This window comes from Rosa rugosa, chromosome 2 (assembly GCF_958449725.1).
Source record: "Rosa rugosa chromosome 2, drRosRugo1.1, whole genome shotgun sequence".
Classification (NCBI taxonomy): domain Eukaryota; kingdom Viridiplantae; phylum Streptophyta; class Magnoliopsida; order Rosales; family Rosaceae; genus Rosa; species Rosa rugosa.
Genome location: NC_084821.1, coordinates 55,879,532 through 55,994,796, shown reverse-complemented (window position 1 = coordinate 55,994,796; position 115,265 = coordinate 55,879,532). Strand labels below are relative to the sequence as shown.

Here is a 115,265-nt window from a genome sequence, read left to right as displayed (position 1 = left end):
TATGGAATTGTCGTGGGATCGTAAACTTCGAATCTCAACGAGCCCTAATTGATATTGTTCAAGCCCGCAAACCAAGTATTATTTTTCTGGCGGAAACCCTAGCACAGAAGGAGCATATCAGCGCTCTAACTAGAAAACTGGGTTTCAAAGATGATAGGAGCATAAAATGCGACGAATTTATAGTTTAATCCTTTACACTTTTGCTTAGTTATTTCGTTAAAAAGATCAAACTAACTTTGTTATTTTCTTAGGAGGTTTGTGGATCAACCATGGAAAAATAGGAGCTCAATTGTGGCAAGTTAAGGCTTGGATGTATAATACTGATGCAAAAGATGAAGGACAACCATTTATGTGGTCAGAAACAAGAAGGGAAGCTTGTGGAAAAATTCGTTCAAAACAGTTGCTGAGAAGCAAAATATGAAAACTGGAATCTGCCTTATTTTCTTCTATATTTGGACCCCATTTTGAAGATATTTTGAGTGCACCATGGCAGCATTTCTTGACTATATTTGAAAACCAGATCTTTCACTACAATAAAGCCAAATCAAGTGGTCATAATAGTCAAGGATGAAGTCAGAAACGTTGCACAAAGTAGGCATCTTGATCAGCTTTCCACCTTCAGTCTTATCTATGAAGCATTTTGGAGCTGTCTTTTGGAGACTTTATTGGAAAGTCTTTTGGAAGGTTATTGTTTGGACGTCAATAAATGATGCCATATGGCATTATAGGCCTAAGAAACGTTCAGAAAGATAGCTAAAAGGTCGGTGTACAAGCCCATAAATTTGACCAGAAGATAAGGAAAATCTGGAAATTTCTGACATACCTTATCTTGAAAGCTTTTCAAGGCTGCTTTTGGGCAGCAAGTTGAGGGGATTTTTAGAAGAATTTTGCACACTCTTAAAGGTCAACATCAAGGCTGTTATCTTGCTGAAAATCACATTCAAAGCTGAAATGAAACCTAGTTAAAAGAAGGGCTAAAAAGGCAATCATAAGTGAGGCAGATAAGTGAGTCACCTTCCTTATCTCTTGGCAGATTGTTTTGAGGCTTCTTGGGGATCCTTTGCTGAGTTGTATACGTTTTATATGAGCTGTTAGCATGCTTTATATCAGCTGTAAAGGATCTACAAGTCAAAGAATTCAGCCTAAGAAGAGAAATTCAAATGGAACAAGTAAACAAACTTGGTCTAATTGCAAGAGTGCCCTTGAACTTGCAACTCCTACATAAAGGGGCCTCCTTCCATGTTTTATAAATAGGAGTGACCAACCACATACAGACCATATATCACATAAAAAAGAACCAGAGACACACCAAAGAAGAAAAAGAAGAAGAAGAAGAAGCAAGACGATCGATCACTGCTTCTCAAAGATCGATCATTGATCGTATTTTTCCCAATTTCTGATTTTTGTTGTCTTCCTTTTTCATGAACTCCTTTGTGTTTTTGATTCCTATTATGTGTAACTAAATTTCCAGTAGCTAGGGAGCTGTTGAAGCCCCTAGACATGCATGATCCATAACATGCTTTGATTTTCGGTTTGTTTTCAATTAATAAAGTTGAGGTTTTGTTTACCGATTTCTCATTGATGAATTCTATGTTTGTATGCTTCGGAGATCTACTTAGTATGCATGCTAGGATTCTAATACTTTGATGGTTTGATGCCTGGATCAATAGTTGGATTCCTCAAATTATCTAGAGAAGTAATTGGTAGTTTTCACTAGCAAGTAAACAAAACCCTAGGTTTAGCAAGGCTCTAAGTTATTTGTGATGCCTAGTGATTGCACAAACTCTTTTCAAACTTAATGATCTCTGCATGTTTAATCTAATAAACGTACCTTTAGGTTGCATTGCTTGGGAATAGTCTAGGTGTAGAGCACTTCCTGCCTAGCGTACAAAGTAAGAAAGAGTAATAGGTTGTGTTCAAGCGTACCGAGCCAATCTGAGCATCTTCAACTAAGTTAATTGGTGATAAATTGGACAAAGTGTGTTGTGTGTGATTGTTGGGGGTGGACACTTCCTTCCTAGCTAGTTTCATTATCTTGATCTCAACCATTCTCAAATCAGCTTTTCTCTATTTTAAGTTCTGTTATCTATATTCCCGTATTTATTTAATATAGTAAATGAATGCCAAAAATTCCCAAATTTTGTGTGCTAGACTCTTTAAGTGTCTAGTATACCTCTGTAAATTTTCGTATTTTTCTAGGTTGTTTTAGTTAGGTTTTTAGTTTGTTTTTCGACTGTGGTTCAGTAGGAGTTGCAGTCACGTTTTGTGACTTTTGTTGAAGCTTTTAGTTTAACTTAATCCTCTGCGAGAGACCCTTATTTCCCTATATTACAATAGACATATTTGCAGAAGAATAAGGAAAATCAATAGCTTTTAAAATAGCTATCAAAAGACAATATCTGTTATCCTCAGGAAAGAAAACTGGGTAGCACTGATCTGGAATGAAGACACTCATGCTGAACTACGGTCCCGTTCACCTAACCATATCGATGTCATTATTGGCAAATCAGATGATGCCTTCAAATGGCGTTTTACGGGCATATATGGGGTTGCTGCAAGGGAAGGGCGTCACAGGACGTGCTCGCTTATGAGATCACTTGCTTCTGAGCCTTGTTCTCTTCCGTGACTTGTTGCTGGGGACTTTAATGAAATCATGTCCAACAATGACAAGTCTGGAGGTCCACTTAGAGCAGCTGCACCTATGGCTACGTTTCAACGAACAATGGCTGACTGTAATCTCATCGACATGGGATTTGTAGGGAGTTGTTTTACCTGGAGCAATAAGTTTACAAAGGAACGATTAGATCGTGGGTTTCAAAAACCATCATGGAGAGATTTATTTCCACATAGTAGGGTTATTACTCTAAACCCTAGTGAATCCAACCATAGTCCTCTTCTGGTCGTCGTCAGCTCAATGAGATTACAGTGGAAGAAAACGTCGAAGTTGTTCCGCTTTGAAGAGTGTTGGCATGAACAATCTTCTTGTAGTGATATTATCAAGCAGTCTTGGTCCAAACCCTCCACAGGTAATGCGTTGCAATAGGTGATGCTAAAGATCAGTGAAACAGGGGCCAACTTGATGTAATGGTACAAGGCTGAGTTTAATAATCAAAAAGTGGAACTCCGTACCATCCAAGAAAAACTAAATGATCTGATGAAACTGCCCTACTCCCCGGAGCAGTATGAAGAACAAAGAGCCCTACATGTGAAGCATAGTCAAATACTAGCCCAACAGGAGAAATATTGGCGGCAACGATCTCGTGCTATTTGGCTTAAGGATGGGGACCTCAACTCTGCCTTCTTTCACTGGCGCGCTAGCAATCGACGAAGTAAGAATCTCATCAGGGGCCTCACTGATGAACATAATCAATGGCAGTCGGAACCGAGTGAGGTTCAGAGGCTACTGCTCGCTTACTTTTCCAAGGTCTTCTCCACGGAGGGAAGTGATATGAATGCTCTTGCACAGATAATAGCGGCAACACCAGTCAAAGTCACACCAGATATAAATAATGACCTTTTACAGACTTACACTGAGGAAGAGATTAAAGTTGCTCTATTCCAAATGCACCCTTCCAAAAGCCCAGGACCTGACGGTATGTCCCCCTTTTTTTTTTTCCAAAAATACTGGAATATTGTTGGCACTGATGTCTGTATGGCAGTTAGAAGTTTTCTCGAAGCAGGTGAACTTTATAACAATATCAATTTCACGTATCTGTGCTTAATACCGAAGATCAAAGACCCTCAGGAAGCTGCACATTTCAAGCCAATTGCCCTTAGCAATGTGATTTGTCGTATTTCCTCAAAAGTGGTAGCTAATCGACTAAAGAAGTGGCTTCCTGATATCATCTCACCCCTTCAAAGTGCTTATGTTCCAGGCCGCACCATCTCTGATAACACCTTAGTGGCCAATGAAGTGGCACACTTTATGCACAAGCTAAGGCATCAAGATACTGGTTTCTTCTCTCTCAAGTTGGATATCAGTAAGGCTTATGATCGCCTAGAATGGGGTTACCTCGAAGCAATTTTGTCTAAACTTGGTTTTCATCCAATATGGATTAATATGGTGATGCGCAATGTCAGGTCAGTGACTTACTCAATCTTGCAGCAAGGAGAGCCCACTCCCCCTATCTCACCTACACGAGGAATCAGACAAGGAGACCCTTTGTCACCATACTTGTTCATTCTTTGTGCCGAAGGCCTATCTGCGTTTATAACACATGCAGTCCAATCCAATCACATCACCGGCCTCAAAATGTGCCCTCAAGCTCCAACGCTTCATCACCTGTTCTTTACTGATGATAGTTTATTATTTGGCACTGCTACTGTAGAGGAATGTTACGCCTTCAAGCAACTCCTATGGATCTATGAGAAGGCGTATGGACAAAAGGTAAATTTCCAAAAAAGTAATGTGGTTTTTAGTAGAAATGTCGACTTGGACCTACAACACCACCTTGCTACCATCCTTGAAGTAAAATGAGAAGAAGAGCATGATAAATACCTAGGTTTACCGTTGAAAGTTGGTAAATCCAAGACTGCAAAATTTGCTTATATCAAAGAACGATTGTCCAAGAAATTAATTAGTTGGAAGGCCAAAATTCTGAGCTGCGCTGGAAAAGAAATTCTCATCAAGGCCGTGGCCCAAACAATGCCACTTTATGCAATGAATTGTTACCTACTTCCTAAAGGCTTGTGTGATGACATCCATCAATTGTGTGCTTCCTTTTTTTGGGGTGACACAGATGAGAAGAAAAGAATCCATTGGAGAAGCTGGGAACGGTTGTGCTTAACCAAGCAGGAAGGAGGTATGGGCTTCAAAAATCTTCATGCTTATAACATCGCTATGCTTGCTAAGCAAGGATGGAGAATTATCTCCACCCCTCAATCTCTAATCGCCAAACTATACAAGACGAAATATTTTCCACAATGCTCCTTCTGGGAGGCTGCACTTGGGCACTCGCCTTCCTTTTCATGGCGTAGTATTCTGCAAAGTAGGTCAGTTTTAAAGGCAGGAGTGCAATGGAAGATTGGAGACGGCCGGCAATCAAGTGGATATATGGCAAGATAAGTGGATTCCTGTGGCTGTTCCAAGTCCACTTCCCAGACCGGCCAACACCAATTACACAAAAGTGTGTGATCTAATTGATGCATCATGCAGGATGTGGAAATCTACGGTGGTGTACAATTTGTTTCCTAACCATATTGCAGAAAGAATTATGTGTATTCCACTTGGAAGAAACCCTAGTCCGGATAGATTGATATGGAGTCCGGAAAAAAAAGGGCACTACTCGGTGAAGAGTGCATACTGGATTGCAAGAATGGAGATCATGTCGCATGTTCTTGTCTCAACCTCAACGGGGGACCCTTACAAGGAATTATGGAAGTGTCTCTGGAAGGCCAAGGTTCCTGGAAAGGTTAGTATATGTGTTTGGAGAGCCTGCAATAATTTACTGGCCACACGGGATAGACTACTCACTAAAGGCTATGCTGGGGAGATACAGTGCTTATTTTGTCCACAGAGGCCCGAAACTACATCTCACCTATTCTGCCAATGTCCCATAGCATCCACAATATTATCTGCACCTCCATTTAACCTGCAGACTGATCTACATAGGGCCTTGAGCTTTAAAGAATGGATGCTAGAGAAGGCCCTAGCGCTGAGCAGTGAGGTTTTTGCAAAACTGATGATGATTATCCGGGCGCTTTGGAAAAACAGGAACAATTTTCTGTGGAATGGTACACAACAAACTGCACAAGACATTGTTCTTAGCAGTTTTGCGTGGCTAGCTGAATTTCAAAAAGCACGAGCACCGGCGGAGCCAAACAGAAGCAGCCTAAACGATTCTGGAAACCAGCTGCTATTGGAGTTCTAAAAATGAACGTTGACGCCTCATTTTTGTCCAGCCAATCTCAAGGAGGTGTGGGAGGGGTGTTACGGACAGACACTGGCAGAGTTGTGGCAGCTTTTGCTGGTCCCATTCCTCACATGGCCTCCCCAAAACAAGGTGAGTTGTATGCCATACGTGCAGGGCTTGATCTTATTAATTCTCTGCAATTACAACAGGTGGTGATAGAAAGTGACTATACGTGCTGGTCCCATTCCTCACATGGCCTCCCCAAAACAAGGTGAGTTGTATGCCATACGTGCAGGGCTTGATCTTATTAATTCTCTGCAATTACAACAGGTGGTGATAGAAAGTGACTGTACAGAGGCCATTACGGAGGCCTCATGTGTGGATCATACTCTTCTTGCAAATGGAGGCCTCATCGATGCTATCCAATCTGCTATGGCTGCAATTCCTCAAGTACAGTTGTGCTATGCCCCTCGTTCCTGCAATAGGGTTGCCCATAGACTAGCTGGAATAGGCTTTGAAGCCACACACCATGTAGTTTGGCTGGATCAAACTCCAGAGTGTATTACTGATGTAATCACTTACGATTGTAACCACCTCACTTGAGGCTCCTTCTATAAAAGTTTGCTCATTGATTCAAAAAAAAAAAAAAAAACTCCTAAAGACATCTAAAGGAAAGTATAATGATTTTATTGACACTGAAGATGACGAGGATGAGGGGGTTCCTGGTTCCATATTGAGAGTGTTCAAAGAGAAAGTAAAAGAAGCGTGGGAAGGTTGCAGCATTCACGTTTGCAGCAATTGTTTAACAGGGAAGCTTTAATGACATAAAATGGGTAGGTGACTTGGAAGTACCATTTAATATCTAAATGTAACAAAAGTCTAATGGAGTAAAACGGAAAACACATTAGTAAAAGTTGAAGGATTGAAAGACTAAAGTGGGAATAGGATAAAAGTAATTTTTTTTTTTTTTTGACAACTTGGAACACTCAAATAAAAACCAAGGGGAAGAAGAACCCTTGACAGAAACAAACAGAGAGCCAGGCCAAAACCAACTAAACTAAAGGTGGACCTGGAAAACCATCATACAACAAAATATCAAGTAAAGAGGAGGGAGGGTGATGAACCCAGTTGGAAGGACACTTCCCACTGATAACTAATGAAGCAACAAGATGGGCTGCTTTATTAGCCTTTCTACTGATCCAAGACCAGTTAAACTGCCGGGTTGAGGAGAGGTACCGGACTTGAGAAATAATAGTTGCAGCTTTCCAATCAGATACAGGGAGATTACGGGAGATGGAGTTGATTAGAGTTTGAGAATCTGAAGAGATAATGATATCCATATGAGGGAAAGAGTTTGCCAGATGAATGGCTTCCCGAACTGCTAATGCCTCTGCCGCCAAAGGGGAAGGAGCAAGCAATTTTGCAGTTTTACCGGCAATCAAAGAACCTTTCCAATTTCTAGCCAAAGCTGCCACTCCACACATAAGGGTGTCCTTCTGCCAAGAAGCATCAGTATTAATGAGGATGGCATTGACAGGGGGGGGAGACCACTTAACAGGAATAGAATTGGGAAGGGTGTGACACCCCAAATCTGAATTTAAACTCTCTAATGAGTGAGCTGCAAGGAATTCACTCGCTGCTTTGAAAGCAGACAAAGCAATCATGATTGGATCTGGGGAAAGCTTATTAAAAAAACAATCACATCTATGCTTCCAAATCCTCCACAGAAAGAACACAACATGGGTGACAAAATCAGCAGGGGTATCCATTTGGCTTATGTTGAAGAGCCAACTTTCAAAAGAAGTGATAGCTTGTAGAGGAACTTTGTAAGATAGGGGATGAGCAAACCAAGCGCTTACAATCCAAGGACAAGTGAGAAGAGCATGTTCAGTTGATTCATTTGGGTGCAGGCATAATTGACACTCAGCTGAAGATGCAATATGCCTTCGAAATAAGTTGCTCTTTGTTGGAAGGATACCATGACAAGCACGCCATAAGAAATTTTTGACTCGAGGAATTGTGTGAAGCTTCCAAATCCAAGACCAAAGACTGGTAGGAATAGCAGATGAATTATGAGGATGTTGCATTACTCCAACTTGAGAACGAGAGTGAAGGAGATGATAGCCTGACTTAACAGTGAAACCACCGTTTCTGGTGTGAGGCCATATCAACGTATCAGGAATATTTTGATCAGTAACAGGAATAGCAGAAATCAAGAGGGATTGAGCAGGTGTAATGAGGTCTCTGACTTGGTCTAGATTCCACGTTTTTGTGTCCCAATTGATGAGAGAACCAACCTGAAAGTTCCTACGGTCCAGCGGAAGATGGATCCAAGAAGGAGGGTTGGAAGGGATCCATGAATCACTTCCGATATGAACAGAAGAACCATTACCAATGTTCCAAAGAGATTCAGAATGAATAACTTCTCTACCAATCAACAGACTTGACCAAATCCAAGAAGCAGAAGCTCATTTTCTTGCGAAACGAAAAGAAGTCAATGGAAAATACAGTTGCTGCAGGACACGAGCCCATAACGAAGTGGGATTATGAGTAAGTCTCCAAGCTTGTTTAGCCAACAATGAATCATTGAATTTTTCCAAATTTCTGAATCCCATTCCACCGTCTTGTTTAGGCAAACTTAGGAAATTCCAAGACTTCCAATGCAGTCCATTAGAATCTTGATTTCCCCACCAAAAATTTGCCAAAATACCAGTCAATTGAGTGCAAAGAGAGACCGGAAATTTAAAACATGCTGGGATAGCCGTGGCAATAGCCTTGATGAGAGTTTCTTTCCCAGCTTGGCTAAGAGTTGCCTGTTTCCATCCCTGAACTTTCTTGGATACTGAGTCCTTAATAAAGCCAAGAGCAGCCTTTTTTGATCGATGCCAGAAGGTTGGAAGCCCCAAGTATTTTCCTGGATCAAAAACAACCGGGATTTGCATAATAGCACTCAACAAATGTACAATTTCCGGTAGAGTATTTGGACTGAAAAAAATAGAAGATTTGTCCACATTAATCAATTGACCAGAGGCTACACAATAAGTGTGGAGGAGATCAGACAACATTTCACAGTTCTGTAGAGTGGCTTGAAGGAAGAACAGGGAGTCATCAGCAAAGAAAAGATGACTGATTCCTAATTCTTGTGGACCAATAGTTACAGGTTTCAGTAGCGAGCATTGGCAACATTTGATGACCATTTTTGAAAGAACGTCATTAACAAAAAGAAAGAGAAAAGGTGACAAAGGATCTCCCTGTCTGAGACCACGGGTTGGTTTGAAAAAAGGCCCTGGTTTCCCATTAAAAAGCACAGAGAGGGAGGAAGTTCGGACACAATTCATTACCAAAGTCACCCATTGATCTGCAAAACCCATCTTTTTTAAGACTGCCTGCAAGAAGTCCCACTCAATACGATCATAAGCCTTATTCATATCTAGCTTTAAACCAAAAGCTGCATTGTTCCCAGATCGGCGGAGCTTTAACTGATGAAAAAGTTCATGAGCAACAACAATATTGTCTTGAATTTGTCTGTCTGAGACAAAGGCTGACTGATTCTCAGTGATAAGGCTTGCCATGAAAGGTTTCAAACGATTCACAATGATCTTGGTCAGAATCTTGTAAGAAAAGTTACAGAGGGCTATTGGACGAAAATGAGTAGCATTTACCGGAGCTTTAACCTTGGGAATAAGAGCTAGATGGGAGCGATTCATAGTTTGTAGCATAGCAACAGTCTGCTGGTGTTGAATGGTAGATTCATGTATTAAAGTCCTCACCAAGTCCCACTGATTTTGATAAAAAATTCCAGAAAAACCGTCAGGTCCGGGGGCCTTGGTAGCACCAAGATCAAAAACAGCTTCTTTAACCTCTTGGAGAGAAATTGGACTCATGAGCTGCACATTCATATCAGGAGTAACTAAGTTGTCCACAAAATCCAGAACCTCTGACCATTGTTGAGGACCATTTGAGGTGAACAAATCCTGAAAATAATCCGAAAAGTGGTTGGAGATGTCTTTATGAGTTTCCATCCAAATACCATTCGCATCCTGAAGGCGGAGAACCGAATTGAATTGTCTTCTCTGCAGGGTGGAATGATGAAAAAAACTTGTATTTTTATCACCCAATTTCAGCCAGTTGACCCTTGACCTTTGCTGCCAATGCATTTTATCTTGCGTCCAGAGTTTTTCAATTTGGGAAGTTAAATTCTGGATGTCATGCTGCACATTTGGTTGATTTGATTCATAGAGCTTTTCCATGTCCGCCAGCAGTTCATTCACTTGAGCAGTAGGATTGAAGAAAGTTTTCTTACTCCAGGACTTTAGAGCTTTCCCACAGCGAGACAGATTAGAATTCCAATCTGACATAGGTTGATCATGTGTTCTCTGATGCCAAGAATCATGAATAATACCAGCAAAATCTTCATGAGTAGTCCAATACAGTGTTTTCAAAGGCGTTGCCGAGGCGCGCCCGGGGCGCGCTCCGGTGTGGGGCGACCGGAAATTGCCTCGCCGGATGAAAATGAGGCGTGCTGCTGGAAAGGCGATCGAAAAGGCGACGGAGCGCCGCTTTTTGCAGAGGCGGCGCCTCAGGCAGGAAGGCGAGGAAGAAGAAGAAGACGCGCACGAGGTTTTTTTTTTTTTTTCTTTTTGATTCCGTCAAAACGACGTCGTTTTGACTTTGTTTTTTTTCTTTTTTAAGACCCCATACGGCACCGTTTTATCTCCTGCTCTCTTACTCTCTTTAACCCCCAAAACAGATCGACCGGTAGATGCTTTCAGAACGCAGCGCAGGAGCCAGGAGGAAGAGTGAAAAGTGAAAACACGAGTGTGTGGGTGCGATTCTTGGCTGGTGGATCTACGAGGTACAAATTGCAATCTGACTTCACTTCTCTTTTCTTTTTTCTTCTTCAAGTGTTGGTTTGATTGGTTCCTGTGGGCAATTTTGTTTAGCTTGATTCCTTTTTCTTTTTTTTTGCATATTCAAGTCATTTTTTTCTTTTTTTCTTCTTCAAGTGTTGGTTTGATTGAGGGACCGATGGTCTTGGTTCCTGTGGGAAATTTTGTTTAGCATGATTCCTTTTTTTTTTTTTTTTTTGCATATTCAAATCATTTTTTTCTTTGCTTGCGATATTAGATCAGCCATGAGTGAGAAAGGGGAAGATGGAAGAGACAAAGCATGGAAGTATACAAAAAAAGTGGAAGGGGAGAGATACTTTAGATGTGTATTTTGTAATCAAGTATGCAGTGGCACTATATCTAGACTTAAGCATCATTTAGCAGGTGTTGGGGGTTGTATGAAAGCATGTAATAAAGTCCCTGCAGATGTGAAGAAAGAGTACGAATTACTTTTAAAAGTATTTAAAGATGATAAAAAGAAGAGAAGTATTATGTTGCGTGAGATTGGGGTAGGAATTGGTAGAGGAAGTAATAGTTTTGATTCTCCATTAAGTGAAGAATGTGGGAGTAACCTAAGTAGTACTACAGTTCAACCAAAAACTATAGGACCACTTGATAGATTTGTGTCTTCGGAGCCTAGGCAAACTGTATTGAATGAGGCTTACAAAAAAGAATTAAGGAAAGAAGTTTGTCGGATGGTTGGGCGTTTTATGTTTTCTAGAGTGCTTCCTTTCAATACAGTTAATGATCCGTTTTGGTTAGCTATGGTAGAGGGAATTGCTAAGTATGGTGTAGGGTTCAAGCCCCCTTCTATGCATGAATTAAGGACTTGGATCCTTAGGGAAGAAGTTGAAGACATTGATAAGTATTTTTTAGTCCATAAAAAAGCTTGGGAAACATATGGGTGTTCCATTATGTCGGATGGTTGGACCGATGGAAAGGGTAGGGTGCTAATTAATTTTCTTGTGAATAGTCCTGTGGGCACTTTTTTTTTAAAGTCCATTGATGCTTCCGGTAGCATAAAAAATGGGTCTTTGATGTTGAAGTACTTGGATGATGTGGTGAGAGAAGTAGGGGAAGAGAATGTGGTTCAAATAATCACCGATAATGCATCCAATTATAAGAATGCCGGGATTAGGCTTATGCAAAGAAGAGAAAGATTGTGGTGGACTCCATGTGCAGCTCATTGTATTGATCTTATGCTTGAAGATATTAGCAAAATAACGGTGTATGAGAAAACAATTAAAAGTGCTAAGCAAGTGGTCAAGTTTATCTATGGTCACACATGGGTTCTTTCTCTCATGAGGGAATTCACAAGCAATAAGGAGATTATTCGTCCGGCCATCACTCGTTTTGCAACTTCCTTTCTCACCCTTCAAAGTATCTATAAGCAGAAGCAGCCTCTACAGATGATGTTTAACAGCAAGAAGTGGATTGAGGGCCCTTTTGTCAAAAGCCATGAAGCTATACAGGTTCGTGCAATTGTTCTTTTTCAGAAGAATTTTTGGAGTGATGTTGCATTTTGTGTTAAGGGTGTGTTGCCATTAGTGTGTGTATTGAGGGAGGTTGATTCTGAACTAAGACCTGCTATGGGCTACATATATGAATTGATGGATGCTGCCAAAGAAAAAATTGCATTTAGTTTGAAGAGGAACCCAAGACATTATCAGCCAATTTGGAATAAAATTGATGCAAGGTGGACTCCCCAACTCCATCAACCTTTACACGCTGCTGGATACTATCTGAACCCTCAGTTTCATTATGAAGAGAACTTCTCAAATGTTTTGGAAGTGAAGAAGGGATTGCATGAATGCATGGATCGGATGATGTCGTTTGATGAGCGCTTAAAAGCTGATATCCAATTAGAGATGTTTGACAAAGGCATGGGAGAGTTTGGAACTAGGCTTGCAGTACATTCTAGAAAGATAAGGAGTCCAGGTAATCCCTAGCTAATATGTTATTCTTTATAGTTTAAATGTTTATAAATGAATTATTTGACAAAAATAACAATCTGTTTTTTTCCCCTGTTTCAGCAAGTTGGTGGGAGCGTTTTGGAGAGGAAACGCCTGATTTGACAAAGTTTGCTATTCGTGTCCTTAGCCTGACATGTAGTGCATCAGGATGTGAGAGGAATTGGAGCACATTTGAGTCGGTAAGGTTATTTGAGTTAATTGTTATCAAGTGGTCCAATTATATAATAGGTTGAATGTTTCTAATATATATTTTTATTTTTATGTTGGTTTTAGATTCACACAAAAAAAAGAAATAGACTTGAGCATAAAAGGCTAAATGCATTGGTTTATGTGAAGTACAACTCTTTACTAAGAGAGCGAAACATTAAAAGAAATGCAAAGATGCTTGATCCTATATTAGTGGAAGAAATTGATTCCGATGATGAATGGATTTCGGAGGTGGAAGATCCGGTTCTTCCGGGTGATCTTTCTTGGCTTGAAGAGGATCTATTTGAGGTTGATGCTATAAGGAATGTGCCAATTGAATGTTATGAACAAGGTTTGTCAACTAGAGTGCCTATTCATGTAGAGCCACTAGAGGAGCCGATCTTAGATGATGTGCCTATCTTGGATGATGATTTAGGATTTGACGAGCATGCTGCTTATTCACCTTCTCCTAAAAGAAAAAATGATGAAAGCTCAAGTAAGTATCTAGTGATTGAAATATGCTATTTAGTTGCTTACTATTTACATAAATATCAAATAATTTTAATCTCAAATCTTATATCTAGGTAAGGTAAGATCCAAGAAGAAAATGAGAAAACTTGCTGCATTACTTAGGGATGAAGATCATGAGATAGAAGACCTTACTTTGCCTCCCCACACTGATGCAGCATTGGACATTGATGATTGTGATGATATTCATGTGGGTGTGGATGGATATGATGATTATGAATTGGAAGAATGAAGTGCAGTTGTTATTTTCGAATAAATTTAGTATCAACTTATGTATTATTGAATTTAATGTTATGAGAGTGCTTATTTAGAACCTTATTTAAGTATATTCATATTATTTATAAATGTAATGTATTATTATAATAATTACGGGAAAGGCTTCGCCTTAACGCCTTGAGGCACTCGCCTCGCGGGGCTCTAGGAAATCGCCTTCGCCTCGCTTTTGCTTTTGAAAACATTGGTCCAATATTGTTCAAAGCGGAAAGGAGACTGGTTTTTCACAGCAATAGGGTGAGTATCCAAAAGAATTGGCCTATGATCAGAACCAATTTTCGGAAGATGGAAGAGTTGGGTTTGAGACTGAGAGGAGCACCAGCCTAGATTACCTAGAGGTCTATCCAACCTTTCCTTTATAAAAACGCGATCATGTCGCACTGCAAACCAAGTAAATTCAGGACCATTATAATGAAGATCTCTGAGTTGCCTACCACTTAGAAAGTTCCGAAACAAATTCAATCTCCACTGGGCATAAATATCACCTCCCCATTTCTCTGAGGTATCAAGAATTTCATTGAAATCTCCAATTACTAACCAAGGTTGAACCTCGCTTGCAAACCGTCGAGACATCAAACTCCAAAAGGCTTTTTTCTCATTCTCATGAGGGTTGCCGTAAAACCAAGTTATCTTACACACAAAAGCATCAGAGATAAAAGAAACAGTAGTATCTATATAGTTTGGAGTGGAATCGAGAATATGAACCTGGACATTATCACCCCAAAACAGAGCTAAACCCCCTCCAGTGCGGAGTGGGTTTACAACCTCATAATCTGTGAATCTCAATTGTTTCTTCCATTCTTTGATAGTCTTCTCCTGTTGTCTTGTCTCCATTAGAAACAGAAAATCTGGTTTCTGTCTTCTGCAAAGCTTCCTCAAAGCTTTCCTTGTCAGGGAGGATCCAAGCCCCTGACAGTTCCAAGAAATCAGCCTCATGGCCGGGTCTGTGACTGACAAAACCCGCTGCTGTCGATATGAGCAGTAGGAGCAAAAAGCCCAAACTCTCAATCAAGCAAAACCGCGATGAAAGAAGAAAAAAGAAAAAGTGATTTCAGATTGAAGGATAGTTTAGGGATGGCGTTGAAACTGAGAGTTGTGAAGGATGGATTAATTGGGGAATGGAAAAGGTTTAAAGGAACTGGTTTTGGAGGAGAAGGCGGATTGGGTATAGTGGTGGAGGATGAGCGAAATCAACAGTGGATAAAGAACAAGAGAAAAATTAAGGGATGGGAGATGGCGGTGGAGATCGGTGAGTGTGAGTATGGGAAGGAACGGAGGTGGTTTAAAGACTGGAGGCGGTGGCGATTAAAGAAACTGGGTGGTTGAAGTGACGGGAGGGCGGCTGATTTGATATGACGGTGGGTTTGGGCGGTGGCTGGGGAAAGGGGACCGAAATCCGAGATACCACTTGAGAAAGTGGGGGAAGTCCCTAATTCTAGAGAGAGATGCTCTCAACCTAGTGAGAGAAAAAGTAGCGGTATAGGATAAAAGTAATTGAATACCACTACTATTATATTATCAAAAAATTTCACTTCAATTGTATGTTTTATGTTACTTTGCTTGCCAATTACCTATTCATCGTGACATATCTCTTTCCAATGTTAAATGTGGTTCGCCGATCAACCATCCACATAAATAAGTTGTAGAAAATGTATTGTTTACTGTAGCTTTTGGGATATAAGAGTAGCAGTGGAAGTTTGAATTGAAATGGCTGGTTACGCATCCAATAAGAGTTGGCTGGTTCAACCCAGTGGTTAGTTCAGACTCAACTTGGTACCAATGAGAAGATAATTAACTAGGCCTAAAGTGATATCAAAAGTTTGTGTTTGTAACTCATCATTCAAATGAACCCAACTCATATCAGAGGAAAGCAAGCGGATAAAGGGCAGAGAATACTCAACATGAGACTCAACATTCATCGAGCCCCCACTGGTGTAACAGTGAGTTCATTAGCTGAACATTCTGTAGCCTCATCTGTAGAATCTTCAAGTTCTGTCAGATTCCTTTCACTAAAAAAACCAGGCTTCTGAGGTTGAGGCAATGCACCTTCACCACTCAATATTAGAACAGCAGCTGGCATACTTGGCCTATCTTGTGGATTTTGTTGCACACATGCATAAAAGACCCCTACATGAATCGATCTCACAACTTCATGTAGAGTGCTGGTGTCCTCTACCAATGGATCAAGAAGTTCAATGGACCTGCCTTCTATGAACAGCTTCCATGCATGAAAGATCAAAACATTCAGTTTACTGTATATATAGAAGAAGAAGAATCAAGCAGCAATAAATTTCTTTTAAGTTGACAGTTGTACCTCACATGTCCAAAAAGGTTGAGATTGTGGCATGGATGTGAGAATCCTCAGTTTCTCTTCCCACTCACTATCTCTAGCACCAAAACTCCATAGTTGTAGACATCAGATTTTATCGAGTAGAAACCATCAATTGTGTATTCTGGGGACATGTAACCACTGCAAACCAATGAATCAAGGATTAGTTTTGTGACAAAAGAAAGTAGACTAAAACTAGTTATTGTTTGGGGTATGTACTTACTATGGACCAATAAAACCAAATATAAACTTCCTCGGTGATAAAACTGAAAATAAAGAAGTCCAAGCTTTTGTCTGGCATGCATTTGTACATCAGCATCATTTCATCTTGTTGAAAGCAGCACCCTAGAAGCTTCACTAGATTCTTGTGCTGAAGTTTGGCAATATGTGTACAGCCTCATTTTTGAACTCATTAATTCCTTACATAGAGTCTCTTGCAAGCCTTTCCACTGCTATTTCTCATCCATCTTTCAACATACACCTGAAATTCATCAGTTCATGTATATTGTGACTAAAATTTATACTCGTTTAGTCTTCACAATTCACTTACACTATTTAGTACAATTATCCATCAGTCCAGGTTAAAACCAAAACTACATGTACCAAACTGATATGAATGTCAGCTTTTACCTTAAAGACAGATCCCAAGCCACCTTCTCCTAGTTTGTTGTCGTTTGAGAAGTTACAGGTTTCATTAACAACAGTAGTCAAGTCAAGTAATTCCAGATTTTCCTTGTGGCTGCGGCTCAGTTTTCCTGCTGAAATGAAGTAAAGGAGGTATGATTTGTTGCTTCTTTTTTCAATAAACTTATACATGAGAAAAATGGTACTGCTCCTTTTTCATTTATAGAATCAAATAGCAATCAATAATTCACTACAAAACTCAACTACTTCACTGGAAACTGGAGGGATTCAGAAGAGTACAAACAACTTACCATCTTTCTTCCGAACATAAAAGAGCAGAGATACGCCCAGTATCAACAGCCCAGTAGACAAAACAAGAATGCTAACTATGATTCTCACTTTCTTCACATTGGATTTAGCAGGTTTAGCATTGATTCTGGTACTAGTCTCTTCATTATCGATGAATGAAATATATTTGAAAGAAGAAATTAATTTAAATTAAAGACTAACAATCAAGTGAATACTTTTAACCATGTTCTTATTGGAAGTAGAGTGTTCTGTTTTCCTATTCTAATTAGGGCATCTCCAACAGAATTCTTATTTAAAAAAAAAATGAAATTTAACTAATTTTAGGCTAAGTTTGATCTCCAACAGACTAGCTAAACAAAAACTAAATTTAACTTTAACTAAAAAACCTAGCTATATTTAGCTAGAGAGGAGAGAGAATTTAACTTAGGATTTAGGTATTCTGCTGGAGCAAATTCAACTAGTAACTAGTTATATTTTAGTTTTAGCTACTTTTAGCTATGAAGCAGATAGCTATCACTATTGGAGATGTTTTGTACAAAGTACCAAGTCTTGAGGAATCAAGATGATTACATACCTTGCTCTGATACAGCTAACATAGATATCTTGCTCATTTTCAGTGAGATTTCTTATGCCAATTAGATCACTGAACCACAGCAAGCACCCACTTCCTCCTTCTCTGATATTGGAATTTGCATAAGCTGTCCAGGAGCGCTTCTTCACACACAACATCTCACATTCCTTGAGGTTCATACTTGTGTTAAACCAGGATTGTTTGGTGCTTGGAAATTTGATCCCAGTGTACTTCAATGGCATTAAGTTTGCACCCTGTCATTTTCTTTTGATTAGCTCGCATAATTTAGATTTTGACTTGTCTTTGTCCGACTTTTATTTGAAAATAGATAATTGTGGCATTATTTTGGTCAAATTCTGTCTGCAGCTAAAAATCTCCATGACATCACCATTCTAACTACAGTAGCAGCATTGGCAACTTGACTAGAAACCATACAGGCTTTACATGGATATGTCACTCGATTTCTAATTTAGTTGTGTAATGGTGAGGGTAGTTGGATGACCAGTGTCGACTGTCTCACCCGCCAGCAGGTTTTTATTGACATAAAATGTGCATATGTGAGAAAAATATGTATGAATGTAATTCATCTACCAGCAGAAAACGTGAAAGACCAAGGAAGAAAAAAGATCAAACATAGGTAGCTTTAAGAGGATATCTTTCCACAATCGGGAGTCTATGTTCTCATGCGACTTGTTGTACATATTGTGATTATAGTGATGGGCATAGGTGAACATTTTTACCTTGTCACAGTTGCAGCAGAACCAGAGTCAGACTTTACAGCTGGCCTCATCAATCTTATTTCTCCTTTACTCCGTTATCTCAGGTGTTACGTCAAACACCTTCCCAGTGAGTCGGGTTTGATTCCTTCCAACGATCTCAAGGCTGTAGCTTGTGACTGTAGTAAAAGTATTTGTCATTCTTAAAATTATGCAATCGAAACATACATGTTCTTTATGAACCTGTAGTAAATCTACAGCATAAACCATCATAATTAAAAGTTATAGGAAGAGCAACAGCCACTGTCAGATTCTAAAATCTGCATTGCCAGGTTCTTCTAGTACTGTTGCTATATGCATTTCTTTCCTCGTGATTAACTGAGAAATTATTACTGACAAAGCTTAATTCACAAAAGAGCTAGAAAAAGAAACAAATCAAGTTGGGGCACGAAATTGAATTTCCAGATGCTTCAGCTACAACAAAAGCCAAGTTGTTCTGAGGATAAGCTAAGCAGAGCCATAAAATGTAAAAGAAAGCTATGAATGTGAGCGTGAGAGTACATACCTCATAAAGTGGCATTATGAACGTGAATATTTCACATGATGTTGATTTTCCTTTTACTACTCTGGGGAGGTAGTTCGCCGTCATCTTCTTCTTTCAAGATTGCAGTTCTGCTTCCACCGGGTTCAGATTGGTCGCGTCGTCTCTTAGTTTTGATGATGATATCTTCTTCTTCAACTACTTGTTTTGGTTCCATAACTACATCATCTTCATCAATGCCTCTAACTAATTTTTCAAAATCTTGGGCATACATCAAGGAGACTCCACACCTTTTCACCCTCACAGTGGAGGGGTCAAAGGGCTCCTTTTTTCCAACAATGCCTCTCGGATAAGTAACTTGGTACAACATGAAGTCAAAAGAGGCCTCGGATGCTTTTACCCAATCCTCGCGATTGATTGTACTTTCTAATCCAACATATTCAGGGCAGAAATACCACAGGAACACATGATCTGAATTGAGAATTATATCATCTGGTAGGCCTATATTGACGTCGCACCTATCTTTGTGAACATTGTTAGTTTTGTGATGGGTTTCACAATTGAAGTCGGAAAATCTTGTAGCGGGTGGCGGCGTATAGTTGTTGAATGCAAGCACAATGCATAGAGCGTAACCGAGGAAGCCTTGACGAAACGAATGAGGAGGAAGCTTGATATTTATCGAACGTCCCTCACTTTGATACCTCATCCACTTTGGAATTTCATTTCCCGGACAAACGATTTTAATCCATTCACCACTGAGGCAACGTGATGCAGATTGCATAACTCTAAGCTGTGCATCAGCCATTATGTTGCTCCGTGCACTCTGATCCAAGTTCACGCAATTTATAAATAAAAGTTCATCCTCATCCTCATCCTCACCTTGTATGGGTGCAGTCCTCATCGAACTTGAGACTGTCTCTAGTGACGAGCAGCCCTGTGCATCCAACCCTTTTAAACGCCATGGCAGCTTCGGTAAAAACCGAAGACTCTTGCAATTTCCCAAGTCCAGTTTCCTCAGCCCAGAAGGGAGCTCGACAGGCAAAGACCCAAGACTCTCGCAATTGCTCAAGTCCAGGTACTCCAGCCCAGAAGGGAGCTCGACAGGCAAAGACCCAAGACTCTCGCAATTGCTCAAGTCCAGGTACTCCAGCCCAGAAGGGAGCTCGACAGGCAAAGACCCAAGACTCTCGCAATTGCTCAGGTCCAGGTGCTCCAGTCCAGAAGGGAGCTCGACAGGCAAAGACCCAAGACTCTCCCAATTGCTCAGGTCCAGGTGCTTCAGCCCAGAAGGGAGCTCGACAGGCCAAGACACAAGCCTCTCGCAATTGCTCAAGTTCAGGTACTCCAGCCCAGAAGGGAGCTCGACAGGCCAAGACCCAAGCCTCTCGCAATTGCTCAAGTCCAGGTACTCCAGCCCAGAAGGGAGCTCGACAGGCAAAGACCCCAGACTCTTGCAATTTCCCAAGTCCAGCTTCCTCAGCCCAGAAGGGAGCTCGACAGGCAAAGACCCCAGACTCTTGCAATTTCCCAAGTCCAGCTTCCTCAGCCCAGAAGGGAGCTCGACAGGCAAAGACCCCAGACTCTTGCAATTTCCCAAGTCCAGCTTCCTCAGCCCAGAAGGGAGCTCGACAGGCAGAGACCCAAGACTCTCGCAATATCTCAAGTCCAGGCGCTCCAGTCCAGAAGGGAGCTCGACAGGCAAAGACTCAAGAAAGAGGCAGCCAAATAGTTCAAGACATCGGAGCGAATTCAGCCTGCAAGTGCTGCTTGGAAGATTCTTAAGCTCTTTACAATCCCAAAGATCCAATTTATGAAGCTTCTCGAGTGACCAAATTGATGAAGGCAATTCTTCTATTGCAGTACCATACAACTTTAAAATATTCAGATTGCCTGGCATCTCTGGGAGAATTTTGAGATTGGAGCAGCCATACAGATCGAGACAAGTAAGCTTGGCAAGATGCTGAAAAGATGAAGGAAGTTGAACCAAACTTTTACAATCTCTAAGATCAATGCTCTCAAGATTTGGGCTCTCAATCAGAGCTGAAACATCAGCCAGGTGCACGGACCAACGAAGATCGATGCGTTTTAAGCTCCCAAGATTGATCTGTAATAAATCAAAGACAATTAATGCCAACAGTAACTTAACCTTTATATTTTCCACACCATTTTTCATGCAGAAGAATTAAATTAAGCAAACCTTCAGGCCTTTGTCCCAAAGTCGCTGAAGTCGCCCTCGTACCATATGAAGCTCAACAAGATTTTCTGGACAAAACTTAGATGGCAGAGAATTCAAAGGGTATCCATCCCAGTGCAGAATTCTAAGGGCTTGAGGAAGACACTTGAGACCTTGGGGAAGGTTGACGCGATTTAACTTGAGTAATCTTAGATTATGCATCTTTTTGAAAGCTGAAGGATTTATGTCAAGATCTCTAATGGGATCCATGTTCATTATGCATTCAATTGCTTGAGTTCCCTGAAAATCAAGAGCAAAAATATAAATGAGTATAAAGTTGAGAAACAGAAGTTATTACTCAACTATAGCGGCATGCATTCAACTTGTTAAAAGAAAATGAGTTTCTGTTATTTTTCTTTCAAAAAAAGTGACTGTATTTGTGGTTCTTACCATCTTATGTTTTAGTACACAACTGATAGCCTTAGCAATCCACAATCTACTGCGTTGTCCGAGATCTTTATTGGATTCAACGACAATTGTCTGACCCATTTCTTGTATCAAATCATGCATCTCTAGTCTTGAATGTTTCACAGATACGAGAGACATATCAATGAGAAGTTCTATTCCTCTATTCGCACAGAAACCAGAGGCATCTAACATTCTTTTTGTATAATCTATATCCTCTCCTTTATAGTAACATGCGATATCGAGAAATATCTCCTTCTCATGCTTTTGTAATCCATCATAACTGAATCTCAATACTTTTTGGATATCCTCGTCCGGAAATTTTTTCAATTTATCTAATTCATCTTCCCAGTCTTCTTTGCGCCTGCAATGAGAGAATACGGAGCCCAACACTGTAAGAGCCAATGGATTGCCCCTAGCATAACCTACCACCCGTTTTGCAAAAGTTGTGCAATCACCTGGGAAAGAGACATTAGCTCTCAAATGAAAGAGCTCAAGAGCTTCATCAACGTCTAATTCCTGAACCTCATATATCTTATCATCATCAACACCTTTCTTAAATATGCGTTTATTTCTGGTTGTTACAAGGATTCTACTTCCAGGGCCAAACAGATTGAAATCGCCTCCAGCTAAAAATTCTAATTGGGAAAACTCACTCACATCATCAAGAACAATGAGAGCCTTTGTACGGCCAAGCCTCTCTCTCATAAAACTTGATCCGATAGAGGGGGTGTCTATGCGTATTTTTTCATCCTTTAGTAAAGTACGAAAAAGATCATTTCGCAAATCATATGGTAGTCCATGTTTCGTCTCTGATGCTTTTTCCCTAACATCTTTAATAAAGCAGCAAGCTTCGAATTCAAAAGAGAGACGGTGAAATACAACATCAGCAATGGTGGTCTTACCGATACCACCCATACCCCAAATGCCTACAATCTGGACATCCGGTGAGTCGAGGCATAATAACTCAACAAGTTTAATTCTGTGTTTGTCCATTCCAACCCAGCGCTCCAAACCACCTCCGTTTTGCGATTTGCCATCCAATTTCACCAAAATGTCATTGACCACCCTCTTAACTAATTCAGCCTCGGGCCTGCCATATACAAATGAAAGACAAAGTAGTTAGTCAGTGATGGAGTAACAATCATAGCCATAATAGAAGTCACAAATAGACGCATGAGTTAATGACTGAGTTACCTAATTGTTTGGGAATCAAACCCAGATATATTGGCTGCTGTTGTCAAAGCATCTCTCCACCTGCGCACCTTGTCCGGGTTGTCCTTGAAACGTTCCTCATGTTGAACAAATGCATCTGCATAACTCCCCAATTGTTCACATACATGTGATGGATCTACGCCGTAGAAGATGGGTATAACAAACTGTTCACCTCTGCATCGGAGTATGTGGACAAGTTCGTCCAAACACCATGTGGAAGAGGCATAGTCTTCGGAGAAAGTGATAACCGAGAGCTTCGATTCGCTGATTGCTTTGAGAAGGGCAGGTGCGATTTCATCTCCTCTCTCTAGTTTGTAATCTATGTAAGTTTGGATTTTCTTCTGACATAAAGCGTCATAAAGATGGCTGGTAAAAGTATTCCGGGTGTCCTCGCCTCTGAAACTAAGAAATACATCATGCTTCTCTCGAGGGATGATATGAGAGCAAGAAGAAGCAGCAGCCATAGTCTAGCCTGAAGATCAACAAGTCAAAAGAAGCAAACCTTTCCAATGAATATAAAGATTCAGAATACAAAACAGATAAAGTAATTGCACAGCAAAACTAGTGTTCTCTGCAGTTGTACTAACCTGGTTAGAACTTGGACGAGCAAATGTATCAACAGACACTTCCCAATCAGTTTTTCAGCTCTCTTTCTGCCCTCAGCAACTTGGTTCATCTATTTTGAATAAACTTCTATTCTTCACCAGAATGAATGAACGCTAAATAAGAAAGTATGCATACATTTTCCAGGAAAGTAGTCAGAAGTAAAAAGCTAGCACGGAGGAAATTTCCCAGCACTTTCGGTGAAATATCTTTCAATCATTCAAAAAGTAGACAATTCAGAGGCCACACTAATCCACGATAGTGAAGTCTGAAGAGAATCAAGATACTTGGTCCACTTCACTGGCATAATGCATAGTACAGCTTTCATGTGTCAACCACCTAACTTTCATGTGTCAACCACCTAACTTGAGACATCTGTAACTTGTCTGGGACCTCTTAGCCATTGACTCAGACTTTGAAAGACTGTAGCCATAGAACATTTTGTTAAGACTTTATTACAATTAGAAGCTCACTCAAACCCAAGTGTTTAGAACACATTCTCAACTGGATTTTCAATTAAGTTGAATACTGGTAGCTTTTCCAACACCTCAAACAAGTTTAATGTGTTTTCAGCTAGCTTATATTTTGATCTTCCCTCAGCAACTTTCTTCATCTACTCTGAATAAACTTTGATCCTTCATCAGAATCAAACTAGACTAATAAGAAACCATACTGTGCACATATTTTCCAGGAAAGTATGCAGTGGTAAAAAGCAGAAAGGAAGATTTCCCAGCACTTTCGGCGAAATATCTTTCAATCATGCAAGTCACCATTATTGACTAAAGTAATGTGGCTTGCAACCATGGGTCCCTAATTTCCTCCTTCCAGTTAGCTTACCTTGTCTGCCTTCACATTGCCAAGAAAATTCCAGCACAAACCGGCAGTTCCCATTTTCTTTTCAACTCCTACATTACCCTCCTCAATTTCAAAGCTACCCCATTCTCATTCTCTTTACCTCGAAATTTGAGTTGGAAAAAAGCTCATTCCTTGTCTGAGGCATTATGTCGAACACCTTCCGGGCAAGTCGGGTTTGAGTCCTTCCAAAGTTTAGTCCTTGGCTTTCTCTTGATGTTCTACATCTCTAGAGACTATTTGGAGCGTGGTTTGAAGTTTACTAGTGTTAGAAAATATTGATCACTGTTGTGATTAGGCATAGCGTTTTGTAATTTGGTGTAGAATCTGGATTAGGCTTTCTTCTCTCTCAATTCCCTCTAAGTTCAATTTTTCCTCTCTTTGGTCAAGTCTATCATCTTTTACCACTCAGCTAAAATGGAAGTTACTGTTTTAAGCTCTTACTTTGACAGGAAAGCATATATGATCAATAATTTTTTATCAATGTAGTCCGTCACCCAGACATATGTGGTCCTCCAAATTTTTATTTTCTAGATTAATTATACAAGATTTCAATTTGGGAGAAAAGAAATATCTCAAAGAAATCTCAAGTGTTTATCTCCATGTGTTCTTGGAACTTATTTAAAAAAAAGTTCTGTGTAAATAACTGGTCGACTATGTACTTTGTTCTTTATGAACAAAACAGATATGTTTAAACAAGTTGCAAAGGAGATTAGGGTTTTGCAAAGAGAAGAGAGGTTCTGTTTTGATAAATGAAAATGGGGGAGATGGAAGAGAGGTGAAAGTGTCACAACTCACAAGTACGTCGAACTGTGTATTCGTCTTGTATGCTTTTTAGCACAACTTTACCCAAAATGTTTTTCTCTTTTTTTTTTGTTTTTTTGTTTTTTTTTTTGTTTCACGTGTCGTATAGATCACAACTAATAATAAGTCGATGAAAATATGAGCGATCAAACTCTAGGGGACTTCGTGTGCCTCATCCCAACGGCGACTTCACATGCCTCTATCTTTGCAACAATGATGCGCGCCTCCTTATCAGTTACGACACATGCCTCCTTCCCAACGGCGCTTCAAAGCAGCCAAGTCCAGCGGTCTTCCAATCAACCGCGACTAGGAACACTTTATGTGTTCGTTCATTGATATCCATCTGTGGATTTTTCTTTTCTTTTGTCCTTCATCCTCAATGTGAGGATTGGTGAATTTCAATTTGGTTGGTGACGCTGATTAGGCTGTACAAATCTCAAGGTCGTAACAATTCTATTGTTAGTAATTATCTTCAGGAGACTAAAGAGAATCAAGATTCAAGTTTGGTCCACTTCGCTGGCTATGATGCATAGTACAGCTTTCATGTGTCATTGTGTCAACCACCTAACTCGAGACATCTGTAGCTTCGTCTGGGACCTCTTAGCCATTGACTCAGACTTTGAAAGACTGCAGCTATAGAACATTTTGTAAAGACTTCAGTATAATTAGAACCTCACTCAAACCCTAGTGTTTAGAACACAATCTCAACTGGATTTTCAATTAAGTTGAATAGTGGTAGCTTTTCCAACACTCAAACAAGTCGAATGTGTTTTCAGCTAGCTTATATCTTGATCTTGCCTCATCAACTTTCTTCATCTACTCTGACCAAACTTTGATTCTTCATCAATCAAACTAGACTAACAAGAAACCATACTGTGCACATATATTCCAGGAAACTAGACTAACAAGAAACCATACTGCTTAAGAAATTTCTTAACCCAATCCACAAGTCACTAATACATTTTACAGATTAAGTTTATTTGAGAACTAGGCATTCTATATTTGCTATTTTGCTTGTTTCCAATAATCAAATAAGTAATGAAAAAACAAAAATAAACAAAATTTATCCTAATATCTGTATACTTAAAAGTTTCATAGTGCTCCATAATAAAGGTGGAGCAACCCTGCACACTGAATAATAGTGAAGGGAATCAAGACAATTTGCTAGTTTAGTGACTTGGTCTACTTCACTACTAACCTATATGCATAGTACTGCTGTCTACTTTACATTTACAAACCCCTTCAAAGTTCAAACTCACAGTTTTAGAATCATCATCAATTGTTCAAAAGAAAAAATCAAAGGAAAAAAAAAAAGATCATCATTACCTAGCTGAATATTGGCGGTTTTCCCCAAAACTCAAATGAGTTGGATGCAAAAATTAATCCTTGAGGATATTTTATGCTCTGTGCTCATATTATGCTTATATTCAAGATCAACATAATCTCTTCACAAACAACAAACATTCCTGCTTCTAGAAACTTTTTCCAAAACAATTACCACCTCTAAATGCATTTGTAATCATACAGATAAAGATAGAGGAACATCCTTACCTTGTCCGCCTTCACATTGCCAAGAAAATTCCAGCACATGCAACCCGGCAGAGCCCACTTTCTTTTCAACTCATAAATTACCCTCCTCAATATCCAAGCTACCCCATTGGCATTTTCATTCTCTTTACCTCGAAATTTCAGTTGGAAAAAAAAAAGGTCATTTCTTGTCTGAAACATTATGTCGAACACCTTCCGGGCAAGTCGGGTTTGAGTCCTTCCAAAGTTTAGAGTCTTTGGCTTTCTCGTGACGAACATCATCTCTAGACACCTATTTGGAATGTGGTTTGAAGTTTACTAATGTTAGAAAATATTGATCACTGGTGTGACTAGGCGCAGGGTTTTGTAATTGGGTGTGGAATCTGGATTCTTTTCTCTCAATTCCATCCGAGTTAAATTTTTCTTCTCTCTCTTTGGTCAACTCTATCATCTTTTACCAAGGTCAAATTACATTTTAACTCGGCTAAAATTAAAATTACTGTTTTAACCTCTTACTTTGACAAGAAATCATCATATATGATAATCATAATACATTTTTATCAATTTAGTCTGTCACCTAGAACATATGTGGTCCTTCAAATTTTGATTTTGTACATTAATTATACAAGATTTTAATTTGGGAGAAAAGAAAAGTCTAAAAGAAATCTCATGTGTTTAACTCTCCATGAGTGTGCAGAGGGAGTTGGCTAATAAGTTGGGAGTGTTGCGGGTGGATAAGCATGATAAATATCTGGGGTTACCAACGGAGTTAAGCTATTCCAAGGATGAGGCATTCGGTTTCTTAAAGGAGAAGTTAGAAAAGAGAACTCAAGGATGGCGGGACAAAACCCTTAGTGTAGCTGGCAAAGAAATACTTATTAAAGAGTGTTGCAGTCCATACCAAACTACGTTATGAGTTGTTTTGAGCTTCCAAGGCATTTGTGTGTGGCAATGCACCAAACTTTAGCAAAGTTTTGGTGGGGTGATAAAGGAGATGTGAGGAAAATACACTGGCTCGCATGGGAACGACTGTGCTGTCCGAAAAGTGAAGGTGGTATGGGTTTCCGGTAGGGGTGGGCTCGCGAAACCGAAAACCGAAAAAAACCGCACCGATACCCGAACCGAAGCCAAAAAAAATCGCACCGAAAAGCAAGAAACCGCACCGCACCGAATCTGGTCGGTTCGGTTGTCAGTTCAAAACCGAACCGAACCGAAAAACCGAACTCCCCAGAAACGGCGTCGTTTTGTATATGTGGAATCGGAAACCTTAAAAACCTAAAACTCATTCCGCGTCCGCCTCTCTCACTCATTCTGCGTCCTCTATCGAGTATCGACTCCTCTCTCACTCTCTCAGTCTCAGATCGCGATTCGACCTCAGCGGCTCAGCCCCGACCCCAAGTCTCGACCTCTCCCTCTCTCTGTGACCTCTGTCTTGCTTCGACCTCAGTCCCCAGTCTCGACGTGAACGACCTCTCTCTCTGACCTCTATCACAATTGCATAACGTCGGTGGTCGTCGTCTCCCTCGCTACTTCGCCGGAAGTCGAAGCTCTCTCCGGTAAGCATATTGCTAATTCCCTTCTTTGTTGTGCGTTAATTTCACTTCAGTCTTTGATTGCTTTTCATCTTCAGCAAAACCCCATTGATCTGGGCTTTTTTATGTCTGTGGATCGGAGCCCGGTGATAACCTCATCACGTTTTGCTGGTCGTCGTCTCCCTCACACCTTCAAAAAGATTTATTTTCCGATCTTGGTGCATATTTTGTTGGTAAACTAAGTTATGGATCTTATTGGAGGTGCTGTTTTAGGAACAACATTCGGTAGACTCTACGATGGCGTTGAAGATCTGATTGCCAAGAACCGCTTGTTCAGAGTTTTCTTCCAAAAAATCAAATCCAGGCTAGACGATCTGAACCCACTCATGGCCGAGATGACTCAGTCTAACCAGCAACTGTCTTACACACAGAGCGATGAGCTTAGAGGTTTAGAAGCAGTACTAAAGGTTGGCGAAGAGCTAGTTCTAAAGTGCTCGAATGTTAGGCAGTGGGATCTCTACAGAAAGTACAAATATGCCACAAAACTTCTTGAATGGGAAGAAAATCTTGAAAGACAATTGCAGCTGCTGCAGGTGCAGGTGCAGGGAATCAGGGATGGGAAGAAGACTGCGGAAGCAGTAGACAATATAGGGGTTTCGACGGGGAAGATGCAGGCCTCTTTAGCAACTGTCGAGGTTTCTGTAGGGAGTGTGAAGGAGGGGGTCGACCAAATTTCTTGTACTCTCGAGGAGGTGAACCAACTCATGAAAGAGAATTTTGTGATACAAGACCAATCTACTGAAAGTAAAGCTTGGTGTGCAGTACCTGAACTTCCAGAGGTTATAGTTGGATTGGAAGCTCCTTTGAAGGATTTGAAGACAAATCTTCTCGGGAATGATGGATTCTCAATGCTTGTGCTCACTGCTCCTGGAGGATGTGGGAAAACTACCTTGGCAACAAACTTTTGCAAAGATCAGGAAGTCAAAGGTATTGTATACATATAGATCACGATTGGAGTACTATAGCTTTACTTTGTTTGTGCTAGTGATCCAACTACTGGTGTGCTTATGTTTTTTCGTTGTGCTGTTTTAGTCTTTTAGACCATGTTTTGAATAACAACTTTCTTATGTTTCATAGATAAATTCGGCACAAATATCTTCTTTGTCACTGTTTCGAAGAAGTATAGCTTTAATTCTATTGTAGAACAACTACACCGACACAAGGGTTCTCAAGTTCCTTCTCTCCAAAACGAAGTGAATGTTGTTCAGTGGCTGCAAAAATTTTGGACGGATGCAGAAAATAAACCTTTACTGTTGGTCTTAGATGATGTTTGGTTTGGATCAGAATCTCTTCTTAACAAATTTCAATGCAGAATGGCAAATATTAAGATTCTCGTGACATCAAGATCTGAATTTCGAGCATTCAGTCGTCCCCATCATTTAGCAATGTTGAGTGATGACGATGCAATGCAACTTTTTCGTCATTCAGCATCCTTGGGAGACAAGAGCTCTCATATTCCAGCAGATCTTTCAAGAAAGGTGAGGCGATTTTTTAGTTGCATTTTAGCGTACTTGTCTTATTAAAATTATTTTTGGATAATTGATTGTCAACCAAACCGTATAGTGAGATTAGTTTGAGAAACTTCAATACTCATATAATAATTGTCTATGATCCTTTTGGAGTGTCCAAATGTTGCAGATAGTAAAGCGTTGTAAGGGATTTCCACTTGCCATTACAGTGGTGGGCAGATCGCTTTGTGCACAACCTATAGAGACGTGGCAACACAGACTAAATCAATGGTCTAAAGGTTCATCTATTTTTGATTTTGAGACTGATTTACTTCTTTGCCTCCAAAGCAGCTTAGATGCTTTGGATAAGAAAAGGGCTATCATCAAAGAATGTTTCTTGGACCTTGGTTCATTTCCTGAAGACAGAGCAATCCCCGTTGATGCCCTCATTGATATATGGTCTGAGTTATATGAAATTGATGAAGACACTGCGTGTATTGCCAACCTCTATGAACTCAACAATCGGAGTCTTGCTAATCTTATAGACGATAGGTATTTATGTATGTTTCTGTTGCATGTACGATATCTTTAGTCTATAATTAACTAGCTATAATTTTATATGAGGAATAATTGATCATAATTAACCAGGCAATCGAAGTTGGTTGGGGAAGGATATTATGGTGACCACTATGTCACCCAACATGATGTGCTTAGGGAGCTGGCAATTTATCACTCGAAACTAGATTCGGTAGAGCATAGAGAGAGATTGATCATAGACATATGTGGAAGCAATCTTCCCAAGTGGTGGAGGGAACAAAAGTATCAAGTTATGAAAGCTCGCCTTCTATCTATATCAACAGGTTGTCCCATTTCTCTCTCTCTCTTTTAACTTATACAATAATTTTTGTGTGTGTGTGTATTTACTGATTCAATTCACATTTAGTTCTCCCCACACTTACATCCAATAACATTTTGTATGTAGATGGAGAGTCTTCAACTTCGAAATGGCCCAGCATGCATCTGCCAGAAACAGAGGTACTGCTCTTGAATCTTCGAGAGAGAGAGCATGCTATAGCCGAATTTGTGGAGAAAATGGACAAATTGAAGGTACTAGTAATCACAAGTGAGGATTTCAGGTATAGTGCTTCCTTGCATAATTTTCAAGTACTAAGTCGGTTATCCAATCTAAAGAGAATCAGATTAGAGCGCATCTCAATTTCATCCATATTCAAGAACTCCATACAAGTGAAGAGTCTACGGAAGTTGTCTTTGATCAAATGTTATTACGGAATCGGTTCAGCCAAATTTTCCCATGCTTTTCCAAATCTAGAAGAGATACACATCAAATACACTTCAATAACATTTCACTCGTCAAGGGCTACTGAGACAGTACTTAGCGGGCTATGTGATCTGATTTCCCTAAAGAAGGTCACCCTCACAAGTGTTTTATTATGTGCTTTCCTTGACGGGATTGGAAATTTGGTCAATTTACAAGTATTGAGGCTGAGGTCATGTCTTGTTCTTTCAGAGCTTCCAAACTCGATCAAAAACTTCCACAAGTTGAACTTTCTTGGCATCTTTAATTGCAGAAAACTTGGCGAGTTACCTGAATGCATTGGTGAAATGAGCAGTTTAAGAAAGATCGACTTGAGACGTTGCCCTTTATTGAACAAGCTGCCTCGATCAGTATTGGATTTGAAGCAGTTAGAGGAGGTGATATGTGATGAAGGTACAGAAAGCTTATGGAAATCCCTGTTGCCCAGTTTCAGAGACAGAAACCAAGACATACGCGTAACGATTGGGCCGCCACGATTGCGATAAACTCGAACCACACCGGTTATTGGGCTGACTCCCAACCGAAATTGTTTTCCCAAATAATGAGGGCTCTTGGTGAAAGCAAAAATATGGAGTTGCCCTTTTTCTGCTGCTGTTACATGTGGTTTTGTAGCTCCTCGGTCATATATATACATATTTTATTCTCTATGCTGTTTTAAAATTTAAACTGCATTGTAGTAACACTGCTCGGTATCACTTGGGAATATTTCCTATCTGCTTTGCCTGGAGATCGGAAATTTAATTGGGCAATTTAGAATTATATAGCCTAATCTCATGTTTTAGTATATCAAATATTGCCAGACTCAATCAGAAACATCAAATAAATTACTACATGGATTCTCTTTGCTGCCTCAAACATCATTCCAATTATGTTACACTAGCTAAAGGTCTTTTTCCAACTTTAAATTGAATTTAAATTTATTATAACCATTCCTACGGACTGTTCAGAATTTCTTTGATTTTGTTTTATGAGAGGCTTTTATTCATGAAAATATCAGTAAAAAATGGTTTTTTTTTTTCAATTTTATTTTATTTTTGTAAGACTTTTGTCAATGGGAAGGTTCATCAACAAAAGTTTGTCTTTCTGAATTTTTAATTTTTATGAGGCTTTCACCGACCGAGATTTTTTTGTAACCCTATTTTTTCGTAAGAAGCTTTTAACGATGAAATTCATCGTCAAAGTGTTATTCCATACGATGCTTTTGCGGGCAAAATCTTCGCCAGCAAGTGTGTCATATTTTATGTTATTTTGATGAGGCTTTTACCAAAAAATATTACGTCATCAAAAGTGTCATTTTTTATTAAAGAGGATGGTAAGATCTGAATCATTATATACCATACTAAATTTCAATATTTATCTCCATTTCTTTTCACAATTATGGATGAGATCTGAGATCCGAGTTCAAATCTCCATTTCGTAAGATCGAAGAAATTTCAAGCTTTGGTGAGTGTGAGAGGAGAAAGATTGCATTCCTTCTTTATTATTTGCATTGTCTACAAAAAACATGGATCATGAAATGCTCTACAATCCTAATCTAGACCTGTGTAACTGTGTTACAAGGCCCACACAAAAATAGTGAAGCTGAAGAAAATTTCTCACTTGCTAAGAGTATTCTTGAATCTTGAATATACTACTACTTTCCGGAATATGATCTTCTTTAATCGTGCGCTGTTGGCAAAGCAAGGGTGGCGGATATTGCGTAGACCTCATTCTTTAGTTACAAGGCTCCTCAAAGCTAGGTATTTTCCGGAAACTTCCTTTATGCATGCCACTGTGGGCCATGATCCTTCATATGCCTGGAGAAGTATATTGGTGGGCCGAAGTGTGCTTAAGTTGGGGATTAGATACAGAATTGGAGATGGGAGTTGTGTGTCCATTTGGCATGACCCTTGGGTCCCACTTCCACACCACTTTCGACCTTTCTCCCAACCAATGTCTGGGACTGAGGATTGGTGTGTTGGGGATCTCATTGATCATGAGGAAAGGGAATGGCTGTTTCCTATGCTCCAGGAGCTGTTCACGCAGGAGGAGGTTCAAATAATAGTAGGGATACCTATTGGAAGAGGCCAGCTTCAGGACGTGTTGTCATGGCATTTTGATAAGCATGGACTTTATACTGTCAAAAGTGGGTACAATGTTGCCAGAGCAAATGAGCGGCGCACTGACTGGGCAACTTCGTCGAGCGGAATTAATGTCTCTTCTGGAAACTTTTGGAATAAGATATGGAAGGCCAGGGTTCCCCCAAAGGTCCGTTCGTTTGTGTGGCGGTTATGCAAAGGGATTCTTCCTACCAGAGCAAAGTTAGCACGAAGGCTGCAGCTTCCTAGCTTGGAGTGTGTTTTCTGTTCTCAAGGAGTAGAGACGAGCTTGCACTTGTTTAAGGACTGCCCGATGACGGTTACCTTTTGGGAGCATAACCCAATTCATTTGAGGTGTGGTGAGTTTCCTGATACGAGCATGGTTGATTGGGTGGTGGATGTTATGGAGAGTTTGGATACACAACGCAGGGACATGTTTTTTGTCTCTTTGTGGGCAGTTTGGTGTGAGAGGAATCATATTTTGTGGAATGGAGGTGTCTGTGACTCAATCAGTATGGCTACTTGGGCATTCAAGTTGTTGGCAGACTACCAACAAATACATCCTCAGAAGGCCACCCCAGTAAAGAGGAGACCAACTAAATGGTGCTGCCCACCTAGTGGTCGTCTCAAAATTAATGTGGATGGGGCTTTCCATGCTGCTACAAGACAAGGAGGTATCGGAGTGGTGGCTCGAGATGAAAGTGGGCGCTGTCTAGCTGCTTTGGCCAGGTATTTACCGCATACTCGTTCTGCGTTGCTTGTGGAGGCAGAGGCTATGCGGGCTGGCCTGTTAGTGGCACTTTATCAGCAGTGGAGTGAGGTTGAATTCGAAAGCGACAGTGCCATGGTATTGACTGCCCTCTCCAAAGAGGAAGAAGACTTGTCTGAGGTTGCTATTATTTTGAATGATTGTAAAAGATATATGCAAGAGTTCAATTTCATTCTTCTTCGACATGTCTTTCGTGAAGCAAATGGTGTTGCACATCGGCTTGCACACCTTGCTAGTACATCCATGTTGGATGAGTTTTGGGTGGAGGATACTCCTGATATTATTCAGGATGTCTTAATAGAGGATGGTTGTTCTTTATCCCGAGGTTTAGGCTCTATGTCCCCCTCGTTGTACTATCCTATGATAAATAATGAGAGTACAGGGAGAAGTACCACCGCTCCAACCTAACGGGATTCTTCCCGCATTCAAAAAAAAAAAAACTCTCCATGTTTGGAAGTTCTTGGAAGTACCATGTAAATAGTTGATCGACTATGTACTTTGGTCATTATGATTAACACAGATATGTTTAAACAAGTTTCAAAGGATATTAGGGCTTTAGAAAGAGAAGAGAGGTTCTGTTTTGATAAATGAAAATGGGGGAGACGGAAATTTTGGATTTTGAAGTGTAAGAGAGAATTAGAAAGAGTTGTCAAATGCCATCTAGCGGCTGGAGGTGGCTATTTGGTGAAAGTGTCACAACTCACAATTACATCATACTGTGTATTCGTTTTGCATGCTTTTTAACACAAATTTACCCAAAATGTTTTTTTTTTTTTCACATGTCTTATAGATCACAACTAAGAATAAGTCGATAAATAATATGAACGACCAAACCCTAGGTGACTTCGTGTCCTCCATCCTAGCAGCAACTTCACACGACTCTATCTTAGCAACAATGACACATGCCTCTTTCCCAACGGCCCTTCAAAGCAGCCAAGCCCAGCGGCCTTCACACTTTTAGAGTTTTAGTGTTCGTTCATTGATATTCATATGTGGATTTATCTTTGCTTTTGATCTTCATCCTCGATGTGAAAATTGATGTCTTTCAATTTGGTTGGAGGCGCTAATTAGGCTGCTTCGATTCGTGCCTCAACCCCATCGTGGACGGCTTCACGGCTATCATTTCTCTCGTAGGAATAGGCTAATATTTGATGGAGGTTTTAGGGTAGGGTTGCTACTGTTGGTGTCGATTGCGGTGGTGCTGGGCGGCAGTTGAATTCTAGTTCGATGGCTGATCAGATCTCGGCTTCACTAGGTCGGCAATGGCAAGACAGATTTGCTGTTGTCGAAGGTGGAGATGCAAAAGGTCCCCCGACGCATTGCCTGGGTGCCCAACGGTGGTTGGGTGGCTGCTTTTGGGGTCAAAACAAGGCCCTTTTGTTAGGTATTTGGTTTCTCCAAGGGGTTGGATTTGGGACCCAAGAGATATCTTGATTGAAATTTTGCTCATGTTTGCTATTATCTCTATTTTGTATGTGCTGCCTTTATTTTTAGGTAGATTGATCATTGTTACATTCTACAAAGAGTTGCAGTATAATCATGCTATGAGTACCACGTGCCTTAGCGAGCAGTGTGCTTTAAGCTGGGACGAGTCTAGTTTTGGTTGGTTTGTCGATTTCTTACGTACCCCGATTCTAGATTTTGATGATTTGGTAAACAAATCTCAAGATTGTGACAGTTTTATTGTTGGTGATCGATTATCTTGAGGAGGCTGAGGATTTACTTTCAGTTTTTGCTAGTTTCTCTATTAGTGTTTCACAGCAGTATTTTATTGTACAAGGACAACTTGTTGGTATAGTACACCATCTAGTTTGTCATTTCTTAGCTCTAGGGTCAAGTCAGATATGGCCTTTGTATGCTCTCCATTGGGATACCCTCTTGAGCGATTTCTATTATCACTAATTCAATGAACTTAAAAAAAAAAAAACACAAACAAACAAACAAGAATATAATAATAATAATCATGCCAAAATAATCACTCTTCTATGCAAAAACTTAGAAATGATATGTTTTTAATTAACACACAGAGAAACTTGATTGGACGGTCGGCCAAACCTATCATATCTGATGAGAGTGTCACAACTTACAAGTGCTTCATAGTTCATACTGCCTTACAGAAAACCATGTGCATCTCCAATCATATTTCATCTCAATAGTTGTTGATGCCGATTTCGACATCAACCAGTCAATGAGAGATTCATTGAAATCCGAGTTTAAAGTAGTGGGGTTGTATTCTTGAAGTGGGCCTATCTTTTTCTTTGATTAGTTTGACTATATGTGTGGCCTTGGTCATCTACCTCATATGACTAAATGTATGGTCTCGGTGGTCTTGTACCTAGTCTTGGTCGTCCACCTCTTGTGACTGAACTACTGAAGGTACGACCTCAGGGGTCTTGTGTCTGGTCTTGGTCGTCCACCTCTTGTGACGAACTACTGAAGGTAGAGCCTTGGTTATGCTCTTCCTTTGACCTCCTTGAGTAAGATTGGAAACTTGTCCTTGGACACCCGCTCATTTCTTCTTGAGTGAGGCGGGAATGCCTTGATCCTTCCTTCTTGAGAGTAGATGGAAGTATGACTGTTTGTTGTCTACTCCCTTGTAAGATGAAACTGATAAACTCGCCTTGGGCTTCCTTCACTTGACGTTGGGCGTCCAGCTCCCTAGCATCACTAGCTCAACACTACAAACCACCTCAACAGTACAAACCATCACTAGCTGCTCAAGTATTAAAAATCTCTACACCATTGAGGAGCTTGAGGAGCACTGTTGAGTCACAAATTACTTATGCAATTGTGCCCCATAACTATAAAAATTGATTTGTCTTCCATGCTATTTTACCCTTTTTAATCTATTTCCTTTTATTTGTAGGAAACCTTGCATTGAGAATAAAATGACCATTTGAGGCTTGAAATGCGGAGAATTGAAGCTAGGAGAAGAAGACACGGAGATTGGAAGAAAATTGCAAATCGATTTTTTCGGCGAACTTTTCCGGCGAGCCGCCACTCATGGAGGGTCCTTTCTCCAGCAAAAGAGGAACATGATTGTGAGAATCTCCCATCACTTGAAATTCAAATATCTCCCTACACCTTGTCCTTTTGTCACCTTGCCAATTTGGGACCATTTGGTGGACAATGGTGTAAGAGCATCTCTTACACATCTTGGGACTAAGAGGACATACATAGCTAATCAAAGAGAGGCCAAAGACTCAATCTTCAGCATTCTTGACTCCATTCCATCATCTTCTTTCTAGCCAAGCTCCATCTTCTCTCCACAACTCCACCTCCCTTAAATCCAAACACCAAACTTCATCTCCACCACCCTTCAATTCCACAACAACCTCAACACTACAAACCATCACTAGCTACTCAAGGATTCATCATCTCTACATCATTAAGAAGCTGAGGAGACAACCACCACAACATCACACCATGACATGGGAGACCCAACTCCACCACCATCAATAGTCACTTCTCACTCTCTATCTCTCTCTAATTACTTGATGTATTGTAGTATGTTGAAGCTTGTTTATTTGGTTATGAGTAAGTAGTGAACTTGTTAGGGCTAAGGTTGAAAGCTAATTGATGTTTTGTTTACGATTTGATGAAATTCATGTTGTCACCTTCACATGCTAAATCAAAAGTTGAATGCATTTACTTAAGGGAGAATTTTTCAAACAGTACCTGAACTAAAGGTCACTGTGAATTAACGTGCCTCACTTTACACTAACTACACTTTGGTACCTGGACTATAAAACCCGACTCACTTTTGATACCTGCCGTCAATAACTCTGTTAGTTAGTATGTCACCTGGCATACTTTTAAGGGTAAAGTTGTCTCTTGACTATTCACCTTTAGAAAGTCAAATTTTTTTTACCCTCGAGTTCACTCTCTTCTCTGGTTTAATAAGTCACAAACCCACCGGGAGGAAAGCCTCCATCATCATCATCCACAGATTCTCCAAGACCAACCCAAATCCCATTTTCCCTCTCAATTTCTGGATTTTCTCTTTCTCAATCTAAGAGATCAGAAGACCCAAACAACCCTAGAATCAAACTCAAAATGTTGGCTTCTAAAACCCAGCTGGTAAACCCTTGTCTAAACCTGATCTCATTCCCTCCTTCCCCAAAACCCCGCAACCTCCCCAACACCCTCACCTTCTTCCGCCCCAAATATCCACCGCACTCGCACTCGCACTCACTCTCAATCAAAGCCCAACACCCGGCTCATACCACTCCAGGTCAGCTCCGGGTCGACATTCTCTCCGAATCCCTACCCTTCATCCAAAAATTCCGAGGCAAAACCATCGTCGTCAAGTACGGCGGCGCCACCATGAAAGACGAGACCCTCCAAGCCACCGTCATCAGAGACCTCGTCCTCCTCGCTTGCGTCGGCCTCCGCCCCATTCTGGTCCACGGCGGCGGCCCCGAGATCAACCTCTGGCTCAAGCGCCTCAACATCGAGGTCAACTTCCACGACGGCCTCCGTGTCACCGACGCGCCCACCATGGAGATCGTCTCCATGGTCTTGGCCGGCAAAGTCAACAAGCATTTGGAGATTTGGTAAGGAGATTTGAGACACCAGATAGAAGAAATCGGTGGGATTCCCCTTTGTTTGAGTTATGGCCACATAGAGAAGGTGTAGGATCTTCTGCTGCCATTCTAGATTTGATTTCGTATCTGACAAAGAAGGTGGACTTCGGAGAGGCTACGGCGGCTCACGGCGACCTGGCTTGGAGGAATGGCAGCTACTGGTTGTCTAGGCTTCTAGGCAGTAGGTGAAGGCGGCCCAGAAGATATCAGATCATTAAGTGAGTCTTGAATTAGGAGATCGGATGAGCACAAAAGGAGATTGGAGCTGAGATTTGATCATGACCGAGAGAGAGAGAGAGAGTGAAAATACCAAACTACCCTTTATAAAATTGAATAATAACATGAGGTTAACGGTGTTATTAACGGTGTGTATTTAAATGTAGTCGGGTTTTATAGTCCAGGTACCAAAGTGTAGTTAGTGTAAAGTGAGGCACGTTAATTCACAGTGACCTTTAGTTCAGGTACTGTTTGAAAAATTCTCCCTTTACTTAAACCTAATCAATTTGAGTTAATGTGTTTGCCATGACATGAAGTTTTTACTAAGAGATTGATTACCTTTAGGCAAAAAGAAGCATGAAAGCACACCATGTGTGCATGTGAGGGTAGTGAGCTAAAATCACCTAGAGATAGGATTGGTTTGCTTGCTTGGTTATCTAAACTCTCAGCTTTATGCATTTAGGGGCAAATGATTGAGACCTATCTGGTAATTGAATTTGTCCCTAGGTAGTTAACTTTAGATTTATCCGGTTAGAGTTAATAAAATCAAAGGAGTTTAGGCCTTAGTAGTCTTATCCGGATGCTAAGAGGCTAATTGGACAATAGGTTTAGTATCATTCATATTCAATTGCATTGTTGCATCAATGGAGGTTAGTGGTAGATAATCCAAATCCTAACTCCCATCCATTTTTCTACAACCTTAGCTTAACTAGTCTTGTTTGGACCCAAAATGAATATTTTGGTCTGACAAGGCACGTGTTGGAGAAATTGAGCCAATATCAGTGGCTCAAGGTATATATTGTCGACAAGTTTGAAATATATATTTAGAGGCTAAATAAAGCCTACTATGGAAGCATGGAAGCATGGAAACATGAAAAGTCAACTTTAGCACATTTTCCTACTTCGGCTAGGAAAAACCGAGCTAGACAAGGAAGGAGGGGTGGCAGACTAACCAAATGAAATCGAAATGTGCTGAAACTTTCCAGATCCATTCTATACAGCCCAAGGATCATTTCTTATGAAGAGTGCAAGAGTTTTTTTTGAGTGGAAGGCCTTCAAACAATCAGCCCAATTTTCTACAGAAGCAAAACTGGAAAACTGGACCTGTAAGAGGTCCAGCAGCATTTTCGGCCCAACCAGATGGAATAAAAATCTGAAAATTTGTCAGGATGATCTAGACTCATAGTGGAACATTTCATATGAAGACGTCGAAGGCATATAATGAAGTCTTGTTGGAGAAATAATTGAAGGAATAAAGGGGCAGAAACTGACCTAAAACCAGCTCAATATTCACATGTTCATGTTTCCTACCCACATGAAGAAAGCTAGATGCTTTTCTTCTTTTTCCTTGGATATATTTTTCAAGACAATCTCTTTAATAGATCATCACCACTTCCATGTTGCTGCACCTTCATGCTTTGCTTTCATTCCATCTTTTCTCTATCTTTTCCATATTTTACAAGAGAACTTAGATCTACTTTCATTATTTTTCTTCCACTCATCATTTCACTCTTCTTTTTCTTCCCTATATAAACACCTTCTCTTCTCATTCTAAGAGCACCCATTCACAACACAACAACATCTCTAAGATGATCTAAGTTCTCTCTAGAGCAAACCTCTCTAAGAGCAACTCCTCTCCTTTTCTTTCTCTTAGCGGTGATCACACTCTAAGTCCTAGTCTCCTCAGGAGCCGACTATTAGTGCCACCAAACCCTCTGTCAACGTACTTCGGTCCTAGTCTCCTCGGGAGCCGACGGTAGTGCCGCGACCACAACGGTTACGGAACCAGCCAAGCAAGGGTAACGCCCTAGCAACCCAGCCAAGCTAAAGTCACGCTTTAGCAAGTTCTCCTCACTTCCCGGTGATTCTCGCTCTGCTCGATCTACAACATCGAGTATCGATTTGGTGACACAAGAAGATAAGCAAAAGTCCTCATCACGAGGCACAAAGACCCCAGCGACGAGGTTGGTGCTCTCCTCGTCTACAATCACTTGAAAGAAGTCAGGTCAAGGGACACCCCCGACGACCGCACCCGAACGGTGCTGGCACGCCCGCGCAGAAAAGAGACTGTTGACCAGCTGCAGCAAAATTGGAGCCAAACATTTTGGCACGCCCAGTGGGACTAAACTAGAGTCTTTTTGTATTCACCATCATTGGGATGCCAAAGGAAAATCTTTACCAAAAGAAATTCCTGAAATCATGCCTGACTTCGTGCGCATACCTGTCCCGGAGAATGCGAGCATAGAGGAGCGACTTGCTATCTTTCAACAGAACACTGCTTCGTATTATGCGAATTTGAAAGAGGTCCTGGCGGCGCAGCAGAAGAGGATGGATGAAATTTTCCAATCAGCCCAACAAGAGTCGCGGCAGACTTGGGAGGAGCTGGCCGACGTGACTCAACCAGCCCAAGAAAACCTTCATCTCGACGAACCCGTTGCAGAAGAAGAAACCAGTTTGCTCACTGGCGAATCACAGCCTTACATAGAGGCTGTACATGGAAAAGATTATCCACAAGATTTTTCTTCTGACAATATAATTGTCTCAGAGCAAATATTTAATTTCTCCACTGATCAAGCCAAATATGTGGCTACTGATCAGATGCATGGGGGGCAAGGTGCTGCCCATGTTCACCCCCTTGATAGCCAAAAGCAAATGCATAATCAAATTAATTATGATTTTGCTACTGGACGTCAGGACCATGCAAAGGGTCAGAAGCATGATCAATTAAATCATGGCCCACTTAATTATCTTGGCCATGCTACTGGACGTCATGGGGAAGATGATCATAATCATAGCCAACTTAATTATCAATTAAGTTTTGGTCTTGAGAAGCCAATCTGTGGCTTTATTAGTCAATTCAAGTTCAAATTCCTTATCAGTGCTTCAAGGCCAAGCAGTGGCTTTGATATATGTGGAGGATACATGTTCAAGTTCTTTGAGACTCTTGATCATGAGAATTTTGACCAACAAGTGGTCAAATGCAAAAGCCAATTTGTGGCTAATTCTGAAGACACTATGTTCTATGACATAGTAGTTGGCGACAAAGCCGATCTTGGGACACCGTCATCTCCCAAATTTCAATTGAAGATCATGCCTCGTCAACCAACAAAGATACTTGGGGGGCAAGATTACCCCTCCTACGAGCCAAATTGCTTCCAATTCTTCGACGCGAAGTATCTTTGTTCTTTTCCTATAAGCTCTCACAAGAGGGGTTTTCATGCTATAAATTTTGACACATCGGAGTTTGGAATGAAGCATAGATGGCCTCCCCCGTGGTCTTCTAGAGGTTAGCCAAACGTGTCGCTGCTAGCTCCTTGCTTTGTTGTTAATTTCCTGTCAGTTTTTAGTTTTTTACCTTTATTTTCATAGTAAAAAAAAAAAAAAAAAAAAAAAAAAAAAAAAAGAGTTGAATTTGGTAAGGGGTTGTGAATCATAACGGAATAGGTGAAGTCTCTTTTGTTAATATTGGCCTAAACTCCTTATTGGTGCCTAGTTCAGGTCCCTTAAGGTTAAGGGCGGCTTTTATTAACACTTGTTGAACTGTCTTCACACTTATGATCTTTCTCATCTTAGTAAGTATAGCCTATGTGAAATGGTGTCTAGAAAGGGGACAACGTTCATGACAGGTTCTTGAATCCAGAAGTGCGTGCAAATGGGCCTAAACCACTATGTGGGGGTAGCTCATGCCAAAATGGATTCTGCCTCTCTTGTTCGCCCTCCCCCACCTGGCCATTTCAGTAAGGTTGCCCAAAGGATTTGACAGAAAATTTGTGTCTAGGCGACTATACTTGGGCCGCATGTCTAAACCTTGATTCACATTGTCTTATTGAATTCAGCTACTTATTAAAAATTTATGGCTAAAATAAAAAAAAATAAAAAAAAAAAAAAAAAAAAAGTCATAAATACAACTCTTAGGGGACAATTCTAAGTGTTCCTACACTCGCAAAGCTACTAAGCCGAGTCAGCGGCTCCAGAAACTTTTTCCAGCTTTACCCTCGCAGGAAAGGCTGAGCTCAAGGGAAATGTGAGAGCCACCACTGTGACCGCCACCTCCATCGGAAGTAGTCTTCATGTTGCCAAAGATGTCCTCACCATGCATGGGGAACAGAGGAAGGGTTTCAATCTCCATGTTCATAGATCCATAACCACCATAGTTCCCCATCTGCCCGTTAAAAGCAATCACACCAGCTGAAGAAGCAGAAGCAGATGCAGAAGATTCGAAGTTAATATACTGATCCTCAGGTTTCCAATTGGTACCATTGTCATCACCAACAAGCCCTGATCTTTGCATGGGCACATGAACATCCGAAGTGGACCTCTTCTTCCGCTTCTCCCGAGCCCTTTGGTTCACGAACCAAAAATAGACGTTCTTGAACTCGATCTTGCCGTACCATTTCAGCTGGAGACAGATCCTCTGAATTTGCTCTATAGTTGGGGACCTAACTCCCTTATTGTAGAAAAGCTCCTTGAGGATTCTTATCTGATCTGTAGTGGGATTCCACCTGTTCCGCCTACAAAGCATGTTAGCACTACTCCCGGCTGCTTTGTTGCTTCCTCCATCCTCGGTTGGTTGCTGGGTTTGTGGTTCCATTGGTGATGGATTGAGAGAATGCGAGAATTGAAGAGTGATGATGATGAGTAATTGCTGTTAGAAATATTCGAGTTGATGATATGATTTTGGGATTGGAAATTTGGGTTTATAATGTGGAGGAAGATATGGGCATGCAAATCTCCACCCTTGGACAGACAGTCTCGGAAAAGCATTTCCACCTGCTGGATGGTTAAAGAGTCAAACCGATGTCAGTAAAGCGTGATTAAAGTTGCCTTAAATCTCGGAAAAGAATGGATTATTGGCGCGTGGGGAAACCGAACGGTTTTCGAGGAGGTAACTGTTCTTTTCACGAGATTATTTTTCACGACCGTTGTTTTTCAACGAGTGATTAGTGCCTTAAATCTCGGAAAAGAATGGATTATTGGCGCGTGGGGAAACCGAACGGTTTTCGAGGAGGTAACTGTTCTTTTCACGAGATTATTTTTCACGACCGTTGTTTTTCAACGAGTGATTAATGCCTTAAATCTCGGAAAAGAATGGATTATTGGCGCGTGGGGAAACCGAACGGTTTTCGAGGAGGTAACTGTTCTTTTCACGAGATTATTTTTCACGACCGTTGTTTTTCAACGAGTGATTAGTGCCTTAAATCTCGGAAAAGAAGGAATTATTGGCGCTAAGAGTTTTATGTTGGGAGCCAGCAAGTGGATCCAAAAGATACATATGTCCTCAAAAACCTCGCCGCGAGGCTCTTTTTGATGCGGAGCATATTTTAAAAGTTCATATTATTTTCAATATACAACTATGGGGGCCTATATTTGGGGCCTTGCGAGACACGTTGACTCAGCTTCTCACGGATATTTGAATATCAGGATAAGATAATATTATTGTATTCATAAAGTGGCTTTGCGGCCAAAAGCAGTACATTCATTACAAAGCCAAAAGTGGCTAGAATACAAAACAGGAATCTTCCGATATCTTCTGAATCTTTTCTCAAGTGGAAGCAGCTATGGAATCCAATGTCGGGTTGAGCCGCGCCATTATCCCAAGGAGGGGCAGACTTCAGGGAAGGAAAAAGAGGAGTAACGGAGCCCCCGCGCCCCCTTTACATGGAAGCGGTAGAGGAATACAACATAAGCTTGGCCAACACCATTATTCATGAGAAGGGGAGACTCCAGTGAAAGAAAATGGAGCCTCCAAGCCCCCTCAATTGGAAGCAGCTATGGAATCCAACGCCGGGTTGAGCCGCGCCATTATCTCCTGGAGGGGCAGAGAGTGAAGGAACCAAATATCAGCTTGAGTCTCTGCACCCCCTCTAGCCTTGGTAACCACCATTAGCTGGACGTGAAGTACAGGAACAGCCATTCTGTAGCTTGAACCCATTCCTTCAAAGAGTCCATCCCTTCTCATCCCTCCAAGATTCTATCAAGAAGAGAAAGGGGGAGAAGGAGGTGAGAACCAAAGCCCCTTCCATCTGGAGGGCACAACACGGGCCAGGTCCAGAAGGAAGGAAACAGAGGAGGAAAGACGAACCTCAGAGTGGCCGTCCTCCCTTTCTCCGTTTCGCTCCGTGTGTAGGATTATGACAAAGATGATCTCGCATGATCGTGGATCCCACACTCGGAGCCCCCTCGCGTTTCTAAACCAATCTGAAGCCTGGCATTTTTGTTGCAGAACTCCAGAAGGACGAAACAAGGGGTTGCCTAAGATTACGCCATGAGGCCTAACCCAGGCTTAAGATTACGCCATAAAGCCTAAAATTTAGAGGCTAAAGGTCATTTCATGAGGGGAAGATTTGTGAAGAAGGAGAAAAAGAAGCAAGGATTGAAAGGCCATTTCTCGAATATTTCAGAAAAGTTGTTGTGAGTATTCCCTTCCTGAAATACAACTATTTATAGGGACTTCAGGCAAATCCCCACCCTTGGATGAAGCTCTATTTCAAAACCGATGTCAATAAATCGAGATTAGTGATTCCAAATCTCGGGAAAAAAGGGATTAGCGGCATGTGAGGAGCGGTTTTTGAGGAGTTAGCTATTATTAGAGGATTAATAGCATGTGGGGAAACCGAACGGTTTTCGAGGAGGTAACTGTTCTTTTCACAAGATTATTTTTTCACGACTGTTGTTTTTCAACGAGTGATTAATGCCTTAAATCTCGGAAAAGAAGGGATTAACAGTATGTGAGGAGACCGAACGGTTTTCGAGGAGGTAACTGTTCTTTTCACAAGATTATTTTTTCACGACTGTTGTTTTTCAACGAGTGATTAATGCCTTAAATCTCGGAAAAGAAGGGATTAACAGTATGTGAGGAGACCGAACGGTTTTCGAGGAGGTAACTGTTCTTTTCACAAGATTATTTTTTCACGACTGTTGTTTTTCAACGAGTGATTAATGCCTTAAATCTCGGAAAAGAAGAGATTAACAGTATGTGAGGAGACCGAACGGTTTTCGAGGGGGCCTACAGAGATTGGCCCGCAAAGCTCAATTTCAAGCAAAGTTCCTCCACGCGGAGTTTCGCCGCAATAGCACTTGCTTCGGCCTAAGTGGCCCGTTCTTTGAGATGGGCCAGGTTGCGGCCCATTTCTTCAGAAGCAGCCAGAGGTTCATCGAGTTGGGCTTCTTCTGTAGCAATCGCGTTTTCAACAAAGGCTAAACCGGTATGGAGGTCCTCGATCCGAAGTTTGAAGTCGGACCTTTGGATTTGTAGTTCCCGCAGGCGGTTGGTTCGCTCATTTAAAATACCGCGAGAGATGTCCATTTCTCGAGAGAGGCTATTCAAAGCCTCTCGAGTGTCGTGAGCCTAGGCATTCGCGGCCGGTTGACGTTGGCGGGCCTCACCAAGTTCATTCAGCAGATCGTCAATGGCACTAAATTGCTGCAGGGTCAATACCTTCTCCTGGCAAAGATACCTTAGGGCTTCCAAGACTCGCGGGAGGATGTCAGTCTCCAATACCCGAGGACCCAGATGTTCGTGAAGCACCATCTTAGCCTCATCCACAGCAGAAAGAGGAGTTACCTCCAACACCCTCATCAATCTCTCGAATCTGGTAGGAGGAAGAGGTGGCGGAGGTGCCACAGGATCACGAACCACCAATGCAAAAGGGTGGACAGCTTCCTCAGTTTCTTCATCTTCAACAGGTTGGTCTGTCCCTTCAGCTCCAGGAGAATCTGGAAACTCAACTCGCGGCTCACCATGGGCAAGTGGAGCAGATTCAAGCACAGGGCCCTCGGCTTCGACGGTTGTCTCATTTATTCGCGAGACTTGGGGGGCACCACCACCGTCAGTATCATTTTCCATCTCTTGGGCGACTGTCCGGCCGATAGGACCCTCAGCGTTTGTAGCCACCTCCTCGGTACAAACAGAATCCTGGTTAGATTCAGAAATGTCAGAGAGCGGGGTTGGATCCAAAGGGAAATGGAAAGTATTGGCCAAACAGTGGCTTACCTCTCGAGCTGTCGGGTCAATATTTGGTACGTGGTCACCAAGAGGAAGAGGCCCCGCCTCATTCACCTCTTGAACCTCTAGTGCCGCGAGAATCTCTGTCGTCATCATTTCCTCATAAGCGGCAGAAGTCTCAGAGTGGCTTTCCACGCTTTCATCCTCCGAGGAGTCGTCATCGGAGATCGTTATTAGAATGGTAGGACCTTGCAGATGCTCTGTAGATGTGGGAGACGGAAGAGGCGCCACGAGTTTAGTTGATGCTTGAACTAGCGAGAGAGTTGGTTCTTCTGCAGTGGCTGAGGGTCCAGCCTCGCTCAGGCGAGAGGGATTAGTGTTCCTTTGACGGACCTGTCAAAAGATACACAGTGAAGATCCTGCCCAGATTCTAAAATTTAAAAAGGATAAGACAGGGCCAGAGCTTACCAGCCGCATTGACAGAGGCTCGTCATCCTCAAAGTCCTCTTCAGCAATTTGGGCGCGACCGCGTTTGCAAGTATGAGCAGCAATTACCTGCACAGAAGAGGAATCACAACTCAGAAAATAGAAGGGGTTTGGAAAGCCAAATGTGCAAAGTCAGAATTAGTCTAGGGCAGTTTACCTCAACAAGGCTCACATCGTCATCATCAGAGGACTCCCCTTCAGGAGGCTCCTCGGATACTGCCTTCTGTTTCCCGGCCTGAGTAGAGGCTGCCTTGCTCCGGTTGGTACGCTAGAAATAAAACAAATGTACTTAGCAATAAGGATTGATACTCAAGCCAAGGAAAAGAAATGGTGAGGGAAGTTGGAAACTTACTGATGCCCATTGTTCACGAATCTGTATTCCCGGTTGTGCTTGCCGCGAGGGCCTTTGTGGCTGCGGGGGCGGAACAGGTTGATGTTGCTGAGGAGCAGGAACAGGAGGCGGAGTCTCGCCAGCATAATATTGTTCAAGGATGTCGCTGTCCACGGCAAAGGGATGTTCCAAGTCGCGGAAAAGGATGGCGAAAAGGTCATAATTATTCATGCCCCAACAGTTCACTGACACTTCTTTCCACCAATCAGCATAGTCATCATCAACATTGTTGAGGGGGTATAGCGCTCTGACCCAAGGGGGAATCACTATCAAAGTAAACTGACTCTGAAAGGGGGCAGACCCAGGCGGAGCTGATCTCCGCCAAGAGGTGTAGTAATTGGCAGAATCAACCAGAGGCCAGGGTACCAACTGGGCCAACCCAAATTGACGAGAAAAGTGATTGGGTGCATAAAGTTCGTAACTTAGTTCATCCGTGGCCAATTGAATGTCAGAGCAAGAAATAGTGCGGCGAAACATCATCATAGCTTCTTCGCGATGACCCGGGCGAGGAAGAAACCCATTTGCCAATATCGCGGGGAATCTTCTATTTACCACCAACTTCACATCCGGCATCTCATCCAGAAGATACAAAAACGAGAAACACTCGCAAAATGCCGGAGATTCATACCTTCCCTCGCGGCAGAGCCACCGGCCCAACAGAACGTCATTTGGAGGCACTGCTGGCACGTCTGGTCGGCGAAAATGGGGGAAATAAGTCTGGAGCCAGAAATCCAGAATCCAGAAGGGGCCTGAGGATTGGACTTCGAATGGATGCATAGCGACTTGATAAAGGGCTCGATAAAGCGAACCCAGAACCGGTTGACCAAGGCCAACGACTGTGCCATTATAAAGAGCAGTGGCCAAAGAGGACCAAGTGCCAGTTGGTTTACCAGCAGAAGTACAGAAAATAAACTTACAGAGCCACCACTCGAGGAAGGCAATTCCCCCGGTTTCGTCATGATGTCCGCGGTAGTAATTTCGCCAAGACGGGAAAGATCTGCTATGAATGCTGCGACCAGTCTGAGTCATCTGCAGCGGGAATTTCTCGTCACCAAATTGGCCTTGAACATACGGTGCCGCGTGGATGGGTAGGCCCGTGATAGCGAGAATATCCAATAAGGAAATACTCATCTGCCCAAAGCGGAAATCAAAAGTGTTGCTGGCGGTGTTCCATAAGCAAAATGCCGCGGCGAGAGGAGCGCGATTAAGGCCGCCGGGAATTTGAAGACACAAGTCAATAGCATCCGCAATGCCTACTGCGCGCCAGCGAGCCAAATCTCGGGCACGAACCTCATTGTACCAGGCTACATCAGGGGGTTGGATTGAGGGCCAGAAACCAATTTTGACTCTATGATGTTTCTGGCCCCAACCTCCAAGATAGGCAGGAGACCGGAGAAGAGCCGGGATGGGACGGCGGATGGGAAGCGCATAATAAGCCATAGCATCATCTGGCAAACGATCGCGAGGTGTGGGACCCAGACTCGCTTGACTATCGCCGCCACCAAAGCCCATCAGTCGACTTTTCTCCTCTCCGGTCTGACTTCTACATCGAACACTCATGTTAGTCCGCCAGGTGAATGCGGCTTTCTCAGTGATTTCATCTGCCTGATCGATAACGAATGGTTTCTTGGATGCCATTTCTGGGTTGTGAGGAACACTTCTCCATTACACCTTGATTTATAGCTCAGATCTTTCTGAAGATTAGTTTATTAGCTGGGCCAGTGAGTGACCCTAGTTAATAATTAATGAGCCATTATTCCATCTTGAGAATCGCATCTAAGGCGACAGTGAAGAAACTTCTCCATTACACTTTGATTTATAGCTCAGATATTTTTGGAGATTAATTTATTAGCTGGGCCAGTAAGTGGCCCTAGTTAAAAATTAATGAGTCATTATTCCATCTTGAGAATCGCATCTAAGGCGACAGTGAAGAAACTTCTCCATTACACTTTGATTTATAGCTCAGATATTTTTGGAGATTAATTTATTAGCTGGGCCAGTAAGTGGCCCTAGTTAAAAATTAATGAGTCATTATTCCATCTTAAGAATCGCATCTAAGGCGACAGTGAAGATATTCCACCTTTTCCTACCACCGCGGGGCCATTATAGTGGCCTGATGTTTTTTAAAATAAAACATGATTAAAACCGATGCGGTTTTAGATGCTAAAGTTGCAGCTCTTATGGTGGTTTCACTTGGTCACAAGTCATGATGTCGATAACCATGATCCAATCATCCTCTTCGACATAAGACTCGCGAAGGATTAAATGACAGCAAACAGTTTGCTATTCTGGATCTTATTTCGCCAAGTACTATAGGCCGTGATCTAGCCAAGAAAGCGGCTTCAACACCTGCATTTGAGAAAATCAACAGAGAGCCAGTGAACAAGGCAGATACATGTTGCTATACACATGGCGAAGCTACCACCAAGGAAGAGAAGGATCCTCATTCGCGATCAAAAGCAGTCTCCTTCGCATGGGGGGCACGCTAAAGTTCTGATCTCCTACAACCTGCCCAAGTTTGGCCAGATCCATGGGGGGCAATAAAGTTGGCAAAGGAAGCGTCAGTTCATGACAAAGGCAATCCAGATTGTGGCATTCAAGCTTTATGGCCTATTTAGAGGCCTATATGGAAACAGTCAAGCCAATACAAGTGGCTTTGGAGCAACAACATTATAAGAGCATTGCTGATTTAAGACCTCTTCAGTCAAGACGAGGACCTTTGACTTCGAGGTCTGGGGGGCAATGTTTGGACCCAAAATGAATATTTTGGTCTGACAAGGCACGTGTTGGAGAAATTGAGCCAATATCAGTGGCTCAAGATATATATTGTCGACAAGTTTGAAATATATATTTAGAGGCTAAATAAAGCCTACTATGGAAGCATGGAAGCATGGAAACATGAAAAGTCAACTTTAGCACATTTTCCTACTTCGGCTAGGAAAAACCGAGCTAGACAAGGAAGGAGGGGTGGCAGACTAACCAAATGAAATCTAAATGTGCTGAAACTTTCCAGATCCATTCTATACAGCCCAAGGATCATTTCTTATGAAGAGTGCAAGAGTTTTTTTTGAGTGGAAGGCCTTCAAACAATCAGCCCAATTTTCTACAGAAGCAAAACTGGAAAACTGGACCTGTAAGAGGTCCAGCAGCATTTTCGGCCCAACCAGATGGAATAAAAATCTGAAAATTTGTCAGGATGATCTAGACTCATAGTGGAACATTTCATATGAAGACGTCGAAGGCATATAATGAAGTCTTGTTGGAGAAATAATTGAAGGAATAAAGGGGCAGAAACTGACCTAAAACCAGCTCAATATTCACATGTTCATGTTTCCTACCCACATGAAGAAAGCTAGATGCTTTTCTTCTTTTTCCTTGGATATATTTTTCAAGACAATCTCTTTAATAGATCATCACCACTTCCATGTTGCTGCACCTTCATGCTTTGCTTTCATTCCATCTTTTCTCTATCTTTTCCATATTTTACAAGAGAACTTAGATCTACTTTCATTATTTTTCTTCCACTCATCATTTCACTCTTCTTTTTCTTCCCTATATAAACACCTTCTCTTCTCATTCTAAGAGCACCCATTCACAACACAACAACATCTCTAAGATGATCTAAGTTCTCTCTAGAGCAAACCTCTCTAAGAGCAACTCCTCTCCTTTTCTTTCTCTTAGCGGTGATCACACTCTAAGTCCTAGTCTCCTCAGGAGCCGACTATTAGTGCCACCAAACCCTCTGTCAACGTACTTCGGTCCTAGTCTCCTCGGGAGCCGACGGTAGTGCCGCGACCACAACGGTTACGGAACCAGCCAAGCAAGGGTAACGCCCTAGCAACCCAGTCAAGCTAAAGTCACGCTTTAGTAAGTTCTCCTCACTTCCCGGTGATTCTCGCTCTGCTCGATCTACAACATCGAGTATCGATTTGGTGACACAAGAAGATAAGCAAAAGTCCTCATCACGAGGCACAAAGACCCCAGCGACGAGGTTGGTGCTCTCCTCGTCTACAATCACTTGAAAGAAGTCAGGTCAAGGGACACCCCCGACGACCGCACCCGAACGGTGCTGGCACGCCCGCGCAGAAAAGAGACTGTTGACCAGCTGCAGTAAAATTGGAGCCAAACAAGTCTTAATTTACTTTCCTTGCATTTACTTTAGTCAATCAACCAATCACTCAAACATTCACTATCCATTTGTACATAACATCATTCACTTGCCACAACTTGTAATGAGCTCTGGTTTTGTGAACTTATAAATTGTGTGCATTCTTTCTAGTTTTCCTTAGGTTTTCCCTAGCTAGGAAAGGATTTGCCAATCCTCGTGGGTTCGACATCCTTACTTAATCCCCCTATTCTATAACTTGGCCCTTATACTTGAGGGTGGCTTCAATGCTAACAAGCACAGAGCAGGAGACAACCACCACAACATCACACCATAACATGGGAGACCCATCTCCACCGCCACTTCCATCACCATCAATAGTCACTTCTCACTCTCTGTCTCTCTTTAATTACTTGATGTATTATAGTATGTTGAAGCTTGTTCATTTAGCTATGATCGAGTAAGTAGTGAACTTGTTGGGGCTAGGGTTGAAAGCCCTAGGCAACCTTGCTTGTAATTGATGTTTTGATGAAATTCATGTTGTCACCTTCACATGCTAAATCAAAAGTTGAATGCATTTACTTAGACCTAATCAATTTGAGTTAATGTGTTTGTCATGACATGAAGTTTTCGGTAAGTGACTGATTACCTTTAGACAAAAGAAAGCATGAAAGCATACCATGCATGCGTGCATGTGAGGGTAGCTAGTGAGCTAAAATCACCTAAAGATAGGATTCGATTGCTTGCTTGGTTATCTAAACTCTAAGTTTTATGTATTTAGGGGCAAAAGATTGAGACCTGTCCGGTAATTGAATTTGTCTCTATGTGGTTAACTCTAGACTTATCCGGTTAGAGTTAATAAAATCAAAGAAGGTTAGACCTTAGTAGTCTTATCTGGATAAGGTAATTGGAAAATAGATTTAGCATCATTCATATTCAATTGGACAATAGACTAGCTAGCTTGCTCAAGTGGAAAATTAAGGAAGAGATCTTCAACTTGTTTCAAGTAATAATTTACTCAAGAATGACCAGTGTTGAATCCACCTTTTTGTCCTGAAATCCGGTCCTCTGATTATCGCAATTCGTGAACCAAAATGCTCCAACTACATAGCTTGATGAGAAAACAGTTAAAAGAGGATTTGATTCCAAGCATTCCTAGTATCCCTTAGAGCAAGTTCACCGGGCATCCTATTGCCCGGGCACCACGTCAAAAGCAGCAGCTGGGTCACGATTTTGTCACTATTCATGATTCCACCGGTGTTGGGGCAAAACCACAGTGGGAGACCCAGGTCACGAACTCGGGTAGGAGGGTGACTGAGCCCGTGACCCAAGATGCCAGCCTGGCCCAAAAAGAAGAAGCTCGGGGAGACGCGCCGTGGGGGGGGAATTGAAGGCCACTTTCTTGTCATCTAGCGGGGACAACGACTGCAGGCGCGTAACAGCCGTTATTTTGTCGTTTAGTGGCGTGATGCGGCGACGTGGCGTGTAGCCGTTGGGCTACTTTGCAGATTTGAATGCAACGGTCCACAGATCTGGACCGTTGCTTATGATACTGAAATGGATCTGACGGCTGGAGATCAACATTTGCAGAGGTTAAAAAAAAAAAAAAAAATACCGTTAGATTACAACGGTAACAAAAAAAATATAACCAAAATTTTCTATAAATACCTTACCTCCTATTTTACTTCTCACACCAAAAAAATCATCTTTCTTCCTCAAAATTTTTTGTTTGCATTTTCAATAATTTGTCTACCAATAAAATTTCTTCCTCGGTGGACATATAATTTGTCTACCAATAAAATTTTCTTTGGTTGCATTTTCAAATTGTTTATCAATACTATTTATTTACATCATACATTTCTCATTTTCCAAAAAAAAAATTAATAAAATATTCGATGAACAGTAACTGACTGGTGACCCTGACCCAACGGGTGGAAGCAAAGATCCAGTGGCAGTGAATAGTTTCCTGCCGGTGCCCTGGTGACCCAACGGGTGAACTTGCTCTTATAACATCCCTAAAAAAACCCTATTCATGACCATTGTATAGCTTTGAAACCAAATTACTTTAAAACCTAGAATCCGAAAACCCTATTCATGGCATCTTCTCAGTCTTAAGATTTCAGTAGTAATTTTTCATGCACGAACAAGGCAAAACTCCGGACCTTATAATTTAATGTGACATAATGCATGCTTTGACTAGGATAACAGAATTAGCCAAGTAATTCGAGCCTGTACTCTTTTCGTCTGCCTTTAAGCTTATACTAGTTGAGTAGCTTCATACATAATGCATTGGAATATATGCATATTGTTCATATATTTGATCAACCTAGAGCTACCCAACTTTTGATTACAATTATCAGTTTATCAGAACAGAAACACAATGTCACAAGCTTCAGAGGGTGAGTGGAAGACTGATTGATGTACTGCTAGTGTGTAAAGCAGAGGTAACATTATATGACTTCATAAGTTGGGCAGGGCAGCTTCAAATCTCAAGTAGCAGAATAAGTACTCCATTTAGATGAAGCTTTGGTATGCATTCAGGGCTCAAGCTTTGGTGCGCAACATTCAAACACCCAGAAACACCTAAATCAAGTCTAAATGCAACAACTTAGAAAAGATCAAATAAAGGCGCAAATGGATGCTTCACATTTCATAATCATGATCTTTACTCGATCATCCTGGACTAGATGTTAGGGTTTGGGACTTTAGGGGAACTCTTAACATGATGGTTAGAGGCACTGATCTTACTTTCTCAGATTCTGTCTTCGAATTGCCATCATCTTACTTTGCAGCCCTCCTACTTTGTTGCAAAATCACATTGAGAAGTGAAAAATTGAGGCTTTGCAATACCTGTGAATGATGCCCATAAATATTGATAAGAAGAAAACAATAGAAGGGAAGGAGACATGGAAAGCAGGCCGCCAGGCGCCATGCAAGTACAAAGATACAGTGACAATTTTACAAAGAACAATATTTAAAAAGTATCAAGCAGACAGTGAAACTAAGTTAAAGAAAGTATGTTGCTAGCCTATTAAGCGTACACAATTTCATGCATAACAGGAATGACATCTGGGCCACAGGGTACGTATTTGTTATCCTAGAGAAACTAAGCAAATCCTTGAAATGACAAATTTGTATCTTTGTTATCTGTTAATGGAAGTGGCCAATTGGCCATTGTCTGATACAACCAAGATTATGACAGTCTCACAAAACAAACTACGCCAAAGGGGGCTCAACTCAAGCTCAGACTGCAAGTAGATCAGAGTCTTCAAAGATCCTTATGTTCCTTTCCCTCCAAATTACCCAAAATTATAGCCAAAACAATTTAGCCCTTTTCCCAATTCTCACACATGAGATCTAAAAGAACTTAAGCTAACCTTTTGAGAAGGAGACTATTTATTACATTAGCTCGGGTATCAGATCATTTGAGTATCATGTAATCACAGAAATGTTTCAGTTGTCTGGTTACCTATAATGTATCACAGTAACAGAGCCTAAAACTAATCAAATTTGAATGCAAAATTCAGGAGCAACCATAAATTTAAGAACTTTGTTGTTTATCATACCATACATCTGTTCTCTTTCAACAGTGAAAACCAACAATGTTATACTTTATGCTAACGTATATACATATATACTATCAAATAACCAAATGACAAGATGAATTCCGAAATCAAATTTCAAATTTCAATGCATGTAAACTACAACACCGTATATAAAAACCCTCATAGTTTTATGATTCACAAACTGACTCAATATCCACACCACAAAAGATTAAAGAACAATAAGTTCATGTTGCTTCTTGGTTCTTAACTACAGAGATAGTGTTCAGCTTAGGAGCACCACTGTGCCTCAACTAAGAAACCTCTTGAATAACCCCACTCTGCCTCTTCAAACCCAAGTCTTCATCAGCAACCCTTCTAACATTATCTGTCGCGTTTCGAAACACCATTGTAGCATACAATGCATCCTCATCTTCCTCTCTCGCGTTTCGAACCCTCCAGCACCAAATCGGAACCCAATTTCTCCTGCGTATACTTAATCGACTTCATCTCCTCCAGAGCAGAATCCACATCCATCTATCTCTTCAAATCCAACGCCCTATTCTCCGCCGCCTTCAATTGATCCCCAAACTCCTCCGCTCCCTCTTCCGCTTCGTCTCCTCGGCCTCTCCACCGCGCTTTTCTTCTTTTTGAGTTTTTTCTATCTTCCGAACTTGACAGACCATAGTAAAAAAAAAAAAAATAGAAAATTACAAAGAAGTGTCACTTTGAGACTTATATTAGTCATAAGGCCACCTAAATTGTTTTGTACACATAAGGCCACTTTGAGGCCCAAAACCATCAGCTCCTTTTTATGCTATACCTATTTTGCCCTCAACCTTCTCTCTCTCTCTCTCTCTCTCTCTCGATAAACTGATGTTTTTGAAACAGATCGCATTCTCATCTCTCTCTCTCTCCTCGGCGCACCATCCAGTCTCTTCCGGCGTCCAATTTCTGGAAACACCGCGGGTCTTCGATGAGCTTTGCCTTCACCGGATCTTCGTTCTCCTCCGCGAGTGAGTCCAGTCTCTTCTGGCGTCCAATTTCTGGAAACACCGCGCATCTTCGATGAGCTTTGCCTTCACCGGATCTTCGTTCTCCTCCGCGAGTGAGTCCAGTCTCTTCCGGCGTCCAATTTCTGGAAACACCGCGCGTCTTCGATGAGCTTTGCCTTCACCGGATCTTCGTTCTCCTCCGCGAGTGAGTCGACCTCGGTCTTCGTTGCTTCGCCTTCTACTGTTTTACTACTCTTTCCTCTCAGTAATTTTTCAAATTTCGTTTGAGAAATTGAAGTAGTCGCTGCTGGAGAGGACCTCTGGCGTCTTCCGCCGTCCTCGGCCGAACTGGAGCGCCGATCTCCGATGTCGAGGACTCCTATACCAGAATCGGACCGAATTGGATTGCTTCAATTTCAGAAATGGCTCTCGTTGTTACTTCTTCTTCGTCTTCTACTGCAATCTCTGCTCGGACCTTCTCCTCTGACCTCAAAGGTACATGTATTTTTTTTTTGCTGATGAGATTTTTTGATTTACTTTGGAAATTTGAATTGGAATCTATTGAGTTAGGGTTTTTGATTCACAATTAAGATCGAGAGGGTTTTATGACCTGTTTCTGTAAACTGATTACCTATAATTGTAGTTAACAATAAAAATGTTAGATCTCTCGCATTTGCGAAGCATAATTTACTTAATCTACCTGCAGGTTTTCCTGGAAGAACTGTGCCTTTTGAGTCACTTCAAGCACTTGGATGCCATGTTGATGCAGTTTGCCCCAAGTGAAAAGCTAGCAGCTCCGTGTAATTGTTCTAGTGGCTTTTCAATATAGTGATAGTAGCTTTATGTGTCTATGTTAGTATCTTTTCAAGCTAATGTCAATAGCTTTTGTTTTCAAATCAGTACCTCTCTGTAACTATTATAGTGGTTTTCCATCATAGCGATCGTAGCTTTCTGTACTTATGTTAGTATCTTTTCAAGCTGATGTCAGTAGCTTTTCTATTTTCATTTTGATTGATTTTAAGTTTTTTTATGTCAATAGTTTATCAAATTGGAAAATTAGGATTTTGTATGAAATTCAGTTTTCTTTATGTTGTGATTTCGTATCTCTAGCATTTGTTGTTTGAGATTTGTGTTACACTATCAACATGGATAATCAATTGGTTTTGTTGCTGGTGAGAGTATCTTTTTGTGTCGGTGACAGTAGCTTTTTGTGTCGGTGACAGTAGCTTTTTGTTGCTGGTGACAGTAGCTTTTGTGACCTCGTTGGAAATCTCACCAGCGTAGCTTTTGTTGCTGGTGATAGTAGTTTTTGTGACCTCGCTGGAAATCTCACCAACGTAGCTTTTGTTGCTGGTGATAATAGCTTTTGTTGCTGGTGATAATAGCTTTTGTGACCTCGTCGGAAATCTCACCAGCGTAGCTTTTGTTGCTGGTGATAGTAGCTTTTATTGCTAGTGATAGTAGCTTTTGTGACCTCGCCGGAGGTTGCCGGAAATCTCATTAGAGTAGTTTTTGTTGCTAGTCACAGTAGCTTTTGATGTTAGTGACAGTAGCTTTTGTGGTCGCCGGAGACTCGCCGGAAGTTGGCCGGAGACTCGCCGGAAGTCGGCCGGAGTCCCGCCAGAAGTTGGCCGGAGGTCGGCCGGAGTTGACCGGAGACCTCGCCGGATAGGAGAGAGAGAATGGTTGTTGACTTTTTACTCTAGTGGCATTTTATGTAAATATGTTAGTTTTTATATCCAAAATATAACACCATTTTTAATCTAGTGGCCTTATGAGGGAAAAACTTAGTTGGTGGCCTTATGGCTAAAAAAACATTCAAAGATACACTTATATGTAATTAACTCTAAAAAAAAATTGAACTTTTGTCTATTTCTAGCGGTTCAAGAATCTCAAATGATCACGAAAATTCTATGATACATTAATGTATTGGTGCATTAAGCATTAAAACTTAGTGTTCATCGTCAGATTAGATAACGATTGACTGCACAATTAATTTGAACTTTTGCACGAGTAAATTGGTAATGCTAAGAATTTTGAGCTTGCTAATAACATTGTTGTCGTCAGAGAGCGCAAAGGTAGAAGCTAGATGAGCAGTGTTGGCATTAATGACATCGACTTAAACATTGGGGGCGACTAGCAATGTAAAATCCTAGCTCTCGAACAAATTGTGTGGCATAGTCGTTGGCACTTGTTAGATGTTATTTGTGACATTAACCATCTTCGTTGGCATTTATTTTGCCCTCTGCTTGGCTACTGTTATTGAGCTTTCCTCTGGTTAATCAATGGCTTTATCTGTACTTAGCTTATCATTTTCTTTTCCTATTTGTATGTTTTCACCATTTAGGTGTCTTTAGTCGAGGTATCTTTGATCCCAAAAAACAAAAAAAATCTTCTTTTAAGATGATTCTATTTAGAATATAAGGTTTAAAGTTGACAAAATTCACAAATAATCACTCAATTTTGAAAGTATGGTAACCATGATATCAAATTGGTCATAATTTAGCTACTATTTGTGCTTTTTGCCTTCCAATCATGGCCATAATCGTGTCATGTTTGTGTTGACTACACGTAAAAGAGGCTTAATTTTGACTGGGACGACGTCGTTTGAGTGATAGAGTAGGGGACACGGACACCTTAACCCGCCAAACGAAACACAAGACGCAGTCTTCTCTCTTCAACTTGCTTTCTTCTCGTCTTCTTCTACTGCAGGCCGCAGATTCTCTCAGATCTTCTCTCAGGTACTCTGAATCTACCGTTTATTGCTTCTCATATTCTCTCAACTTCTTGGGTTTATATCAATTACACTCAGATTCTCATAACTCGTTCTAAAGTTGTCACCTTTTGCTATCCCATTCTCCGAAATTTGGGATTTTTATTATCTTCTGATTCGTTGGGTATTTGATTATTGTCAATAGATTCACCAAAAACTTTTGTGCAGTTGCATTTCATGTCAGTTAGTTTCTGATTTTGAGATGTTGCTTCAACTAGGATTTTGGGATTTTCTCTAGTCTTAAACCATCAATTTCACCTACCTCTTTGGTTCATATCTTATTTGTTTTGATTTTTCATTTTGCAAGTTGAGTCCAACCCCTCTTGTTTGGTGCATTGCATTAATTGATGTTGCTGCTCAAGTCTAGGCTCTCAAGTTTCTCATTCTCATTGTCAAGTGTATATATGTAAATGGTCTATCAAAATTGTTTTGGGTTCTTCTTCTTATATGCAAGTGTTTCAAATAAACAAAAACATAGGTAAAATGTTCCAAGTATGAAGCTTGGGAAGTAAAGACTACACATTACATGTGTTGGTACATTTTCGAGGTTGATTGCATGGTCAAAATTGTCTAGGAGGTTGCAAATCTTAGTCAAATAGTTGTTTACACAGCCACATCAGTTCTACACTTAGCTTTACCAAATACACCATTTTATGATCACAGCATTTTCGAATAGCAAAGTTTACCAACCACTTTGCTGGTTTGATTGTTCTCACAAATGATTTGTTTTACAACAGATTATAAGATCAAACTACGCTGAAATGACTTCCCTTCAAATCTCCCCCAACACAATTTCTCAACCTCTCAATCTCCGCCGTCAATTCAGCTCAAACTTGGACCAAAGGGTCCGACTAATCAATGGCCGGAGACCCGTGATGGCTTGCCTTAGCCTTGACGTGGAAGCACCAGATACTGCATTGAAATCAGGGTTTTCGAAGAGCAAGGAGATTATAGAGACAGAGGCGAAGGTTCTGGTAGGGACATACGCAAGAACTCCAGTGGTGTTGGCCAGTGGCAAGGGTTGTAAATTGTACGACATCGAGGGGAGAGAGTATTTGGATTTGAGCTCAGGGATTGCAGTGAATGCACTTGGACATGGTGATGAGGACTGGTTGAAGGCTGTGGTTGAACAGGCCAATACCCTCACTCATGTCAGCAATGTCTACTACTCCATCCCTCAGGTTCGAGCTTTATGTTTTATTGTCGGGAACTATTCTTGTTTGATTGCCAGGAAGATGTGGGCTTATAAAATGAAAGAATTCCCTCTGGAGCTTTTTTAAGTTGATTTCTTTATGTTATCATCACTATTGTCATGATATGAAGGTAGGAGAGGTAATGAATTAGAAGTTCTGTGGCATTGCTTGCTGTAGGTGGAACTAGCAGAGCGTTTGGTGGGCTCTTGTTTTGCAGACCGTGTGTTCTTCACTAATTCTGGAACTGAAGCAAACGAAGCAGCCATTAAATTTGCGAGGAAGTTTCAGAGACACAATCATCCCGATGCGAAAGAGCCTGCCACAAACTTCATATCTTTCACTAACAGCTTCCATGGCAGGACCATAGGTGCGCTTGCCTTGACTAGCAAAGAGTATTACAGGTCTCCGTTTGAGCCCGTCATGCCTGGAGTCACATTTGCAGAGTATGGAAATATAGAAGCTACCAGAAAATTGATTCAGCCTGGAAAAACTGCTGCGGTTTTTGTTGAACCTATCCAGGGTGAAGGGGGCATATACAGTGCTACCAAGGAGTTTCTGCAATTTCTTCGTACTGCTTGTGATGAGGCTGGGGCTCTTCTGGTGTTCGACGAGGTAATCAGCTACTTTTGTCCTCAGTTTGTGTCGAATTCATATGCTAGATGGTGAGTTCTCTAAATTTGTCTAAACCTTTATGTCCACACCAAAATTGTTTTGAGTTGCTTTGGTTTAAGGTGGTAATTGCAATTGGTTCATTTCTATTAATCCCTTTGATAATGGCGATAATGGCCTTAAGCAGCAGCCCATTTAGCCATGTATTTAGGATCTCCTGGGACTATTTTTTCACTAGTGAATATGGTTCTCTTTCCAGTCCTCTTTTCCAAACTGCACAAAAAAACTTGTTTCTGTTGTATTGGTTCATCTCTGATTTCAATACTTATAGCTAATGGTAGTCTTATTGCCCCTTTTGGTTCTTTTTTTTTTTTTTTTTTTTTTTTTTTTAACAAATTTGGAGTGTGACTGAATAAACCATCATTTAGACTTTTCAAGTGCCAAACTTCATTATGTTCATGCTCCTTGATACATAACCGTGTGAAAATTCATGTTTCCAGTTTTTAGCTTTTGGTGTCATGTCTATGTGGACATAAAGTAATATTTGTTTGGTACCTATATAGTTGTTACATTATACCAGCAACAATTAAATTTGACGTCCTTAGCTACTTGCCCACTATAATTTTGTCTTTGTTGTAATACTCTCTACTAGTAAAGATAAAAGAACTATAATAAATGCCTAATTCTTAAAAAGAACGTTTTAGATAAATAAATGTAGGTCTCATAGAGTGTTCAATACTAACTAGGCTTTCAATTTCTTTTAAAAGGGAAACGAGAATTGAGCGACCTAAGCCTAAAAGATTCAAGTTTATTGAGTAATTCTCTCTCACATTGTATGTTTATAAGGTGTTTCAACTAATTTTATTTGTTCTTCCTACCAGACACCCTTTTTATTTACACTCTTCATTCTTTTGTTCTGTAGGTTCAATGTGGTTTAGGCCGAACTGGGTATCTGTGGGCGCATGAGGCATTTGGTGTGTTCCCAGATATAATGACACTAGCTAAGCCACTAGCTGGAGGCCTACCCATTGGAGCTGCATTGGTGACTGAAAGAGTTGCTTCTGCCATAGCTTTCGGTGACCATGGAAGTACTTTTGCCGGTGCACCTCTCGTGTGCAATGCTGCCTTAGCCGTTCTCAAAAAGATATCAAATCCCAATTTTCTGGACAGTGTCTCTAAGAAAGGTCTCTACTTCAAACATATCTTAAATCAGAAGCTGGGAGGAAACCCTCATGTGAGAGAAATACGCGGTTTTGGGCTTATTATTGGAGTTGAATTGGATGTCCCTGCCTCACCTCTTGTGGATGCATGTAGAAGTGCCGGCCTTCTAGTGTTAACTGCTGGAAAAGGCAATGTTGTGAGGCTAGTGCCTCCATTGATCATAAGTGAGCAGGAGCTTGATCGTGCAGCTGAGATTTTGTACCAAGCGTTGCCTGTACTTGACCAAAAAAAATTCAATTTAGACGGAAGAAAATTGCGTCGTTCTGTTGTAGATGTTGCTTCTTAGCTCTTACTAGTTTGTTTTTTTTTTTTTTTTTGAAACTCTGTACTAGTTTGTTATCAGTATCTAGATTCGTGAATGTTTTTCTACATTTTAAAATATGGACAATTATAACTACTAACGTCAGATGTATTGTTGGTGCTTGTTAAGAAAATAAAAGAATAATATAAACACATTTTCGATTGTTGCCCCAAATAATAAACACAAAATTCATCCATTTGTGTTCCTCTGATTGCTAATGTACATGGCGGTGGAATATGCTCTACACTCTATTAAGAAACCAGAAAATGTAATAAAAAATAAATTAAATATTGAAGTATTGTATCATCTGTCTGGTAAACATCCCAATTTCAACGCTTTCATGCAAGCATCACAGACAATGTACAACAGTACATAATTACATCAAAGTAGCAATGATTGCCTGACGCTCATAAGCAATACTCAATCCGTGCAAGTTTGATCTCAATTGAAGACCGAGCTTCCCCTTATTTCTGTGCTGCAGCATGTATAATTCGAAAATGGCAGAGCGTAATATACAACTGCACAGATTCGACGAATCCAACTGAACTGGACAAAATGCAAAATCCTGATTCTTATGACCATACAATTGTCAAGCTCGCTAACATGTCAAAGATGGATTCTCATAGCTATAAAAATCTCAGCATATGAAACCACCAGATCTTTTCAATCTTGAACTCACTATGATCATGACTGTCTGGTTTGAGTACTGTGTATAATTTTCTCTTCACTTTACCGGCCGAACACCAACAGTTTTTACACGGAACCGATACTGTGGTCGAGACTCTTCCTCATCATCATCGTCATCATCTTCGCTAGAGTCATCTTCCACACTGTCCCACCGTCCATAGTCCAGAGAAGAGTGTCCCTTCGGTTTTGGGATTGCTTGCCATCCCTTTTCTTTTTCAGGTGATAATTTGATGTTATCTGGTGTAACTTCAGCCGGGGAAGTAGTCTTAATAGAGTTTTCTTTTGGATCCCTTACTTCTTCAGCAGAGTCCTTGTTGGTTGGCGTCTTGAGTGGGATGACATCTGCAATAGTAGTCCTATTAACCTCAGCAAGCTGATCCCTTCCTTCCCTCGAAGGTACTACAACATCTTCTTTTCCTATATATTGCTCTTCTCTCTCCCCATATCTATTTGGCTCTGCTTCATCCTCTTCTTCTTCCTCTTCTTCTAGCTCTGCTTCGGACTCGGGTATTGGAGCCAGTGACTTTCCTCAAGCAGAAAAAATAACTTCTTACTCACAGCCAGGAAATTGACATGTGCAAATTATGATTTCAGCACCTGCTGCACTGCTGCTGGTGATGATGATGTTCATAATTGTAAATTTATTGCAATGATGATGTTCACAATTGCAAACATGATGATGATGATGATGATAATTCTATGTCAAATACAAATGAACAGAAACCTGAAGTTGTTCGAAAAGTGAGGACAAATGATTGCTTTCCAATTTTAGATTCTAAATGCAAACTATTCTATAAAAAAGTAGCAGGTCACCAAACTTATGCATTAATCTTAAATGGCCCCTAATCTTCAATTATTGGAGCATAGGTAATGTGGAAATTCTATGCGGATTAATGAAAATTTGGCAGAAAGAATAAGAGATTATACCACTTGCGTCCTTAAACGAGCTTCAAGGTTCTGATACACTTCGGATGATGGATTTAACTCTATGAGCCTATTAACATCAAAGAGTGCTGAGCGGTACTCCTTTAGTGTCACCAGGGTCTGAGCCCGCAACATCAATGCTCCAGTGTGATTGTAATCAAGCTCAAGCACTGAGGTACATTCCTCTGCAGCCTAAGATGATCAGAATGAAGTCATGTAAGAAATCAATTAACAGAAAAGAACAAACACCAGATAGGACAAAAATGCCAGAAACAAATTTCTATGGATGAAATTTCATGTCATGCACATATACGCACAACGTGAAAATAGATAGAAATTAGAGACACGAGACCGAGGTACAAGCTACATTAATACACAGCCAAGTCAAAACCTACATCTGGATGCATAATTTTCCTGTGCTCAACAGATCATACTGAATTTCAACCATCACTTAACAGCCAAAACAAAAACGTGCTTTGACATACTTCACTTGAATGGATTCCCTTGTTCATCCACCAGATCCACAAATAATGAAACATATTATAGTTCCTATTGTTTTCCTGTTAAACTTATAAGGACAACTTTTCTTATAGGTAAGACGGTAAGACATAAAAGTCTTTCTAAGAACAAAATTGGAAAAGAAAAAAATAATCTATCTTTTGTAGGGAAATGGTTTCATCTTCCTCATAATTGAAATTGAGCAACTACCACTACTTTCTCCATCTCAACTCTGACAGTATTTGAACTCATAACTAGCAAACATGGAATTTTAAAATCAAGGTTGTCCTCCATGCAGAAAGATATAGATATGCTCTAGAACTTAGGACTAGAATCTGATCTAATATAGTTGAGCTAATGTATTCTCTCAACATTTGTAATAAGAAAAGGAATTCATGCATTGGCCATTACATCTTGGTTTCCTGAATAAAAAGACAGGTGGAAAAAGGCAATCACACACCTATGGACAGAGCATACGAATTCAAAGAGATTCTTTAAATTTATGTCTGAAAAATTTACAGTTTGTGTAGAATTCTATGAGCTGCTGTGTCTCCTTATCACGATAGAAAGAAACGAATTCCAAATCATATAGAAAACTTAGGAGCTTAAAAGTTGGATCAAATAATAGTATGAATAAGACCTCCAGACATAACAGCTAAACTAACTAATCCAACTATATTATCACTCACCCAACATATAAGAACAAAGCCAGCATCATTGTAAACAGTAAAAGAGTACTTACTAGAGAAAGAGAGCCTTTACTACAACATAGAGACTAAAACACAATCATCTCAAAGATTCTCAACCATGTGAATAAAGAGCACTAAAATTTTCAATTCATATACTCTGAAAACAATTTGGAAAATCAAAAATGATCATTACCAAACAAAATTTACATGCTTTACCAACTACTGGGTACTGAAATTTTGAAAATAGGAAGAGACAAAAACAAAAAAAGGGGGGACCTTTTTGAAATCGTGAAGCTTGAGGAAGCAAGCGGCTCTGTTGCTGTGGAGGGCAATCTTCTGGGGTTTGGTCTTGGCCATGGATAGGGCTTCGGTGTAGAATCCCAGGGCCTCCTGGTACCTCCCTTCCCGGTACATGAGGTGGGCCCGCTCGATCTTGTTCGCCGGCGCCGCCGATGCCATCCGGCCAATCTCAGCCGTCCAGTTGTTCAGTCTATCGGAGAGAGACGGAGTTTTTGGGGGTGGAGTAGTGATTGTGAAATGTGATTTACAAAGCTGGAGAGGCGGAGCTGTGACAGCTCCTGAGTTTAAATTTTCTTATTTATTCAAATTTTATGATTTTTATTTTTTTATTTTTGTTCTTTTTGTTTTTATTGGTGGGTGCACGTGACTGCCGACATGTTGGTCAACTACATACGAATCATATGTATAGAATTTATTTTTTGAATAATATGTCACAGATATTTCATTGATACTCAAACCAGAATCGTCATTACATACCATGTTGTTGTCATTTATAGACAAATCAAAAAGTTGTGGTGGTGCTACGGCAGTAACATGGGATAAGTCAGTAACATTAATCGCTCACTTATGTTAAGCAAGTCTATGAACTATGAAACGACGTGGTAAATAGCAAGCCTAGAAACTAAAAGACATAGGGTGCACAAAAGTGCATATAGCTTGGACTATATTATAGGAAATTATTGGAAATAAGCAAAAAAGCTTAACTAAAGCAAAGCAGCCCAGTGGAGTCCAACACAAGACATCCCTAGCCCAAAGCCTAATAGAACAGCCTAACTCAGGCCCAGTTAGTTTTCTTATGCACCAAACAGCTGCATGATCAGCAGCTTAGCCGTGCATCCGCGACCGCCCCTCCAAAACCTTCGTCGTTGTCACCAATCCAGGATTGAGTCACAAATGCTGGAAACCCAAAGTAGATCCGAACGCAACACTGGGATGAATCAACCCGAACAATCCAAAACATTGGAGAACCACCAAGAGCCAGCAAACACGATGATGGCCGATAAAACCAGAGGCTACAAAAGACGATATTAATGCCTCAAGATTTGCACCGAAAACCTACGCCGATCAATCCAGTCAATCATTTGAGCACAACACTAGCAATCAAGAATCCCCCGAACACTAGCATCAAAATACCCGTCTGGCAGCAGAGCACAACGTCTGCTAGGCCAGAGGATAGGCCAGACATCGGACGTATAAGGTCTTGCATATACCAACTTCGGTCTTTAGGGTGGCTAGGGTTTCATCACTCTGGGATATTAGTCTATAATTGCAATATGTTTAGAATTTGAGCTAAGGTCATATGTTGGAAATTTTAATAATAAATATTTTATTTTTAATAATTTGTGGATGAATAATTTAGTGAAAATGTCTGAAGTTGAATAAATGTAAATTACTATAGAATGAGAAGTCATGGCTGATTACAGAAGATAATTTTTGATGAAAAGTCATCTCTCCTCAAAAAGTTACCTTACATCTATAAAACACTTATTACACCATATTCTGAAAATAACTTTTTGAATTCATTTTTCCTCCTCTTCTTTTATATACATATGAGTCATTGCTAGTGCTTTCAAAACCAATTGAGTCTTTTCAAGAGAGAGTTCATACACAATCTAAGTTCGTTGTTCTTGAGGTTTAGAGTGCTACTACCACAAGAAGAATGTCGTTGTATTCTATGAGATGTTTGCCATTAAAACCCTTTAAGCACCAATGAGGAGGCAATTTCATCTTATGGACATAGAACCAAGTTCTAGACTCGACCATATTGTTTAAGGTTTTTATAACTTACAATCGTTTTGCATTGTTTGGATTTATGCATTCTATTTGGTATATTATGTGCAAAAATAATTTCTTAATTTATTTATTAATATAGCAATTAGACTATATATTTACCAACAATCTTAAGACCAAATTTGCGTTTGGTCATTTGCTATATCCATGTTTCAATATCTGTACATACCTGGACATGCATTACTGTCTATGTCAACATTCTATTTTGATATCTTGAGGATACAATTAATATTTGATTCTAATTGTATATGATATGCCTGTTGCGCACTTGAATATGAGTAATCAATTATAAATATACCTGCAGATGGTAATAGTTGGCTTATATGTGAAGAGGTATGTTTGAATTTGCATTTTACCGTTTAATGACCAATATATTTAATTTTTCCGATCGAATTGCATGTTATTTTGAAAACTGATAAGAACGAGGGTGGCGAGGTGACGGTATGGCGACGTTGCGAAGGCGGTGAGCGCTGCAATTAGTGACGGAGGCGTGGGTGATCACAGTGGTGGAGTTCTGGGTCGTCTAGGTGTCAGGTCTTGTTCTTGGTGATCGACGGCGGCTTCATAGCTCTGTCGAGGTTGGCAGAGGGTTCTGTGTTTTATTGAAGGTGGTCTGTGGCAGTGGTTGGGTCGCAGCAGGCGATTGCTCAGGTAACGAGGACCGGGAACTCGGGTTGGGCCAGGTAGCGGTGGGAGGCCGGATTAGCCTGGATCAGTTGTTCGGTTGAACGTCGGAGGAGTACTTGTCTAGGTGGTTTGCTGATTGACGATTGATGGCGTGGTGGAAGGGCCGACCACCGGAGCTGCCGACGACTGTGGCGGTGATGGCTAGGCAAGGGAGTTGGGCTTTTGGTTCTATAGCTTGGGTTTGGGCTTTGGGCTTGGGCTCAACTCGAGTCCGCAGATTTCAAAGAAAAGCAAGAAGACCAACCTGTTGCCGAGGTTGTGGGCTGCTATACTCTAGTTTCTTTTGCTATTAGATTTTGGATGCAAGTCTTTTTTAGGTAGGGGTAATCTCTATGAGCTTTTCTAATATGTTTCTAGTTGTTACTTGTACCACAATTGAGTGCCGGCAGATTAGACTAGATAAATGATTTTTCCTTAGAAAGCGAGGTTGTTCTTGCTTAGGTAGGCTTGCTTCATGCAAGCGTCCCTTAGACTTTAATGAGTTTTAGCTTGGCTTAGATAGGTTATCTGGTTTTTTCCGGATTTTCTTATGTAAGTTCTGTTAGACGTACTCTGGCCTGTTTTATGGCTTGATTACTATTGAAATCAATCTCTATTAAAATAAAATAAAGGGTTATTATCACAAATGGTACCTGAACTTTTCCTCTATTTTATCGATGGTACCTGAACTTCAATTTTGATCACAACCAGTACCCGAACTTTTCGATTTCATTTTAAATGGTACCTAAGGCCACCTTCGGTCACTATTCCGGCCAAAAAACCCAAATCTAAAAAAACAAAAAACAAAAAAACAAGTTCAAGGAAAGTCTATTACCAAAAAATCATCACTATATATGATCGCAACCCTTGAAATCATCAAAAATCATCACTATGATCGCCTCCCTTGCTGTTTTTAGTCGGAATAGTGACCGGAGGTGGCTCTAGGTACCATTTAAAATGAAATCGAAAAGTTCGGGTACTGGTTGTGATCAAAATTGAAGTTCAGGTACCATCAATAAAATTGAGGTATAGTTCAGGTACCATTTGTGATAATAACCCTAAAATAAAATAATGACACATATATGGCTTAATTGACATCTCTACTACTATAATTGGAGGCTCTCTTTTGATGTCAAAGACTTCACCAAATTTTAAAGTGCCTATAATACCCTTCAATAACATTATCAAATTAAGTTAATAAAATATAAACAAATAAAAGAGTAAATTGAAAAAAAATACCCATACCACCAGTCCACCACTATTCTTTTTAGTCGAAGTAATTTCCATTAACATTACAATATCACCCGCGAGAAATGCAGGCACGTTGCTAGTAGTCATAACTGTTGGGAACCGGTACATGTATTTACATGCGCAACTGGTCATTGACTGGGTTGATTTCTATCAAAGAGATAGCAATATATATTGCTATATGTATGTGATTCATCGATGTGATTTGGCATTAATTCATGCCTAGTTATTGAAAATGCACTAGATACATACATATATGCATATGCCTTGCACTTGCAACTTTACAAGTGATTTGAAGTTTTAAAACGGCATGTGTACTTCATATTTGAAGTATTGCCATTTGCCAATAGTAGATGTATTGTTTAAGAATATCATGGCATGGAAATGATTAATAGTACTTCCCAAGGTAGGAAGTAATTAATTAGATGACCATGTATGTCATGAAGCAATGTCGAGCCGCATAGCGAACGAGAAGCCGATCAAAGTTGGTGACAGGTTTTTTCACGATTGATGTGATGATACCTTCTGGGCAATTGATGTTCAATCCAAGTTTGTACGTTTGTTAAATTATGTGAATAAATGTCATTTGTTTTTGTTAATAGCAGATGCCTTTTAGTTTTCAGTATCCTTTAAATTTCTAAAGTCAGCGGCAATACTTCCAAGGTAGTGAACTTGGCATTATCAATTGCTCAATGGGAATTTTGTTACCACCATGTTGATCGATCATGGTGCTGACATGTAAATTCAGATTCTTACTTATATATATATATATATATATATATATATATATATATATATATATATATAAGTTTTTTTTGAAGAGCAATAATAATAATAAAAAAAGTTAACAGCAATAATAATGAAAGAATTGTGGGGTTCGTCACCCAACTTTCTGTACAAGTAAATGTATACTTGAAGATAAGGAATACATTGATCTTTCTGTAGAGAAGAACAAAGGAGAAATGAGACACGTACCTTGTAAGGTATGAAAAGATTTTATGCGTATACCTTAATGTGGGGGTGTATGGCTAAATGAATTTTAGTCGATACAAGTGGTGAGTCTCGACCAATTGATGAATCGAAGACTTGACTTGGTAATAAATACTCTCCAATGAAATTAGTTGATATATTGAATTTGATTTGCAATTATAGTCAAACAAGTGGGCCCAATTATTTGAATCGAAGTTTGACTAGAGAGTAAGTTTATCATTGAGCTTGATCAAAAAAAAAAAGTTTATCATTGAGAGGAATGGGGTGCAAGCCTAAAATATAAAGTCACCACTATGGATACCCAACCGAGTTGATTGGAGATCCCAAGATCTAGGTTCAAATGGACAACTAAATGGTGCATGACTTTGGAGTAGCATTGTGGAGATAAATCTCCTTCCCTTGTCCTACGATGATGAAACAATGCATATTGAGTGAGGGTAAGCTTTGCTTTTAATGGTTCTTATAGCTTGATTTTTCAAGTGGGGTATAGAAGGATACTCTTCATAGGAAGCCACCTATATGAGTGTGAAATGAGATCGTTTCTTTGAGAATTTGAAGGCTGAATTCTCTAAAGCACTCATAAATATCGGGTGTTGTCCATGACCAGAAGGGCATAACCGTAGAACTAGATGTGTATGAAAAAGTATTGTGTGGATATTATTGTCTTGGTTTCAGGTGGGTACTGGGCAACGTATCTCTGTGTGGCATGATAGGTGGGTGCCGAGACCGCGGACATTCAGACCATATTCTCCACCCATGGAAGGGCTCGAGGAGTTGTGTGTAGCAGATTTGATTGATCAGGAGGACAAAGTGTGGTTGGTTGACCTACTTAATGAATTGTTCATTCCGGGTGAGGTGGAGCTTATAGCAAGTATCCCTCTTAGTACTAGACTGGTGGAGGATCGATTAGTGTGGCATTATGATAAGAAAGGCATTTATAATGTACGGAGTGGGTATTTTGTCTGGAGAGAGTCGAAGAAGGCACCGGTAACTGCCACTACATCTAGCGCAGTCATTGGAGGTCCGTTGAGTAAGTATTGGAATGCTATCTGGAGTGCACATGTGCCAGCTAAAACAAAGGTGTTTCTCTGGAAGCTGCTGCGGGGAATCTTGCCTACACGCACTGCACTTGCGGATCGGAGGGTTCACTTACCAGATAACAGGTGTGTCTTCTGCTCTAATAACTTTGAAACTAGTGTCCATGTTTTCAAGAACTGTGATAGCGTGGAGACTTTTTGGGTGGAGGGGCCTTTGAAATTAAGGCCGAAGGATCATGCAGCCATTAATTTGCATGCATGGATATATGGCATGATTGACGTATTGCATGGGGAGCAACTCTGCATGTTTTTCATGGCTCTTTGGAGTCTGTGGAATGAAAGGAACAAAATAATTTGGCAAGGAGGCCAATTCAATCCTATGTTTGCTGCGCAATGGGCTGTTAATTATTTGGTGGAGTTTCAACAGGTTCGGTATAAACCTACTGTGAAGATGAAACGCAGCGTAACGAAGTGGGAGTGTCCACCACGGGGAAGGCTTAAAATAAACATTGACGGAGCTTTCCGTGGTGTTGACGGCAGTGGGGGAATTGGGGTGGTGGTTCGAACTGCTGAAGGTGTGGGAATCGCGGCTTTAGCTAGGCCCTTTGTACATGCTCACTCCGCGTTGAATATGGAAGTTGAAGCGTGTAGAGCGGGTCTATTTCTTGGTATTCACCAAGGTTGGACTGACATTGACATTGAGAGCGATTCTATCCTTTTGATTGCTGCCCTGCAAAGAGGTGGAGAGGATCTTTCTGAGGTGGGTCGGGTTTTAGAAGATTGTAAGGCATATATGACCGCTTTTCAATCTGTTAATATTCGGCACATCTATAGAGAAGCAAATGGTGTCGCGAATCGTTTAGCGCACCTTGCTAGTTGTGGTATAATTGATGAGGTTTGGTTAGAGGAGACTCCTGCTATTATTCAGGATGTTCTCTACGAGGATATGTGTCATTGTTCTTATGTAGCTCGGGGTTCAGGTTTTATGTCCCCCCCGATGCTAAATCTAAATATTAATATAATAAATGGAACCGGGCGTGGGGCTGAGCCTCCCAGCTAGGCTGGGTTCCAAACCCCTTTCAAAAAAAAAAAAAAATGACTGAATAGTTCAAGACATCACGTTCACTGATTAGCTAGTAAATCCGATAGTATTTCACTAAGGAAGGTTCAAAGCCAAAAGCTACCTATCCCGATGCGATATCAGTTCAACCGAACTCTCTCATATGTCCGTGTGCGTCGTCTTTTGAAATTTTCCTTTCTAACTAATTATTTCATCCATGTGGAGGATTGTTGGAAAATTTAATAAGAAATATTTTATTTTCCATAATTGGTGGATGAATAATTTAGTGAAAAGGCGTGAAGTTGAATAAATGTAAATTACTATGGAATGAGAAGTCATGGCTGATCACAAAAGATAACTTTTGATAAAAAGTCATCTCTCCTCAAAAAGTTACCTTACATCTATAAAACACTTACTACACCATATTCTGAAAATAACTTTTTGAATTCATCTTTCCTCCTCTTCTTTTATATACATATGAGCCGTTCCTAGTGCCTTGAAAACCAATTGAGTCTTTTTAAGAGAGAGTTCATACACAATCTAAGTTCGTTGTTCTTGAGGTTTGGAGTGCTACTACTATAAGAAGAAGGTCGTTGTATCCTGGAAGACGTTTGCCATTAAAACCCTTTAAGCAACGATGAGGAGGCAATTTAGTTTTAAGGACATAGAATCAAGTTCTAGACTCGATCATATTGTTTAAGGTTTTTCTAACTTTCATTCGTTTTGCATTGTTTAGATTTATGCATTCTATTTGGTATATTATGTGCAAAAACGATTTCTTGATTTATCTATTAATATAGCAATTAGACTATATATTTACCAACATCATATTAGTCGCATAATTCATTAGTTTATCGATTTTTGAACACTTTAGTTTTGTTTTTTGAACAAGTGTATTTCATAGCAGCCACAAAACGCAGTAGAACAACATAAATATTAAGCAACCACCATCGATTTTGAACTCTAAAGTATTAATACTAGTTAGAGTTATAGATTTTTAAAATATGAATTTTATATGAAAAATTGAGACATTATTTACTGATTTATAAAAATTTGTGTCGACTCAAACAATTGCTAATTCCATATTTTTGCTGACTAAATGAGATTTTTCATAGCGTTTCAAATTTTTTTTTTTTCAGTAGCAAGCATGTTTAAAAATAGTATTTACATTCAGTTTATTTCCATTCCAACAAATCAAAACGCCTCCACAAAGGCCAACCGAAGAAGCACAAACAAACTGATCAAAAGGGAGTTTAGAAGCAAGCCTAGAAGCTGCATTATCATCAAGCTTAGTATCTAGACAGCAAAATAATGTCTGAGGCATCTCAATCTGATTCAAAACTACATCCCTGATGAACTTGAGCTTTGTGGGTCTAGAGAGATTATGGTCCAGCAGGATCAAAAGCCCCAAGACCAAGGTCTTTTGCATGCTCATCAAAGGCCTATCTATTCCATAACCCTCGAACTTGACAGTAAAACTGCTGAGTGAAATATCCTGGCACAAATTTGGTATCTTTACGATCTGCAAATCGCTAAACCTGAGCTGTTCAGTGCAGGGATTAACCTTTTGAGTCTTGCTCGAGTCAGTAACTTGAGTAATTAAGGCTAAAACTCTCTTTACATCATCATATTTGACAAAGTGTGAGCTTGATGAAGCCTCCACATACAAGAACTCATTTCTGAATTGAATCTTGTAAGTGTCCCCAGTCTTGTTGATTTTGCCCACAACTTGTTGATCAAGCTCAATTATGGTTGAGGGATATATATATGAAGTAAAAGGGCATCCATATCTTGAATAAGACCAACTTTGGATCTACCCCCACAACTCCATGTACAAGATATGGGAGTCGGTTGATGATAGCAGGAGCTATGAAATCGGTAGTAAAATCTGGAGATGAAACGAGGATATGAAACCAAAACATCCCTTTACTTGAAAAGTTGTCTCGTGGTTCATGAACGGAACAAAGTATTATCTCAGGGCTATGTGAATCGGTTATAGCAAACCACTTCGATTTTCCATAGGGATTCTCATCATTCAACTTGGGTTCGGATTTTGGTCTATTTAAGCGTGGAAGGGATTGCCACATAATCTATTGGTCCAATTTAATCAAAGTGAAACTAGACACACAAATTGTAACCAAATAAAGAAATACACAAGTGTACTATATAAATATGTGTGTGTGTGTGTTAAAAAACTTACAATCAAATCTGCCAGAGCATTCTCAAGTGTATACTCTTGTGTTAGGCCTTGTGCGTTTGTTGCCAACGGAGAAAGAACACTCCGATTGCAGCTGCTTTCCGAGCTCATTGTGCCAGACCTTCAAACCACTTGCAAGAACAACACAAAATCACGAAAATCAAGACTTACAAACATCACCATCGGTGTAACCAAACGCAATGTTAGAGCATCAGAACAATAAAGTTCAAGGATTAACGGAACGGAGAGTAACGGAACGGACCTATTGGTCCAAAATTGAGACTATAATGATTAAACATGTGAAATTAGAAGGAAAGAGACTGAAGTGTTTTTTAATTAAAAGTTTAAGGAATAAATAGTATTTAATCCAAAATTTATTAATACAAAAATAATATTTAATTATTATAAAAACGGATCAGATCAACCTAAATCCGTGTTTGTTCAGTTAAATAAACGGATTAATGGATCAAATGTTCAATCATAGCCTGTTCAATAACCATAAATCTAAAGCGGATACAGATCAAAATCTGGTCCATCTCCAGTTTTACTTGTGATTGACCTTAGAAATTGTTTGTGATTGGTGTGGTTGTTCAATTAGTAATTTTTTTTTATAGAAAAATATAAAAAGTAACAAGGCAAATTAAAATTACAAAGCAAATTAAAAAGTCGTGTTTTTGTTTTGGGTGCGGCTATTGCCACCCTATTATTTTCTTAGTTCACCCTACAAATATTTGAATTATTGAAATACTATATTATATTACCCAAGTGCAAAATGACTAATAAGTACACTAATTTTCTAAAAATCTAAATTTGTAGATAAAATTTAAATACAAAGACGACTTAATTTCTCATTGGATAACATTAATCTTCTTCTTCTCCATCCAAATTTGAATTTATTACTTATTATTTTTGTCCTTTTGTTCTCTCCTCATAGTTAATTCGTTATTCAATTTACAAAACCATTAGTGTTTTTTTTTAAGGGAAAGACGACAAACTATATTAGATGAAACTGAGAAGTACATGGAGCGATGCAAAAGCATCGAAAGAAAAAACAATAAAGCATAACAAGATGCACAAACGCATCTATAAAGGAGGAAAACAATAAAGGATAACAAGATGCACAGACGCATCTAAAATGAAAGGTAACCATGTGACTTAATGTCAGACGACATCGCTGCACTGCATATGTCACGAGAGCAGTGTAAATATAATAGTAACCGTAACCGTAACCGTAGCTGTAACCGGTGATATGATCACCTAGGAGAGGTGATTCGCTCACCGGGAGTTCAAAAGTAACCGAGGGTGTCAGAAACTCGAAAATTAGCAAACGAACTCCCAAGAACTAGAACAAATACCAGATCAATATGAGCAGCTGTCTCGGATCCATGATCCGGATTTGAATACGACTCGGGTCCCAAATTCGGATCCAAATCCGACCCGAATCCAAACTCAAATCTGACGGGTCAAACTTGACAAAGGCCCAGGCCCAGTTTTATCGGATCTGGGAACCCCAGCACTTGGGCACCCTGGCCTCATCTTGACGTCCGACCAACCTTCCAGATCGGCCACGCCACCCCACCGAATCGCACCGCTGCATCTTCGACAAGGCTAGGCCGACATTGGGATGGGAATCCTATAGCAATCTGTTGACCCAAGCGCTCCTACCCTCCGACTCCAAACTCGACCGCAGCAACCGGATTCGCTGCTGGAGAGGATCCACCCATAGGGTCACCATCCACCGCCGAAATAACCCATCAGCACCAGGATACCAAATCACCACCCTCGAAGCAGACCCAAACTCAGGACCTCTTCCCATGAAAGGACCGAGATCCCATGTCTGATTTGGATCCACCAAACCACGATGCTGACGTCCCTTATCATTATTGAAATAGAGAGTAGCAGTGACACGGGCAAAACCTGTCGGGGGTGAATCCCAACGCCAAGACGCTGAGATTAGGGTGCAGCAACCGGATGGTTGAAGAAGAGAGGTTCGCGAAGCCAAATGACTCGCCACCAATGGACCGTGGACGCCATCGTCGCAGACCAAGGAAATCAGACGGCCAAACCATAGGGTTAGCCGCCGCAGAGGTGAGAGAGCGAGAGCTCTCATTTTTAGTTTTGATAATGTGATTTTACAAAACCATTAGTGTTAACTTCGTCAAAATCTTTGCAATATTCTTTATGCACACTGAAAGTAAAAAAATTAAAACACGAAAAAAATCAATTTTTTCTTCATTGTCATAGTTGTTAACTTACTAATATTTTGATATGGAATGAAATAGATGAACATTGATACTGAAAAAAAAATGTAAGTAAATCAGATTATGATTTTAGTAGAAAACTTTAATATATTTTAGTTTTGTTATTGATATAAATTAAATGAGAGATTTTCGTTATAAAAAAAAATTCTTTTTTAATTGGATATGTCATATAAGGATATTTCTAGAAAGAAAAATGAGTTAGATAAGTAAATATTATAATTGAAATAGTAATGAGCAAGTAGGGTGAACAAAGTAAATGATAGGCAATACCCGCACCCTTTTGTTTTTCCACCAAATGGAGAATTTGAACTTTGAAAACCCCATCCACCCAAAATCACACACGTGTCATCCAACACACAAAAGACAAAAGAAAAGGAATAGTAGGCTCTCTCTAATTTTCCCTCAACCGGGCCTCTAACCCAAACCGCGATTCTTTTCTCTCTCTCTCTCGCTCTCCTCAGAGTCTCCACAGCATAAACCCTAAAATCCAAAATTGGGAAGATTTGGGTACTTGTTTTGCCCTAGCTGCCCTCTCCTATTCGTCAATTCCAGGTAACAACACTATCTTCTTCTTACTTTGGTTTCGCGCATTTACTTTTCCATTCAATTCTACCCGTCTCATTCAATTTTACCAACCCTTTTAAGCGCGCATTATGCCAAATTTACCGCATTTTGATATCGCAAATGCGAACCAGAGAGACGGGTTTTGTTTATTAGGGTTTTCTGTAGCTTTTTGGACTGGGAAGATTGGAGCTTTAGGATAATGCCGTGTTTATATTTATTCAATTTCATGAGAATAGGTTTTAGAAGAAAAGGGGGTGCGGGTAGGGTTTTCAATGATTAATTTTTTTGTGTATTTTATTATATATTTGTCGAAATTCTTTGTGATTCTGCAATTGATTGAGCTAGCAAATGTAGTCGTATAGATCTTGAAACTTCATACATAATCCGAGTCATCATTTGATTGCAAAAGCGCTAAAATAAAGGAGCATGAATTTGGTGGAGTATCGAAAGATGAACAATTGGGTACTGTTTTCTGCTATAGAAGTATTGTTGAATGGTGAATGAATTAGTGGCCTTTTGTAGATTAAATTCATGAGAAGGGGAACTTGTAAAAGATAGTTGATTGACGTGTCCTACATTGTTATCCACTGTAGCATATAGGGTAGTTATTGAGAGACTTGTTAAGGACTTGAAGAACTAAACGTTTGCAGCTTATGAATCGTTTATTTATTTTAATTTATATAAGTGTTTGTGATATCGACCTCATCAACTTTATCTGCGAAGGATTATGGTTTTCTGTTGAGAAGTCGTTTGGCCTCATGGCTTAGTATATGAAATTCTGAATTGCTTCCAATATATCTGAATAAACTTGAGACATGACTAGGAAAACACCCACTTGAACTCATTTGTATCGTGATGCAAGAGTACTGTTGACATAGAAAGTTCAGTCTTATATGAGGATGCAGATACAAATTGCATATCAAATGGAAGAAAAAGTTAGTAGTTGGAAGAAAGAAACAGAATTTTATTTCATGGACGTGAGGTGAAAAAAAAAGGGCATTGTGTTTGGCTAGCTGGGGTGCTAAATTTAACAGTTACGTTAATGATTGCATGCTTGGTTTCTGTGTTTTGTTTATATTTTTGGTTAGTGCACAACGCCAACGCCACTTAATTTCATGATTTATATATTCTATGGCCAACTCGTCCTCACCAACCTCTTAATTTATGAACAGGAAGCTACGGGACTGTTCCAATCTACAACATTCAACTTTATAAATTTTGTACATCCAGTTTGTTGTAAATTTGTGAGCAGAGATATACATATGGCTGGTTTTTTGCCTGCTGAGTCCTCTCATAGTGGAATCACTGGTATGTATGATGGTGGGTCCTCTAACGCTCAGGAGAGGCTGGAGGAAGGATCCTGTTGGTACTTTTACAGAAAGGAAATTGAAGAAAATTCTCCATCTAGACTAGATGGCATTGACTTGAAGAAGGAGACATATCTACGCAAGTCATACTGTACTTTTCTACAAGATTTGGGCATGAGACTTAAAGTGTGAGTTTCTGAGACTTACCTCCAAATTTATTTCGTTTGCCATTTATCTTGAACCGATTCTTTGTTGTTTAGGTTGTCATTTACCTTTGTAGTTGTATTTTATCTTAACTTTTGTGGCTCTGCCTAACTTTTTCGTAGATTGTCATATCATTTGTATCACAGTATGTTGTTGTATTCCCGAAACCAAAACCTGTAGACATGCTGCATTTGCTGATATATATAGCATCATCTGAGAAGTATTTTTATATTAAAGTAGTTTTGAATTCTTACACTTCATTTCAGAATATTCCATTTCTTATAAAAAAGATAAGATAGAATCTTGATGCTTTGAAGATTGTTTTAAGGAAGATATAATGTTTTGAAGCTTTCTATTCCTCACAAATGCCCTTTGGGTATACAAAGCAGGTGGCTTAATATATTTTAGGATTTTGGCATATAGGAAGTGTATGGTTTTTTATGGCTATATATTTACAAGAAACTATACACACTACTGCTGGCTTCTGCCATTATCAAGTTGAACCTAAACTTGTCAACTATATGTTTGCATGTAAAGTGCAGAAAAGTGACTACGTTTTATTTATGATTGTTTAGTAAGATCTTAATAGACAATGAGGTTGTGGGCAAGTGTGTATTCTATAGAATTCAACAGGTTCTTTTTATTTTATAGAATTCAACAGTTTCTTTTGTAATCTTGGCTTATTTTTTGGCATGATTACTCTTGATTCTTTAAAAAAAGCAAGTCAAGACAAAATCTTCATCCTTCTTTATTTCAGGTATTTGTCTCTATTTAATACCTTGCAAAATATAAGTGGGAAGTTTAACACTTTGCTTGTTTACGTCAAAAGTTTGAAAGAAGTTTCCCCTTCATATTGGTTCATGTTTTGGATTTTGCTGCTCACCTTTTCTGAGTTATTGCTTCTAGTCATATCTGGATTTGAATTTTTTGGTGCCCTCCAGTTTGCTGAGAAGTTTTTGGAATACTAGGGTTCCATTAGTGCTGTACTTGTTTATTTTGTGTTTTTTTCAATAGCTATAGTAAAAAGATGAATGGTAAACTGTTTGGTATTGTACATAAAAGCAACGGTATACAAGTCATACGTACATAAAAGCAACGGTATACAAGTCAATGCACCTGAAAGTTAGGTAAATGTTATTTAGAGCTGCTTTGTGTTTAAGCCTTTTGTTTTGCTGTTTTTTTTATCCGTTTTGTTGATTTGGTCCTGTAAATCTGTTTGGCTTGTAGTGATTCTTTAGTACAAGTTCTGCTTCTTTGGCTTGATTTTTTATCTAGAATGCTTTTAGTTTTCTCTGTCCGACTTGATTTCTAAGACAGATTTAAGTTTGATTTGAATCTTGATTAATACTATCCTAGTAGGCTTGTTACAGATTGCTATTGACATTGTAAATCTTTCTTTCCATATTAGGTTTGCATATACTTTTCTTACTTTGGTTTGACTCATTGTTTCAGCATGATCATAGTCTTGAATGTTTTGTTATGCAGACCCCAGGTAACAATTGCAACAGCCATAATTTTCTGTCACCGATTTTTTCTTCGACAATCACATGCAAGAAATGATAGAAGGGTGAGCACTGATAATATGAATGCCCTCCAACCCCTATGGTTGGCTTTTTCTATTTATTTTATGTCTGAGTTAGTTTAGACTTTCAGCCTGGGGTAATAGCTAACTTGCGGTGTTGGCTGTTGTTGACTCTTACACATTTTTATAATTCTATTTTCAATCTGGAAAAGATAAATAGGAGAAAAGAAAAAGTACTAATGAACAAATTATAAAGAACTGAGATCATGATCATGCTCAGTGGTGACTGACTAAACTCTGAAAATGTTACTGCAGACAATTGCAACAGTTTGTATGTTTCTTGCTGGCAAGGTTGAAGAAACTCCACGGCCACTGAAAGATGTTATCATCGTTTCTTATGAAATTATACATAAGAAGGATCCTGCAGCAGTTCAGAAGATCAAGCAAAAGGTAGTTTTCACAACAGTGCGTGTACACAATACATTCCTGTACCTCATTAGTCATTGTATTCATATTTGTGTTATGCACTACTCATTAACTCATTAAGATCATCCTAATAATTTTGGAAATCATGAACTCATGATAATCGTTTGCTGTCTATTTTACCTCAAGATCTCAAGGCTAATTACGTGGCCTATAATATTTCTTCTCTGTTTTTAATTTGATCATTGTGTTATAATACAATCTGAAATACTGCAGGAGGTATATGAACAGCAGAAAGAACTAATTCTTAGTGGAGAGAGGGTTGTTCTTGCAACTCTTGGTTTTGATCTTAATTTACTGCATCCTTATAAACCCCTTGTTGAGGCGATAAAGAAATTTAAAGTAGCTCAAAATGCCCTTGCTCAAGTTGCATGGAATTTTGTCAATGATGGGTATGCTTGATCGCCGTATGTATATTCTGCTTGTCTTTGGCCTTTCTTCGTTTACTTCTTGAACTTGGAATGTGGCATGCAGACTTCGGACATCTCTTTGCTTGCAATTTAAACCCCACCACATTGCAGCTGGTGCCATTTTCCTCGCTGCCAAATTCCTCAAAGTAAAGCTCCCGTCAGATGGCGAGAAGGTCTGGTGGCAAGAGTTTGACGTCACCCCACGCCAGTTGGAGGGTGGGTGTCCTCATTTTAATTCAGTAGGTGATGCTACAGAGCAATCAACAGTGTCCATTTCCCACCCTTTGTTCTCCATCAGTCCAGATTTTCCTCCATTATTTTTTCTGCCTTTCTAATTCCTTTTCTTACTCAAATAAGTATAGCAGGTCTAAGGAAAACTTAAAAGTTCAAAGTTTAGAACGAGTTAGGAATAAAATGAAAATGGTTTGGCCAATTACATTAGTGTTGCTGTGAAGAATTAATAGTAATTGGATCATCTGTAACTCATTGTTAAATAGTTTTGTGAATATATGGTCTTGTCAGCTTTAATCTTACACAATTGTTTTCTGCAGAAGTTAGCAATCAAATGTTGGAACTTTATGAACAAAATAGAGCTCCAGCTTCCAACGAAGTGGAAGGAAGTACAGCTAGTGGTGCTAGTCATCGGGCCCCGCCAAAAGGTACAGCTAGCAATGAAGAACATGCTACAAGACCTGGAACCTTGAAATCTTCATCATCTAGACCAGCTTCTGAGCATTCAGATGTTGACAATGGTGATGGACCTCCTAGAACCACCCAAAGTCGAAATAATGACTACAGAAGTACAGAAACGAAAAATGCTTCTGACCAAAATGTGGATGTTGAATGCAAAGATAATCAGCACCCCGGACCAATGTCATCCCACCAGGAAAAAGGAGGACAATCTCAAAATGCATCAAAATTTGCGTCAGATGGATGTGGTGAAGGTCAAGATAATAATGGGACATGTGAAACAAGAGAAGCAGGGGAATTGCAGGACAAACAATTTGATCGAAGTGTGGAGAATAGAACAGGTGCACTTGGCCAGTCACCTCAGGATGTTATAAAAAAGATTGACAGAAACAAGGTGAAGGCAGCGCTGGAGAAACGTAGGAAGTCTCAGGGTGATATGGCTCGAAAGAAAGATTTGATGGATGAAGATGATCTCATTGAGAGGGAACTGGAAGATGGTATTGAACTTGCTGCTGGGAGTCAAAGCCGGTCTAAGCCCTCAAATGGACCAGAACATGAGAACATACATGACGGAAAACATCAAGACAGTGTTGGGTATGGTGGAACTGATATAAATACTGTGGAAGAAGGTGAGGTATCTGCACATGATGATGGTGGCCAGGGATACCAATCACCCAAACGCAAGGCAGAAAGCCCGAACCTCGATGCTGTAGAGAAGAAGCAGTGTCGTGATTATGAGCCTGGAACCTCCCACCATAATGGAGAAGATCATGGCAGGAGGGTTGGACACTCAGAAAGGGATCAGAAAAGGCAAGCACAGGAGAATCATGTTTGAGGTAGCTGGATAGTCTTGAGTTAATCTTGCGAGTACCCTTCATGCACAATTGTACACTGATTTCTTTGCAGACTATCCTCGGTATGCTCATCTGATCCTTTATTATTCCTGGTATCGGAATAATATATTATTGATGTTTCCAAAGGGACCCGAAGGCTCCTTCTCATGTTTTGGATGCTGTATCTTGATTGATGGTTAAATTGTGAAGAAACTTCCAATATTTGAGAATCATCAATTATATATAAAATGATTGCAATTTTTGTAGGGTATCATCATGTATATCTATTCCATTGTCCATGGTTAGAGACTTGGTTGACAATATGATAATCAACTTAAGAGGGATAGATAATCCATTGCAATCACAATTTCTTTTTAACATTCTCGTTCACATTCTTACTAGGAAGTTATACACATGGTACCAGCCAGTTGTATAATCGTATTATGGTGGTTAGTCATTATGATATCAAGTCTTACTATGGTGGTCATCTGCTATTTGTTTGGCTTCTCCTCCTTTCCGTTGTGTCTAAGTGGACTGCAATAATCAATACTCGATCTGTTGGTTTGTATGAGAAAATAATTGCAATACAAACAAGGTATGTACATGTTTTTCATTGTCAATTTCTCCTTAGTTAGCAGTGCATCAAGGAGGTATGAGGCTATGACCGTATGAGCGTAACCACTCTTTAATTTTACTAAGATATCTTTTTAAATGCCTATGACTTGATATAAACATTCGTCTGGAGCGCGTTATTTGCTAGTTGGTGTGTTTTTGAATACAATTGTTTAGTAGAGTATTGTAATCAGGGGTTTAGGTTCAATGTCCCCCCCCCCCCCCCCCCTTGTATTCAACGGTTTCATTAATAAAGGTTTGAAGGCAGCCGCACCAGCCCTTTATTTAAAAAAAAAATAATAATAAATAAATAAACATTTTGCACTTTTGAGCATTCCACTTGAAATGAAATAACTTGGATATGTTTAAGAAGTATCAGCCAAAATTTCTGAGCCGGCACAACTCCGATAAGAAACTTACCTGAGGTGGAAGCGGTTGAGCATAACTAAAACTGAAAAGGAATGAGGAATCAGTCCATCGGGAACTGCTATTAACTGACATTGCTTCGATATTGTCCACAACATAACCGCCTCTGCTTAGGCATCAGGTCTAATCTGAAAAAATGAAAAGTTCTCGGTGCAATTTGTTATATTTTACCTTATCATTTTCTAATGTGAGATTTTTCCTTTCTCAAAACCATATATGAACTCCACTAGCACTGCCAAACCGAAGGGTCCCCAAAGATGGGAAGAGAAAACCTGAAATCAACAATGCTAAAACACTACTCTATTGCACCACTATCGAGTCGAATCTGGAAGCTCGGCCACCAACTACCCTAAAAATTCTTAATGGAGCTCTAGGGAGACATTTGTTAACATCGAAGTATATGAAGATTGACTTCATGAGGTGGAAATGGCTTGAGCACAAATGTTATTTGTTAATGTCGAAGTAAATGAAGATTTATTTTGCGATTTACTTCATGAGGTGGAGATGGCTTGAGCACAATTGTTTCTTCTGCGAGTTTCAATCCATAACTTGATTGGAATACGAGTCATATTTCGGTTGGTTTTTCGGGATGGTGAATTCGTTCGGTGCTCTTCATCACCTACAAAATAGAGGGGTCAGTGTGTATGGCCCTATAACCGTCCAATGCTCAAGTTAATTGAGTGGCTAGTTTGGCATTGTAACAGTGTCATTTGTTCTTTACTAGATGGGTTTAGGGTTTGAAAATTGATTATTATTATTACGAAGTGGGTAGTTTTTCATGAAAATTGGTAGTTTTTTTTTCCAGGTATTTATTTGTTTCTCACTTTTAACTTTTTTTCTTTTCATTTTATGTTTATTTTGTGATTTGACTATATTACCCCTATCTGTTTTTTGAGTTGTAAAGTTTTTTAATATTTCATGATCATTTTGATACATTTTTTCTGTATTGGCTAACAAAACATCTTCTCTTAAAAGATGACGAAGCACGGGTAATGAGCCGTCAAGATATGGTAGTAACAATTAGACTGGTGGTTAGAACCTCACGATGTACCGGAGAAGTTGTAGCTCCTTTTTTGTCTTCTTAACTCGTATAAGTAAAATTCTCAATTTTCTACTTGTATTGTTTTTCACTTTTTTGTAACTTTACCCTCTCATTTAATTTAATAATAAAAAGATATGGAGTTTTACATTTGTTAATTGTCTTCTGGTTTTGCCATTTAAGAAAGTCAAGTCATGGTTGGAAAAAGCCGACAAAAAAGAAAATCCAAACACACTTGCATATTTGGTAAGAAGTAAAACCAAATAAAATTAAAAAGCGAAAACATAGATATTAAAAAGGCAAATGCAAAAGCTAATGCTGGTCCTCGTCCTCAAAACACCGATCTTTCTTTCTTTTTTTTTTCCTCTTACCTCCCTCCACACTATTAAACCCTAACCTCCTTCCGATTTGGGTTTACTCGGCTCTGCTCTTCTTCAATCCCATATCCAGGTAACAATCACTTCTTCAACTTCCTTTTCTGATTCTCCTTCTTTCCATTTTCAGTTCTGTGTGTCGACCCATCGAGCTCAAATTTGAGCTGGGTTTATCGAATTTCTCCCTTCTTGCTCAAATTCAAAGTTCAAAATTGGGTCTTTGCGGTTTCGATAGAAAACCGATCGGTTCCTGTAATTTTCCCAGAAAAAAAAAAAATTAAAAGTATTGGGCTTTTTTTCAGTAGCTTTTTTTTTTTTTTTTTTCTTGTTATATGCTTTTGCATTTTAATTTGGAGTTGTAAAGTTTGTTACTTGGAGCACTTTGCATACTGCTGAACTTTGATGATTGAGTTAGTGCTATCCTGGAAAGCTAGCTCTTATAATATGAAACGGTGTGATAGACATGTGTACTAGCTTTCGGATAAAGTATCGTAGGCTTTTTTGATCTTTGTAGTAGTTACATTCAGCAGCTGTGTGATGCAAGATGAGAAACCAAAGGATAGAGTTTTGGTTTTCCCCACTAAAAGTTGGAAGTAATTACTCAAAAGGATAGAGTTGAGAAACCTAAATTAATTAGGTGAATTCTATTGTTTTTGTGCTTGGTGATTCTTTTTTTTTGTTGTTTTTGTTATTGTATCTTGGAGCTTTTCTCAGTGGATGTCTCGTGAACTTATTTGTAAATTCTCTTTCTTATATAAAAGATCACTTACTGGATGCTGAATGTACAGTTATGTGATCTGTTGTCATTCATTATACACTAGTTTTATTGTATTCTTTCTTTGCATATCATTTATGCCTTTTGTGATGCTCTTACGGCCCATTGTTTCTGACTGGTCCTGGTAATTTTTGGGCAGGATATTGCTGGAATTGGGTATTTAGTCTCTACATTTTTGCGCCAAATGAACTGTCTATGTCAGAGGTTTTTTTAATTTGTAAGGAGAGATACAGATGGCTTCCTTTTTGTCTGGCGATTCTTCTAACTTCGCTGTGAGTGAAAGTAGTTGCTATAGACAGACTGAGGATAAAGAGGAAGGAGGCTCTTGGTACTTCTCCAGGAAGGAAATTGAAGAAAATTCTCCATCTAAAGTAGATGGCATAGACTTAAAGAAAGAGGCGTATCTACGAAAGTCATACTGTACTTTTCTGCAAGATTTGGGGATGAGACTTAAAGTGTGAGTTTTAAGCCTTATATATAAATTTCTTATCTGTTTACCCTTTAGCTTCAAAAAAGGTAGTTTGTTTGATTATATATGTATATCTTTTCTTTTTCTTTGGGGATGATTATATTCAGATACATTTATATATAAAAACATGTCTAAGATTGAAATGGCTGTCATCTGGACTGAAGATATGTAAAGTTGTCATAGCTGTGGTACTTCATAAAGATAACTGATAGTTAAATGTTGAGTTTGAACTTTGGAGTTCATTCTAGTGGATTGAGTCTAGTATCTTGTGTTTTGACTCGCACTTTATTATGTGGTGACTCATGTCGTACCAAAAAAATTGAGATCAATGATTCAGCATGTTGGTGATCCTGAACATTTTGTTTTGCTATTGCAGACCCCAGGTAACAATTGCAACAGCCATAATTTTCTGTCATCGGTTCTACGTTTGCCAATCGCATGCAAAGAATGATAGAAGGGTGAGTATTATCAACATGGAATGGCTTCAATCCATTATGCTTTCTTCTTCTGGTTGATATGTATCTGAGTTAGCTTTAGACTTTCTAGCTGAGGTGAAAGGTAATACATTATTTTGGCTGCTTCTATGGCATCTATTTATTCTCTCTCTACCTTGTAAAGGACAATTATTTTGATGCTTGGGAAGGGAAGCTACTTAGTGAGAAGATTTTACAGTTTACATTTTTCTTCCGCAAGTCTGATATCCATTTAGAGCCCTGATGTGATTAATGAACAAATAGATAATAGGAAAACTGATATAGGACTGATGATTATAGCCGGGCATGAAGCCACATTGGGAGTGGGATTACCATATTCAGATTTGAAAATCCACTCTCTTTCTAATAACCATAAATATCTGTGTAATTTAAGTGATCTGGAATGAGTTACCTTATTGACTAAATTTTATTAAACATTTATGTCAGACCATTGCAACAGTGTGTATGTTTCTCGCCGGTAAGGTTGAAGAAACTCCCCGGCCTCTGAAAGATGTTATCCTTGTCTCCTATGAAATTATTCATAAGAAGGATCCTGCAGCAGCTCAGAGAATCAAGCAAAAGGTAGTTATCAACTTATCATAATTGTGCTTGTAAATGCATCCCTCTACTTGGTTCGTCCTAATTTTTTTGGTGTGATTCTGATCTATGCACTATTGTTTTTCTTCTCTATTATTCACCCCAAGTTCTCAACTGCTTATTGTATCCCTTCTGCTTATACAACTTTTTCATGTTTAGTTACCTTCTTTAGGTTGAGCATTTACAGTGTGCATACCCATGTTGCATTATGTTACCTATATGTGTGCCCTCTAGCCAACTACTAAGTCTGCTTGACTGAAAATCAAAGCATTCATTCCCCTCTCTCTCTCTCTCTCTCTCATCAAATTTACTGTTCAAATATTCTCAGATATGTATAACTGAACATACTGTTTAATTATAGTTTGAGTCTGATGTGAAGTATTTTCTGTTGGTATTTTTTGTTTAGTCTATTCACATATATGCAACAATCACGCAGGAGGTATATGAACAGCAGAAGGAATTGATTTTAACTGGCGAGAGGGTTGTTTTAGGAACTCTTGCTTTTGATTTCAATGTACACCATCCGTATAAACCCCTGGTGGAGGCAATAAAGAAATTCAAAGTAGCTCAAAATGCCCTCGCCCAAGTTGCATGGAATTTTGTTAATGACGGGTATGATTTCTCTTAGTTTATGTCTGTTGCTTGTTCTTGGCCTGTCTTCATTTCTTCTTGAACTTGGAATGTGGCATGCAGACTTCGGACTTCTCTTTGCTTGCAATTTAAGCCCCACCACATTGCAGCTGGTGCCATTTTTCTTGCCGCCAAGTTCCTCAAAGTAAAGCTTCCATCAGATGGCGAGAAGGTCTGGTGGCAAGAGTTTGATGTCACCCCACGCCAATTGGAGGGTGGGTCTCCTTGATTTATTACAATATGTAATACTATGGAGCAATCAATAATGTCCTTTCCCATCCTCATTCTCATCTGATGAATTTCTTCATCATTCTACAGTCTCTACTTTCGACCCTATAAATTTTTTCTTTAGTGTCATATGGTTCTGAGAAAGACCTGAAATGTTCAACCTACCAACCAGGACAAAGAGTTTTAATATCCCTCACTCCCTCTGTCGCTCTCCCTCCATCCGTCCTCCCACCATAGAGTCCTGTGATCATGTCTTTATTACTTAAGATTTTTTTTTAAATGTATTTGCTAGTGGTTTCAGTTGACTACGTTTTCTGCAGAGGTTAGCAATCAAATGTTGGAGCTATATGAACAAAATAGATTTCCATCTTCCGACGATGTTGAAGGAACTGTAGCAACTGCTACGAAGACTAAATCCAGGATGGAGCACCAAGACCTGGATCATGGCTCATCAGTTAAAATTCCGGTCTCACATGAGGCAACAAGTAACAGTCATTTGCAGGCTGGAGGTACAAGATCTGGAACCTCAAGGCCGGCATCTAGGCCTGCATCTGAGCAGTCATATGTTGAGAATGATTACCCTGCTAGAACTTCCCAGAGTCAAAATAATGACTACAGAAGTGCTGGAATGACAGGTTCTTTGGATCAAAATATGGAAGTCGAAGACAATCACCACCCCAAAGTCGAGGAAGCTCAAAATGTATCAAGGTTTGTGTCCGAGGGACGTAGTGAAGAAGGCCAAGAAAGAGAGAGTAATGACAGGAAGGGTGAAATAAGGGAAGGAGGGGACAAACATTTTGGCCGAAATCTGGACAATACACAAAGTGCCCTTGGTCGATCACCTCAAGAAGCTATTAAGAAAATCGACAAGGACAAAGTAAGGGCAGCATTGGAGAAACGAAGGAAAGCCACTGCTGATATGACCAGGAAAACAGATTTGCTGGATGAGGATGATCTGATTGAGAGGGAGCTGGAAGATGGTATTGAACTGGCTGGTGGGAGTGAGAAAAACAAACGGGACAGAAGGCAAAGCTGGTCCAAGTCCTCACATAGACAAGAACATGAGAGCCTTCATCAGGGAAAACATCGGGAGGGTGTTGGAGATGGTGGACCACGTTTTAGTGCTATTGAAGAAGGTGAGGTATCAGCCTTCGAAGCTGGACATGAATTTCCGTCACCCAAATCAAGCAGTCGCAAGAGAAAGGAAGGAAGCCCCCTAGAAATTGTTGCAGAAAAGAAACAGAGACATGATTATCGCCATAATCACTTTGACCATACTGAAAATCATAACAGGGTAGGCAGAGTTGGCCACACTGAAAGGGATAATAAAAGGCCTGTACAGGAGAATCATGTCTGAGGTGGTGTCTACTATCCTGAGAGGATTTGACACATGTATCATGATTTCTTTGCTGATGGTTTTGGGTTACACTGTCCCTTCTTTTCCAGCTTCTGAAAATTGTTCTTGTCAATTAGTATACCTCTCATTTTAGACTTCCATGTATACCATTCCTCCCCGTACTGTGCTTCAGAAATCCCTAAGAGGCCTTTATCATCCTAAATGGTCTATACATGCTTCGGATGTAACCCTGTACTATAGTTTTAATGATGAGAATTTGATGTAGAATCTTATAATGGTTAAAATTGAGAAGAAACCCTTGATATTTTCTAATCAATGAGCTGGGATGCGTCATTTTCTTCCCTTTTTCGATTTTGTATTTCTATCGATCTAAATAATCTCTTTCCTTCTGTTGGTAACAATTATCAATTTTAAAACTTGACAGAACTTTGTTGCAGACGCACTTGCGAATCTAGGTTTCCTCCTCTTCAATATGATGGAACTGTCTTCTCTTTTGTGTTTATAGATCAGCTGGGGCAGTCCCCCTCCTTGCTCCCTGTTGTAGTTTGTCTGTTTGTTTAATTATGTATCAAACAAAGAAAATTAAAGATCATAATGTCTTTAATTTTAATTAAAATAAAACTAAGTGACAACTTAGTTTTAGTATTTCAGTTTGGAGTCACTAGTCCAAAATTGATACCACTACAATATTGATTCAATTCATTACAGAGAAAAGTCACAGAAAACCGAAGTCTGGTAAAAGTTCTGGCGTCAAAATTATACAATCACATGCTTCATCTCCATCAAGAGAACTTCCATGCCATTCACCTTCTATGTTCTCTATCTTCCCTCCCTGCGCTTCTCTTATGAACTGGTTCATCTCTCTTGTCTCGTCTGTCATCAACAGATTTCTTCCTAGAGTTTCTATCATCCCTCATTTCTGCATGCTTATCATGCTCTGCACGTATCTTTCTATAAAATTCATCGTCTCTCTTTTCTGAAGGGCTACCATTAGCTACACTTCTCTTTCTGTATTCTCTATCCCTACTCCTTTCTGTGGATCTATCACCATCTGCAGTCCTTTTTCTGTAATCTTCATCTCCCCTCTGTGCTGCATACATACCGTCATCTGCATACCTCTTTCCACTCTCCTGCTGGTCAATATTATCATCTCTGTCTCTTCGTCTCTCTTTATGCTTCTCTCTATCACTATCTGCACTCCTCTTTCTGTAATCTCCATCACGTCTTCTCTCTGCATAGTCCCGTTGATCCAGCTTATCATCTTTGTCTCTTTGTCTCACCTTAGGCTTTTCAGCATCCCTTTCCCCTTCAAAATCTCGATGACTTCTTCCACCAGATCGACTTGATCTACTGTCTCGACTTGATTCCTCTTTGTATCCTCTACCTCTGACACTTTGTCGGTCTCTATCACTTGAGTGCTTATTTTCTTGATCTCGCCTTTGGTCCTCAGAACTCTGCCTATTCATCTTTTGGTTCTCAACTCGGTTAATTGGATCATGGTCTTGATGTCTCTTTTCTTGTCTTGGACTTTCTGGAGTATCTCCATCAAATACCATCTCATAACTGCAAGAACCATAATAACATTAGACACACACACACACATTCTTCCTCTCGAATGTCAAAAAGCCAGAATGACATGATATGTCATTTTGTTTTGTTCAAGTTTAGGTCTTGGGCACACACACACAAAGAACGACATACCTAGAGTTGTTGCCTCCACCACGCTGTGCATTATCATTCTTCAATACGTACTTCTGCGGTTGCTGTTTACTGGCATTATCACCAGTGCACTCCTTGGCAATGTGATCAAGTGCACCACATTTGAAGCAGCCTTTGCCTACAGCAACAAAGAATTGGAATGATTAATCAGTCCTGTTGCAATTGTACCTACTATGGTAGGTGATACAAATAAATTCTGGAGCGTAATTGGATTCTGAAGGATAAATGTCGATACAATTATGTATTCATAACACTCCATAGAGTACTCGATCATACATTTTCATAAGATACAGATTTAATATCCACTGACATAACTCCTAGAAACACCAACAAAAACACCAAGCAAAGAATAAACAAATGAAAAATTAGTTTTACAACCTATTATCAATCTTTCATATCTCAGAAGTTCATTTCATTAATTACAAAGCACACAAAACCAATGCAAAGGTTAGCTAAGTTGATATATTTAGAAAATGAACATAGGAGAACTGTACCAGAGAATGATAACACATTCCAATTTTACATAGCAGGTCACCAACAAAGTTGCCTCAAGACAGAAGAAAAAGAAAATGAACAGAAAGGAACCAATCATATATCTTTTCTGCATGCTTTAAACTCTATACCTTTGCCCGCTTCTTTGCGCCTGTATTGGGACCACAACCTTGCAACACTCTGACTAAAATCTACATGAATTCTTCGGTCATCAATCAAAGCATTATCCATCTGTACCACAAAAATGTTGAATAAAACAAGAGATTCAGAATGGGCTTTGATATCAAATAATTACAAAGTATTCCATTCCTTGTTTACAGAATATTTCTTCAGTCATCAATCAAAGCATTATTCATTTGTGCAACAAAAATGGGCTTTGATATCAATTAATTACAGAATGCCTTATTTATTTAGAGAATGACTCAAACGAATCAGAAGTCAATTTTTGCAGCAAGATTACTTACGTTTTGCTGCAAGAATTCTACTAACTTATTTTGTTTAAACAAGAAAAGAACTGAGCAACACCACAAGTTCAATCTTAATTATGCTCTCCATAAAAGTTGCTACAATAACTAATGACAAGATTAAGAATCATAGAATTAAGCAAGTACTAAGATTATTGTGCATGCACGCAGGAAATGACAATTAGATTCAAGAAATAGGTAAATTGATTCTTTCAGCATACCTTGAAATATGCTTGTTCACAGGCCTCTTTCGTTTCAAATTCTGGCATTACAAAATGTCATAATGATTAGCTTAACATAATCAGAAATTTGAATACTCTACACTAAAGAAACTGAAATGAATTCAACAAGAAGAGAATAAGTAAAGGATAGAGAACGTGATGATACTTAAGGACTAAGGTCAACCACTGAACTTGTGCACAGATGTTGGAAGGACAGAAATCAAAGGACACATAAGGCAAAGGTAACAAAAATACATTCTCAAGCACAGAAGACAAGTATATTTCGTACGTGAAACAGAAGGAAAGAATTAGTATCTAACATAAAATTGACTCACCTATGAACGCATAACACAAACTGTCTCCAGTCTTATAATCACGTATTATGTCAGCCCTGCAATCATTTACATATCATCACATAAGCTCTTTGTAATCCCTAACTCACAAATCCCAGAAGTTATTAGTAAATAACAAACAAGAATACTACTCTTACGCTTGCACAGTTCCAAAGCGTGAGAAAATTGTGAACAAGTCCTCATCCTGCATCAAGAGCCAAACTACTCAGCAGCTTGTTACAACAATATATAGTCATAGTGCCAAAATTGTAGGCACCAGAAAACAAGGTCAAAATAAAAAAGAAAATCATGAAAAGAAGACTACATACTTCAGTGACTGGATTCAGTTTACAAACAAAAAGCACATTGTCAGGTGGCTTTATCTCAACATCAGGAATATCCCCTATCTGTTACACAGACATGGCAAGAAAGTGGGAAAGGAAGATCAAGCAACATCACATTAAGCAACTAAGACAACAGGTTTATGTTAAAGGCGCTTACACTCTCAAGTACAACAGCACTGGAATGTGCATCTTTGGCACGAAGACGCTCCTCAAGCTCTCCAGGAGCCAATTCTTCATCCATCGGCACCCAATCATCTTCAAGACGCACATTATCATCAACCTAGTCAGAAATTATAACTTTGAGTACCTTGGAATAAAATCTAATGATTAATCCACATCCAAACAACTCGAGCTTTTTAAAATATGGTTAAACAGACTTATCCAAGATTCTGACTTTAACCCTACAATTGAAACTTTCCAATAACTAAAAACTCCGCATGTTGGACCAATATTAATAAGGAGAGACCCACATGTGTAGAATATAAAATAATCATTGGCCCACAACCTTCCAGCTAAAAGTTTTGCCAACAAACTTGATCAGAACTAGGCATAGTAGGATCACTATGCTCATACAATTCAGGGATCGTGCTATTCCAAGTGCTATACAAGAGATAGATTTTTCATTTGTATCTTAGTTTGGTATTTCACACCTGGTAATAGAATATAACAACTATTAGTAATTACCTCATCCTTTGGTTTGCCTTCCGGGGAGGCTCCAGGAATTAACTCAGATAGTTGTGAAGGATCATCAAAAGGATCATCCAATATGTAGGTATGCTTGATTCTGTTCACATAAAAATGTGAGAATGAAGTTAATCTAGCTCAAGGCAAACATAAATTAAAATAATATATACAGGCGAAAGGGGGACCGACCTAATATTTTTATAGGGTCTGTTGCTCTCGTCCACATAAGCCTCATTGATCCTTGTCAATGTCTCCAACCCCTCTGCTATCTCCCCAAAAACCTGCAATACAGACATCACTTTAGTAATGCACGTATCAAATCTACCACACAAAAAAATCTATCTACTTGAAGACTATGAGACTGAAACACTTCTACTAGACATGCATATGCTATCTACTAGGATAGCATAGTGTAGATTTATTGCAAGAGACTATCTACTTGCATAAATGTACTTAGCGCAGCCTACACAAACACACACGGGTAATCACTATTGCACAGAAAAAATCCTTTATTGACATATCAAACAAACCCAAGCATTCATGCATAGGAAGATATATCCCATCAAGTTGATGCATAGGTCTCTCTCTCTCTCTCATTATTATTTTTTAGAGACACTTGCACCCCCAAAAAAAAAAAAAAAAACCTATCCTGTACCACTGCTCCTATAATAAATCAGATAATTCTAACACTTCATCCACCCAAAAAGGAATTAAATTAGGTTACTGGAAAGATGACAAAGTTGGACAATGGATTCAGTAAATAAATAGTCAAGAAGAAAGATGGGAATGAAGACTTACTGTATGCTTCCCATCGAGATAGTCTAGATCATCACGCAATGTAAAATAGAACTGCACAAAAGAACAATTAAAAACATCAGCACATCACTATTTGTAATTGAAAAGTGAAAAGAAGCCCATATAAAGTGCACAAGCCTACAAGCTTATGCCAGAATAGCAGTAATCTTATACCTGAGAGGCATTGAGATTCTCTCCAGCACTGGCCATGGCAATTGTGCCCGTTTTAGCATGCTTCAAATCAAGATGAATCTCATCACCAAAAAAGCGAGCCTGATCACCATACAAAAATCTGAAAGTAGAACATGGCACAAAATCAGTATATGGTGTTATATAAGAACTAGTCACTTCTCGTAGTTTAAGTAGACTGACTGATAGTCATAAACAGAACTTATACAAAACTGATGCAGTATAAGCTGTTACTGTGAGGGAAAGAAAGAAACCAGGTGCAACACGTGTAGGAAGAACCATATTAAAACATTTAAGCTGAAATCAGGAATTCTATGTGAGACAAGTTATGTCCAGCAGTGAATAGCACATGCAGTGTTCCTTACTTGTAAATTGAATCACCACCAGAACCTGTTCCAGTTGGATCACCAGTCTGTGCAGTAAAATCCTTCTGGACCGTGTGAAAGAGACACCCATTGTAATACTTTATCCTGAATTGATACACACAAGGAAAGAAAAAGTTACTATACTAGAACACAATTTTTGTACAAAATACCAACCAAGTCGAGCATTGAGCAATATAATTTACAACCACGAGTTCAGATATTAACAATACCAAAATGATTCTTGAATAAGATCCTTACGGACACTAATGTGCCTAAATTTCTTAGCCAACTTAGAAACTTTATGAATCCAACACAACCCCTTAAACAACTGATAAAAGAACCCGGTACGTATAGAAGCCAGGCATCTCAAGAGTCAAATCATGGGTATCCACTAAAAACCTATTTTTATCTTCTCAAATGACTTCACTCCATAACTGAAGTAAACAGTTGCCGAGATAACACTTTTATTTCATCGATTTCCTAGTTTATTAACTAAACCAACAACCAAGACCTCTCCTCAATCTACAAAAACACAGCGCAACATAAAAAAAAGTAGGGCTAAATACTAGTTAGTACCCTGTGGTTTAGGTCCAAAATCAATTCAGTCCCTGGACTTCTAATTTCATCAAAAACACCCCTGCACTTTCAATTTTGATCTAATAGGTCCAATTCGTTAATATTCTTTCAAATAGTTGGATTATTTGTTGAAAAACTATTTATTTTTAATAGTAGGACTCACTCCTAAATTGACAAGGCAGACCACCTCGACACCACATCATAAAACATAGGCCATATATGATCCACATTAACAAGTTAAATAACTCAATTGTCGGAAAACTAACAAATTGGACCTATTAGATCAAAATTGAAAGTGCAGGGGTGTTTTTGATGAAATTAGAAGTTCAGGGACTTAATTGATTTTGGACCTAAACCACAAGGTAGTAATTTGTATTTAGCCCATAAAAGTAATAGCAATGCTTTCAGTGGAGTAGTAGTAGACTTACTTGCAGAGCTTCAAGAAGTTCTTGGCAGTAAGAGGGCACCTGTCTGTGTACAAATCCACAACTATATCCCCCAAACTCGTCACTATAAGCACTGACATCTTCTCTCTCTCTCTCTCTGCATTAATCCCAACAACTACTTCATTAAACTGAACCTAAAAATCAAAATCACACTATATATCCATATGCATAGCTCAAAAACCCAACTGGAACCAAATTTAATCTCAAAAATTCGTTTCCAAAAGACTAGCAAAATTTGATCTTTTCTTTCTTTCAATAAAGCCTCAGCATTTACACATCACAAAACCGTATAAAGCTTAAATTTTTCTTTACTACTTTGAAACCCTAAAAACCCAATACTGCATACAACAGAAAGAACAGGGAAAAAAAAAAAAAAAAAGCTTAAACCTCCCAAGAACACAGCTTTCCCTAAATCTAAGACCTGCCCAAAAAACTGAGGAGCTCGAAAAATCATTCGAAACCGAAACCCTAACAATTGGCTTGCTTAAACGTACCTCTGGATTTCCCTTCTTCAATCTGATTCAAGAGCTATGGTTTAGCTTTCTGCGAAGAACAAAGAAAGAACTCGCTCCTTTCAAAAAAAAAAAAAAAAAAACAGGAAAGAAAGAAAGAAAGAACTCGCTCTAATATCTTGGTTTGGGTCGGGTCGGATCAAAAAAAATTGGGCTCGGTTTTAGGGCTTGTGGTTTCTTGGGCCGTGGGCCATTTCTGAAATCTGCTAAATTTGATTTCGGAGGGAAAATCTCCCCGCAAATTTCGAACTTTGACAGCGACCCGAAAAAGGACAAAAAATTTTAAAAAAGGAAAAAATAAAAAATAAAAAGAAAAAGGCCAGTGGGAGGGAAAGAAAAGGACAAAATTGTTGTTAGAGAATAGAGAGTGGGAATTTAATTCAAAAAGAAGAGAATAAAAATAAAACCTCCGACGCCATTTTTCGTTGTGCCCAAAGCGCGATTTAGAGACGTAGGAGGAGGAGCGATCGGCTATGTCGCAGGGAAGCGGAAGCGGAAGCGTCGGCGGCGGAGGCGGCGGAGGAGGGGGGATGGATTTTCAATTGCCGGACGAGATCTTGGCGGTGATTCCGGGGGACCCGTACGAGCAGCTGGATCTGGCGAGGAAGATCACGTCGATGGCGATAGCGGCTAGGGTTTCGAATCTGGAGGCGGAGGTCGGGAGGCTGGGGCAGAAGCTGAGGGAGAAAGATAGGGTTATTTCTGACCTCGAGGAAAGAGCCTCGCGCCTCCAGCATGTTAACTACGACGCCGACTCGCGGTTGAGAATTGCGGTAGAGGAGAATGTAAGAGCTCGTTAATTTTTTCCCTTTTTTTTTTTTTTTTTTTTTTTTTGAATTTGAAAGTTGGGGGTTTATTGAGCTTTGTTGTTTGATTTGAGAAATTTGATGAAAGGTTTCTTCAGATTTGGTTTAATTTTTCCGCAATTCAAACTAGCATTGACAGAATGTTAGAGCTTGAGTCTGAATTTTGAAATTGATTTTTTTTTTTTTTTTTGTTGAGTGGGAAATGAGGGACTTTGGCTCAGTAGGATTGAGTTGGGAGACTGGATTGTGGTTATTGGTGATAAAAGATATGAATTTGATAGGTTTAGTTGCGTTTGGCTTGTATGTTGAGATGAATGAGCTTGATAATTAGGACCAGCAGGAGATGAAAATAAACTTGAATTACTCCTCTTTTTGAAAGGAGACTTAAACTTAAATCATATTAGTCTTACTCATTTCTATGTCAAAGATCATTCTATCAGGCTGAGAAACTACTAATTATTATGGTTTTTTTTTTTTTGTGTTCTTGTTATTCGTGAAGATGAGGCTTTCCAAAGAACGAGATTCAGTGGCAATGACTGCTAAGAAGCTTAGCCGTGACTTGGCAAAGGTGGGATTTAGTATCTATTTTTAATGAGTTCTTTTTTTTTTTCTCTTTTTGTTGTATAAACTTGAGTGTATCTTAATCTAAGTGCCATATTGCAACTTCTTCTTTTGAGATGACAAGCAAAACTTACTCATTTGGGAGGAATATGGGGATGGCTTGTGGTATATTGTTGTACTAATATTTTCCTTTGTGGTATATTTGTTTTCTGTTTTGAACATGTTAATGGTGACATTTCAAAATATATTTTGTAAGTGATCATCTTTTAAAAAACATTGATTCCACAGCTTATTTAGACATGTGATATCAAGTATAGTACTGTTATAGGGAGGATATTGGTAACTTCATCTAAATTGCACTTTTCAGACCCACATGACTATATTTCAGCAATTATCGTGCTGGTTGTTGTGCCATAAAATTCTGACCTATTAACTCATAACTCTATTCCGTGTTTCTTTCTCATCCTTCCATTGTTCATTTCTTTGTTTTGGTTTATGCTGGTTTGTGTGGTCTATATGAAGGGAATTCGAACCTTATCTTTTCAACATCCTTTTATTCTTGTAGCATGTCGACCTAAGGACTAACATTTCCTATTTCTTTTCACAGTTGGAAACATTTAAGAGACAACTGATGCAGTCTCTAAACGATGATAATTCATCTGTAAGTATATCCTTCCCAGTTCTGTTTGTTTTCATTTTCTTTTATATATAGATTTAGTGATTTCAGTTTCTTATTGTTATTCCTCTCATGGAAGTTTTGCTGGTGGAACTTTATGTTCTTTGTACAATTCCTTTTTATGGAAATCACCAGCTATTTTTTACATCTTACAGCCAGCCAAAACTGTTGATATTGGCACCTGTGATCAATCAGTTCCAAAGGCATATCCAGATAAGGGTACTGATATTTGACTTGATTCCCTCTGTAATGAATTAAACCGTAGATTAGTGATGGCGCCCACATTTTCTACGGTTCCAAACTTAATTTTTTTTTTTTTTGCCTTTGGTTGATGGGTAATGTGCTATATATATATATATATATATTAAACGATGTGCTATGTTTCTTTGTCCTGCCAGATGAGGAGACAAATGGCTACTCAGCCCAATATTCGTCAACTGGTTCTACTGATATGGGGAACACAACTGATGAAGGTATATGCACTTGATTATATAGTTTTTGGATCTGTATGCTGCTCTGTGTGGTACTCTTAGACTAAGCACCAAACATTTGTACAACATATTCTAGATTGCATTGTAGAACATGTTATACAAACATTTCTACAACATATTCAATATGCATCTATTTGCTTTTATTCATGGTGAGTGGTGAGTGGTTATAAAATGTAATGAAGGGTGTTGTGACATTGCACCTAACTATTTGTTGACAGCCTCGAGGAATGCTGGGCAAAAGTTTTCATTGACTCCCTATATCACACCTCGTCTTACTCCAACTGGAACTCCAAAGATCTTTTCGACAAGTGGGTCACCTAGAGCATATTCTACCATCCCATCTCCTCAGCAGACCTCTGGTGCCACATCTCCCACAAAATCATATGATGGACGGAATTCAGTGTCTTCATGGTACGCATCAAGCCAGCAGTCATCAGCAGCAAACTCTCCACCTCGTGGACGCCCACTGCCAGGTTGGAATAGTTATTGCAAATTTTATGATTCTTTTAAATTTTTAAGACGAGTTTTCTTAATTTCAATAGGAACTCTTGGTTCCTTTATGTCCCAGTATATCCTTTGCTGCAAATTTGTAATTCTCTATCAAACCCAGCTCCACTCTTACTTCAAATTAAATTGTCTGTGTCTTTCAATTCAACAGTTAATTGTAGTTGGCAACAGTCTTTGGACATTCTTATACTATGCTGAATTACCTTTTGGCATTTAAAAGTTTACATGTTGTGCATTGTAAATTGTGTAGGGCGTACTCCTCGAATTGATGGAAAGGAGTTCTTTCGTCAAGCCAGGTAGGTCTAATTATTTCAAGTCCAATTGATTTCATGGTAGTGAGGTTTGAAACTGATTGAAATGTAATGCAATATAGGAGCCGCCTATCATATGAGCAGTTCAGTGCATTTCTGGCTAACATCAAGGAGCTAAATGCTCAAAAGCAAACCCGGGAGGTAAAACTTTATGGAATAGTTTTGAGTTTTGACTGTTTGCTAAATCTATGCAACTGAATATCTAGCTGAATCATCGATTACAAAAATAGTGAACAGTTTGTATACATTTTCTTCCAGGAAACTCTAAGGAAAGCAGAGGAGATCTTTGGGACAGATAACAAAGATCTATATTTATCATTTCAAGGATTGCTTAGCCGCAACATACACTAGTGTCCCCCACACAGTTGCTTGTAACATTTATAATAATCAGTAAGTTCATCCTCAGTTTCTCTCTCTATCCCTGCATTAATATGTGTAGATGATTCCATGCATAATTAATATTCTGGATTTAGTGAATGTGTAAAAGTCTTGGCTGCCTACTGGGTTCTTTTTAGTTTTTAATGTTCTTTCTGAATTTGTGACTGTATGTTTGTGTTTGCATGGTGGCCTGGTTTCCATGTTTCCTTCCCTTCACTTCGTTCTTTTCAGCTTTTGACCCTCTTCCGTTTGGGCAGTTTGTGTTACTCTGAATTTTGAGTTCGATGACCATAACTCAACAGTTAACTCTTATGCAGGTCGAGCAGTCTGGCACCTCTCCTTGTAGGCTGTGGATAGAACTTGTTCTCACCTGCTATGAATGGAAGGTCCATGGCTCTTTCTCTGTCATATTATCTGCCGAGATGTTTCGACATCATGAAATCTGTTGAGATGTATTCAGACATTTGTTGAGATGTAATTAACATCAAGTTGAGTTTCAGCAAAGTAGAGTAGGGTTTTGTAGGCTTCAGTTTGTTCTAGAATGCAGGTATGCCGTGTAAATAGTTGCTTTATTCTTTGGATTACCGGCTCGGTTATTTAAACTAGAACAAAGTGACATTACTTTCTTGACCTTGCACGTGTAAAGAGGGAACCCTCCTCTGTTGAAGTGTTTGCTAATAGTTTCTGGTACTAGTGTGTAAAGCAGGAAGGCCCAACTGGAGAAGATGAAACTAGGACTTAAGAAACAAGATAAAAAAGAAATTATATATTCTCTTTGGATCAGATAGGTCTTAACACCAACAATTATCTAGCTAGCCAGCTTGTTACATCATATTGTACCCATGTGAAGGGATGGATAAATATGAATAAAGATCGACGAACAGGGGATGAATTGAAGACTGAAATGCTTCTAGATAAGCCGTCAAATATGAATCACGACCAAATCTCTACAATGTGGGCCCAAGACGAAGAAATTGATCTGCTATTATATGGCTCTTGTTGTTCTAATCTTCTAATCTTTTCATATGCGATTCCTGCTTGAGCCTCGGAGAAACAAAGCTAAATGAAGTACTTATTCTACTACATGAGAACTGAAGCTGTCCTAACCAACTTATGAAATAATGTGTATAACATGACCCATCTCATCTCTGGAGTGCAGTGCACACGAGTAGCAATGGTAGATCGATCAGTCATCAATCAATTACCCTTTGCAAGTTTTACATATTATGGCGACTATTACAAGCAATCTTTCGCCTAGGGTTTGAACAGTTTTGTCAAGTTCGTGGCATTCTACGTATGTTCCTGTTGTGTTAATTGCAATGAAAGTTCGGGTAGCTGATATGATCCAATATGCATAAATGGTATAGTTATCATCTGTTTTATAATAACTTAATAAGCCACTTAAGTACAAGTACTTGGTTAAGGATATTATGTGAGACAAAGGGAATAAAGTGGTCTTCAATGTACCACATTCTGAGGTAAGAGAGTTTTGCTGTTTTCCGCATGAAAGTATAGCCAATGCCATCGAAATGGTTGGATATGAAAGAATATATCCGAAGCAACAAAAACAAGCTAGCTACACAATGTGGTCGAGAGCGTAGCAGAATTGGTCTGTTTTTAATCTGTTTTCAGCTCTAATAATAATATCTTTCAATTGCGGAATTTAATTAAATTTCGAAATGGATTTCTTGATTGACTCCTCTCCATCCCTTATTTTCTTCACTGATATCTTCTGGTTTTTCAAACATATCTTCCAAGCGAATACGAACCAGAAAAAGCACTAAAACGGCATTTGTTGCTTAGCCTGGAAGAGAATTGGTGTGTACGGGAAAAGTCTTGACAAATCTGCTGCAGGAGGATCTGTTTTGGGAAATAGAAACAAAAGAAGGCAATACATGGACAAGAATAATTCTTGGCTGGTAAATGATGGGAAGCACAAAAGCATGCTGCTGTACGTTCGTGGTGATCTTATGCTCTCCTGAAATCTACCTAGATTCATTTCAACTCGACAGGCACGTTGTACCAACATGAGCATGTTGGACTTGGACTTGGACCAGGGATAAATAATATGCAATGTGTTTAAAAATATGGCATATCTTTTACCATTTTACTCCCATATATATATGCGTTGTTGCTCCGTATATCATGAGCATCCCTACCTTGCCCTTGAAGACAATTATTATTATTTTTTTTTTTATCCGTATGTCATTCTTACGCAGAGGTTGTGCTAAATGTGCCAGTACTCCATTATCTTATTTTTAATAGAATTTAGATTGAACTTAGAGGTAATGCGATATTTGCAAGGGATTAAAAAGCTAAACTTTTGTGAAGATACCACATTGGACCAACCAATTATTTCTTAAAGTTAATCAACTTTTAAACACAAGATAGAATGATAGATACCCATTATTTTCCTCAGTCATATTAGTTCTTATTTTGTGCCCTTCTCAATTTGTTTATATCCAATTCTGTTGCTATGCTGTGTCGATCTAAACGAATTGGTAAGTTTTTAACTGTTGAAAGAGAACTACTTTATGGTAAGACGAAAAAACATGCCCTTGTTGTAAAAAAAATGTCATTGCAATTTCTTAAAGCTAAAACTTTGTTTTAAAACTAAATTCTGATAAGAAAGTAAGATGGCTTTGCTGTAATTCCATAAGTTTTCATCCATACACTCCAAGATTGATATAATTGATACATGATACTCAAATGATATGATGCCTGGAGACCGTGTCTAATTGATAGCCCCTTCTGAAAGAGTTGCGGCTTAAGATCATAAAAATCTCTCAAATTGCAGACAATATTTTTGTGAGGATTCCATTCTTTATTAGATGTCAAAGGAAGAGATGGAGTTACTTACATTAGGATCAGCTTCTTTGCATTTTCAAGTGGGTATTAAGGGTCAGGCTAGCTGGCTAGGGTCGATGGGATGGAATTTTAACAGAGGACCTGATACTATGTACTACTACTGCCTACAAATCTTTTAGTTCTATCTCATATATTTTGACTTTATGTGGCAAATAGCTAGTGAGAGATAAAACTTCATGCTTAAGGGTAGGGTACCCTAAAGTGCTCCTCATACACTACTTAGCTTCATGATAAAACAGGTCCCCAACTTGTTCCAATTGAATTCTCCAATATTTAAATTGTTACTGGAAGTTGGTATGACAGGAAAGCCAGGAATCTTTCAAAGATAACAAAAGAACATGGAAAACCTCTTTAAGAGAAATCCTTTTGAACCAGATATTCCCTCCCCCTTCAAAATCAGAATTCAGAAAAATATAGAAGAAAAAAAGAGAAAGCCAGCACTCCGAACTATTTCAAGCCTAGTCAATGGATGATGTAGAACAGTTGAAGGGAATTCACATTTTAAAATAGAGAATATGTCACAAACAGTTTCCTGATGTTTGTGTCATTCAACACTTTAGTTCCCAACATTCTAAAACTATCACATTGGTCCCTCAAAATTTAATAACACCATTCACTTTTCCATTTTTTGAATGGTATTTAAATCTCATCCTCTTTTTTTTCTCCACCACAAAATAAATAGTCACCGATCACTAACTAAAAATAACATGCAAAATGAGAAGTAATTAGAATAATTACTAATTAACTAACATTAGAGAGGGAAAGACGAAAATGTCCTTGGCAAAAAGGAGGAGTTGACTGTATTATTAATGAATGTATTAAAAGTATGTCGAAGATTAATTTTGAGATACCAATTGACTAACCAAAGTGTGGAATGACCCAACCATCAAGTATTGTTTATAATATTTAGAAACTTTACTATAAATTATGGAGAGAGAGAGAGAGAGAAAAAAAAAAGGACAGATTTCTTTTCTTAACTTTTCCTTCAGAAAAATTGAAAGAATCAATCCAAACCAAGTCCAACTCAACATACGTCCGTTTAGATGATTATTTGTTTCCTGATTAAGAAATTAAACTTAGCTTTGAACTTACCTCAACAAAAGATACCGTTATCTTATCGTGATAGGTAACAAACAAGTTACAAGTCAGAACGTGCTCGGACAATTATGCAATCCTACCAGCGTAAGACAGTTTTATGCAGCATATCCTACATATATTTATAATATCTATTAGCATGAAAATGGGGTTAGTTTGGCTGGATTTTTTTCATTTCAAAAACCTTTAAAGTTTAAACTAACAATTGCAACCATAACTAAACTCTAAGTATCTTTATATAGCACTAGGGAGATTGATATATATTCCTTGACAAATTTAAGCTTCTAGTCGTACGATTGTTTCTCTCGCACATAAGAAGCAATATTTTTGCCATTTTACAGGTATAAGTTCTAATATCAAATCACATTTTAAGTATTCGCATGCAATGTTAAGAAACCATGTATAGTTGCTTACTCCAGATAGGTAAGCAAAGTACAATAGGAACCTTACCTTGTATGTGACTAGCAGAACAAGTTCCATGCTCATTCAAACTAACCAGCTTTCTTACCACGAGCATTTGTCCCTTCATATATGTGTCAAACAAAGATCCTAGACCAGAAGCATGAGGATAATTTAGTCACTGTACTTGCATGACGAATGTAATGGAAAAATATTTGGGTCGAAATTATTTGATGAGTTCGTGCGTATAAACTCCTTTTCAATTGCATACATTTTAATTTTAATACTCTGAAATGTTCATATTTTAAATCTCTCTTTAAATATCGCATCTACCAAAAGTCAAGCAAATCCAAAATCATTGATTCATTAATCTATATCAAATAAATGAACAATTTTAATAAAATAACATTCTCATAACTAACCGTTCATCTTTATTAACCCGATTCACCATCGAGGGTAGAGATCACCAACTCAAAGAATAAAAGTGATTTCCTTTCATTGACATTTTATGAAATAAATAACTCTTTTTTAGTTGATTATTTTTGTAATAGCGATATTCAAAATGTGATTTAGAAAATGGTAATTTGGGTTATAAAACTAAGATACATGCTTGGTGAAAAAGGACAAAATGAAAAATTTGGACGAGCTCATCCAATTTAGTTTTTATCTAAATAATTTTCTTGGCATTGCAAAATCAAGTTTAATTGGGGAAATGGTCATGTTTGATTGGGGGCATATATGTTGTACTTGATTTGTTGATGCAAAAATCATACAAGGCCATGTGTTAGATTCTTGGTCTATAAGTACTTGGGTAGGGTAGGTCTTTAGTAGAATTTTTTATTTTTTTGGTGAGAATCTGTAGTAGTACTTGTGCGTGTACAGCTTTAAACGGTGCAGGCCAGGAGAATAGTATTCACCTGAGGCCCTCTGTTTCTGATACAGAGTCTTCCAGCTTTTCCTTCTAACTTGCATTGCTTAGATTGATTCATATTTCCTTTAATTCTATATAGCTTTGTGATTCCTTATTATTTGCTTAGTAAACTAAAATTTCTCTATCAACATCACGTGAGAAAACTTTTTGGAACAAATTCATATATATAATGCTGAATTTAGAGAGCACGTCTTCAAATGAGATTTAACGGATCTCCTTGTATAATTATGTAATTCATTGATTAAATTTATTGGGGTTGTCTATGGTACTGGAATGTTCATCTTACACTCATTTTACATATAATTTAACTAAAATTACAGATGAATTGTTACTATGTTGACAACAAATTTACCACATTCACCTTATACTATTTACTACGTACATATAGGATAATCTGGTCAGCCACTTCTAACCAACCCTCTCACAGCTCAACACGTGTCATTTTTTTTCCCTTCCTCAAACATCTGAATTCCTTCTCTTCCTCTAGTCATCAAATGAAGTCTTTAGAGCAAATTCACCCGTTGAGGTCACTGGGTCAATATTATTCACTGCTTTTTGCCTTTCATTTCCACTGCTATCTAGGTCACTGGGTCAGATACTGTTCACAAAATGTCACTCTGGGTCACTTTCTGGGTCAATTTCGTGACCTGCAAACTGACATTCGGTGACCTTTTATGAACAATATCTGACCTAGTGACCTAGAATGGTGGAAATGAAAGGCAAAAAATAGTGAATAGTATTGACCCATTGACCTCAACGGGTAAACTTGCTCTTTTTTTTTTTTTTTTTTTTTCTTTTCATTTTTAAAAGAGGATCAAAGGGTTTCACTCCTACCCCCATGGTGACTCGAACCCATGACTTCGTACATAGGTAGTAGGTGCTCTAACCACTAAGCTAACACCACTTCGTCAACTTGCTCTTATTCCTACATGAAATTCTCTCACTTCAAGCTTGCTCCCCAGAATCAATCTCCACAATCAAGGCAGCACAAACAAGCCCAGGAAAAACCCACTTCCAAAATCTCATCTTTTCCTGATCCTCGTCTTTCTTCAGCTACAAACTCAGTAGCCCAAGATAGAAATGGCGCTGGAGATTCGAGTCGAATGTGAAAGATGAGTTCTCTGCAATCTGATGAATTGGACGAGAGATTGCTTTCAACTATGAGCTGTTGAAACGAAATTGATTGAGAAAGTGATAAATGAAATTAGTTTAAAATAAACAGAGAATCGATTCAGACTCGACGGTGGGTTGATTCCAAGTCTTATATCAGTCTTCATTCTTCAACACCAAGACCGAGCATTTCCTAATGGTTTGGTTTCGTGGGCTTCTTGGTTTTCACAATGATACAGATTCATTGATCGGTGGAGACCGGAGAAACCCATAACCATGCGTGGAAGAAGAGCTCCCAGAAGAAATCCGAATTAAAAAGATAAAGGGACAGTTGTTGAGCTTAATTTTAGGAGAGCCACAGCCAAGTATTGTCCTTACATATAATTGAACTAAGTTACAACATTGAAAACAAATTTATTCACAAACTTGTAATAAAGTTGTAGGTGCAGCAAATATTTCTAATAGAAATAAGATTACACAAAAATGGACTAACATAAAATAAAATAAAATAATAAAATAAAAACCACAATGACAACATATTACTGTCATATCGGTAAATGTATGTATGACATATTAGTATGTACTATAAACTCTCTAAATTTATTATCATTATTTATTTATTTTTATAGTTAATTCTCATTGTAATTTTATCTGACCACATAATATTTGCATAAAAACTAAAATAATGTAATGGATCCGATCCGATCCGATGATTGAATTAAGTTTGCATGTTGATCTAAAAAGCATGTATCAGTTTTATGATCTGGATACAACCTAACAAAACTAAAAGCAAATATCAATTGTACTTTGTAAGTGGAGAAACCCCCTAGTAATTCTCTAGAGTACTGTTTACTTTACCCCAACACGTAAATTTTAAGCCACGTACATGATCTATGCGGCTATGTCAAATTCATATCTAGCTAATTAGAAACCAGGTAATATTCTCAATAACAACAAACAAAAACTTAAATTACGCGTTTACAGCTCCACCAAAACAGTACGTACAGTGACAGTTGCTGAAGTTAGCTAGAGCTAGCTATGTTTAAGCTGCTAAATTAACTATTTTTGACTAATTAAGCAGCAACGAAATAGTTCGGGCAGAACAACTTGCCTAAAGCCAGTGTGCAGTTGTGCACTACCACCATATTGCTATTTATACAATTCGAAAACAAAGGCTAGCTCACCTCAGTAAACCTCAACTCCCACAATTAGTTGCTCAGCTTCCCTCCTCCCCCTCTTCACCTCATGGATTCTCAATTCTATAATGACTATTCTCTCCCTTCTGAGTTTTGCGGCTACCCAACTCCGGCTGTGGTGACCGGTTGCAGTCCAGGTATGGGTGGAGCAATGTGGGGTACTAGTAGTCGTGAAGAAAACCTGGTACCGATATTCTGTGATAACAATGGTACTGCTAGTTTTGATATCGTGTCACCGGAGTCTGACATCTCTTCGTGTGCTATTGGGGCGGCAACAACGTTCCCGGAGCTACTTGGGTTTTCGGAAGACGCCGTGGCGCCTGTTTCATTTTCAGAGTATAGTCATCTGGGGTTGAATGGAATTGCAGGGCTGAATCAGAATTTTGGTGGTGGAGATTCTTACCTTCAGCTATATAATAAAGGTAATATTATGCGTGATCAGTTTGGGGATCAAGAATGCTGTACTGGATTCATACCTGCTGATTCTAAGCCTCTTGGCCTTGCTGTTCAAGAAAATTGGGTAAGCATATTGAGCTTCTGCAATGTGTTTATATGGTGCAAGGATTGTTAATTGTGCATATTTTAATGAATAAATTAATAATTAAATACTAATTGTGTACAATTTTGTTGCATATAGGGATTCAATCAAGGAAACCAGGTGCCTACAATGGAAGATCAGTCGACAAATATGAAGGTGGGACGGTATTCAGAAGAAGAGAGGAAAGAAAGGATTGAGAGGTATTTGAAGAAAAGAAACCAAAGGAACTTTAACAAAACCATTAAGGTACACATCCCAGCTTATATATAAATGAAATATTTTTTCACCACATATTTTTTTATTTAGAAATATTCATTAATAGTGGTTATATCTGTCATGTTACAGTATGCTTGTCGCAAAACCCTAGCTGATAGAAGAGTCCGAGTTCGTGGGAGATTTGCAAGGAACTGCAGTAATGAACAGCTAATTAATGAAGATCTAACTCATCAAGAAATGGCAACAAAAAAGATTGATGCCAATTGCAACAATCATGTTTGCAATGACATATCTGAACAACTGTATTGTAGCGGCGGTGCCGTCCAGGTACTTACTACTTACTAATTCATATGCACTTGATGTTTGTTTGTTTGTGTTTTTTTTTTTTCAGTTTTACGTCAAAAGAAAAAAAAAATCTGAACCTTGACCTCTCATAATTCTGACATCTATCTTCATTGTCCATTCGTCCTGGCTAGTACCTAGGGATACTAAGTTTTACATGATATTGGAAACACTCTTGTATATAGGATCCCAGCCTTTTTTTAGTGGTTACTTAACTTTCCGAAAACTAATAATGATAATTACATTCTGATGTTAAGTACTGATCGTGTACTAATTGATCCTAAATTTACAGATCAAATATGACGAGGAGGACTGGCTGCAAGAAGCTATGGCAAGTCTAGTGTACTTACCTTATGTCACCGCTGGCTGAGATTTGATACATATGTATAGTGCAGCTAGCTATTAATATTGATTAACTATGTCTGTCTAATTGATTAAATGAGGAGACTGATGTTTTGAAGAGGGCATAGTCCTTGTAGAAGTTTCTAGCTAGCACCCATCTAATTAACAAGCTAGTTAATTACTTAGTGTTTGTATTTGTAATATAAATTAATTGGTCCATCGATCGGTTTTAAACTAGTTCATCATTTCTTCTTACTAAGGTTTAGTTGATTCATCTGTACGTGCTACCAATGAATCGAAATTATATATACATATATATATAGATCGATATAATAGACCAATGAATCGAAATTATATATACATATATATAGATCGATATATATTATATCTATCTATAACTAATTTCAACATTAGTTCAGTGCTTGTAAAGAAGCATATATAGTGGGATATGTGCGTACGTACCTAATAGTGGTGTTTCTAGAGGCATGATTTGATTGATTTGATCAAAGTGATGATTAAGGTTTCTATTCCACTTGACTACAAGTGCCTGCGGTCGTGTTTACATGATTCTGATTAGAGGGATAATTAAGGTTACTAATTCTACTTGACTATACATTAGTTTACAATTGGAATTTGATTAGAGGCATGGAAAGTTGGTAACTTCTTATTTCCACCCTCTTATCTAAAATGAACTAACATTCTGAAGCCAATCTTGCTTTAAGAAAGGAATCAAAATCACTTTTGGTGGCTACTCTCAGTGCCACAATCTTTATCCAACTTTTAGTTGGACAAAATGATCAGTTAGACCCAAATACCTGCAATGCATGTAATTGTATGTCCATGCATGAGGTTTCATCTATAAAAAATATACTGTTTTATTTGCGGCTAAATTTTGTATGAGTTCTCACATATTTGCTTATACTCAAGTAGGAGGTTTTGATTACCACATTTTATGTCGGCATCAGATACTGAGAAGTTAATTACATGATAAAGGCATAACATAAAAATTGAGTTTGAGTGGCTACATCAATGGACGTGTCTTTTCCTACGCTTTGTCCTTTATATATATTTGAGACATTGCGGCGCAAGTTTTCGGCCATTTTATTCTTATAGTTATAATTATATATGTATGTGTGTGTGTCTATCTATATCTATACTGTTATTAAGAGAATAGAGCTTGCTCTCCATAACTGATTTTTTTTTTTTACCAATTTACCCTTTATATATTAAAAAACTTTGAATAAAAAATAATCAATAAAGATAATAAAGTCAATTTACAAAATAAAATAAAAACAAAATTAAAATAAAAGTAGTGGAAACGTGGTGGGTTTCTATGAAGAAATTCTCCACTACTTTTAACTATCTCCCTACACACTTGAAAAAAAAAAATAACTCCCTACACACATTAGCCCAATGCTAGTATATATATATGCGCGCTCTTTAGTTAAATTCCTTATAATTATCATCATCATGTTTCTTTCAAAATGGCAAATGTCAATTTTATGAATAAAAATCATACATAGTTATCAGTTTATCACCAGGCATCGGGCATGACAGATAGGTTTGCTACTATATAACAAGCACGCTAGTCTATATAGAATTACTTTGGACATGAACTAACATAACAAATAAATGATTTCGATTGCTAAATTATATTACACTGGATAAAAGACAAGAGTTCGAAAAGGAAAAATTATTCCAGTTTTGTCGTTGAATCTATTATTTGCCCTATTCTATAGTGTTCTGATCGTGAAGGATAGAAATGTGAAGGCTATTCTTACTAGTTCTTACCAGCATGCGAGCCAATGAGATGTTCTAACTTGATATTGGTGGAGAAAGCAAGGATTAGTGCCTATTGTACAAAATTTAATTATAAGTACCATAGAACACCTAGCTAGCTACCTATCCAGCCTCTACTAAACTAATAATCTCAGCCTCATAAACATAGATATATTGGTTGTTGTACCTCGATCAATCCCTTCCTTAATCATAACTATCAACTTCACCTAGCTTAGTTCGAGGTTCTAGTGGTACATGTTGTTTTCACAGATAATATTCCCCACCAAATCTCACAATATATAGGGGTTTTGGTAGTCACATGCATTCTTATCGATCCGGAAGCTAAGGAAGAAAATAAGATTATTATTAGCACGGTACTTTGCTAGGTCAACTTGCCTTGCACAGTCGCAAAATGATAATATTTAGATGCATGCATGAACATTAGCATAAACATTACTTTTGTATGACATTTTTCTTTAGTACAATTGAGTGCATATATAATACACATGTTAATGGGTTGGGGTGTACTGGTGGTGTCATTTCTGATGACTCCGAAAGAAAGTTAAATGGTTAAAACTACTGACTAGTGTTTGGTTTATTTAATAACAACATGTTAATAGAGATCTCAAGTTCAAATCTTTTCATTCCTCTTTGAATAAAAAAAACAAAGGAAAAAGATCGATTAGTGTTGAATGGTTTTGTAATTTTGATTTTGACACTCTTGGTGTGATCCAATGTCAAATAAAGAGGATGAACGCGTCTTCTTTGATCAAATGCATACACATGAAGGAATATTTGAAGCGGCCACCAAGACTATTCACCGTTTTTTTTTTTTTTTTTTTAATTCTGTCCTATATATACTAGTGAAGATATAAAATTTTGGATTTATTCTGGGTTAACACTTACAAATGACTAATTTTTGTTGAAAAGAACCCTTGGGTAAATTTGATGTTTGACCCTCACCGCCTCATCTGATTTGAATCTGGAAACTTTTCGCCCGGGCTGTACAAAATGTTTCAAAGAAAAAGAAAGAACAAAACCAACTAAATGAAGAACCCTTTTATAGATATGAGTTGACTCAAATCGCGCGATCAATATAGCTAGCCGTGGCATCTAGCAATGGCCAAGTCAAACTACGGAAGCAAAGCAAAGGCTAGACGCCGCTATGGAAATTTGTGTATTATAACAAAGCAATAGTTGGAGAATTAGAGCCTTTTCCAGCTACCAATCTACAATGTTCACACTTGACATCTTTCTGAATCTCCATAACGGATTTGGAAGAAGTCAAAAAGAAGGGGAAAAAAAAACAGGAAAATGGGTGTCACAAGCAAGCATTCTTACAATCGTAAGAAAGCACTAGCTATCCCCGAAGTCACAGAAACATTATCATGATCTTCATAAAACTAGGTGACCCCATTCCAATAAGACCAAGATATGATCCTTATTGGGATTGAACGTAGTGCCAAATTCATGATTCCCCAAAGTATTCACATTAGATCGAGGAACATTTTTTTGGACATAGAACACAGTTTAACTTCATGGAGAGTAAAGATCCACATTAAAAAAGTAGTTGTTGGAGAGTAAAGATCTCACATTAAAATCGAAGCATTTTGTGATTAAAACTCTCAACACCTAACGGGTGGTTAAGTTGGGACAATATCGGTATAATAGTGGACCATGAGCCACGCTTGTCGCTGTTTAACATGGTATCAGAGCGGGTCCCTCTCCAATTGTTATGGGCCCGATTTGGGTTCCTTATATTACCATCGGAAAATTTCGATTGAATTGTTACCAAGTATCCGATGTTGGCTTTGGATTGTTATATTGACCAAGTCTCCGATATGAGACTTGTGTCCCATACCAATTTCCAATATGGGAATTGGATTGTTAATTAATTTCACGTGTAGACTTAGAGATAGGTTGCATGTGAGGGGGCGTGTTGGAGAGTAAAGATCCCACATTAGAAAAGTGACAAATAAAATATAACTTATAGTTATAAGTGGGTGGATCACACCCAATTATACCGTTGCCTTTTGTGATTAAAACCCAACACCTAACAGGTGGTTAAGTTGGGACAATATCGGTACAATGATAGACCACGGATCACACTTGTCGCTGTTTAACAGTAGTCTTCCAAACTTTGATAAATTTTCATTTTCTCTGACTCCTTACTAAACATCTTTTCGTGTTGCCACTAATTTCATCCGCTGTTCTCCAAAAAAATTCCCCAGTTTTAGAGAAACGATATTTGAGAGAGAATTGCTGTGTATTCTCATTGATAATAGAGGCCTTTATATAGAGGATTACAATGCATAGAATCTGAATCGTACAAGGAAAGATAATCATACATTGAATGGATATCTCTAAGATTCTCCGAGATTATCTCTAGTTAATAACCCTATTACCACTATGTCAAGTAACCTAGAGTTTGGGTTAGACACAATTTGGATTTACTTAAACACTCCCCCTTGTGTAGCCCAAACGTGGTGCTTCTCTCTTTGTCTCGTTAAAAACCTTGCCGAGTAACAAAAACCCTGTGGGACAAAAATAACCTCGGTCGAAGTGGAAAAAGAGCACAACACACCCTTCACGTTTCGAGACCATACATGTAGACATCTCCCCCTGATGTCTGCATCTCCCCCTGATGACTACTGTCATGGGAGTTCGGATATCTTCCGCAAACGATGCTACCAACATATTTCTCGAATGTGGAATTTAGGCAATGACTTAGTGAGCAAGTCTACCATACTGTCCTCAGATCGAACCTAATTCGCTTTGTTCTTGAGGAGAGTCTGTTGTTGCTGATTATCCTTGGTGTTGTTGCTTTTGATGTAGCCTTGCTTCATTTGTTCAAAACAAGCAGCATTATCCTAAATGCTCGTAGGCTCATATGTGGTAGACTTCAAACCACAATTTTTTGAACATGCGTAATTATGGATCCAATCCATATACATTCACGAACCACATCGTGAAGAGCAATGATCTCTGCATTGTTCGAAGATATAGCGACTAGGGTTTGTTCTGTAGACCTCCAAGATATCATGGTTTTTACCCATGGTGAATACTTAACCAGTTTGGAAATGACCTTTGTGTGGGTCAGAGAGATACCCAATATCAGCAAAACCTTCCAAAACACATGTCGTTCTGGGATGAGGATAGAGGACGCAGGCTAGTGTTGGCGGCGTTCCTAGTGTGTGATGGGTCTTAATCCATCATCTCTCTGTAGGGTTAAAGCATGCCCCTATCAGTCGTACATCTCTAGTATCGAAAGATATCTTTTTCCACCAATCCAATTGTGTCGCGTTGGCGCACAGCTATACCTAACTAACAAGTTCACAACATATGAGATGTCCGGTCTTATGCATTGAGCTAAGTACAATAATGCGCCTATTGTACTCAAGTAAGGCACTTCTGCCTCTAGCACATCTTCGTCATCATCCTTCAGATGAAGAGGATCATTTTCAGGATCAAGACTACGGACGATCATGGGGGTGCTTGAAATTTTGACCTTGTCAAAATGCCAAAGCATCTATCAACACGATGCTCAAGTTCCAAACTGAGACATAATCGTGTTCTCCCAAAATCGTTCATCTCAAAATCAGATTTCAAGTGTTCAGCGGTTTCCCTTAACTCTTTAAGGGCTTCCAATGAAGATCATGTCCAACATGAACTGCGATAGAATCCAGAACTTGTTATGGAAATGCGCTGGCATATCCCTTCCCAATCAAGTAGTCACTTTAGTGAGCGTTCCAACCTTATTGTAAATGCGCTCCGTGGTCTAGAGCCTCTTGACTTGGGTAAATGAAGTTCACCATGAACCTTCATGTATATTTCGTATCTAGATCCCCATAGAGATACTTAGTGACCACATTTGTAAGCTGCATGTTCAGGTATTCAGAAACTACCAAACAAATAGGGTAGTGGAGTGCAATGACATCCATTACGAGAGAATATGTCTCATCGTAGTCGATTCCAGGGTGTTTTGTGAGAAGCCTTGCGCCATAAGGCAAGATTGCCATTTATTTTTCTCATCACTCTTTCTAACGAAGACACATTAGTCAATAGGTTTTACGTTAGGAGGTGTTGGCATCACTGGCTCAAAAACCTTCATCTTCATTAGAGAATTCAACTTAACCTGGATCACATCTTTCCATTTAGATTAGATTTCTCTTCGTTGGCATTTATTCGTCAACGGAGCGTGTTTCGATGTCATCAGACTCAAC

The 115,265-nt window shown here is 39.2% G+C and overlaps 10 protein-coding genes and 2 long non-coding RNA genes across 18 annotated transcripts; 8 read left to right on the top strand and 4 right to left on the bottom strand.

The window, feature by feature from the left end:
- The first annotated feature begins 10,288 nt into the window (after nucleotides 1-10,288).
- LOC133732358 (uncharacterized) lies at nucleotides 10,289-11,119 on the top strand. The gene is made up of 3 exons (XR_009857066.1): nucleotides 10,289-10,472; nucleotides 10,603-10,707; nucleotides 10,980-11,119. It is a non-coding gene; the product is annotated as an uncharacterized LOC133732358 (long non-coding RNA).
- A 20-nt stretch (nucleotides 11,120-11,139) lies between these two features.
- LOC133731081 (uncharacterized) lies at nucleotides 11,140-13,794 on the top strand. Its single transcript, XM_062158544.1, has 4 exons — nucleotides 11,140-12,679; nucleotides 12,775-12,893; nucleotides 12,988-13,396; nucleotides 13,485-13,794. Exons 1-4 carry the CDS (start codon nucleotides 11,140-11,142, stop codon nucleotides 13,658-13,660), a joined length of 2,244 nt encoding a protein of 747 aa, XP_062014528.1. The 3' UTR covers nucleotides 13,661-13,794.
- A 1,633-nt stretch (nucleotides 13,795-15,427) lies between these two features.
- Nucleotides 15,428-19,107, bottom strand: LOC133733252 (uncharacterized). Of its 4 annotated transcripts, none has more exons than XR_009857592.1 (7): nucleotides 18,816-19,107; nucleotides 18,648-18,724; nucleotides 18,275-18,429; nucleotides 16,661-16,788; nucleotides 16,254-16,511; nucleotides 16,016-16,171; nucleotides 15,428-15,919 (listed from the first exon to the last, which is right to left on the bottom strand). It is a non-coding gene; the product is annotated as an uncharacterized LOC133733252 (long non-coding RNA). The 4 variants fall into 4 exon arrangements; XR_009857594.1 differs by lacking the exon at nucleotides 18,648-18,724 and adding an exon at nucleotides 17,538-17,788; XR_009857591.1 differs by lacking the exon at nucleotides 18,648-18,724.
- Nucleotides 19,108-19,165: 58 nt separating this feature from the next.
- Nucleotides 19,166-23,113, bottom strand: LOC133731080 (disease resistance protein RUN1-like). Its single transcript, XM_062158543.1, has 5 exons — nucleotides 22,627-23,113; nucleotides 21,415-22,522; nucleotides 20,989-21,264; nucleotides 19,310-20,895; nucleotides 19,166-19,217 (listed from the first exon to the last, which is right to left on the bottom strand). The coding sequence occupies exons 1-5, from the start codon at nucleotides 23,106-23,108 to the stop codon at nucleotides 19,166-19,168; spliced, it is 3,504 nt and encodes a 1,167-aa protein (XP_062014527.1). The 5' UTR covers nucleotides 23,109-23,113.
- A 5,094-nt stretch (nucleotides 23,114-28,207) lies between these two features.
- LOC133731079 (probable disease resistance protein At5g66900) lies at nucleotides 28,208-31,291 on the top strand. Its single transcript, XM_062158542.1, has 5 exons — nucleotides 28,208-28,949; nucleotides 29,100-29,500; nucleotides 29,661-30,022; nucleotides 30,119-30,330; nucleotides 30,453-31,291. Exons 1-5 carry the CDS (start codon nucleotides 28,208-28,210, stop codon nucleotides 31,289-31,291), a joined length of 2,556 nt encoding a protein of 851 aa, XP_062014526.1.
- A 27,286-nt stretch (nucleotides 31,292-58,577) lies between these two features.
- Nucleotides 58,578-62,020, top strand: LOC133728590 (acetylornithine aminotransferase, mitochondrial-like). The gene is made up of 4 exons (XM_062156007.1): nucleotides 58,578-58,660; nucleotides 59,430-59,873; nucleotides 60,063-60,497; nucleotides 61,417-62,020. The coding sequence occupies exons 2-4, from the start codon at nucleotides 59,454-59,456 to the stop codon at nucleotides 61,999-62,001; spliced, it is 1,440 nt and encodes a 479-aa protein (XP_062011991.1). The 5' UTR covers nucleotides 58,578-58,660; nucleotides 59,430-59,453; the 3' UTR covers nucleotides 62,002-62,020.
- Nucleotides 62,021-62,334: 314 nt separating this feature from the next.
- On the bottom strand, nucleotides 62,335-65,394 carry LOC133728589 (uncharacterized). Its single transcript, XM_062156006.1, has 3 exons — nucleotides 65,091-65,394; nucleotides 63,631-63,819; nucleotides 62,335-63,226 (listed from the first exon to the last, which is right to left on the bottom strand). Exons 1-3 carry the CDS (start codon nucleotides 65,271-65,273, stop codon nucleotides 62,741-62,743), a joined length of 858 nt encoding a protein of 285 aa, XP_062011990.1. The 5' UTR covers nucleotides 65,274-65,394; the 3' UTR covers nucleotides 62,335-62,740.
- Nucleotides 65,395-76,774: 11,380 nt separating this feature from the next.
- LOC133728587 (cyclin-T1-3-like) lies at nucleotides 76,775-82,648 on the top strand. 2 transcript variants are annotated; one of them, XM_062156004.1, is made up of 7 exons: nucleotides 76,775-76,916; nucleotides 78,101-78,423; nucleotides 79,925-80,006; nucleotides 80,277-80,411; nucleotides 80,661-80,836; nucleotides 80,919-81,070; nucleotides 81,406-82,648. In XM_062156004.1, exons 2-7 carry the CDS (start codon nucleotides 78,191-78,193, stop codon nucleotides 82,377-82,379), a joined length of 1,752 nt encoding a protein of 583 aa, XP_062011988.1. In that variant the 5' UTR covers nucleotides 76,775-76,916; nucleotides 78,101-78,190; the 3' UTR covers nucleotides 82,380-82,648. The 2 variants fall into 2 exon arrangements, with proteins under 2 accessions (XP_062011988.1, XP_062011987.1); XM_062156003.1 differs by having other exon boundaries at nucleotides 80,919-81,097.
- Nucleotides 82,649-84,767: 2,119 nt separating this feature from the next.
- On the top strand, nucleotides 84,768-89,715 carry LOC133728586 (cyclin-T1-3-like). 2 transcript variants are annotated; one of them, XM_062156002.1, is made up of 7 exons: nucleotides 84,768-84,904; nucleotides 85,743-86,060; nucleotides 86,449-86,530; nucleotides 86,993-87,127; nucleotides 87,579-87,754; nucleotides 87,836-87,987; nucleotides 88,321-89,715. In XM_062156002.1, the coding sequence occupies exons 2-7, from the start codon at nucleotides 85,837-85,839 to the stop codon at nucleotides 89,355-89,357; spliced, it is 1,806 nt and encodes a 601-aa protein (XP_062011986.1). In that variant the 5' UTR covers nucleotides 84,768-84,904; nucleotides 85,743-85,836; the 3' UTR covers nucleotides 89,358-89,715. The 2 variants fall into 2 exon arrangements, with proteins under 2 accessions (XP_062011986.1, XP_062011985.1); XM_062156001.1 differs by having other exon boundaries at nucleotides 87,549-87,754.
- Nucleotides 89,716-89,939: 224 nt separating this feature from the next.
- LOC133728585 (peptidyl-prolyl cis-trans isomerase CYP59-like) lies at nucleotides 89,940-96,499 on the bottom strand. Of its 2 annotated transcripts, none has more exons than XM_062155999.1 (15): nucleotides 96,479-96,499; nucleotides 95,967-96,079; nucleotides 94,963-95,067; nucleotides 94,583-94,700; nucleotides 94,412-94,462; nucleotides 93,803-93,894; nucleotides 93,614-93,713; nucleotides 93,087-93,209; nucleotides 92,915-92,992; nucleotides 92,744-92,790; nucleotides 92,589-92,644; nucleotides 92,254-92,294; nucleotides 91,700-91,799; nucleotides 91,059-91,194; nucleotides 89,940-90,920 (listed from the first exon to the last, which is right to left on the bottom strand). In XM_062155999.1, exons 2-15 carry the CDS (start codon nucleotides 96,062-96,064, stop codon nucleotides 90,161-90,163), a joined length of 1,905 nt encoding a protein of 634 aa, XP_062011983.1. In that variant the 5' UTR covers nucleotides 96,065-96,079; nucleotides 96,479-96,499; the 3' UTR covers nucleotides 89,940-90,160. The 2 variants fall into 2 exon arrangements, with proteins under 2 accessions (XP_062011983.1, XP_062011984.1); XM_062156000.1 differs by having other exon boundaries at nucleotides 95,967-96,075; nucleotides 96,479-96,497.
- A 367-nt stretch (nucleotides 96,500-96,866) lies between these two features.
- LOC133732354 (uncharacterized protein At4g15545) lies at nucleotides 96,867-100,857 on the top strand. Its single transcript, XM_062159893.1, has 10 exons — nucleotides 96,867-97,281; nucleotides 97,802-97,870; nucleotides 98,471-98,524; nucleotides 98,695-98,758; nucleotides 98,938-99,012; nucleotides 99,249-99,503; nucleotides 99,788-99,833; nucleotides 99,911-99,989; nucleotides 100,107-100,238; nucleotides 100,544-100,857. Exons 1-9 carry the CDS (start codon nucleotides 96,970-96,972, stop codon nucleotides 100,197-100,199), a joined length of 1,047 nt encoding a protein of 348 aa, XP_062015877.1. The 5' UTR covers nucleotides 96,867-96,969; the 3' UTR covers nucleotides 100,200-100,238; nucleotides 100,544-100,857.
- A 6,931-nt stretch (nucleotides 100,858-107,788) lies between these two features.
- On the top strand, nucleotides 107,789-109,482 carry LOC133734547 (uncharacterized). The gene is made up of 4 exons (XM_062162176.1): nucleotides 107,789-108,345; nucleotides 108,463-108,609; nucleotides 108,709-108,906; nucleotides 109,214-109,482. The coding sequence occupies exons 1-4, from the start codon at nucleotides 107,875-107,877 to the stop codon at nucleotides 109,289-109,291; spliced, it is 894 nt and encodes a 297-aa protein (XP_062018160.1). The 5' UTR covers nucleotides 107,789-107,874; the 3' UTR covers nucleotides 109,292-109,482.
- Nucleotides 109,483-115,265: the final 5,783 nt, after the last annotated feature.

Coding starts and splice junctions, on each gene's coding strand:
- LOC133732354 (XM_062159893.1), top strand. CDS start 96,970: ATGTCGCAGGGAAGCGGAAGCGGAAGCGTCGGCGGCGGAGGCGGCGGA. Junction 97,871..98,470: donor TTAGCCGTGACTTGGCAAAG/GTGGGATTTAGT, acceptor TTCTTTTCACAG/TTGGAAACATTTAAGAGACA. Junction 98,759..98,937: donor AAAGGCATATCCAGATAAGG/GTACTGATATTT, acceptor TTGTCCTGCCAG/ATGAGGAGACAAATGGCTAC.
- LOC133728587 (XM_062156003.1), top strand. CDS start 78,191: ATGGCTGGTTTTTTGCCTGCTGAGTCCTCTCATAGTGGAATCACTGGT. Junction 80,007..80,276: donor ATGCAAGAAATGATAGAAGG/GTGAGCACTGAT, acceptor ATGTTACTGCAG/ACAATTGCAACAGTTTGTAT. Junction 81,098..81,405: donor TCCTCATTTTAATTCAGTAG/GTGATGCTACAG, acceptor TGTTTTCTGCAG/AAGTTAGCAATCAAATGTTG.
- LOC133728589 (XM_062156006.1), bottom strand. CDS start 65,273: ATGGCATCGGCGGCGCCGGCGAACAAGATCGAGCGGGCCCACCTCATG. Junction 63,820..65,090: donor AGCTTCACGATTTCAAAAAG/GTCCCCCCTTTT, acceptor TGATCATCTTAG/GCTGCAGAGGAATGTACCTC. Junction 63,227..63,630: donor CTCGTTTAAGGACGCAAGTG/GTATAATCTCTT, acceptor GCTTGAGGAAAG/TCACTGGCTCCAATACCCGA.
- LOC133731079 (XM_062158542.1), top strand. CDS start 28,208: ATGGATCTTATTGGAGGTGCTGTTTTAGGAACAACATTCGGTAGACTC. Junction 28,950..29,099: donor CAAAGATCAGGAAGTCAAAG/GTATTGTATACA, acceptor TATGTTTCATAG/ATAAATTCGGCACAAATATC. Junction 30,023..30,118: donor GCTAATCTTATAGACGATAG/GTATTTATGTAT, acceptor ATAATTAACCAG/GCAATCGAAGTTGGTTGGGG.
- LOC133728590 (XM_062156007.1), top strand. CDS start 59,454: ATGACTTCCCTTCAAATCTCCCCCAACACAATTTCTCAACCTCTCAAT. Junction 59,874..60,062: donor TCTACTACTCCATCCCTCAG/GTTCGAGCTTTA, acceptor TGCTTGCTGTAG/GTGGAACTAGCAGAGCGTTT. Junction 60,498..61,416: donor CTCTTCTGGTGTTCGACGAG/GTAATCAGCTAC, acceptor TTTGTTCTGTAG/GTTCAATGTGGTTTAGGCCG.
- LOC133734547 (XM_062162176.1), top strand. CDS start 107,875: ATGGATTCTCAATTCTATAATGACTATTCTCTCCCTTCTGAGTTTTGC. Junction 108,346..108,462: donor TTGCTGTTCAAGAAAATTGG/GTAAGCATATTG, acceptor TGTTGCATATAG/GGATTCAATCAAGGAAACCA. Junction 108,610..108,708: donor ACTTTAACAAAACCATTAAG/GTACACATCCCA, acceptor GTCATGTTACAG/TATGCTTGTCGCAAAACCCT.
- LOC133728586 (XM_062156001.1), top strand. CDS start 85,837: ATGGCTTCCTTTTTGTCTGGCGATTCTTCTAACTTCGCTGTGAGTGAA. Junction 86,531..86,992: donor ATGCAAAGAATGATAGAAGG/GTGAGTATTATC, acceptor CATTTATGTCAG/ACCATTGCAACAGTGTGTAT. Junction 87,755..87,835: donor TGGAATTTTGTTAATGACGG/GTATGATTTCTC, acceptor TGTGGCATGCAG/ACTTCGGACTTCTCTTTGCT.
- LOC133731081 (XM_062158544.1), top strand. CDS start 11,140: ATGAAAGCATGTAATAAAGTCCCTGCAGATGTGAAGAAAGAGTACGAA. Junction 12,680..12,774: donor TAGAAAGATAAGGAGTCCAG/GTAATCCCTAGC, acceptor CCCCTGTTTCAG/CAAGTTGGTGGGAGCGTTTT. Junction 13,397..13,484: donor AAAAAATGATGAAAGCTCAA/GTAAGTATCTAG, acceptor TCTTATATCTAG/GTAAGGTAAGATCCAAGAAG.
- LOC133728585 (XM_062155999.1), bottom strand. CDS start 96,064: ATGTCAGTGCTTATAGTGACGAGTTTGGGGGATATAGTTGTGGATTTG. Junction 92,791..92,914: donor AACTGAATCCAGTCACTGAA/GTATGTAGTCTT, acceptor CTCTTGATGCAG/GATGAGGACTTGTTCACAAT. Junction 91,800..92,253: donor GTGAACAAGCATATTTCAAG/GTATGCTGAAAG, acceptor TTTGTGGTACAG/ATGGATAATGCTTTGATTGA.
- LOC133731080 (XM_062158543.1), bottom strand. CDS start 23,108: ATGGCTGCTGCTTCTTCTTGCTCTCATATCATCCCTCGAGAGAAGCAT. Junction 21,265..21,414: donor GTGTACTAAAACATAAGATG/GTAAGAACCACA, acceptor CTTGATTTTCAG/GGAACTCAAGCAATTGAATG. Junction 19,218..19,309: donor AACAATGTTCACAAAGATAG/GTGCGACGTCAA, acceptor ATGTTGGATTAG/AAAGTACAATCAATCGCGAG.